The 144179-nt window shown below is 35.7% G+C and overlaps 1 protein-coding gene and 1 long non-coding RNA gene across 5 annotated transcripts; one reads left to right on the top strand and one right to left on the bottom strand.

The window, feature by feature from the left end:
* Positions 1–26484: 26484 nt before the first annotated feature.
* On the bottom strand, positions 26485–113218 carry ITPRID2 (ITPR interacting domain containing 2). Its single transcript, XM_079134565.1, is given in 23 exon segments — positions 26485–27648; positions 28472–28589; positions 34772–35236; positions 35890–35955; positions 37225–37375; positions 37765–37892; positions 37972–38049; positions 39884–41071; positions 42651–42674; positions 42676–42741; positions 46551–46579; positions 46582–46603; positions 46605–46622; positions 53120–53817; positions 54886–55094; positions 56283–56381; positions 56467–56506; positions 58409–58465; positions 59321–59370; positions 62583–62628; positions 62972–63217; positions 69581–69666; positions 112708–113218. Coding segments are annotated over 21 exon segments (3783 nt in total). The 5' UTR covers positions 69591–69666; positions 112708–113218; the 3' UTR covers positions 26485–27648; positions 28472–28496.
* Positions 63481–81623, top strand: LOC306657978. 4 transcript variants are annotated; one of them, XR_013762932.1, is made up of 5 exons: positions 63481–65359; positions 67142–67286; positions 67445–67502; positions 68691–68768; positions 81608–81623. It is a non-coding gene; the product is annotated as an uncharacterized lncRNA (long non-coding RNA). The 4 variants fall into 4 exon arrangements; XR_013762933.1 differs by lacking the exon at positions 81608–81623 and having other exon boundaries at positions 63481–63797; positions 65149–65359; positions 68691–69561; XR_013762935.1 differs by lacking the exon at positions 81608–81623 and having other exon boundaries at positions 68691–69561.
* Positions 113219–144179: the final 30961 nt, after the last annotated feature.

The raw sequence follows: 144179 nt of genomic DNA, 5'->3' as shown, positions 1-144179 counted from the left end.
AGCTCCAGTGACTCAGGAGGCTGAGGCAAGAGGATCATAAGTTCAAAGCCAGCCTCAGCAACCTAGTGAGGCCCTAAGCTACTTAGAGATACCGGTCTCAAAATAAAAAGTTTTAAAAGGACTGGGGATGTGGCTCAGTGGTAAAGCACCTCTGGGTTCAATTTCTGGTACGAAAAAAAAAAAATCATTTTAACAGGTTTGACTAGGCAATGAATTTTTTTTTTAATTGTAAACAAATGGGATACATGTTGTTTCTCTGTTTGTACATGGCGTAAAGGCATACCATTTGTGTAATCATAAATTTACATAGAGTAATGTTGTTTGATTCATTCTGTTATTTTTTCCCTTCCCCCCACCCCTCCCACCCCTCTTTACCCTCTATACAGTAGTTCCTTCCTCCATACTTGCCCCCCTCCCTAACCCTAACTCTAACCCTAACACTAACCCTTCCCTCCCCCCCATTATGTGACATCCTCCACTTATTAGTGATATCATTCGTCCTTTGACTTTTTGAGATTGGCTTATCTCACTTAGCATGATATTCTCCAATTTCATCCATTTGCCTGCAAATGCCATAATTTTATCATTCTTTATGGCTGAGTAATATTCCATTGTATATATATACCACAGTTTCTTTATCCACTCATCAATTGAAGGGCATCTAGGTTGGTTCCACAGTCTGGCTATTGTGAATTGAGCAGCTATGAACATTGATGTGGCTGTATTTCTGTAGTATGCTGATTTTAAGTCCTTTGGGTATAGGCCAAGGAGTGGGATAGCTGGGTCAAATGGAGGGTCCATTCCAAGTTTTCTAAGGAATCTCCACACTGCTTTCCAGAGTGGCTGCACTAATTTGCAGCCCCACCAGCAATGTATGAGTGTACCTTTCTCCCCACATCCTCGCCAACACCTGTTGTTGCTCGTATTCTTGATAATCGCCATTCTAATTGGGGTGAGATGGAATCTTAGGGTGGTTTTGATTTGCATTTCTCTTATTACTAGAGATGTTGAGCATTTTTCCATATGTTTGTTGATTGCTTGTAGATCTTCTTCTGTGAAGTGTCTATTCATTTCCTTAGCCCATTTGTCGACTGGATTATTTGAATTCTTGGAGTAGAGTGTTTTGAGTTCTTTATAGATTCTGGAGATTAGTGCTCTATCTGAAGTATGATTGGCAAAGATTTTCTCCCACTCTGTAGGCTCTTTCTTCGCATTGCTGATAGTTTCCTTTGCTGAGAGAAAGCTTTTTAGTTTGAATCTATCCCAGTGGTTGATTCTAGCTTTTATTTCTTGTGCTATGGGAGTCCTGTTAAGGAAGTCTGGTCCTAGACCAACAAGGTGAAGATTTGGACCTACTTTTTCTTCTAATATCTGCAGGGTCTCTGGTCTGATTCCGAGGTCCTTAATCCATTTTGAGTTTAGTTTCGTGCATGGTGAGAGATATGGGTTTAGTTTCACTCTGTTCCATATGGATTTCCAATTCTCCCAGCACCATTTGTTGAAGAGGCTATCTTTTCTCCATTGCATATTTTTGGCCCCTTTGTCTAGTATGAGAAAATTGTATTTATTTGGGTTTGTGTCCGTGTCCTCTATTCTGTACCATTGATCTACCTTTCTATTTTGGTACCAATACCATGCCGTTTTTGTTACTATTGCTTTGTAGTAGAGTTGAAGATCTGGTATTGCAATACCCCCTGTTTCACTCTTCCTGCTAAGGATTGCTTTAGCTATTCTGGGTTTCTTATTCTTCCAGATGAATTTCATAATTGCTTGCTCTATTTCTGTAAGGTACGTCATTGGGATTTTAATTGGAATTGCATTGAATTTGTATAGCACTTTAGGTAGTATGGCCATTTTGACAATATTAATTCTTCCTATCCAAGAACATGGAAGATGTTCCATGTTTCCATCTTCTAAGGTGTTCTTTAATTTCTTTCTTTAGTGTTGTATAGTTCTCATTGTAGAGGTCTTTCACCTCTTTTGTGAGATTGATTCCCAAGTATTTTATTTTTTTCGAGGCTATAGTGAATGGGGTAGTTTTCCTAATTTCTCTTTCAGAAGATTCATCACTTATGTATAAAAATGCGTTGGATTTATGGGCATTGATCTTGTAACCTGCTACTTTACTGAATTCACTTATGAGTTCTAAGAGTTTTCTGGTGGAATTTCCAGGTTCCTCTAAATATATAATCATGTCATCAGCGAACAGGGATAGTTTGAGTTCTTCTTTTCCAATTCGTATCCCTTTAATTTCTTTGGTTTGTCTAATTGCTCTGGCCAGAGTCTCAAGAACAATGTTGAATAGAAGTGGTGAAAGAGGGCATCCCTGCCTTGTTCCAGTTTTTAGGGGGAATGCTTTCAGTTTTTCACCATTTAGAATGATATTAGCCATGGGCTTAGCATAAATGGCTTTTACAATGTTAAGGAATGTTCCCACTATCCCTATTTTTTCTAGTGTTTTGAGCATGAAGGGGTGCTGTATTTTATCAAATGCTTTTTCTGCATCTATCGAAATAATCATGTGATTCTTGACTTTAAGTCTATTAATATGGTGAATTGCGTTTATTGATTTCCTGATGTTGAACCAACCTTGCATCCCTGGGATGAAACCCACTTGATCATGGTGCACTATCTTTTTAATATGTTTTTGTATGCGATTTGCTAAAATTTTGTTGAGAATTTTTGCGTCAATGTTCATTAAGGATATTGGTCTGAAATTTTCTTTCCTTGATGAGTCTCTGTCTGGTTTAGGTATCAGTGTGATATTGGCTTCATAGAATGAGTTTGGGAGGGTTCCCTCCTCTTCTATTTTATGGAATACTTTGAGAAGTATTGGAATGAGCTCTTCTTTAAAGGTTTTGTAGAACTCGGCTGAGAACCCATCTGGTCCCGGACTTTTCTTTGTTGGTAGGCTTTTGATGACTTCTTCTATTTCAGTACTTGAAATTGGTCTATTTAAATTGTTTATGTCCTCCTCGTTCAGTTTAGGCAATTCACATGTCTCTAGAAACCTGTTGATGTTTTCGAAATTTTCTATTTTGTTGGAGTATAGATTTTCAAAATAGCTTCTAATTATGTTTTGTATTTCAATCGTGTCTGTTGTGATATTTCCTTGTTCATTCCGAATTTTAGAGATTTGGGTTTTCTCTCGTCTTCTCTTTGTTAGTGTGGCTAAAGGTTTATCAACTTTGTTTATTTTTTCGAAGAACCAACTATTTATTTTGTCAATTTTTTGTATTGTTTCTTTTGTTTCAATTTCATTGATTTCAGCTCTGAGTTTAACTATTTCCTGTCTTCTACTACTTTTGGTGCAGTTCTGTTCTTCTTTATCTAGGGCTTTGAGCTGTAGTGTTAGGTTGTTTATTTGTTGAGTTTTACTTCTTTTATTAAATGCGCTCCATGAAATAAATTTCCCTCTAAGTACTGCTTTCATAGTGTCCCAGAGATTTTGATATGATGTTTCTTTGTTCTCATTTACCTCTAAGAATTTTTTAATTTCCTTCCTAATATCTTCTGTTATCCATTCATCATATAATAGCATATTGTTTAATCTCCACATGTTGGAATAGTTTCTGTGTTTTACTCTTTCATTTATTTCTAACTTCAATCCATTATGATCTGATAGAATACATGGTAGTGTCTCTATCTTCTTGTATTTGCTAACATTAGCTTTGTGGCATAATATATGGTCTATTTTAGAGAAGGATCCATGTGCTGCTGAGAAGAAAGTGTATTCGCTCTTGGTTGGATGGTATATTCTATAAATGTCCGTTAAGTCTAAATTATTGATTGTGTTATTGAGATCTATGGTTTCTTTGTTCAATTTTTGTCTGGAAGATCTGTCCAGTGGTGAGAGAGGCGTGTTAAAATCACCTAGTATTATTGTGTTGTGGTCTATTTGGTTTCTGAAATTGAGAAGGATTTGTTTGACATACATAGATGAGCCACTGTTTGGGGCATAGATGTTTATGATTGTTATATCTTGCTGATTTATGCTTCCCTTAAGCAGTATGAAATGACCTTCTTTATCCCTTCTGACTAACTTTGGCTTGAAGTCCACATTATCGGAAATGAGGATGGATACTCCAGCTTTTTTGCTGAGTCCATGTGCATGGTATGTTTTTCCCCATCCTTTCACTTTTAGTCTATGGGTATCTTTTTCTATGAGGTGAGTCTCTTGCAGGCAACATATTGTTGGATCTTTCTTTTTAATCCAGTCTGCCAGTCTATGTCTTTTGATTGATGAATTCAGGCCATTAACATTCAGGGTTATTATAGAGAAATGATTTGGTTTCCCGGTCATTTGGTTCATTTTTAAAATTTTGTTTATTTATTTGTTTGACACAACTTGTTTCCTCCTTTATTTGACAATTCCTTTAGGATAATTCCTCCCTTTGCTGATTTGCTTCTTTGTTTTTCATCTCTTCCTCATGGAATATTTTGTTGAGAATGTTCTGTAATGCTGACTTTCTTTTTGTAAATTCTTTTAGCTTTTGTTTATCATGGAAGGATTTTATTTCATCGTCAAATTTGAAGGTAAGTTTTGCTGGGTATAAGATTCTTGGTTGGCATCCATTTTCTTTCAGGACTTGAAAAATGTTGTTCCAGGACCTTCTAGCTTTTAGGGTCTGGATTGAAAAATCTGCTGATATGCGTATTGGTTTCCCCCTGAATGTAATTTGGTTCTTTTCTCTCACAGCCTTTAAAATTCTGACTTTATTTTGTATGTTCGTTATTTTCATTATAATGTGCCTTGGTGTGGGTCTGTTGTAATTTTGTGTATTTGGAGTCCTATAAGCCTCTTGAACTTGATTTTCCATTTCATTCTTCAGATTTGGGAAATTTTCTGATATTATTTCATTGAATAAATTGTTCATTCCTTTAGCTTGTTTCTCTAGGCCTTCCTCAATCCCAATAATTCTTAAATTTGGCCTTTTCATGATATCCCATAGTTCTTGTAGATTCTGTTCATGATTTCTTACCATCTTCTCTGTTTGTTCAACTTTGTTTTCAAGGTTAAATATTTTGTCTTCAATGTCTGAGGTTCTGTCTTCCAGGTGTTCTATCCTATTGAATATGCTTTCTATGGAGTTCTTAATTTGGTTTATTGTTTCCTTCATGTCAAGGATTTCTGTTTGGTTTTTTTTCAATATCTCTAACTCTTTATTGAAATGATCTTTTGCTTCCTGTATTTGCTCTTTTAACTGTCGATTGGTGCGATCGTTCAATGCTTGCATTTGCTCTTTCATCTCATCGTTTGCTTCTCTGATCATTTTAATTATGTACATTCTGAACTCCTTTTCTGTCATTTCTTCTGCCCAGCTGTCATTGGGTTTTATTGATGTAACATCTAGATTTGTTTGCAGCATTTTCTTTCCTTGTTTTCTCATATTGTTCAGGTATCAGTGGACCGCTGAGATATTGCAGATTTCCTCTATTGACTTACAATGATCCTGAAGATTTCTATATATATCCCCCCTTAGCCTTCAGTAGGCTGAAGTCTTGGAGGAAGTTGATAATGCGGTGCTCCACAAGGAAGCTGCCTCTCTAGGAGTGGTGGCCTTCAGGTGGGGTATAATCCCTGCTAGTGGGCAGAGGTGCCTCCACTTGTTAACCAATGGTCATCCAAAGGGGACCTAGGCTGCGGGCTGAGGCAAGGCCTGTTTGGGCCTGAGTCTCTGGTTTTACCGTCCTTGTGGGGAAACCTCACCCAGCAGGGAAGACTCACCCGGTGGGGAGGTCTCGCTGGTCAGTTCCCTCCTAGAGGTTCCCCTCAATTTACAGCTACCGCCTGGGCTGGGCTGCCTTCCTCTGCAAAGTTCCCAGGGGTCCGGCCCTACCTCCTGGGCCTGGGAGCCTCACCCTTCGCAGATGAATCTCCTTAGGCTGCCCCTCCTCAGAGAATCTGCCCACAGGCCTGGAACCTTCGCTCCGCCCTAAGCCTGTCTCTGTGCGGCTCTTCCACCCAGAAGCCTCCTAGATCCTGGGACCCTGCTCTGCACCTAATCGCCTGGCTGTGCGGCCCCTCCTCTGAGCAGCCACCTAGGGCCCCGAACAATCGCTCTGAGTCCCAGAGACCCGCCACAGGCCTCTTCCTCCAGACAGCCGCCCAGTATTCCGGTGCGGTCACTAGGAGTCCAAGAAACTCACTTCGTGCCTCCTCCTCCCACCAACCACCCGTCGCCCGGGGCAATCAATCACTCCGAGTCGAAGTGACCCTCCCCATTCCTCCTCCTTCTCCAGATAACCCCCCGGGTGTTCAGGAGCAGTCACTCTGAGTGGCTCTGAATCCACGTGACCCGCTGCACGGGTCCTCTGGGCAACCGCCCGGAGCTCTGGTGCGGCCACTCAAGACCAAGCGACCCACCGCGCTTCTCCTCCAGGCAGCCCCCCTGTGTTCAGGAGCTGTCACTTTAAGTCCAAACAACTCACCACTCGCCTTCTCCTCTGAGCAGCCGCCTGGAGCGCTAATGCAGTCACTGCGAGTCCAAACGACCCGCCGCGCTCCTCCTCCTCCTCCTCCTACTCCTCCGGGCAGGCCCCGGTGTTCAGAAGTGGTCTGAGTCCAAACAGCTCGCCACGCAGCCCCTTCTCTGGCAACCGCCTGTAGCTCTGGTGTAGTCACCCGAATCCAAGCGGCCGCGCTCCTCTTCCTCCTCCTCGTCCTCAGGGCAGGCCCCGGGGTTCAGAAGCGTCATTCTGAGTCCAAACAGCTCGCCGCGCGGCTTCTCCTCTGGCAACCGCCTACAGCTCTGGTGCAGTCACTCCGAATCCAAGTGGCCACGTTCCTCCTCCTCCTCCTCAGGGCAGGCCCCGGTGTTCTGAGTCCACACAGCTCTCCTCGCCACTCCTCCCCTGGGCAGCTGCCGGATCCCCAGTGGTTGCTCCGAGTCCCAGCGCTATGCCGAGCGGCCTCCTTTACGGCGCTCCCAGTTGTCCAAGTTCACTGCTCCAGCGGGGGGAGGGGCGTCTCGTCGGCAGCTCTACTTCACAAGTTCCCTGCGTTCTGGGACCACCGTTCCATCTGGGACGCCTTCCCAATGGGTGAGAGTCACCCGGCTGCTTTGAGTTGGTCCCAAGTGTCTCAATATCACCTCTTTTGAATCCTGAGTCCTGGAGCAACATGAAATGCAGCCACCCTCTAGGCCGCCATCTTGAAACCCCCAGGTGTAGCTCTTGATTCCTAGGAGTACATAAGAGATCCTCCTGCGTCAGTCTCTCAAGCCGCTGGGATTACAGGCATGTGCCACTGCATCTAGCCACAAAAATTTTAATTGTGAGTTTTCCATTATTGTCAGTTTAAAAAAAAAATACATACATGTAATGGCTAAAATTTCAGACTGAGACTACTAAGTATTGTTGAGTATGTAGAGTAGTGGAAATTTCATTACACTGCTAATGGGAATTAAAATGCTACTAGTCACTTGGGGAAAGTATATTGCACTATCTGCTAAAGTTTAACATGTGTAGTTTATGCAATCAACTCGTATCTCCCAATATATCCAATACACTTAAAAGAAATTTAAAACAGCATTACTCATGATAGCTCCAAACTAGAAATAGCTCAAATGCTTATCAGCAATAAAATAAACTGTGAAACAGCTCTAATAGAATACTCCAGTGCAGAAAAAAAGAATGATCTATTTCTAGATGCTATAACATTCCCAGTATATTGAATTAAAAAGCCAAACAGAAAAAAAAAAAAAAAAACTGTGATTCGTTCATGTAAGATGAAAAACAGAAAGCAAAACTAGTTAAAACAGGTTAAGCCTGGTGAGTGGTACAAACCTATAATCCCAGCTATTTGGAGGCTGAGTCAGGAGAATCACAATTTCATGACCAGTCTGGGAAAATTAGTGAGACCCTTTCTGGAAAACAAAAACAAACAAACAAACAAACAAAAAACATTAAAAAGGCTGGAGATGTAACTCAGGCTGTGGGTTCAATCCTCAGCACTAGGAAAAAGTTTAAAAAAGAGATAAAGACATACAGAATTACATTTACAAATTGTCTGTTGACTGTGAGAAACTATAAGGAAAGCTCTGGCATGCTTGTATCATTCTATACCTTGATCTGGTGCTTTAGGAAGAAGAACTCATGCATGACCCATATTCTGGCTGCATACACAACCTTCACAAACACAGTTCTCCCTCCCAAGCATAACTGAAGTGTATGCAAATGATACTACATCCACATCCCCTTGGATCCTCCTTATGATGCCTATGTTGACCACCCCTACCCCAGCTTCTGTATATTGTCTTAGCAGCTCACAGCTATAATCTTCAGAGGACTGTCCCTGGCTTACAGCATCTGCTCTGGCAATAATTTCACAGAGCTGGAAGTGCCAGGGACCTTACATCTCCCACAGGGCAGCATGTGACCAAGGACTTACTGGTGTGGAAGAGTGAAAGACCAGCTCTTTTTCCCCAGACAGGAAAACTCACAAATGTAATTTCCTCTGCAAATTTTCTTGTTATATCAAGCTGGGGTTGGGATTTGACCTAAATTTGTTACCTTGTTTAGCTTCTTTTCATTACCTGTCCTGCTTCCTCTCAGTCTTACTGGTTTTTCCTGGGAGCGCTTCCTTAACATATCTTTTGCTCACAGGTCTTAAAATTAAAGTCAGCCTCTTAGGAGAGGATACCAAACAGCATATTAGCTACCCAATTATCATATGAATGTAGCTCTCTTTCCTCCACGACCCTTCAAAATATTTAACTCTACTTACCTTATGGTGCGGTCTCTTTTAGGGGTTAGGCCTTGAAAAGCTTCCATGATTTAAAGGGTGTAAAATCTGGGAGGCATAACTCTTGAAGCACTTAATTATTTGCATTTTGCAAAATGCAATGGTAAGACTGGAACAAATCAGTTGACAAGACCTTGAGAAACCAGAAAACTCAACACTGAGCGGTGAGTGTGAAAACAAGGAATGTGTTCAGGAAAGGTTCAAAGTTAGTCTTGCCTGCAAAGGGGAGATATATGGGCAAGAGAGACAGATTCCTCAGGAAAACAGAGGGTAAGTACCAGATTTTGATCACTTGGGCACAGAAAAGAAGCACAGACAAAAGCAAAACAGAAACAGTTTGAGCGGAAGACAATCTAACTTTATAAATTCTATTTAGGACTCACCCTGAAATGATCACTGTTTATTAACTCTATGAATAAACAATGAAATGAGTGTGTTATGATTCAGTAAGTCAAAGGGACTTCCAATATTTTTAAGTGATTGAGAATGAGGAAATTTCTACCTGTCCCAGACAAAACCCAGATGGCTTCAATTAGTGAGAATGTGTTTGATAAGAGTTAACATGGTTATTCAGTGGAAAAGCACATTAATACTACTCATTCCAATTCAAATGGCTGAAGAAAAAAATATTTTACCCAAAATCTATTTTAAGACTTAACAATATGAACAGCTGGTGGTGTGATATTTAGAAATAATTACAGAATGAGTCAATAAACATAGAATTAAATAAGATTCAGATGGAATTTTCACAAATAATATATTTTAAATCTGTATCTCACAATTTCAATTTACTTATGATATCTAAAATATTTTTAAATTGGTTTTTAAAACTCATGCAAAAACTGGTAAATAATACATGATTGCCATAATTGGAGTAATCAAAATCAGCAAAAGAAATTATAACAAAGTGAGATGAATAAAACCAAAAAAATTATGGTAACAAAAATATGCAAAAACAAGACTAAACTGAAGCTCATATTGCCGTAGTGTTTATCTGATATGCTTGTGTTGAAGATCAGTTTATTCTCTTTTTTTTTATTTTTTATTTTCTCAAATTTTATTTTAAATCGACAGATAAAAATTATATGTTTATGTGTTATAATGTGACATTTTGATATATATACATACATATATTGCAGAATTGCAGAATGATTAAGTCAAGCTAATTAACATATTCCCTCACTTCACCTACTTGCTTTACTTTTCTTATGGCAAGAACACTTAAAATCTACTTTTAGTAACTTTAAGACTTAGTATTATCACACTATATTATTCTCTTCTTAATAATCATGAAAAGTATTATGTATGAAAAATTTCATGAATAAGATCCTCCCTCTAATTCAAATTTCTCTCAAATTTCCAATTTTTTGTTTTGTTCTAATGTGTTTTATTGGTCAAGAAAGCAAACATTTCTATATAAGTGATAGTGATTGTAAAGAAAAAACAAGCTTGTCATATTCTATTCGTCTAATTTACAGCAAGGTATATTTTACATTTCTACATAAAGCAGACAATAATTTCACAATGAATTTATCTATAATAATGTTATTTCTTTTGACCCAAACATAGAGGCAAAAAGACTCTAGGTGACTATTCTAATGGAGCTTGCCTGAGTCACCCATATCATGCTGTTCTGAGCATTAATTAAATGAAAGATCCTGTAGCAGATGCTGAGAAAATAAGACCTGTGAAATAAAAACTCTGCTTCCATGCATTCTTGTTTGAGTAAAGTTAATAAGCACATACCTAAAATGCAGAGGTCAGTCTATAAAAAGTACCTTGCACACCTGATGATGAACATCAAGTTTCCCTCAAATAAGGGCAGAGTGCATAAACATCATTTGAGGAAGGGCATGTTTTTAAAGTATGTTATCATAAAGATTTGTGTTGATTTACATGGAGAGATTTACTATGATCTCTTTGACTTGCCATATATTGCCTAGAAAACATTTTAAAATAGCAGCCTCACAGACCAAAATAGAACTGATTTGTTGGTAATGGTGAGATTATACAATCAGACATTTTCCTGACATCTATTTTCTTGATTGACAAATGCTGAAAGGGAAAGGATAAGCCCATTTAAACGAATACACACACATATGACCTTTACTGGGTGGAAAAGAAATGATATTTGTACAGGCCTGCTCTAAGTCATTGCCCACTGACCCCCTTCCAGATGATAAATGTCAACCATTTGAAGGTATGGTAAAGGGGAAAGAAATACGGAACAGTCTGCAGAAAAAAGGCACGGCTGATGAAAACAAGGCTCTTACCAAGGGAGTTTTCAAATATCAAGTTTCTATCGCATTGAAAAGTATCGGCTATGACTTCATGGGATGGTTTATATCCTATCTGGCATTGCCTATGAGTCACTCCTTTCATCTGAACATCATATTTTATAAACACAAAACCACAATAACATGTGCATTATATTCTTTGTTGTATAAATGCATCAAAGTGTTTGTGAAGTTGACAGAGGTTATCTGGGTAGAGATGAATTTCATATGAGTACCTCTTTCCAGTAATTCTTCCCTCAGTTAGGATTTGAGATCTTCACACCTGCCACCCTAGCATGTTTACGCATGTCTTTAGCTCTTTTAAAATAATCTGTGCATTGGGCACAGTAGTGCATACCTGTAATATCAGCTACTCAGGAGACTAGGGCAGGAGAATTGCAAGTTCAAGGCCAGTCTCAGCAAGATGCCTATGCAATTTAGCAAGACCCAGTCTCAAAAAAAAAAAATTAAAAGGGTTGGGGCTATAGCTTCTCTGGGCTCCATCCTCAGTACTTCAAATAATAATGATAATAATAGTAATTTAAAAAATAATAATTTGTTATGGAGACAGCCCTAGAGTTAACTATTGTTTACCTATAGTCATAGATACAAAGATATCATAGAAAGAGTTCATAACCCTTTATTGCCACTTTGCTGGCAATAAATTGATGAATGGCAGAGAAGTTGGAGCCTTGCTTCTGACCCTGGATGTCTGCCTATGTTTACATGGCTGAGAGCATAATGGGGAAGTTTGTAATCAATAGAAAGGTGGAGTGTTGGGAATGTTTTTTTAAACCTTTTGTCAATTGCAATGTTTCTGACACCTTTTAACTCTTGATTAGAGATCAGAGTCTCCCAAAGTTTCTCTGTTCTTGGATCTCTAACCTCTCAGTAAGTTTAATTTTTTTTCTCCCACGTCAAATGGGGTGCCTAACAATTCAATTCATTAAGTACTTAGGTCCAAAGAACTTACTAATAGTGGTTGGCATGATGCCCCACAGATGGTGCTGTGTTTTCCACCAAAAATTTATCACATCATGCTGTTGGGACTTCAGTGAGGAGGGGAGGGCATGCTGGGGCATGAGGATTGAGTCTGGATCACACCTGAACTAAGTGGAGTGAGCAGCAGAACTGACTGTGGGAGACAGAATCTGAAAGAAGGCAAATGGGATTCCTCCACAGAGATGTCTCTCCCTTGTTATAGAGGCTTTAGTTATCTGGCTCTAACATAAATGCCTATTTCTGTCTTTTAAGTTTAATCACGCCTGTGCTTACCCAGGCAAAGAGAGGAAACAGCTGGTGTCTCCTACATTTAACGTACAGGAAACCAGGTCTAGCGGTCCCCTCTCTGGACAAACACCCCCCCCCCCCAAATTACAAAACCTCTAAGCTGGTTTGTGCTATTTAACCTTTTGCTTACTCATTACCTATGAATCATTCTTCAAACCACATAGCTTTAAAAATAACAATAAAATTAATTTGCTTGTGAATCATACCAAAAGAAATAGATTTTTGTAAATAATTTTTATAGGACTGTCAGACTTACATGTAAGTGAAAATTCTCTGGGATACTGAAGGGAAAACTTGGAAGAAATTCTCAGTTGTGTGGACAACTGACACAGCTTTGATAGCAAATCTGTCTGTGGACCTGACACCTGAACAAGAGGTACTGCCTGTGTTTATGATGCCCTGGATAGGAGAAATTTCATTTTTAAATGAATCTGCAGAGAAGTTCGAAGAGTAGAATGGTTTAAATTGAAGGTATTGATTTGCGTGTGGCTACTTTTCACACAGGCAGCTCCATGTAGCATTTCTGTGGGAGAAAAGAAGCAGGGATTTGTTTATTTATTAATTCATTTATTGCCTATGATTATTGATTCTCCTGAGCCATACCAAGAATGCCAAACAGCTTCTAATCAGACTTTGGTGACATTACCAGGCACAGGTTCACTCTGCTTTAGGCAGGCTAGGAAGCCAATTAGTCAAGGGGCAAGGCAGTGGTACAAAAAAAACCCCACTATTTTAATGAGCTACATGAACAGAAAATGGCAGGGACTCTCTCTTGTGATACCATCTTGCCAGAAGGCTGATTTAGGGGCAATTTATGTAGGTAATGTGTGATTGTAGACTGATGGAGGCCTCTCACAGGTTTGTGTTCAAATGACACACTTCTGACCTTAATCACCTGGTCAGGAGATGATTTTCAGTTCTGTAAATGTCAAGAACAAAGATCATTATTTCTTCAGGCTATTCTCATCACTGATTAGCTTACATCTCTGCAGGTCCTGACATATTATAAAAAGGACAGGCTAGAAGAGGTGGCTGCCTGGAGGCTCTCTTGCTGATCACCAAACTCATGGCCATGAAAGAAAAAACATTTCCCCAGGTTATTGTGGAAAGCAAAGGTAAAATGAGGTTAAATAGAGAGTCCTACATGAGATCAGGTCCCCAGTGCTTGGATTCACTGAAAGTGTAATACACTTTCCAGAGTTAAACACAGTTTCTTTTTCCAGTAACTATGGAGAGCCAGCTAAGTGCCAGGCACTGTCTAGGTTTAGTGGAAGGCCAAGGTCAAGAAGGAAGATGAACAAGGAACACATAACTCGCCTTCACCAAGCTGGGCTTGGTGGTTCAAGGGTTTTTACAACTTGGGAAATGGAGATGTTGAGGTCATTTGCTTTCCTCTCTGACTTCAAATTACTCTTTTTAAAGAGCATTTGGAATACTTATTCTCCAAGCCCTGATGTTCTGATTTCGGAATCATACGAAGTTTGCTTCAAAGTCAGCAAAAGAGCTGGAGCAATATAAATAGACCTCAGGGTATAAATACCATGTTATCCACAGGGAAAATAAAGATGACAGACTACATGTTTTAAAATAAACTCACTGTGGTTTTTAATTCTCAATTCTACCTTGAGTTTTATGAGTATTGATTTCCTAAGAAAAGAAAGTCTACAACTGCTACCTTCCTTAAGTACTTTTCTATTCATTTTAAATAAGGCCATTACATTTTTTCAGGATGCACACACACACATACACACACACACACTATAGACACAGTTTAAATGTCCTCTTACCCTCACCAAAAGGACCTATGTTATGTAACTAAAATGAAAAGTTTAATTTGGGGCACATAAAAAGTTAAGAAAACAATACCTTGAACTGCCTTAAAAAAAAAAAAAAAAAAAAAAAGTCACAGTGAAGTATTTCAAAGATGGAAGCAAATCTCATTGAAACATGAAGGGATAGGACAGAGACATGACAGTTGTTGATGTGCTTGAAATCACACAGTTATTTCATATTCATATGTAAATGTGTATATATGCCTCATATTCATCTTATTTTATTTATTTTCCACTATAGTACTTTGAAGTAACTGTCCTACTCAGAAATTCAGACTCGGAAATAGTATGTTCTTACAAAAGCAATAGATTTGAAACCAAATCTACCTAGTTTCTCAAAAGGTCTTGCAATTTTCCCCTTATAACATCTAAGATTCTAGCACATAATTACTACATTCCAAATTATTTATTTAATTTTGGTACTGAGGATTGAACTCAGGGGCACTTTACAACTGAATTACATTCCCCATCCTTTTATTTTTTGTTTGAGGCAAGGTCTCACTAAATCACTGAGGCTGGCCTTGAATTTGCAATCTTCCTTCCTCAGCCTCCTCAGTAACTGGGATTACTACTCAGCTATTCACAGGTGTGTGCCACCATGCCAGCCCTACTTTTGAAATTACATGGAAAGGATATCTTCATTTTCCTTTAGAAGGAAGCAAGTATAGAAGAGAGATAAAAATGATGTTAAAGAACTACCATTGATTGCTCTGAAATGATTCCAGACATTGGGCTCAAACCATTCCCAGACTTTCTTTTGTACCCAAATTAGACTACCACAGCTCAGAGAATACACCCTTTCAAGACTCAGCTTCTTAGTTCAGTCACTTCTTTACTAACATTTCCTTTCTTCTCAGCTTAATGAAAACCTAGTCATCCAACAATTCTAGCATGGTAACTCCTATTCCCTCAAAATAGATAAAATCCATCCACTTCAAATTCTCAGGTTTTTTAAAATTGGTCCCAGAGGTATGATGGCAGCACACAGGAATGGCATGAATATTTGAGTCAGAGCATACATTTCATAGCTTTGTTCTCCTGATTTTCGCTAATGGGACCTTGGCAAACTTGACCTCTGTGAGCCTCAGTTTCCTCAATTACAGAGTGGAGAAAAGAGTTCCTACTGTGATAATATCTACTTTTCAGAGTTGTTAAGATGAATATACAATATCTTGGTGATAAAACTTAATAAGAAAATATTGTTTCTTACCATTAAACCTTTAGTGGGTCCATAACTTTTATATTTACTCTTAGACAATGTTTTGGCAATAAACATTCCACTCTAGTCCAATATATGAAACTGGAGTCCTGTCCAATAATGAAACAAAATATTTCTTATCCAATGTCAAGCTTTTCCCACTTGCAGCATGGACACCTGGGGCGGGGTGGGGTGGGGGACAGGACATGGCTGGTTTCTCAAGCAATTCCTAGCTCTACCTCCTGCTGCACTGTGCAAGCCACAGTTCTGTCCACCCCAGTATCTAACATGGCTGGTAAAATGTGATATCAGTGCTCTTTGGACTGTAGATGCATCTCAGATTCTTCCTCCCTTGGATGTTTTTGTTGGTTCACTGAAGATCTGCAAGGTGGTTCCCCTGCCCTTCGCCATGCCCTTCTTCTGCTTAGCTCCATTCTGAGCATCAAGAAACCCAGTATTTCTCCATGACTCATAGCCCACTTTTGAAAAAGTTTTTCTTTTAAGATGATCCCAGGACAACTCACTCTTGCAGAGTAGGATGTAAAGAGGTCACATTTTATTGCTAGGGGCTAATTTGAATAAAAAATGCAGCCCACCCCGGGGTGGGGGGGTGTTCCTCTGGTTTTGTTTGTCTGTCTTACTGGGGATTGAATCCAGGACTGCTCTACCACTGAGTCACATCCCCATTTCCCTGAGACAGGATATTGCTAAGTTGCTGAGGCTGGTCTTAAAATTGTGATTCTCCTACCTCAGCCTCCCTAGTAACTGGGATTACAGGTGTGCTCCAGTGCTCAGCTCTCTTTATACATTTTGACTTAAATTTCTTGGACTGAAGTCAAACATCACTGTCTTTGTTCTTCAATTTGCAGGACACAGATTTCAAAATTTCTTCACAGTCCCCATGAGGCCCCACTCGTTGGTTAGAGCTAAGGGTATAGCAAGGTAAGGTGGAAAAGATCATTCAAACCTCTATGGATTGAAGATATAGTTCAGTGGTAGCCTGTTTGCCTAGCATGCCAAAGGACCTAGGATTGATTCCCAGCACCATTAAAAACAAACAAACAAAAAAAATTTCTACTCTCAAATGCTTTCCTCTTAAGGTGCATGGTGCATGGCATCTTCTTCTTGTCTTTCAGAAACCATTTTCTTACTTTTCAACAAATCATGCACAGGTGGTCTAGCACCTTGCTTAGCTGCTGAGGTGTTGGATAGGGTATGGGAGTAAAGAATATTTTCTTGAATCTATTGTGTTGTTCTTTGTCTTTGGATTTCATTTTTAAAATCTATTATGGACCCAAGGAGCAGCCAAACTGTTTGTGAAAGTCATCAAGAACCAAGCAAGGCTTCTGTCTTTTCCTCTTTGGGGCCAAATGCCTTAATTCTGTTTTCGCTCACAACCTGTTTTGTTCTCTTTTCTCTCCAAACTAGCTTTCTTTGTGTCTCTATGCACAAAGAAAAGCAGACAAACCAGTAGAAGTGAGTAGTTTGAATCCCAGTTGAAAATTCCCAGGAAAGGAAGACAACCTGAGTCAGATAACTATTCCTGATCCAGTCAATTCATCCAACAAATAGACTGTAACAGACCATTCCTCTGAGCAGGTGAACTCTCAGAAAAAGGAGGCAGTAAGCAAGACAGACACTGCAACAGTGTCAGAAGCACACGTGTAGAAGCACAGGCATACGCTCACACCTGGACCAAAGCCTGACATAAGTAAATACTTCGTCTGTTTTTTTCTTCCCTTCTAAGACATTTATTCTTTTCTGACTATTTATATTTACTCCATTAGACATTGTGGTCAGTTGTCCAATATTTACTCCCCTTTTCTTAGTCACCACCCCCAAATTTTCATTCAGCTATCTTTACCTACCCTGGCATCACATACTAGTGGTAGGGTAAATGGCTGAAACTCAAACTAATGAACATAATCCCTCAGCCTGAGCACAGTTGCTTGTGTCAGGATGACTGACTTTGGGAGAATGAGATCAAAGCAGAGGGTTTCAGGGTGGGGATTCCTTTCTGAGAACACAATAGAAATGATCCCCTTTTTCTCCACAGATGCATGTGGATAAGCACATTGCCATGGGAACTGTCACAATCATTTTGTGACTACAAAATAGAAACAGACCTAAGAAAAAATCAACTTTGCAAGAGGCAGAGAGAGGATAAAAGGAATCTGTTGAACAGTTTTTTGGAACCACCCCTGAAGCCAAGCAGCATGTCAACTTCCAGTCATATGAGCCAATAAATTCCCTCTGCCATTTGAGCCAGTTTGAGTTGGATTCTAGAAAATCTTCATGTGTATATTCACCTTAAAATCTATCAAGTCATGACAAAGTATCAGTAAGCATATTTGCAAAAGATTCTGCTCATTCTTAAGAGGAGTCTACAAATGGTCTCTTAAAACAAAACCTGAACTCCCAAAAGAAAAAGGCAATATCAAAACCTCTCAGGGATTATACCAAATACATAGAAAATTCAGGGAAAATAATATCAAGATATTTTAACTGAATCACAGGAAGATGGCTGATTTTGTAATTGTGAGGGGATACTTTGAGGAGAACCTATTGAATGCCATCTGGGTTGCCCCTGACTCTGCCCACAGTGGGTATTGTTCTAATCTCTCAAGAAATTAAAGAGGATATGATTAATCTGTAATGAAGGAGGATACTGCAAGGATATGAGGGGGAAGAAACGGCTATATAGAAACCACATAAAATAATAATGCCCATGAGGAATAGGCTTTCTGCCACTTTTGTCAGAGGACTTGCACACCAGGACCCAGCACTGAAAGATAGGGAGAATCTCAGCAAACCCTTAACTGTACTACAAGGTAAGATGTGGAAGATGGCAGACAGGCAGCCCAGAGCCCAGAGCAGAAGGCATGAGAGGTAAACATACACTAACCAAGGAATCCACACAAGAAACCAAGCCAAGGAAACGAAAGACGTCATCATTTGGCTCTTGTAGTCCTGTGAGATGGGAGAAGAGAAAAGAACTTAGAATTAAATACACACTACTTTTTAAAAAAAACATTGTTTCTGGTTACCTCGTTCTTAATTGTTTTTCTATGCATGGTTAGAAAATCATATTTGCATCATGAAATAACATTTTAAAATGCATTACTATGCTTTTCCTTTGACAATTCTTTATATCCTTAAAAAACTGTATTCAGCTAGAAATATTCATTCCTTCTGGGAAGATTAAGACTATTATAGTTTGAATAGAAACAGAAAGTTTTTAGAGTTTGGTTTTGGCTTCCAAAAATAGACTGTTAAAAGTTTCTTGAAACAAAAGAAAATGGAGACACAGCATACCCAAACTTATGGGATATAGAAAAAGTAGTACCAAGAGGGAAATTTATAGCAGTCAATGCTATTAAAAAAAAAAAAAAAAGCAGATTTCAAATAAATAATCTCTCACTGCATCTCAAGAACCTAGAAAACAAGAAAAAAATTAGTAGAAGGAAAGAAATAATAAAGATCAGAGCAAAAATCAACAACAGAAACTAAAGATATAAAACAGAAGATCAACATAAATGAGTTATTCATCTTTTTAAACAGAATTGACAAAGCCTTGATTCAAATAAGTAAAATCAGACATGAAAAGGGAGACATTATAAAGGAGATTAGATTTATAAAAGATGTTTGATAAAACTCAACTCTGAAAATATTAGTGCTAGAAGAAACATACCTCAACCCAATAAAGGCCATATATTATAAAACAATAGCTAACATTATACAGAATAGGAAAAACTGAAAAGTTTTCTTTCAAAGATCTGGAACAAGACAAGAATGTCCACTTTCACCACATTACTAGAAGACCTAGCCAGAACAATCAGGCAAGAGAAGAAAGAAATAAAGGACCTCCAAATTGGGAAAAATAAATAAATAAATAAATAAAATTGTCACTGTTTGCATATAACATGATCTTATATATAGAAAACTTGAAAGATCCCACCAAAGTTGCAGGACACAAAACCTCTGATGTTGGAGAATTAGTCCTGCATCACATTCCTGAGGCAAGAGGTTGCAAACCTTGGCTCTTTTCTAACTGGGAGTTAGAAAAACACTAGGGAAATAAACATAAAATAATATGAACAAATTATCCCATCACAATAAGCAGGAATAAAGATCTGACGAAAATACACACATCATACTGAACTAATCAAAAGTCAAGCTACTAAAAATGAGATTCCGCCATCACTCAATATTAGGTCTCTGATTTGAATAAATTTGGTTTGTTTCTTTGCATGTAAATAACTTTGAATCGGCAAAAAGTGGCTGGTTGTTCAAACAGTAGAAAGCCATCCATACTCTTGCATAGAGTTCCTAACTCACTGCAATGAATTCCATATATGTCCCTATGAGACTTGGGAAACACAAACAAGGAAAGCTCATTCACATTTTTAGGTTTTCATAAACAAGGATGACAGAGGAGAAAAAAAATGAGCTGTTGATGTTTTTCCATTTCATCCTGTGAACATTTTACTCTGGAACTCATCACCAAGGCTATGTTCTTTTAGCTTACCATAATAAGATAGTTTTACAAGGAATGCAGCTCAGCTGGTACTTAGAAAGTTACTTCGTTTTTTTTTGTGTGTTTGCTTTTGTTTTTTTTTTTTTTTTTTTTTTCTAATCTAGTGATTAAACCCAGGGGTGCTTTACCACTGAACTACATCCCCAACCTTTTTTTTTTTTAATTTTGATACATAGTCTCACTAGTGAGTTACTTCTGTCTGACACTGTAAATGCACATTGCTCAGGGAAAAGCATACTTCACCCAGCATTGGAGACAATCCCAAATATGTACTGAAATATCAGATTCCAGTCCCCAAATGCCAAATGCAAAGGGAAGTATTTCAGATATGTTTAGACTCCAATTCATCTACTCAAATTAACATCATTGAAGAGAACAATAGAAAACACAGAGACTAATCCTCCATCAGTATTCAAATAGGGTTCTGCCAATATTTACTGTTTCTACTAATCACATCTGGTAAAATATTTGCTTCCTATTTTATTTCCCATTATCCATGAACTGTTCCTCATATAGGCAGTTAATATTGTCACCTCCTGTTCTGAGATTTATGGCTAAAGATATTTAAGTAATATTTCAACCATACCTTATTTAGTAAAAGAGTACAATCTTCATGATTATTAAGGAGAGTATTTCGGCAAACAAAAGGTACAACAGTGTCCTCAACTTTGACAAAAGCAGAATATAGGTGTTCTGAAACATTAAGTGTAGTTCTGATCAATGCATACAAAGATACAGAATAAAGTCCAAAAATAGATGAAAGGGAAGCATAAAGTCCTGGGAGAATGGATCACAGTGACTGGTGGGGAAGAACTAATTATGACAGGGAAAAAAAAGTACAGTGATTTTCAATCTGAAAGGCAAAGTAATAGTCTACTCGAAGCTTCTAAAACCTACTGAAGTAATGGATTGGGAAAAACAACTGTTCTTTAAGTCCTAGCAGTATCATTTAAGACATGACCCTGAAAACTGAACACGAAAATTTAAGACAGATTCAAGGACAATGCTCCACCTAAATAAGGCAATAAATAATTTGATACAACACAAAAATAATGAGTTAAAATTTACTGGCTTAGTCCTAGTATTTGGGAGTTCAAAAACCTTTCCATTTAATTTCTCTTTCAGTTTACTTTGATAAATTCTTTTAAAATCCTTGTAGATTTCATATGTATTGATTGATAATCAACTCCATGACACAAAAGTCAAATTCTCAAGCTCTTCAAGATAACCCTTTCCTACTTGCTTCTTTTGAGACTGCTATAAGAGAATACCCGTGGGCCCTGGATACCCTATTATTTAACGGAAATGATGTGAATAGGCAGGACTGAAAGACAGTAACTACCCTGTTTGAAATGATTTATGAGACAATTTCTTAAATTCTTTTGAGGTATTAACAAAGGATCTTATAGACTCATCCTATATTTAATTTGTTTCAAAGATATTTTAAATTTAATAATTGTTTTTAGAGAATCTGAGAATAAGAAATAATTTTATTTCAAACTTACACTCTGGCTCTTTATGTTTTACTCATCTCTTGCCTCATGTTTTAACACAGACAATGTGGGAGGAACCAGGTGGCATTTTGAACATTCTGCCTAGAATTCATCTTAGTAGATGATTAAATTGAACAGGTGCATTTCTTCTTTGCCACATTACCATGATGTTTATGTTGGCAGACTCCATCGTCACCTAACAAAGGAAACCTCTCCCTCAGCTTCCAATAACATTTCCCTTGCTTTCCTTTAAGGCTTAACTGAGACTCCTCAAAGTCTGTCAGGCTTCCACTAACATTCCACTTGAGACCCTTTCAGCTTTCATTAATAGGGTACAAAGTCATTCCAAGTTCTTCTGATAGCCCAGTCCCAAAGCCAAGGTCATGTGTAAGTTTTTGTAATGACAGTGTCCTTCTTCTAGGCACCAAATTTGTTAATAGCTATCTATAGACACATATATTATTCCCAAAACTTGGTGCTTTATACTACAATTATTTATGAATCTGTAATTTGAGCAGGACTTTAACAGGGACAAGGTGTCTCAAATCCACATGCCATCACCTGGGGTGGCTTGCCTGGCAGCTGGACAATCCACATTCAAGATAATCAGCTCACATGATTGGCAACTTGGTGCTATCTCTTGGATCACAGTTCATCCAGAGACAAAGGCCAGAAGCTCCATGTAGGCCTCTACTCAGGCTCTTGGTCTTCCTAACAGCATGGTAGAAGACATTTTTCATGACCCAAACTTGGAAAATTCCAAGTCATCACTTCCACTACACTCTTGCTCAAAGCAGCCACAAAGATCCAAATAGTTGCAAGGGGAAGGGGCATAAACTTCAGCTCCTAATGTAGGAATAGCAAAATCTTGGAAGAACATGTGGGATAGGAGATATTTCTGGACCCATTGTTGAAAAATACAATCTACTATAATGAGTAAGAAAAATGATTGCATAGGAAAATTATAGGGACTATATTCCTTATCACTGATGACAAAACCATGAAGAATAACACTCCAGAATGTTGCTGTGAAAAAAATCTGTCTAGATGGATTATAGGTGTAACCTGTTTAGAAACCCTTCTATTCCTAAAATTGACATATTCAATAGTAAATAACCACCAAACCAGGGACTTTTCATGTGTATTTTGAAGTTCTTTTTTATTTTTCTTTTTTAATTTTTCAAACTGATACATAAAAACAAATATTGTACATACTTATGAAGAAGTACCTTGTAATGTTTCATTACATGTACACATTGTATAAAGTTAAATCAGGTGAAATATATCTATCTCTTCAAATATGTATCTTTCATGTTGAAAATATTCAAAATGCTTTCTTTCAGTTTTTTGACATATATGTATGTTAACTATAGTTACCTTACTGTGTAATAGCACCCCAGAACTTCTAACTGTAACTTTGGACCATTGATTAACCCCTCCCCATTCCTCCCTACCCACTGTTTTCCCCAGCCTCTGCTGGCTACCATATATAACATCTGAGGTCAACTTTATTTAGATTCTACATATGAGTGAGATAATGAGAACTTGTGGGAAGTTCTTCTGATAGTCATTTTCAGAGACCAGCATAGTTAATTAGAAGCTCCTTAATTTTTAATGGAATAATATAAAGTATCACACCAGCAACCCCCAAAATGGGTGTGGATGAAGCAATTGCTGCATATGGGAAGTTTTCTCCTGATGGACCAGAATATTTTGGAGAGGCCTAAATGTTCCTTGTTTGAATAAGAAACCAGGAAGTTGGCAGCAGTCACCACTTCTCGAAAGTGCCTCTTCTTTTTCTTGTAATGAGATGTCAAGGTCATGAAATACCAATGTTCACACTTCCTGATTCTTAGTCCGTAGAATTTATAAGTCATGACTAAGTACATGTCACTCCCTTAGCAATCTCCCAACTAGCACTGTGCATTCTTTCCTCTAGAAAGATGTTGCCTGTTTCAGTTAGTGCCTTAAAAAACTGCAGTCTAAATGAAATCATTTAGATTCTACAAAATCTAGATTTGCAATATCTAGCAGTAGAAAGTTTATTGAACTTTAGACTGTGTGACTTTCAGAATTATATCAAGTTAAAAATCACTTGGTCATTACACATCAACTAGAATTCTAATATTCTGACTGGCAGAACTTCTCAATTCTAGAGTAATTTTAATGTTCTTTGGATAGAATACGTTTTACTTACAATATTTCTATGTTGATGATAAACCATTTAGAGTTCACAGTAAATATAAAGAGACTGATTTTGTTAGTTTTTCTCAAATTTTAATCCATATCCTACCAGCTCAGAAGATTTCAAGCAGCCATCTTTTCCATAGATTGTATTGCAAAAGAATATTTTTCTAAATAAAACATGAGAAATATTGTATTTTAAAAAGATATGCCTGTGCTTGGATTCACACAGGCACATAACACTGCCTTTATTCCCCTTGTTCTTAACTGAAAGTACAAAATACTTTAAAGGAATGTTTTTCAGCCACCTTTGCTTAAATGCAGCTAATCCATTAATTACCAAGAAATACTGTAAATGAACTCTTAAACTCTATGCCAAAATTTGTGGGAGGTTAAGTCTGCTTGGGAAAAATGTTCCTCAAATCATGAGCAATTATCACAACTGTACATTATGACCCACATAAATTTCTGAAAAAAGATTAAATTTTGATACTGTTGTGCCACTCTATAATTTGTGTATCCAGAATCCAGGGCATTATGAGATATTTCATTCATTTCTCTTTTTCATTACAGGCATTACAAGCAGAATGGATCATACTTGTGATGTTATTTGCATTCTGCTTTTAGCTTATTAAACAATAATGGAAAATAATAATAATCACAAATTATACTAACATAAATATTTGCTATTGTGAATTTTGAAAGATTTGATTCATGCTAGTAAAATTAATGTTGGCAAGTGGTAAAATACGGACAGAAATATTAACTGTTATTCCTTTTACTCAACAATTTTTCATTCAGTGTTGGTTGAATAAATCTGAGATTTCAGAATAGACAAAAATATGGATGCTCAATATTTGTCATTAATATGATTTTTCTGCTCCTAAAACTAGGAGGGGACCAGCTTCTGCCTACATATCCCTCCTAAGACTCAGTCAAGGTGGATTTGAATTAGTTCATTTGAATGAGGATACTTTTTCAGAGAGCAAGAGAACTACCAGCACTGGAAGAGAACAGGGAATGGAAAAGAGCAAAATTTCCATCTCCAGACTTTTCACCCATGGTCAAGTCCAAAAAGATGGGGCTGAAAGCAGAAATGATCAAAATGGCACAAGGGATTCATGGGGGAAAAGCTGGGCTCTGAGACATGTTGCTTTCCTGCCAAGACAGTAAGTGGTAATAGAGCAAAGGAAGGGTTCTCTCTTCCTCACATGGTACGTCATCATCACTTCGGCCAACAGAGGACCCAGTGGAAGAGCAGAGGAGCAAGAGAACACTCAGAATCACCAACAAGAACTGTTGTGAAGGAATGTGAATAACTTTTAGGAGGCCCTCAATATTCTTGGATGAGATTTAGAAGAGAGACATGCCTCAGCATGTGATAGAAAAAGAGAAAGATAAATCTCTAATCACTAGTGCAATCCCACTTGTCTTCAGACACTAATGAGGACTGAGTGAAGATATTGTCTTCAAATGCCTTTATTTTACATATATTCATCAGTTATCATAAAACATTCTAAACTTAAATAAGCCATTCACAACTGAGATTTAACTGATGACCAGTGAGCCTATCAAAGCAGTCTCTGCCCAAGGGCATGGTTGTGATAGATGTTCGTTAATCTACGCATCAAATAATACCAAGTTTACAATACATCAAGGGATTTTCTACTTTTGGACTGTGGAAATAATAAAAGGAATTATTTGAGATGTACCAAAACAAAATTGTGAATCATCTGTACTTGGATTTACTAACAATTAACTCAAGAACACAAATAACAAACAGCAGTGCTTGACATGGATGCAATTGTTTTTAATCACTAATCCTTTCCCAAAAGGTATGGTACAGTATGTACTTCAAGTCTGAGAAACAGTTCATTGTCAATGGTGTTACCGTTCACAGTGACTCAAATTTCAAAACCACCATGTCGAGACTCTTTCTTTTAAGCCTTCTTTGTGCAGGCCGTTAGGACAATATTCACAGGCTATGAACAACTTGCCTCTTTAAAAGCATTTCTTTCATCATGGGCATATTAATTCAAATTCAACTTATGCATTCTGCACAACCTTTGCTAATTTTTTTCCTACTATTTGAACCTCATACTACTTCCCAGTCTTTAAAACTTTACTCAACCCATAGCTCCTTGGTAAAGACTTCTCTGACCTCCTCAGGTTATACTCTCTCAAATTCTTTTTTAAAATTTGATAATCCTAAACTTATCCATAATAGTTGCCTTATTTTCCATCTGGTTTTTCAGATCTTTGTTTTATTCTTCATTCTACATAGCATGGTGGCTTTATGTAACAGCTTTCAAATGATTATGAAGTATAGAAAACTTGAAGCCGAGGAGAGGGAAGATGCAACTTAATATGTTGAGGCCCCTTTTATGTGTATAATATGAAAGTCATTTTGCCCACTGGTTCAGCCTGCTATTAAAACTCTTATATTCTAATTTGGTGATCAAGTTCTGGGAATCTTGAACTGTTAAGAAAGAATTAAATGTGGTTAAAAAACTGGATAGTTATAATCACCGACACCTGTATTATAATTACTATGGGTATTTGGCTTTCATGTTTATATTGCAGTTAGAATCAACTGGTTAAATTGTTGAATAATCTGACCAAAGAACAAAGGAACACTTTCATATCTGTTCTTTATAATTTAGTAGTATATTTTAAATAAGTTGTATTTGGCCTTGGATGGGAATCACTGTAACCACAGAACGAGATGAGCCCAGGATGCCTGGGTACACTCCTCTTCCTGGTGGTCCAGACTTAGCTGCATCTGTGGAAAGCATCACAGTAGCCTCTGCAGGAAGAGAACAGCAACCTACTGAGTTTATGCTATAATTTTGTTGGAACTTATATGTTACTCATTGAATCTAATCCAAATTATTCATGTTGCAGTATAAAAAAATCATTAACAACATTTTAGGCAAAATAAATATTTTATTATTTTTATATAGGTTTTTAGAAATCAACCTTTGTGTGATAGTTCAAACATTTATAAACCTTTTATATATTCTTTCAAAGAACACTGTTAACATCTCAACCACTTTCGATTAAAATTTCACACACAAAGAAACATAAGAGGATTTGAAAATTATAAATGCTAAAAGAATAATTCCAAAGACAATTGGTTGTTACTTTTCACATTTATTTAACACATATAAAACCAAATAGGAAACCATTTTTCTTTTTCTTTAATAAAAACAAAGAGTTTTGACAGGTTAAAACCGAATTAAAATCATTTACATATGAGAACAAATCTAAATTACTTCCATTTTGGAAAAAAAACAAAAAGCAAGCTTATTCATTTCTATCCATTCAAGTCAGAGGCCCCATTATTTTGACAATACTCTACTATGTAGTCTAAAAGACAGAAGAAACATCTCCTTATAAGAAGAAGTCTGGACAATGCAAAAAGTACATAGTGTTTAACATAAGGCACATTTCCAAAAGAAAAATACTATGTAAGCTGTAATAAAATTACATTTGTTTGGGGTAAAGCAATGAGGCTTACAGTGTAAGAACATTGAGTAGTTGTAGGTAACCTCATGTAATTCTAACCTACTGCTATTAGTAGCCTCCTCAAGAATTAAGAGCAATTTTTACAACAGAACAGTTTGTCTTCTTGGAAGTGAAACTAATTAACAGCAGTGGAGGGAAAATCATTGGTTGCTTCAAGCTCTCAAAAAATGAATCAGTTATTGCACAGTAAATACCTCATAGAGGTCAGTGTTGTAAGAAGCTAGTCTGAAGAAAAATGTTATTTATAAATTGGTTATGTCTGGAAGTCTTCAAGTTTTATAATTAATTCTACATAGGGAATCAATTGGAAAAATATTGACATACAAATAAATATTAGGCTTTTCCAAATTGCTACAGTTTTGAAAGATTAGAAAAGAAATAATCAGCAAAGTGCCTAGTTTCTATGTATGTTTTTATGAAAGATATGCACAGGGGAAATACACATTGTACACTGTATAAGTAGCCCAGCTCAGCAGACAGTATCTTCTGAAGTACAGACAACACCTCCCCCAGTGTATATCATTGATAACTCCAATAGTCACAATTAACAGGATCCATGCCAACCTTAAAAAAGGAAAGAGAAGTCAAATACTAAAGGAGTTTTTAAAAGGTAGATAAGAATTTTATCCACATATATATCACAATCTTCCCGGGGTCACTGTACATCTTTTTGAAGTTAATTCTTTTCTCTTAGATTTTAAAAAGAAATTCTATTAGTTTTTTTATGATATAATTTAAAATATTTCATTTTTCACAGCTAAAATTACATATCAGACTTTTCAAATTTCATGTCTCATGTTGAATTTTTCATATCTACTAAAAGTATTATCCTACTGAAGTGTATTATTCTTTTTGCATTCACCAAGTATTGTTATTAACATATAACTTGAAAAATGTATTTGGAGTTATGAAATAAAACAAAATTCATTTTAATAAGTAAATCACATAAAAGTTTTTATAAATTATGATTAGAGATGAATAATTAGAAATAGATTTATGGCATATGTTCCTTTAAAAGATAAACACATTAGGAAAGATTCTAGGAATTTGTAATTGTCAAAATCTTGTTCTAAAAACTGTACATCTGAAACATCATTACAACCAATGTTAGCAAAATAAGACTCAGATCTCTGAAGACCCAATTCCAGGATTTATTTACTACAGTGAAATTTAAATTAATAAAACACAATACAGGTAATTTTGTGAGGCTAACATTTGACTTGCTTACACTTCAAATAGAGTTTACAAGGTTCTCAAACTATAATTATATAAGTTGCAAAAATAAAATTTTACCTAGAGAAAGAGAACTATGTGCTAAGAAAACAAAAAATTAAAAACTATGTTAATATTTATATTTAGCTAAACAAAGAAATTTAGAAAAACTTACCTAAAAATTCCACTTAATGACTATCTTATTTAGGATTAGATGCTTTACTTGAAGATACTGCTGCCAAAAGTCCACTTACAATTTCCCTTCTGATTTCCCCAACAATTGACTCTTTAATCTATAATGGAAATGGGGAAAAATAAGCATTTTGCAATATAACTATAATCCAGTTTTTTCAGTTTTTAGGAAAAACATAAATAGCATTTAATTCCTGCTATTAGCTAAACCACAGAGAAAACGGCGACCTTAGTGGATTTGGAACCTCCACATGATAGCAAAGAGGCAGTGGGAATTCCAAACCACCCATCCTCATACCCAGATCAGACTCTGAGTGAGGCCTAATTACTCTAAGCAGCTAACTACATTATGAAATGTCACAATTCTTAAGTTGAAAACATCAGAAAATGTTATTTCACTGATTACAAAATTTACTTCATGACACAAAATAACCTGGAAGGACTGATCAAATATTAGGTTCATTTTGATGCTTCCTATTAACACCTGCCTCTGTAAGGTAGTTAGCAGGATGCCCTAAGAAAATCTACTAGTAGCAAAATGACACAGATATATTTGTCTATTTATACCAACTGAAAGCAACTACATAAAGAAGTTATACATTGCTCTAACTTAACATGCACATTTTAAATGGAAAGAAGAAATTATCATTTAGTAAAAGTATCTTAAAACACACACAAAAATTCTCAAAACTTAAACTCTAATATTTTTCTTTAGTGATATTGTATGTGTGTTGTTGGTCTTTCGCTTCAGGTAAGGATATAAATCTCATTTTATTGTTGAAAAAGGCAAGGAGACCTGGAGCAAGACAATTCCATGAAGATTTTCTTCTCCACATGTCTAAGTACTACATTTGACCACCCCCTCCCATTTTCTCTAATGATACAGCACTGCCTCCAAATAGCCCTCTGTGAAGGCTTTAAATGTGTATTTCCTGAAGTAAACTGATAATGCCTTCCCAAATTAGCACTTGAGACACTCTTAACTAGCTTTTAAAAATTCTACATCTCCACAGCTTCCTGTTAGCCTGATCTATTTCCTAAAATGTTCCTAAGTACATCTCAAACACATTTCCACTGAAGTCTTTCCAAAAATGGCTCTGTATTAATCTGTCAGGCAAAATTGGTATAAATACATAGACCTAGGCATACTTATTTATAGAAATGAAATGTTCTTTAGTTACCAACCAACCATCTGTACTGGCATGTACCTAAATAAATATAAATTTTTCATTTTCTACAATATTTATAAATTTTAAACAGCACCAAAAGTCTTTCAGGTTCACAGCATTTCAGATTCATTTTAAAAATGAACATGTGTTAGATACAAACATGAAAACAGAATCCCTTAGCTACACTATATAAGCATGAATACAGTATGTGTACACAGAGCCACAGCAAGTCTACATTTGTAAGACAGTGAGTGGAAAGTCTTTCTAGTCCTACTGCCAATGCAATACGGCAAATTTACTCTCTCCTCATTCTTCATCATTTAAAAACACACTAGTCAAAAAGTTTTCTTTACCAAACAACATCTGCCAAATTTTGGGGGGGAATTCAGACAACACTGGTGAAAAGCATAAAAAAAAATCTCTAAGAGCAAAGATTAGTGGTACAGCCTTACAGTCTCAGCTACTTAGGAGCTGAGGCAAGAGGTCACCTGAACAGCAAGGGCTACAGTTAGCTTGCTCTACTATCAAGTATGTTATCTAGATGGATATCAAATGAATATTAGCTCTTTATTAACCCATTAATGACAAAAGAACAGAATAAATTCTGAAAATGAGAGACAGATATGGGCTAGAAGAGGAAAAATACTTTTAAAATCTCAGAGAATGACAGATCTTAAATAGCAGGTTTCAAATATTAAGAAAATTTCAAAGAAGACTGAAGACAAAAAACTTCGTAGCAAAAGCATCTTGGATGCTTTGGGGGTACAACAGAAACTAGGTGACAAGCGAATTCCTTCCAAAAGGAGAAGGAAATATGAATCAAAGAATGAGGTCAAGTGGAAAATACTGTCAGCTACTTCAGGAAGGGGATCAGGTCTTGCTTATCAATGTATTTATATATAAAAGTAATTGCTCAATAACATTTGAACAAATGAATGAGAGAGCAAGAGAGGGAGGAGAGAGAAACATCAGCACTACACACTGACTGACTGACAAGTGTGGAGTGTGGGGCAGCACGTCTATTTAATGTGCATCTGCTGTGTCGCTACTGCACGGCAGCTACTGTAGAAAGTGATCTCTAAATAAGTTCCAAAAGAGACACATAGCAAGCTCTGCTTTTACCAAAACATGTGTTTAAAATATAGCATAAACCAAGCCTAGGAGCTTCAATAAACACTGAACAACTTTCTAAACATACAGCAATGTATCTTTACTCTTTTGAGTTCTACTGAATTTGCTTCTGTGGCCACATATTTATTCATTCTATCAAGTCATCTTTTAATATATGAACTCACATATGTTTTTAAAATAAACATTTCCAGGCCACTGATAACATACGTCACCAATGAATGGGGCAAATTCTGAGACAGTGTACATTTTTCCTACTACGATGTACACAATCTGGGCAGACAAGGAGTCTCTTTAATCTGATAAAAGTTGAATTACCAAATGAATGTATCAGATATTTGGAAGGACTTTATTTCACGGCTCTCTTTCCAAAGAAATTCTATTATATTAACACATTATAAACAACAAAAGCACTCTTTTTTAAAAACCTTACAGATGGTGCAATGATAGGAAAAAAGCTTGACAGATACCATTGTTTTCATGCACCCATGAGCGCAATAAGAAAACTTTCCTGAAAGTGCCTGCCAGTGCTTGATCCTCACCTGCAAGAACTGCTCATCCTAAGATTAAACCTTGTCTTCCTGAATGGTATCTTTGTCAATGGGCTGAGGGACTCAGAATTTACTGGAAAGACAGAATCTAATTTAATTTTCTTGGTAGCAGATACAATGAGCTTTAAAAAAATAATGGAATTCAGTACCAAGTATATTTTAAGTAAAAAAGATTGCCAATTGGAAATAAATGGAATGAAGATAAATCTGAATTAAATATTGTGTAAGCAAACTTTTAAACAGAAAACCACTGTAACTGAGCAAAAATAACATAAAATGATATTTTTAAAATTATAACCAGCATTGAATTAATGTATCTATTAATACATTCTCTTAAAGTACTTCAAATGCATTTGTTTTAAGAACAGCAGTATGCCTTTTACATCTTGTTTGATCTATATATATTGCTTGGTAAGTCTTTCTTTGCAGACAGCGAGAGTAAATGTTAAGCCCAACTTCCTTCAAACTATGCCAAATTATGAACTCAGTAGTTTCTAATTAATGGGCTTAACATTGCAAACATTTGCCTTGTATGACAGTTTGAATGTCTGCAAAGTATAAAATCGTTCATATTTAATGGAAGATTCCTATAAATGAATAAGTAATTCTCCAGGACCAAGGCAGCAAAATGGAAAACAAACGACTTTTTCTATAATATGTTCTATTGGCCAAATAATCAATGTTCCAGTCTAAAGTGAATGCTTTATTCCTAGGAAATTACTTACAGTACATGTTAGGCCACTACAACTTTAATAATGAGGACTCAAGCGTACATTACGGGAGTTTTTGTGTCAAATAAGCAAATAAAGTCAAGTTTTCAAGAAAATCTTCAAAGTTAAAGGGAATAAAAAATCACATTTCTTTAAAAATAAAAAAAGTTACTTGGTTAGCAAATATAGTATGAGAATGGTTTAATAATCTAGGCACACCTGAGTTGAGTAGGTTGGATGGACAGTTTGCTAAATATTAGCTAGCAACAACCAACTTTCAAAAATAATGACATTTGTAGGACAAATTCACAGAACTAAGACTTTCTAAATTTTGGGTTGATAGTTTTATGTAATGAAAATAAAAGAAGAACATGCTATTTTTTGCTACAACACTTGTTTTGAAAATGTGAATTTGTTCAACAGGGTTGATATATTAGAAAACAACTTATAATGCAAATTTCACATTTACTTATGTGTAGTGTTTCATTCTCAAGAAACACTACATAAACATATTTAACAGCATTCAGCTGAACCCAGAAACATAGCACAAAAATGCACATAATTTAAACACTAACCAGTTCTCAGTTCTTTGTGTATGAGCCACACCTACCCCTGCTGGAAATTAAAGCTTTCTGTCAGATTTCGGTTCATCCTCCTTCCACCCCTTCACAGTAACCCATAAGCTTCAACCTTTCCAAAGCCCACCTCTACAAGCAAACCTCAGAGTTTTTTCAAGGTTAAGTACCATATTTTATTGCAGAAATTTTGTATTTCTCAACCATTTAAAATGTATAAAACTATGCTACCATTTTGATTAAGTTTCTATCTTTTGCCTTTTTTAATGTCTCTGATGAAGTTTGGAGTGTTATGCCTCTAAATCCTATTTCCCCCACAAGCCCTATGGTTTTTGATGGTATAAGTTTGCACAGCAGAGATTTTCAGGATCACATATATTATCAGCAGAACCAATGACATTTCTGTTTAAGTAGCTTCTCAAGCTATTATCATACAGCTGCAAATGATGGTACTTAATATATATGAAATAATCTCTGGACTGAAAGGATCAAAGGCCCACTGAGGAAAGATTCTGGTCTGTTGCCACCATTCTTGACCTATAACCACTAGAAATCTGTTCTTTGCTAAGAATTAATTATAAACTGTGTTAGGTTCATATTGCTAACTTTATTAATAATACTCAGTTTTTAAAAAGTGGGAGCCAGTGACTCCCACAGGGCTCATTTTGACCTTTCCTATTCCTGAACTCTCAGTTCTTGAATATCTTATAAAGACTGACAATCTGTATGCTTGGGACCAGAAATGTTTCAAATTTTGGAGTTTTTTTTTTTTTTAATCTTAAAATATTTGCACAGATTTTAAACGTTGAGCATACCTGATTTTAAAACCCAAGATTCAAAATGGATTGGAACCTGAAGCTTTCTGAAGGCTGAAGGCCCTGTAAGACACTTTTCTGTCCAATTTTTCCATCACCTTTTTTTTTTTTTTTTTTTTTTTTTTTTTGGCAGGGGGCAGTGCTGGAGATTGAATTCAGAGCTTCCCACATGCTAGGCAAGTGCTTTCACCACTGAGCAACATCCCTGGTCCTTCCATAATCTCTTGAGTTAGTCTTGTTTACCAATTCCTACCAGAATTTAAGTGGAAGGACTTCATATCTTACTTGTATTTTTCTTCTATCCTTCTTTACAGAGCAGATTCTCAGACATGTATAATTTTTTTTTTTTTTTATTGTCATTGTTTTTAGTGTTGGGGATCAAACCAAAGGTCTCACACATGCAAATTGTGTGTTCAGTCACTGATTTACCTCCCCAGTCACTAAAGTGATTTTTTTTTTGTTTTTTAATGTATAGGATATTCTGCTTTTTCACTAATGGAAATAATGAAAGATCTCTTCTAATCTGGGGTCTTAGTACCTCGGATGGAAAATACTTCTTCATTACTCAAAGAGTTCTTAAGACAAGAAAATAGAACAGAAGGTGAAATATTCAGCCTGTGTAATTTTTTTCCTGTGTACACTATTAGTTTTTGCAACAAAAAGGACAGTGATTTAAGAAGGAAAGGGGGGTGGGATCCATCATAAAAGTAATACCTATGGGGCTCGCCCTTTTTAAATGAAATATACTATTTCTTTTCATTAACGTTCAATGCTAAAAAGAATTATCAGGCAAATTTTCTCAACTAACTTGTCACCTTTAACTACAACCCTTGTAATTTTTTGCTGGTTCTTTGGTAACTTAGAAGTCTGGTTAATGCTTCAGGTTCTCAAGCTGTTATTATCCAGGGTAAATCTTTTCATACTGTATTTCAATTTTTGAACAACTTCAAATTTTCACACTTCTTCACCCACCTAATACATAAAATTCTTTACACTTTTTAAAATCACAACATCATTTTCCTATGTCAGTTGAAATAATAAATGACATCCTTTAATTCTGGACAAAACCTAAACTGTAACACTTAATGCTACAGATGGAAGACTTGAGAGGTAGAGAGTCTGTAACCACACTGAATGCCGAGAACTGCAATTACTTTACATTCAAGTATGAAATTTGCAGAAATGCTATTATGAACACATCTTAATAGATACAAATAAGAGCAAAGTTAATTTAAAAGCTCTCTGAAAATTACTGAATGCTACGAATAAAAAGGATATCTCATAAATATTGCATGACATCCATCTCCAAATAAATGAAGCACAGATTTTACCCACCTCCCGTATGACTTGCTGCAACTCATCCTGCTCCACATTTCTATGCATTTCCTCAGCAGCTGGCATCAGGGGTAGTTTTCCAGGCCCTTCTTCCACTTCAGAGTTAGGCCCTACAACCCGTGAGACTTCTTCAGCTGCTCCAACTTCCTCAGAACTCTCCAGCTCTGGAGGCGTCTGCACAGAGCCTGTTCTAGAAGGAGCAGTTGGTGTTAGGGCCACTGATGCTCGGAATACTTTCTTTCTTGCCACAAAATGGGTTTTGGATTTTCCCCCTAAGTCACCGGAAGGCACTCCAGTTCTTCTGTTAGCATGAGAGGGACCAGAACACACAGAAGATGACTCTGATGTTGCGTGGGAGAAAACTGATTCTGAGCTTTCTCCAGGAGGGAGCTCATATCCCATTTCTCCAAGTCCCAGGCCCAATTCAGACTTCAAGTATGACTGTTCTCGCATCAGTTCAGTGACCTGTATGATCAGAAAAAATGTTATTTTTCTCTCTCAATATTAAGATTGGTTGTTGAAGTTTAATTCCTTCAAAAGTCAAATTGTTGTTAATGTTATAAAAAAAATCATTAGCTTGCAAAGATATAATTCTATTTCACTGATTTAGTGACTATTCAAACTGATTCACAAGATAGCAAGCTTAAATATAGTAAGCTCAAGCAATAAAATGGGCAACTAGAACACATGTGATGAAATTTTATCTGTAACCACACAGGTAAAGAAAAACAACATAGTTACTCATAATGCTTTGCATTCTAATGAAACAATTTGTCTAAAATGTAATAAAAGTCAAACTTGTTCAAAAAAGCAGTCATCTTATAGCTCTAAAGAACTGGGATCTGACTGGGAAAGCACATTTCCCCTGGAGTATAAATATTTTTAATGGTGAATCATCTCCTTTAGGTCAGAAAGACAAATCACTATTGCAATTAAGCTGGCTTTCTAGTGGTCTAAGATGTCAATGGTCTTCAGGAGTAGCAAACTCACTTCCAATTAAATTTAACTAACTTATGAAACTAACTTATGAATACATTTCATCCACACTAGGAAATTGTGTGTTTATGAGACATAATATCACTTCCCTTTCCCCGTGACTTAGAAGGAGAGAGGCTTACTGGTTCCATTACATTCAGCGGAGAAGGACATGACAAGTTATCAGCGCTTCTACTGCCACACATTCCCTGAAAAGATAACAATATAGACAAGCAAATGTATGTATAAACTTTCTCAAATTGTGTTTTATAAAATTAATTGACTACTCATTGCCCTGAAGCATCACTTTATGTCACAAAGGTCACCCTCTACTGTCATGAAGTCTTATGAAATGTTATTGTGACTGAAGACTGATATAGCAAGATGCACAGAAGTTGATTCTCTGCCCCCACCAACACACATTTCAAAGAATGATGGATCAAAATAATTAGAAAACATACTCATTAATGATACAGAATTGTTTTTTCTATGTTCTCTCTATATATGTATACATATCCTCTTAGTCTACTTAATGTATGTGCATACATAGGCATATGTATTTATTCTTTTTTTTTTTTCCCTTTTGAGACAGGGTCTTGTTAGGTTGCCCATACTCTTGAACTCACAATTCTCTTGCCTCAACTTCCCAAGTAGCTGGGATTATAGGCGTGTGCCATCATGTCCCACTTATTCATTTATTTTTAACAAAAACTAAACATGTTGTCAATGTAATATAAATAAAAATTCAAAACTTCAAAGAAACATTTTACAACTTCAAAGATTTTGGCAAAATAAACATGATATTTCAAATTTCATGGAAAGGAACATTATTAATGAAAAGTGGCAAAGTGGCACAAAATAAAGAGGAACAGTGTTTCTTTTATTACCTTGGTTGCACACACATTTTCTATCAAAACACTTCACTTGATTCCTTAAAAAACATAATAAAAGGTAAGGGGCCATGGGTTTCTCTCAGTGAAAGCCTAGGTGCTTATTAGCATGTGGAAGCCCTGGGTTCAATCCCCAAAGCACAAAAAAAGAAAAAGAAAAGAAACATTAAAAAATAGAATAGAATCTAAAGTTAAGGAAAGGCTTAATGGTAAATATTTATTTAAATGCAAGAGAAGGGAGAAAAACTGAGTAAAATATATTATGTGTCTGTTTTTTGGAGTTATATGCAGTGATTCAAACTTAAAAAAGTCATATTTTAATTCACAATTTTCCCTTCAACAAATCTAAACTTTTGTACTGCCCCTTTTTTCTATCAAAAATACAATTAATAATTTTCATTGTTATTTCTAAATAAACTAATATAACTTATACATAAAACTGATGTGTGGAAAAGCTCCTTAAACATTCTGCGTGCTTCTAATGCCATTCAAGTAAAAGGATTAAAACGAAGGCACTTGTTCTTAATATGCATGGAACATTATCAATAAATCTAGTGAAAACGCCTGACAACCCCCTAGGCAGCGTACCACAAGTGCTGAGGAGCGGAAAGGAGAAGGCACCTGCACAGCCCGAAGCTGTTCATCCAGGCCCAGCAAGCGGTCCTCCAGCTGTAGCTCCAGGTCCTGAAGTTCCATTCGGACTGAATTTCTCAAACTCTGCAGCTGATCAACTTCATATCTATCAGTAGTGTGATAGGTATAAAGTTTGAAAAAGGTAGTTCCTATTCACAACCTTTTAAAAACTACTATAAGCTGACAGAAGGTACTGAATTCCAAGTTTTATAAATTCACGTAACAACAACTATGAAGTAACCACTAGGACAATGGTTTTTATTCCTCTATTCTCTTACAACTATCCTGCACACGGAAAAGCTGCTCATAACTACCATCTTCCTTATACACTGAAAGTACAGAAATTAACTCAGTAATTATGTGTGCCTAACTTTATCTATAGCGGTCCACAAAACAATTACAGGGTATATAGTGGAAATAAAACTACATTTTTAAAAATTAAGTTATAAATGCTTCTTTGAATGTAAAACTCTTTAAGACAAAAGGAACTTTCACCTTTCCTCCTCAGTCATGTGGTGATAAACCATGGTCTGCTGACGCAGCATTGCCAACTCTAAATCCATCATTTGTGTTCTAAACAAATTCAGGCTCCGCCTCATTACTTGAAGCTCCTGAAAAGTATTCTAAAATGCAACATAACAAAATTACACGTCTAAATCATAGAAATTATTTTGTAACACAAAGATTTACATAGGAACTTACTTCATAAAGAGGTAGAACAGATGATTTCTGAGTACTATATGGAGCAGCAGCAAAATCAGGTCCTCTCATCATAGGATACTTCAAACAAATGAAAACAGGGTTAAAAACCAATGTCAAAGTACCTACAAATTTTCTAAGGTATTAAGAAGGCAGAATTAAGGCCTGCATTTTTTTTCTGAGGCAAAACCAAACAAAATAAAACTCTTTACACTATAAGCAAAATAATAATAATAATAATAATAATAATAATAATAATAATAATAATCAGTCCCCAATGCTACCTATTACTCTTAGCCACTCCAGGAACAAATCAATCTATTTGGGAGGCAGAAGAGGCAAAAGAGAAAATACAGCTCGTATCTGTTTTATAGGACTTCTTTCTTGATTTGAGAAAGTAGAAAAGCAAAAATGAAAGTCCAAAATGCAGAAGCAGTAACTGCAAATGTCATTATGGGATTCAGTAACTACTAACATGTCTGGAGGGAATAGTAAGTAACTATCAACTGTTAGACATTTGAGCATCTGCTATATGACACTATTTTAGACAGTGGAGATAAAAGGTACACCATGCCCAAGCCTGCAAGTGTTCTTATACTATAAGGAAGATAAAGAGAAGTTTAAATTTTTATTATAATGTTAAGATGGGGGTAGTACAATGGATACAAACAAAAATTCACAAATAAACATTAGGTTAAGTTTTTCCAACAGTGGTTAACACCTGAGCTAAGCTTTAACAGTAACTAGGACTTGTTCATGCAAAGAAACGCAACAGCAGAGCATTCCAGGTAAAACAAAGCACCAAAAAAAAAAAAAAACCACACAAACAAAATGCAAAATGGCATGTGCAGATCCCCGAGAAAGCACAACTATTGAGAACCCTGCACGTGGGCCAATGTGGCTGGAGCACACACCCTAAGCAAGGAGACTGGACACAGTGTCCATCTATTGGGGTGAGATGGGGGTGGGGAGATGATTAGCTCCATTACCTCTGAGGGGTCACCTAAGAGGAAAAGCTAGAGCAGAAGGAACTTGCACCTAGAAAGGTGCACCACAGAGGTTCAGGTGAATAGGTCCCTGGAAATCCCCAGCTTCACAATAATCACAGTGAATATCTCAGTCATAGACAGAACCAGGTTTTGTAAGGTAGAAAAAACACCTACATTCTAGTTACAGTGCAAATCATCAGGAGACAACTGTCATTTATATAAAACATATATTTCAAAGGTGATGTATCTTATGTCTTAAAAAGTTACAACATTGATTTTACTTTCCAAGGGGATTCCTGTCTAATACTATTTCATGAAAATAAGAGATGACATGCATTCTAAATCCATTTTACCTGATTTTTTTTCTCTTTTGGAGTAGTTCCAGTCTTTGAACCCAGTGGAAGTAGACTAATTCTGTGCCAGAAGAGCAGCATCAGGGATCAGTAGGTGAAGGGAAAAGCTTAGAGAAATATGAGCAGAACCAGGAGAAGACGCTGCCACCGAAACCAACAGGAAGAAACTTAGAAAAGGAAGAGGTGGTCAACACATCCAAATGGCAGAAAAAAGGAGAGAAAGGATTTTGACAGGGAAGATTTTTTAAATAACAAGGACAATGTAAAGTTTCTAGATTAAGACAAAGACAATGGAAAAGAAGCTGAAAAAGGGAAAATATCTAATGAGCAAAATCTCTCTTCTAGGAAAGGAAGGAGATTCTAAGCAGAGAAATTAACTTTGTTCAGGATTAGTTTCCACTTTTCCCATGAAACAGAAGGGAAGGATAATAGGAGGCAGGCAAGTATACACAAGTTTAAGCATGTAAAATAATACAGCTAAGGTATTTATACCTGATGGGTATTAGCTTCTCAGTGAATTAAGATGTGCTCAGAGCAATAAAATATAAAATTCAGAAAACCCTTCTCTCTTACCTGTGAAAGATTCTGCAGTGAGTTTCTAATATCATGCAACACTCTTCGTAACTGCATTTCTATGGCAGAGGGAGGATTCACAGAGCACGCTCGATAAGGGTAGGCAGCGTGTCTATGTGAGTAAGGACACCCAAAAGGGGAGGTAAAGGCACTGCAGGTGGCACCTGAGATGTTGGGAACACTGTGTGTGCTCAGAGTTCTCATGTGCTCACACAGGGGCCTTTCCTGCCACTCAGAGTGGACAGAGTGAAGGGAGCAGGTGGACTGAGAAATCTGTGCTGGAGTGAACTGTGAACAGGCAGGAGTCCTTCCATGATGGCATTCTTCCAACAGTGTCACCTCACTCTGGGTGGCTTCTTCTTTCTTCACAGATGATGGAGAGATGAAAATGGTGGATTTAACCAAAGACTGACCGTCATGCTCAGTCACCTCTTTTTCTACTTCCTGTTCCTCTTCAGGTGTGTACTTATAGGTGAAGGAAGGTGGGCTGCATTTGGTCTCTTTCCCTGGAGACAACCGGACATTGACAGAGGACACAACTCTTACTGGGCTCAATAAAGTTGTTGGTAAAGACTGAGACCTTCTTAGAGGATAGCCAGCTTTTGCAAGCAAGTACCTTTGTTTTAAAAGATCTTTTGATTTTATCAAGCTACGCCCCACTCTTTGATTAGACAGAGTACAAACCTTCATTCGAGCTCTTTGCAAAGCTGTATTAACTCTGTCCACAGAAGAAGGAGGCCCTGTTGTATTTTCAGAGCTCGTATCACTGCATTTAGCTTCAATGGAAGCCAATGATTTCAGAATATGGTGTGTGGTGTACTGGGCAAATTCACATTCACTGCTTTTATCCACATCACTTTCACCACTTGTTTCCCTGGGCAGCTCTACTGTCTGTGCAGGAGACAAGTCCTCTTCTGTTTCTTCTGTTTTGGTACTTTCAGTAACATGATCCTCTGGACTACAGGTGGACTGCTTACTTCCTGTATTCTCAAGAGTCCCACATTCAGCAACTGTTGCTGCCTTGGCTCTTCCTTTCTGAAGAGTGGTGACAGACTCCTCCTCTGACTCATTGAAATAAGGTTGGTCTTGCACTGTTGGTGTAACAAGGTCTTCACCAAATGATGTGACTGTTGTTTCACTGTCACAACTATCAGCACTACTCCCCATGGCTTGCAGGGACTCATGAACCTGTGAAAGGAAAACAGGTGAGAAGATGAAGAATAAAAGTAAGAGGTATCATACAAAATACCAAACAGATTTGATGAATTTATACTTTTATGGTCTCCCACCTTTGCTTGTGGCCCTGGCACTGCTCCAAAATGTTTTTAATACTCCTGATCATCAATTGCAATCCTCTTCCCCCACTCCCACTTTCTCACAAAGATTATTTCAAATCTTCACCGTTTTTCTTAGAGAACCTTTCTAACTCTCTCCTCCTTCACTTCCAACATGACACTGACTCACAGAAAAAATGAACAAAAAATTTCTTCACATTCTTCCCCAATACTTTTGACAGTTTTCCTATATCTCTGCCCATCATTCCTTCCTTTCCTCCAGTCTGAAAAGAAATTGTGCACCTTTGTTCAAGACTAATCCCTCCACCCTACTTCTAATCACATTCTCTCTAGGACAAAGGTAATTCTCCACAGTTCATCCCAGATTTTTCTGGATCAAACTCTCCTCTAAGGCCACTCCCTTAGCTGAACAACTTCCCTAAGCCATTCATTCCCATACAACAGGACAAAATGACCTCCTACTCAAGTTGGCAAAAATAGTCCACATTCCTATTTTCTGTTCCTCACTATGGATTTATTCTCCAGTCATGTTTCTGCCTCATTTACTCCATCAGAACCACTCTTTCCAACATAAATCTCCTAGTAGCCACTTGTCACCTCATTCTGATGGCCCTAATCTTCTTTCTCAGAGTCTTCACTCCACCTCCCAATTTTTCTGTCTACTGATTATTCTTTCTGAATCTCTTCAGATGTATCTCTTTTCTGTCTAACCTTTAGATCCTATGACTATAAAGTCTTTGGGAGTTCTCCTTTTTTTGTTCCAATTTTAAGACTGCTTAAAGATGTTTTATATAAATCTTAAAGAAAGATGCTTTTCCTGGACTTCCTGAGACTTCTCATATAGACTAAAAGCTCCTTGAGCAAAATGATGTGCATTTTTGGGTTGGAGTTGTTGCTCAGTGGTAGAGCGCTTGCCTAGCACATGTGAGGCCCTGGGTTCGATCCTCAGCACCACATAAAAATAAATAAATAAAAATAAAGGTATTGTGTCCATCTACAACTAAAAAAATAATAATAATAAATAAATAAATAAATAAATAAAGATGTGCCTTTTTTCTGGGTTATCTAACAGTCTTGCATAAAAGTCAGTAAAATATTCAGCAAGTCATGAATCCATACTTCATATAAGCTAGCAAGCAAAATTACTGTAAAATACTGAAACACTATGATGATGAAAAATAACAGACTAAACAGGTTAGTGATTTAAGTAATCTCTGTTTACTGGTGCTCTAAAAGTTAAGAAGGAGAAGCTTTTGTTTTGTTTTGTTTTTAATACTCCATTAGCAATAAAGCATTAGTGAAATCTGGTATTCATAGTCAAGGGCTTAGATAAAATCTACATCACAGAAGTTTTATTTTTGTTATTATTTGAAAATGAAGATTAGACAGATTCAGTCTTGAATATACACTAACTGGAAAATCACCTTAAAAAGAAGTCTAATCACAGTACCTGTTACAATAGAGAATTTTACCTGAAGATGATTAAGGGAGAGGCCGTTCTGTGGAATCTTCTGCAAAACCACTGCTATCAGAATGCTGACTCGCAGTACGTAGCAGATGATTCTGTCAGCAGAGAGTGCAGTGCATGTAAATCATTAATAAATAAGCTTCAATGAGGAGTGATTTTATTACATATACGATTCCCAACAGATAGAAGACACACAACACTGATTACTCTGGAAAAAGCATGCATTACTTATGCAAAATTATGGCTTCAAAGCACAGGAGGTTAACTAAAGTTCAAACAAAAACTGAATCACATTTCTATTAGAAACTCACTATTCAGTTACTAATTAAGTTCTAATTATAATGTATTTGGGTAAATCCAATTAATGTCTTATCCTTAGAGAAAAATTGGCTGAAGTAAAGATGGTTCTAAGATGGTTCTAATACATGCGTAAGTCCCAAAATAAACCACTTACATTATGCAAATATGTAAAGATATTTAGGAAGTGGAATTAGAAGTTTAAATATAGAACATTTTAAAAACATCTATATCTTTCTCCTAAGAAAATAAAAATACAGTTAAAACCAATAAATCAAATAATTTGAAATGTAAGGAAGCATTCTTAAGCTTCTCTAATGTTTTAAATCATGTGAATATTTTAAAGTCACAAAGCAATTTATAATAATTGCATATAACTTAGGCAAATATATTCAACTAGCACATTAGCCACTGCTAATTCTATAAAATCCTTCTATTCCTTTTTTTTTGTAGCAAAACTCTAATTCCTTGTTACTTAAAAATGTTTTAAGTAAGTAACAAGATCAAACTAAGTGTGGCAAGCATGATCACATTCCATACATACTACAGCTACCACAATGGGAAAGATTTTAGAGCTATCACATTACTAAGAGGGATACTTCATGAGACAACATGGTTCCACAGAACTTCAAAAACACCAGGTTAAATAAGTGTGTTACCAAATTCACATTCATTTAAGATCTGGACCATATCGGGGAACAAGGGAACAATATGACTGAATAAAAATCCAAAAGTTCCTTAATATCCCACTTTAGCTTCAGGTTTCAAGGAAATAGAATAATTTTTCCCCATAAAATTTAGAATAATTTCCTGGGTGGGTGGTGCATGACTATAATCCCAGCAGCTCGGGAGGCTGAGGTAGGAGGATCCCCAGTTCAAAGCCAGCCTCAGCAAAAAGTGAGGCATTAAGTGACTTAGTAAGACCCTGTCTCTAAATAAAATACAAATAGGCTGGAGATGTGGCTCAGTGGTGGAGTGCCCCTGAGTTCAATCCCCAGTAACCCCACAAAATAAAAATTTAGAATAATTCTATAATATTGTTTTGATAGTAATAAGGCTGCATAATAAAATAAGGAATTATTCCATATTCTTGATAAATCTAAGTAGGCTAGAATAATTATAAAACTGAATTGCAATGGGTTGTTATCAGTACTAACTAGGCACTATATTAATTAGAAAAATTATTGATACCTTGTGGAATAGCAGTTATCTCCCTAATTATATGTTTCCATGTCTTTTATTTGTTTTTAAAAAATTAGATTGTGAGCCTCTGAAGGCAAAGAACATTATTGGTTTCTTCATATTCCAGGACCTAGGGACAAGCTACAATAAATGTTTGCTGAACCAATCAATGATAAATACTCATTAAAGCAACAGAAGAATTAAACCAGTCACATAAATGATTGATAAATCAAAGTTCTATCTGTTTGAGCAAAGGGCATTGCACAGGGCTCAGGGAAGCCAAAATAACCAGCATTGACTCAGGTTCTCCCTGCTAAGATCTGTTTAATCTATAGCAGAGTAAGGTCTGCACCCAGTTCCCCTCATAATTGTTGAGCCCTGCATGAGTTCACATTACCTCCTAAATTAGACTGGTTGGGCTTTAGAGGAGGTGTGAGGGCAGCAAAAAGAACAAGAAGGCCTGTATGCAAGTTTCTGCTTTGTGTCAGCACTGTAAGCAATTCATTTCTCTCCTCTGTGAATGGGAGTAATAATAATTCTCCATCTCAGAAGGACTACTTCAGGAGCTAAGTAGAAATGTAAGTGAAACTGTCATAGTATAAAATCACCATCTAGGTTCTTTCCTTAGGCATTTTGTTTTCACCAAAAAACACAGTTCTCCATAGACAAAAACAGAATAAGGATTTCAACCTCTGCCCTGAAGATAGATTACTAATTTAAACCAGTAAGTTAGAAGAAACATTAAAATGAAAAAAAAAAAAAAATTCTGGAAATTATATTGTCCCATATCATAAACAAATAGAAAATCTGTATATTTTCTGCTAAACTAAGGAAAATATTGTATATTTTTTTACAGAAGAGAAAAAATGTGGAACTTTTCTCAACACATCTACCAAATGTTAGCTTGTGACATAAACCGAGTCACTAAGCCTTTCTAGTCCATCCTCAGTATGTAAATGCCAGACTGGATTTAAGATTAGGAGAATTTTAACTTAATTTTAAAGTCCTACTAGTAAGAGGGTATATACAATTTTACTAAACTTGTGAAATAAATATATTATCAGTGATTCTAATTCTGTAAACTATGATTAATCTAAGACACATCCATATCACATTAACATAATTCATAATCTACCTTCCAATGAGTAACATACCATTATTCTCAGTCCCTCTCTCATGTTACACATTCACAAAACCATTTTACTGTTAATTTGTAAGTCTGATTAACAAAATAGAAACATTTTGTTTATGCCACCAGAAAGAAGAGACCCAAAATTGTTAAGAGGAAGAACAGAGATGTTAGTAGAAATCACGTTCTATCTTTCCCACCACTAAGAGCTTGCTCTTGAAAATAATTTTTGTTTTACTCTCCTTGTGACACATGGCAAACTGCTTTGACCAATGTGTCCTTTGTCTATCCATCTAAAGCAAAGACTTCCTGAATGTGGTGAATTCTGCCTTACAGCTCAGAAACATAACGTATGCTTATGAACATAACAAAGGAATGAAGTTTAAATATGAAAGTTCTCTCATTTCTGGCTAGAACTATAGTAATCTAGTGCGAGAGGAGTTCTTTTTCTTTAGTACCATACTGCTGAAAAGAAAAATATTACATGCAAATTGTCTCTTATTAAGTGATTTCAGGGGATCAGGAGGGAAAAACATGTAATTTCCTATTCTTAGAATATATAAATCTTTGTTTAAAAAAAAACAAAAACAAAAAACCAGGTGGTTCAGCACATGTAAAGTTTAAAAATAAATACTCCTACCTTTAGTGGTCAATTAAACTTCTTTCTCTCATTCCACTAAATCTCAGAGCTTTGTAAATTTAAAACCAGACATTCTTTTTTCTAGTGCAAGTTAAAAGTGAAAGGAATGGATTCAAAGGTTCTTTGGTCAATAATTAATTATTCAAAAGAACAGTGGTTACCACCTCTCACCTTTGATCCATAGCTTAAATTTAATTTACTAGGTTTAACTATTGCTAACAGATTGATGCTTTTGGCCAGAGGTATAGACAATGTAATATGGTTAGGAGCCATGCTGAATGGAAATTCAGAGACAGATCACCCCAAGCACATATTTTACAATCATAACAATGTAAAAAGTAGCCCTAATCTTTTGCTCTTTCAGTTACTTTCCATCCAACTCTTATTAGAACTGAAAAAATATTTAGAGCACACAGAAAATGTGTAATGAGGTCTATATAGGACAAGCAAACTAATATTTAGTTCAGAGTACAAAAATCTTTAAGAAAGTAACATAAAATTTATAACCAAATTGATAGTGAACCATGCTTACCTGTGTTTCTGATCTTTTTACACGTACTGCTACTACACATACAGATAGGTAAAACCTCTTTTCCAGGTCAACTAACAACACTGGTAAGGTGCGCAGGAAACTACTGCCTATCAGTTTACTTACCTCTTTTGGACTTGGCGAGACCTAGCTGGAAGTGGCTGGAACATGAGGAGCTTCCTCCCTCTGTACTCTGAACCTAACAAGAATTTTATAAGTAGTTCAGACTAAAAGAACTTACAGCAAAGAATAATCTCTTGATATCCATTTATTAAATAAATTAGCTTAAGGTGCACTAATGCATTACATACTTCAATTTAGAGACATTTTATCTCAAACTTTTTTAAATGCTCTACAACTTACTTTTCAATCTAGTTTCCAGTTAATAACAACACTCAACTTTGTAGCTAATGAGAAATAACTGCATATATAAATGATATTTTTTCTAGAAGTTGCTAGTAGATGAAACATAGACCGATAGAGAAAGTTCCTAACTATTAAACTCAAAGTAGGATCAATTCCAGGACAAATGCTAATATACTCACTGCAGCTGGCCTCTGTCTGACACACAGTTAAGATAGTTTACAAGTCTTGCATCTCTGAAAATGGAATATCATGCTCCCATGATAAAATTTTCTAAAATTTCACAAATTTCTGTTATCAAATGTCACTCATGTGTAAGACTGCTCTGTTCTGATATGAATGTTCTTTTGATATTCTGAGAGCTTTACATCCCTAATAATGCTATTGGAAGGAAATATCAAACCCACAAAAGTTGTCTTTTGTTGTCTTTGTCTAACTGCACAACTACACCACTTAGGAATTTTCAGATCCTTAGTTGCTGTTCCTACCCCACAATACTCTTATCTATTTTAAAATAATCTAAATCAAGATGAAACATTTGAAGGAGGGGAAGGTATGCTAAGTTCCATCATATTATCCTATAATGATTAATACTTAAAGAGTAAATAACATCCCATAAGATGAGCAAAGCAAACTAACCAAACATGGTTTTTTTGTTTTTTTTTTTTTTTAACCTTAAACACTTGAACAGATTAGAGAGCAAACATCAATTGGGTTTTAAGGAGAACTGTTAAGTTTTTTACTATAAAATTATTTAAGAATAAAGATTCCATATGAAGAAGAGTGAAAAGCTGACATTAAAAAAAAAAAAAAACCAAAGGTTAAAGAAATTATTATCCAGTTTAAAAATTGCTTTTTTCTATACAGTTTCATGAACTCAAGTCTATGAATGTTTTTTCTTTCTTTCATTGTTTTTTTTTTTTTTGTGAATTCAACTATTACATCTTATGTTTTTCAGTAGTGATAAAATCCAGGAACCTCACACGACAGTCCAACATTCTACCACTAAGCTATATCCCCAGCTCATATTAATCTTTTATCAGGCCTCTCTCACATGCTACCAGTCTATGAATCTTGTAGAAATCAAAAGCACAGTGGTCATATAAACCATCACCTGCAAATAAAATATATAAATAAGGTCTATCATTCTTTGCTATTATTTACAATTATATTATTCAAAGCAGCAGATGAAGGTTCAACAGGAAAACCATTGTTTTGTGTGCAGGGGAACAAAATGCATTTTCTTTTTATATTCAACAAAAGGCCTATTATTAGCTGTTATTTAGGCCTAGCCTACTTCAAAGAGTTTTCTATGAAATAAGTACCAACCAGATCAAACAGTATAAGAAATATCCAAATGACTATATTCTAAGAATCTTGGCTCAGATATAGACTTATGGTACACCAAATTATAACCTCTCACTTTCAAATGTAGAATTATCACATATTCTATTTCCTTAGACTTATAAAATTAATCACAAAAAATAACATGATTTTAATGAATGTTTCTTCAGTGTCCTATCCTTCAAGGTGCTGCTCTAGGCAAAGAATCTACTCTCCCTTCTTTCATTACAAAGTCCATTAACTGTAAGAAAGGAGCACTTTAAAAAGGAAAGCTGAGAGGGTCATGTTTTACTAATACAACTTACTAATGCCAGCATTATTATTCTCAACTCAGCAAAATCATAATACACAGTAGTTGAGCCAGAAAAAAACATGCTAGTGATAGTGGATGAATTTCTTGGTTTATCATGTTTTATTACTGGTTACAGTTATACAAAAGAAAGAAAGCAGTCCAACTTGAGATGGGTACTCTACAGAGAAGTATAATGCAAATACAGAAACAAGATTTATATGACAGGATTTTCCCTATTCAATGGTTTCAAATGCTCAGAATTCTGATTATCTGCTACAGCTGGCCTTTCATTTAACTGATAAGAATGACCAAATTTAAATGAGTTGAATGAGTGATGGGTGTTCATTATATTATCTAATTTAGGGTGTGAAATTTTTCATTAAAAAAAAATGGGGGGGGGTGGGGAATCCCTTCTAAACCAAAATGCTAAAATGGCTTGGTCTCTATATTTGGGAATTCATAGACGTATGAAAACAGCTTTAGAATAACCCACACATTTGGTTTACTTCAAAGACCACAGTTCTGAATCAACTTTCTAATGTGGCAGGCACCTACTTTGGTTTCTTAACAGCTATGCTGTTTATCTTGACTAAGACACAGCTTCTAGGTACAATACTAGTACACTGTATCCTACAGGACAGCAATGCTGGATGTTCTAATTCAAATAGCCCTTCCTCTAGGGTTTAAAGAGATAGTTATAGCTCTTATCATTGTATAGGCATTGTATATAAAAATAATTATGGAATAAAATCAAAATTAAGAGTTCTAGGAAATATAACTGTTTAATTTTTAATCTCAAATAAAGTCAAAAGAAAGCATTGTTTTTCCAAACAAGTACTATGGGACTATGCAAAGAAAACTTGAGTTCTTGTTCAACGTCTAACCCTACCAACCAATCTGACCCACAGCAAATTGTAGGGGGTAGTTTAAAGTAGCTAGTTAGTAGAAAAAACTGAATTCAGGTTTCATTAATGCCATTTCTTTTATCTATGATAATTATCAGTTTTCTTAATTGTAAAATAAAAATGAAAATTCTCACATCACAGGTCCTTAGGTTGATCAAATGTGACTGTAAGTGAAAGTACTATGAAACACTAAAGTAGTAAGCTATATGATAGGTGACCCCTTTCTGCCATTGTCCACTGGCATCCCTGCACAGCCCCTGCCCTGACCCACAACATACTGATAGAGAAGGGAATATTACATCCCTCAGAAAGGTGGGAGAACCACTGCTGTAGAGCAGTATCAAATGCTACAGGGTATGGGCGACATATTTCTCATCTGTAAAGGGAGATAACTGAAAAATAAATTCACAGATGCCTTTTTGTGTTAAGTCTATGATTCTATAACTGTGTGAAATTTTATCTTAAATAAAGCTCTCAAATTTTACAACACACACACATGTGCACACACTCACATATGGAGCTTATTTTTGTTATGAGATAAATACTTTTGTAAAGTTAACAAGGCAATTTAGATAAAAAGCAAGTAACAAAACTCAGTGGTTACTTGAGTTCTGAAGGACAGACACTTGTGCAGATGTCATGTGTTAGAGTTCACATTCTTATTTAAAAAAAAAAATAAGACGGTCAAGGAACAACCTATTTTTCAAACATTTGGCTAATTTGAGACAATTTTAATTTAGACCAATAAAGTGATTTAAAAATCCTAAAACTTCACAACTAAAATAATGAGGTATATTACTTAAATAAACAATCAATATGAACATTAGAAACAATTACCAAAACTTCAGTAGCCTAAAAAAAAGGCTATTATATATATATACCCAATAATGGTTATATTTAAATAGAAGTTCATTTGCAGAGTAAGACAAGCACATGACATGCTGTTTACAGAAATTTACAGATGAAAGTTTGCCTTTCTCTTATACCTAAAAATCAAACAACAACTTATTAAGTAGGATCATTTCGATTTAACTGTGAATCATTCATATCATTAATCTATGGTTCTGGAGGGTTACCATGAGGTATTCAAAATAAGCCATCAGGAAGAACACAAGAACTGTCCAATCAAGTCAATAAAAGTTAGAAGACTCTGCCAAGCATCATAAGGAAAAGGAAAAGAAAGTTAAAAAACTGGACGGTAGTATTTTGTAAACACTGCAACGTTTTATGAAACAAGATGACTTTTCATTGAAAATAGTCTCTGACCCTTTTTCCCCTTTTCTTCTCTTTTTTAACTAAAGAAACAGCTACTTTTCATTCTCCTGGGCCTAGATCAGTCTTGTCATCTATTTAGCTCTCTTCACATTTAAATATTTCCTCTCTTTGGTCCTGTGACTATCAGGTTTTGTCAGGTCTTACCTCCCTTCTCCAGTGGATTAGGCAGTTTCATGCACACAGCCACATCTGGAATACTTTCTCCTAACTAGCCTCCCAAAGCAGCTGCAGTGGGGACAATCTGAGAAGTGGTGTACTGAGGGAAAGAGAGCACTAACTTATGTTTTCTTGCCTCTTGTACAGGAAGAAAGTTCATAATAGGAATCAAACCTTAACTAAAAAGAGTCCGAAGGACAACTGTTACGAACTACTTTGAATGGAATTAAATGTTTGCTTCAATAAGATTGTTCTCTTCATCTGTCAATATGATTCGAATCATGCTTAAGAGGAAATTAAAATAACACACTATTTCCCTTCTTTATCCATTGTTCTACAAGCTTTCTTTAAAGTTCCCAAAGGGATAAAAACACAATTCTAGGAGGTTTTTATCCATATTTTAAATATAGCTGAAAAACAAGGATTCAGTGTCCTTAAATTTCTCCCTATTTACAATGTAGCTATGGTTGACCAATTTTTTTTTTGAAAAAAAAAATCTTCCATTGTCTTTAATGCATGTTAATTGTGTACTTAAAAAAAAAAAAAAATCCACGTTACTTTTTTCATTAGCTGATTTGACCAGCAGGGGGAGCAAAAAATTTAGTCTCTATCATTAAAAGTTGTCACCAAAGTACTTTTAGCACTTTATAAATGTTTAAAAGACATTTTGTGTATGCTATTTAAAAATGTTAAAAGAAACAACACACACAACAGTTCAGAATTTAGTAATTCTAGAAATTAAAAGGAACTTATTTGACTTATATGAAAATACCCACGCAAGAGTGTCAATCTGTCTGTTATTACCACGTCAGAGTTCCAACTACCTACATTTTGTATAGATTTTTATATTCTGCTGTTGTATTAAAATGAGTAAACTGTTCATCACATATAATTATCATAGAAGAGGGACCCTAACAGAAGACAAGAACTTACACTTTATTATGAATTCTAGGACAAGTTTAGACCAAAACAAAATCAAAGGAATCAGTGAAATAGGACAATGGTTTTCAGTGCACTGATCATAATCATATTCCATACTCATTGTAATGAGAAATAAACTATGTTAGGAATTAAAGAAACAAAATATAAGAAGAAATAAAGGGAAAAGTAGCTTACAGGAAAATGTAAATATTCCAAAGAGCTTCTCCTGTTTTCACTTTTAGTTGTAATTAAAGTATCAAAAACATATTCAATGACCACAAAAAAGGAACATAATCACATCAGTAGTTGAAATTTTGCAATAAATGAAACATCTCCACTAATGTGAAACACAACACTCACCTAAAAGGATATGTATGGGCAGAATCAATTATCCCATTTTCCAATTTCCTAAAATAATGACGTGATTCTAAAACTACTAAGAACAATCACTAAAGTGAGTTTCATAATTAATTTCAAAAAGAAAAATAGCACATATTCCTTAAGTGCAATTTATAGCTGCAGCTTTTCACCAGCACACATATGCCTGTTTCCTCATGTGTAAGCTAAGAACATCACTGTACCTCCCAGCCTTAGAAGTACTATACTTTAAACCAAGTACAGTGCCTCCCACAAGGTGGGCAGCTGAGCAATTACCTTTTCCTGACCCTGGCTACACAGTTCCAACTCCTAAGGATCAGTTCCCACTATTCAAAAATAATTTTAGCCAAACTGTATCAAAATGATTATTTTTATCTTGTTCAACCTGAAATTTATGTTAACAAGAATATCACTGGGTAAAAATTAAAAGTCAGTACACATTGGTCTTTGCCATGTGCAGAAACCCTACTAAGTGGCCTTTCAAAGCCCACTCCTAGAGGATTCCTATGTGCCCCCTTCGGGTGTACAAGACCTTCACAAACACCTAGCCTAGCCTCTTTCACCCTTTCCTTACCACTGATATGCCACAAGAAAAGCTCCCCCAAAGATGAGACAAACAGAAGCAGAGACAGAACTCAAAGCCCTGTTTGATTTCAAAGCCTCTGTTTTTAACTATTACGCAATACTGATTTGAATTTGAATAAGTTCTCTCAAAGTTTTCTTGGGCATCAACATCTTGCATGAAAGTGAAAGTGAAAAGGGGGTTACAGGTCAGATATCCCCTAGTGGATGACAGAAATCTAGATGGGCTGATCCCACCTGCCTCAATGTCACATACCAACTCTTTGTGAAACATAAACCTTACAAAGTCAACATCAGTATAAATTTATTTTTAATATGAATTAGCTACTTCTCATTTCACACATATTTTTTGGCTTTTTTTTTCCCCTTCTTATTTCACACTTTTTTTTTTTTTTTGGCTTTTTTTTTTCCTCTAGCTCACTATTTAAAACTGGTCTCCGGAAGTTGTTTTTTTTTGTTTTGTTTTGTTTTTTAACCTACCTCTTCCATTTCAAAGGAGTCCTTTTGCTGTGTCATTATATTTCTTATGGATGGGATCGTCAATGGTGCACAAGGTTCTTTTTCGAGTACAGATTCGGGGACATTTTTCAGTTCACTGCTGGTTTCCAACTCACTCTGGCTGGAAATGTTGAAACCACCACCTGAATCAGGTTCTACAACAGACTCCTCAGGCAATTTACTCTCATGACTTTGAGTCTCTTTACTGTGTTCACTTTCAGTTTTTTGGTTAAAATTACTATTTGCTTCATCAGAAACTCTGTCAGTGTCAGCATTCTCCAAAACCACTGTAGAAACACCTGAGGCTTCTTCTTTAACCGTAGCTAACATAGATGACGAGTCTTTCTTCTTTACAACTTTTTGAGATTTTTGATCACTTTTATTGCCACTTTCTTCAATCACTGAAACATTTGGAATCTTTCCTTTTTCAATTGCTGGGGAAGGACTGCTACTTTCTCCTTTCTCTGTTTTATCAACACATAAATTCAGTTTTGATAGTGTTTTCATTAATCGATTTGCAGTGTTACTTCGAGTTAAAGGTGGAGGCGAGTCTGTCTCCTTGTTAGAGGTCACTGAGGACATACTTCCAATTCTCTGAAGGGGAGTCCCAGAGACTTGGGAATATAAAGAAGAAAATGCATTGGCCACAGTAGTAAGCACTTCAATTTGACGAAAGCGGCCTACAAAAAGAAAAAAATAATAATTATTTATACTTTTTTATGTTTGTATATACATATTATTAAACATATGGTGTTGTTTAGAATTCTAGTAACTGAACTTAGATAAAAAAATTATACAATCATATTTTTTCTTTATCTAACATTTTAGCCTTCTCTCATTCACTGGGTAGAGAGAAAGAGGAAGATTTTTAAACACTAGAATTTACATTTTTAAAAAAGAAATCAGAAATAAGCACAAAGCATGATGGCAGTACTGAATAAAATAGAACTAGCTATAGATCTATAGTTGTGATTTTATGTCTTAGATGATTAAGAGTCTTTCAAATGCTTTCCTAAAAGTTAAAATGCAAACAAGCATATATTTTATTTTAATTTTTGGTTTTTCTTTATTTGTTCTAATTAGTTGTACATAAAAGTAGAATGCATTTAGACACATCACAAATAAATGGAGTACAACTTCTCACCCTTCTAGTTACACGATGTAGAATCACACCAGTCATGTAATCATACATGCACACATATACTGTCCGATTCACTCTATACCCCCGTATCCCCTCCCCTCTTTTTACTCCCCTCTGTCAAGTATATATATTTTAGACCTAATAGGGATGGATTTAGAGCTCTTAAAATTCTGAACAAACTAGGGAATCCTGTTTCTGAACCACTAGTCAACAAAGGAAAAATAAGCAAACATGTGAAATGGTCAAATTGGTCATGCTACTTTAGATTTACAGAGAAACATCTGAAATTGATTGGCTTTATTTAATACTACAAGGTCACCCTCCTACTTCTTTCCTTCTTGAACAAATGTAATGTGGAGACAGCACAGGTAAAGAAAGTTATGGTAGCACTAAAGTGAGTCAAGAACTGGGGAAGAGAGCAAGAATAGCTAATTTAACCTCTATCAGTAAAATAATAAAAATCCTGATTAAGTAAAAGCTAGTGTTAATTAACCTTATTCACCCTCAAGTGCTCTTCCTAAAAACCAATAAGCCCTTAAAAATAAGACCATCTTGCTACAGATGCTATAATTTTAACAAATAATATGCAAACACTTAAAAACCTTACTTGTTAAAGCATAATTTGGGTTCTCTACTTCCATCCGTTGCATTTGAGCACTCAAAAATACTTTAATATCTATCCCTCTGGCAAATGATGAAGAATTAAAAAATCTGGAAGGAATTTTAGAAGCAATATCTGGTTCATCTCGTCCAAATCCAAGATTATAAAGAATTTCTTCAGGATCTTCCTCATAAAGTTCCAATAATTCTGAAACACTATAATAAAAGGAAAAAACCAAGATATAAATTTATAGTCCACTCCACATTATATATGAATCCATATTCTTGCTTTCTTGTGATAAAATCATTTTCTTAGCTTCTGCTCTTTAAACTATTATTTATTTCTACATTTTTATACATTGTGTGCTAATGGGACAGATGTACAGTCCTTAGAAGGGGTTCATTCTCTCAGGCTGCCAGTGTTGGGAAAAAAGAGCTAATCCCTAAGAACACAGAGACTCTCTTCAGATTCCTCACCTCATTTTTTTGTTTGTCATTTTAAGAGACACCCAGTAAAACAATAAAATAACCAAAGGACAGATAAGGCAAAGAAGGATTAAAACATAAGTAACAATAATGGAAAACTACACAAGGAAGTTGGTAGAACTTTGGAACTGGGGAACATACTGAGAAACTTGAGTTTTCCTAGGAGAGGCAATAAAGGTAACAACCCGATCTCAGAAAGGGAGGAGGAGCTTCCTTTAAACTCTCAGCAGGTCCTCTCAGGAAGTAGGAGGAGTAAGGTAGGGGGAACAGGTTATATAAAGGTAATTTCTTGACCTGATTCTGTTGGGAATTAAATTTTTATTACCCTTCCCTCACATAGTGATAATCCAAGCTAAGAATCACTAAAGAAAACAGAAAAAATTACAGATAGAACTTGAACAGGAGGACATATGAATTTATTTCAGAGAAATGCTCATATTGCAATACAAAATTTGGATAAGCTTAAACAGATTATAGGCACATGCTTATTGTAATATATATTTTAAAGAGTTCTGGTTTAATATTTTGAAGAGAAATTCATTCTTAAATATCAAGCTTTAAATCAGAAAGGACTATTCTGATTTTTATGTTAGAGTTAACTCAAGTACCTAACAAAATGGGAAATTTGAGTTCTCTACAAGTAAAAGTTCCTTTTCTGTGCAGTTTCTTTTTCTGTTTGACAGGACTAAAGTATTTATTCACTAATGGATTCCAGCAACATTATAAACATTTTTGGTTGCTTTTTATTGAATCTCACAGTTTTTTTAAAAAAGAAACTATTGTCAATTATACCAGTTCAGGAAACACTTCCGGTTCCTTCTGATTTCATTCTATTAAGGTCAAATCTCAGACTGAAAAACTGACCAGTAGTTCAGTATTGTCCAGTGTCACCCTACCAGTAACTTCAGAATGAGTTACCTTGAGACTGTCCCACTGCTTTTCCCAGACCCAGTAGAATTCATACTTCTCCCTTTCTGATGAAACTGGAGCCTTCTCTCTTTCGCCAAGATATTATTGCTAGAAACATAATAAGATAATATAAAACTTCATTTTCACTAATGTTCTTCATTTTAAAAAGAAACAAAACAAGACAGTTACATACCCGTTTTCAATTTGAGCATCACTTTCATGGAGGTGGTTGGCTACAGAAAAAGAACAAATATAGAGTACAACTTATTAGAAGAGCTGTAATGACAATAACACAATTATCAAGAAACAAATTACCTACAATATTATAGCCAAATGCCTAATATTTCAAGTCTTGTCTTGGCTCATTAAATCTGCATCATTAAAAGTAATATACAGATCAATAAGATCTGTAGCTTTTGTAGGTTGTTTCCATATTTTGACCAGCAGCTTTTGTAGGTTGTTTTCATATTTTGGCAACACAAAACTTGATTACTTAAAGTAAAAAGAACTATGGCTAACGAATTAAGTTTCTTTAACAGGTTAGAAAAAGTAATGAAAAGGTTTGCATGTTATGTGGTAATATATGTATTACTGTTAATTTTAAAAGCTCTTAATGAGAAATACCTTAAAAGCAATGCATGATTTAGCACTATTTAATGTACAAATAGTATTCAACTATTTTCAATGTGTTTTTAAGGTAACATCCAATTTTTCATATACACAACCTGAAAATTTCTACTCATTTCAACATACTTTCTTTTAAGAATTCCCTTTTAACTATACCTGAGATTAACAAGGCCTAAGCAAATTAATGTTAATTTTTAGAATAAAATTTACTTCATTTAATCTTAATGGGCAAATATAAAGAATGAAATTAATTAGAAACTATTTCAGCACATTGAATTTTTTTAAAATTTCTGATCTACAAAATCATGACAGTTTGTTTCTTTGACCATCTGTCAGAATGGTGCCTGACATATAGCACTCAGTAAATGTTTACTCAAGGAATGAAAATAGCCTCAAAATAATTTTCAGGAAAACAACATAATAACTTTATTCATTTATGGGACTCCTTATTAGGTTTTGGTTTTCAATAAAATCATTCAATATTAGGAAACCACCAAGGCAGATATCAAAAGTGCTATTTATAGTAATGCCAAAATGCATTTTAATAAGAGGTTAACAGTATGTTCAAGTGCACTGAATGAGAATTAGGAAGTTGAAGATCTTAAGGAGTTTGTTCCTTGAAACCATATTAACAGAAATAATAAAAACATATTCATATATTCAGACTTTTAGATGTTAAAAGGTTCTAAATTAGTAATCTCACAGATGGATTTAAAACAGAAGATCAAGGATATTATTCAGTGCACAAATTCACGATCAATGTAATTTTTAAACATCTAATAAAATTCTTAAATTCTTTCAAAAATACACATATTAATAATAGAACTATATAGTAATAACCTTTTCAAATGATGAAATAAAGCATGATCAATGAACTATGAAATTCTAATTAAAACACTAGCAAAATAGTTTTCAAATTCCTAATTTTAAACAGTGTAAAACTGTATTGTGAGCCCACAGGAAAATATTAACTGTGAAAATATAAAAACTGTGCAATACACTTTTAAAATACTTAATGTAGTCTGGAATAGACACAAGTACAATGATGTCTAACTAAATTCCATTAACAGTGCATTTTCTCTTTGTCTTTTAATCTGCTAAAAATCAGGAAAAAGAGGAAGGAGAAAAAGGAGACACTTCAATGCAAGGAGAAAGACAAGCTGCAGCTGCATGACATAAGTCCACACTAAAAATAAGCTTTACTTTAATTTTCTCGTGTATAAATATTTAAGCTTCCTTCCTTCTTCAGGACAGTTCTCTCGGTTATAGCACCACAGTTTTTCACCAACAGTGCCTTTAAACATTCAGTGGTGTTCCTGCACCATCCCTATAAGTATCTCACAGACCATGACTAGATTATAAAAGAAAATTACTGTGAAACATGTCTGAGCCATTTTCATGAACTTTTAAGTTTAGCACTGAGGATCATAAACTTGAAAACACTCCACATTTTATTTAAAAAAATAAAAAAAACTCCATAAAAATACAATTCTTCCAAACAAACATACCTTCAGCTCCCAATGATAAATCATCTTCAAAACTTCCTCCATTTCTCACAAGCACACCTAAAAGAAACATGAAAATTCAGAAAATTCATCCTGGTGATCTGTTCTTCCCCACCCCCATGTAAAAAACAAACAAACAAACATTATTTTAGTTAACCCAAACTGATCAAGCAAAACATTTTATCAGACGTGTATGTACTCAGACATAAATGTACTCAGACATCATGATAATCATATAATTTTAAGAAGCAAGCATAAGCTTTTACTTTATCTTAAAGAAATCCTGTTTGTGGCTAGGTAAAGCTCTCAAAGCTAGATATACAGCCTATCATACTTAAGCCTCTAAAGATGTTCAATTAGATAACATATCTTACCCAAGTGTTTCATGGAAAACCAGATCCTAGAGCACTCATACCTCTTAGCCCCTTTCACATTAAGCCAGGAGCTCAAGCTAGATTTTTCTGACACTGTAAATGTTTTTATATGCTTTGCCACTACCTGCACATTCTCGTTGTACTTTGAACTTGAGAATTCTCTCTTGGGTGGTAAAATTTCAGGTGTGTCAATGTCAGTTAATGTAAGCAAGGGATGTTGCACTAAAGTTGATATAGTTTGCTCATAACATTTCCCTTATGTTTTCATACCATATTTCTATATGTAATCTTTATAATACCTAACCATGCAATAATTCATCAGACTGTGGAAAGGTTTGGTAATTTGCTTTAATTTTCCTGTCTTATGGTTTATGACACTTTTTCCCTTTGAGCTTCTAGCTTAGAACATTCTATTTTATAAACACCACTTTTATAATTGATACATCCACTTTTACTCAAGGACAAATGAAAGAGGGCCCTCATTAAAAAAAAATAAAATAAAAATGAATTTAAAAGACCTAAAAGAGCAGCTGCTTCTTACCCTTCAGTGTTCCGGTGCTTTGCTCATCCAGTGAGGCTCCCAAAGGTGTACTAAAACCACAAAAACATAGAAGCCTATCTTGTGAAAAGCTGTCTGGAGAACTGTCACATACAGCCTTACTTAAAGAGTTATAGTCAAGTAAGCGTCTAAGCAATTTAGCTCTCCTCCCAACACACACAAGGAATGTAAGTGGATTACATAAGTAATATCCTACTAACTAAGCAAATACCTATCGTCAAGTCACTTCACCAGGAATGACTTAATCACATCTGATCTGCCAGCAATTAAAAACTAGAATAGCAATTAAAAATCATATGAAGTGGCATTTTCTTTGCAAAAACAAAAGGGGGGAGCAAAAAACAATGACAATATAAATTAAGAAAATATCTGTTCCTCTCAATCCTTTCCACAGAAACAGAAAACAGAATTAGAAGAAAGCAAATCTTCAGTAGCAGGTAAATTAAACCTTAGTCAAATTAAAAATTTAAGAATCTACTTAGAAATGAGGTTCAACAGTTTGCTTAAATGTCATCTGCCAATTTATCACTAGCATTTCTAAGCACCACCTGGTACCTCCTCTACCCCAGCAACTACCTATTCTAATATAAATGGTGAAGCCTAAAATTCACTTTTTCCTTTTAAACTAAACATTTCATACTTTTTTCATTTAACTCTGAAAATTAGTTAAAAAAAATAGCTTGAAAATAAACATTAAGAATCAGCTAAATTTGTTTTCACATTTTTATAGTCCAAGTACAACTGACTTAGAAATTTCTCTTTTCAAATACAAAATACTTTTACTTTTTTCAAAATAAAGTTAGAGTAAGAAACATTGTGTTAAGTTGTTTAGGATACAAACCTTTTTTCAGTAACAACTGACACCTGTTATAATTTCACATCAGATATGGGATTAATCATGAAAATATCTGTTTCAAAGAAATGTCACTGAAATGCCAATTAAAATTTATAACCTTCTGCAAGCAAATATTCAAGCACTGGTAGTTTTTTAGAAAGTAGTGCTTCTGAAATGTAAAACAATCACAACCAATTGCCATAAAGATACTAATAAAACTTTTAAACTAAGGTTTTACATATATTTTAATAAAACTCTATGCCTTTAAAAAGCCTTTCTTTTTCCCTGATGGTTCCTTTCTTAGGTCAAAACACTATATTACTCTGGCCACAGATGTCTCCACTGGTCTGTGCACTAACAGAAAATAGCAAAGAAGAAGAATATAGCTGGTATTCTTCTTCAAAAACAAGTCTACATTTTTATAGTTACTCCCTCCAAATTCTATCAAAATCTCTCTTTTTAGATACCGATTCAAGTAATTTGTTTCCATTTAGTTTAAAAAGAAATGGTTCTCAAAATAAAGACTCCCTTTAAGGAAACAAAGCACTGTGTCTTTATTCAGGATACAGACAGCAATGAGAAAACAAAGAATATTTGAGACATTATCAAGGGGGAGGGGATGCCCAATTCTGGGAAGAACTCTAAATAACTATTAAAAAAAAAAAAATACAAGTACATATATCCTAGCAGTCAACTCCATGATAATACAGCAACATTAAAAGACTACTTGTTCTAGTTTTCCCCAATACAAATGAATGATGCTTTTTCATAGAACAGTTGCAATTGTAGGAACAAAAAGGAAAACTATGAGAGTAGCAGCAGAATGTATCTACAGAAATCAAGTTTAGCAACAAAACTTCTGGAATTTTCAGGGCATTTGCTCTTGCGCTTATCTGGAAAGACACTTATTTACTACCTAAGCTGATAAGATCTCTTCCACAATCTTAATTCCTACACATCATAAAACAAATGTTATTTTCCTCTTGCTCTTAACTTTCTAAAATTCTTTTGAACATGCAGTTGAATTTAAACAATGAAACACTACAAACTTATTTTGAAGGCAAAACCTATATTAAGATACCAAGAGTAAGTCAATACTGTATTTACGACTATATTTAAATCAAGACTGAGATTGAAGATTTTTAAAGACCTGAGAAAAACTAACAAAACATCCTCTTCGGACACTTTTCTTAAGAGGAAAGTTGAAAGATTGGTTTCACAAGGTCTCTCCCAAAATGTCCAGAAGATGCTTAAAATTTCAACCTTTCAAATTTTATCCTATACTGGTATTTAACAAATAAATAAACCAATGGCACACTATTATGATTTCTTGATCCTGCTGAGTAGAGGCACTTTGGAAATGAGGGGGTTAAATCAGAGCTAGATTGCTAATCTGGGGATGACTTTAAGCAGTGTATTCACCTCTGTGCATCTTGAAAGAGGTTCACATAGTGTATTTTATAATATCTTAGGAGACAGAGTCTATGACATCCCCAATAAACGGTGTTCTGTAGTGAAAAAATTCAGTAAAGCTCCAATTAATCAAAACGGGACATTAATAGAGTGATGGCCAACATTTCATCTGTCTTTAGGGGGTAAAAATAATCTGGCATATAGGAGAATCAACTTTCAAAAACCAAATAACTTCCCAATTCTAGTGCTTGAAAAAAACATTAAGATAAACCTAAATTGAAAGAGCAAAAGAAATGCTCAGAAGCAAACACCAAAGGTTTAAAAGTTACATTCTTCACCCAAGATTTTATAACCAGCAAATACATTGGAAACGAAACATGAAGCAAGCTTATTTTACTACAGTCAGATTCACTTGCAATATGATTCATCTCCTCTGTATTTTATCAAACATTTTTGTACCCATTGCCAAAGCATGCAATTAAACAGATTTATGCAGTCTGAATGCCTTCAAAGCTTTATTTCCTTTTGTAAATTCCAGTACCATCTGACAAATCTTTGTCCAAGAAGTAAACGCGCAAGTACAAAGTTAGCTAGTTTTAGCAGCTCTCCAAACAGAATTAAGGCACAGAAATTAAAGCCCAGTTAGTGTAGTCTAACCCACGTTTGAAAGGAAAATCATTCGATGCCAGATGTATATATGCCAAAAGGAAAGCAAAATAAAATATCCTGTAAAATGTCAGAATTCTTTCAAACAAAAACGGGGCAAACGTAGCAGCATCATGGCATAATGATAACTGTAAAGTCAACGCAACACGGTCTCCAAATAACAGCCACAGTACTTCCATTTCTAATCGCTTAAGGGAGGAAGCTATCCGAGTCTCACTTTCCGGTTCCTCGCTTACAACCGCCACGGGACCCAATGGGACCCGGCCCGAGTCACTAAGCTCCGGCGTCCTATCGGTGTTCATCTCCCTCCCGGACCAAAAGGGGACTCACCGGCAGTCCTTGAGCCATATCGCGATCTTCTCGTTGGGCACGTTTCCTGCGGGGCAGAGCGAGGAGACAGCTCATTACCAAGGCAAGAGGGACTCCAGTTGCTGGGTCAGCCTGAACACTCCCGTATGGAAAGTCTACTGGGGGCAAAATGCAGCCTGAGCAACAAGTCTTAGTGCCCATCTGAAGGGACATCAGAAGGCACCCAGGTGTCTATGTGGACGCTGGAGACGCCAGGTCACGCGCGCGCGTCGGGAGTGTCCCCTGTCCCCTCGGCCTATCATGCACCAAAAATCGCCCAGAACTCGGCAGGCGCCCGGGGCGCACGAGACTTTCCTCCGTCCGCAGTCCCTGGTCTCCCGCGCCCGCCGCCGCCCGGCCCGCGCACCGACCTCTCCCCGTGGGTGCAGGCAGCTTCGCGCCGGGGAGGTCCTCCTCGTCGTCCTCGTCCTCGTCCTGCGTCGTTGCTTCTGTGGACAGATCCTCCGTCTCCGACGCCTGCCAGGAGCTGCGGCACTTGGCCCAGGCCTTCCTCCGGCGACTTGCTACTTGCCACTCCAGTTCCTCCTCCGCCTCCGCCGACGCCGCCAGGGGCCGGTTCATGGCCGCACCGGGGGCTCCGCTGCCCCAGCCAGAGCCTGCGCGAGACACGGCGGCGGCAGCAAGAACCCCCGCCCCTGCTGTCAGCGCCCGACCGGGCTGGGGGCCCGGGGAGCGGGAGCGGGCGCCGGAGGAGGAGGGGACAGGGAGGGAGGGAGGGAAGGAAGGGGAGGGAGGGGGCGGAGGGCCAGCGCTTCACATGAAGCCGGCCGGGCGCGGCGCGGGAGCGCGAGTGGCCGGGGCGAGCGCGGCAGGACCCGAGCGCCGCGGCCCCCGCCCGGCGTGCCCGGGGCGGCCGGCCTCCGCGCGTCTGCGCGCCCCTCCCTCGGCGGCGTCCCACGCCCCCTTCCGGCCCGGGGCGCGCGGGCGCGGCGGGGCGGGGCGCGGAGCGGAGCGCAGCGCACCCGCCCCCGTTGCTGCCCACGGAATGGGCGAGATTTGTTTGTTAGTAATCTTTTCTTCTGTCAACTCCTCCCTCATCTAAAAATAGCGACTGAGTGGGAAGGCCAAGTCTCACAAAACGCCCCCGTGTGAAAACGAGGGTGGGCTTGGGCCCCTGAAACGTATTCTTGGAGGAGTTGCCTGCCCTGTCGGATATCTAATGTCCGCAGGATTGGGGTAAGGATGAAACAGGCGAGTGATTAGCATTCTCAAAATGTCAAAACTGGAAACGATCAAGTTTCGTAGAGTGCTGCTTTCATACTTAGGAAAGTCATTTATGGTGGTTATTGTGTGAGGTATAAAAATGAATTGAGACAACAATTTGGAAATGTCACATTGAAGTTGCACATAGAGAGGCGCATCAAATTGCTTAGAGTTTGATGTTATGAGATGCCACAAGAAACAAATGATGTCAAGGTTTGCAAATACGTTTAAAATGAACTTCTGTGTTCCCTGTGTTAGTTTTTAAATCTTGTGATCAAAATGACTCAAAATGTATCCAAAATCTAATACAGTATAACACATAAGCAACAGTATTCCCTTAACCTTACATCTAACAAGCTACCTCTACTTCCAATATTTTATTGTACTTGGCTATGCTCTGATGAATAAGTTGAACATTTTTTGATCCTAACACGATTGAAAAGAAATTTTGCATGAGTATTTTAAGGGAAGAATTTTTTTTTCACTTGAACTTAAAACCAATAGAATAATAAAATTTCTAATGAAACATTTGTATTACAAGGTAATTAAATGTATTGTCATTGATAGCTAATGGAAACCATAATCTTTGGAGAATATAGAATATAGAATGCTCTTGAGGTGAAATAGTGCCAAGTTTTTATCCAGATACTTAAACATAAGACACAGACTACTGAAATTGAACTCTGATTTGACTGCCTTCATTCTTTCTTATCTTGCTTCTAGCATATTGCTCCTAATTTATAATTTTCAGAACATTCGTATTTCTGACTAAAATCAGCAACTTCTAATGGTTGACCAATATCCCCAAGTTCAAATTCAGACTCCAGGCTATCTTCCCAGAACCATCACAGCTTTATATTGGGCCTCATATATTTACTGCAAACGTAAGGTGAGTTAGAATAGTGATGTTAGCATCTCAATAGCTTGAATTTTCACTATTATAGATCTTAGACTCTTTAAGACTTCCTTAACCTTCAGGTGTTCTGTAGTAGGATGCATCTGACCATTTACTGACCCTCCAAAATAGGGTAGACTACCTGTGGGAAGGTGGGAACAAGTGGGGGAGGTGCTTAAAGAAAAGGCATTGAAAGGCTGCTTAAATGCCACAAAATATGCTGCCTTCATAGTTTTATTCAGGACCTTAAAGGGTCCCCACCCTATCTGCTGCTCCCAGCTTCAGTTTTATGGGTATCTATGTATCAGGGTGACTCTTTGTCTTTTTCCTGTGCTTTCTATCCAATGTCTTACTGATTTTCAAAATCCAGCTAATCCAGAACTTTTTGACTCCATGGTTCCAAGCCTCCTACTCATATCCCTTCCACAGTTCCCAGAGAAACATCAGAATATCCATATCATCTATTTTCAAACTAAATTATGGAGTAAAGCATATGACTACCTCTGGACTCTATGTTTGGCTTACCAACCAGATTGTAAACTTTAAAGATGTAAAGAACATTTGTCCAAATTCTTCTTACATGAACCTTCATGCTTTCAGTACAGTGCTGATCTCAAAAGGGATATTAAATCCTCTTGAGGTGAGTTGTTTTTTTTGTTTGTTTGTTTGTTTGTTTGTTGTTCTTTTGTTTTAATGTTTTTCAGAGTAGACAAACTGGTAAAATATTTTCTTTGTGTTGTTTCTCCAAGCCTATTATATTTTAATAGTTTTGCTATTGTTTAAGTACATTTTTAGACAATAATAGCAACAAAGAATTTGAGAAAGGCATTGTTAATATTTTAAAATCAGACAACCAGAGTCAAAAGAAAGAAGAAGAAGAAGAAAAAAAAAAAGAATACACAGGTAACATTAGAATACTGCAATTATTGAACCTCCAAAACACAAATGTACTGTTTTCTTTTGCATGGCAATTTTTAATGCAAAATTTTGAGGTTACATATGGAGAAGGAAATCCATGAGCCAGCTTGCTATTATTTGCCTTAAAAACAAAGGGATTTGAACTGTATAGTCAACTCTGAGATTTTTTTTTTAATTCCCAAGATGTTTCACTTATTCAATAGTGAATTATAAACATGAGAAGAGTCTGCTTCTTCAATACCTGTTTTCCAAACTGCAAATCCACATTGAAAATGCTCTACATAAAGAATTTTGGCCGATACTGATGCTTAGGAGGTAGAGGGAGGAACATGTGGATAACTCTGTGTAGCATGATATAATGGAAACAGTAGCATCTTTAGTGTCAAATTAAAGTCTGAAAGTTTTTCTTCTTTTTGTTGCTGTATGGCCTGGAGCGAGACAGCTAATCCTTCTGGTAATCACTTTCTTCACCTATGAAGTGACAATCATAACTGCTTTCCCAAATTGATGTGAGGATTACATGAAATGAAGTAGGTGTTCGGTATGACTGTTAGAATTATTTTATTGCAAAAGGTAAAAATAGACAAGTTTTATATGGGAAATTATTCTTATGCTAGTGAATGGCATCTATCTTCATGCTTCTGCAGCTATTTTAAAATTGGAATAAATTCAGGCCAGGACAGAAAATATACTCTGGTTGAATTATGCAATTTTAAATGGAAAAACTTATATCATAAGTGAAACCTTATGTTTGGTTTAATTATTTGGTTACATTTTACATTTCCAAACCTTAACACATGCCTCAAAATTACAAATCAAGATTTGCCATGGAGTAAGTGAAGGCATTTTGGTTAAGGCTTTTGGTTCTAGTCAAAGTACTGTTTTTTTGCTAATATTTATGTAATCAAAATTTTTTTATTTTGTATCTGAAAATGTTAATAATTCTGAGTCTAATTAAGAGTGATAGATTTGCAGTTGTATCAATTTTTTACCCCTTAAGACAAAAAGAAGGTGTAAAGTAAGTAGAATTTCAGGTTAAATAAACAGCAAGCAGCCCAACACAGTGGCACACATCTGTAATCCCAGTGATTTAGGGAGGCTGAGGCAGGAGAAACATAATATTGAGGCCAACCTGGGCAATTTATTGAGACCCTGTCTCAAAATAAAAATTGAAAAGGTCTGGGCTGTAGCTCATTGGTAGAATACTTGCCTAGCACTTATGAAGCCCCAGGTTCAATCCCCAGTACCAAAACAAAACAAAAACTAATAATAATAAATAGTTAAAAATAAAAATAAATGGAAAAGAGCACTTTATATTTTAAAAGGAAAAAACAATTCTCGTGAAAATAGTTTTGGAAAACAATACATATGACATCCCTTCTTCTTCTTCTTCCACTTCATCCCAGTCAAAAGTATTAAAAGTCTTGAGAAGTCCTCAAATTTTATCTTAAATTAACATGATTTAACTTGTTTAGCCCAGTATTTCTAACATTCATTTCAACAGGAAATCTTTTGGGTCCCTCAATATATCAACATTTCCAAGGATAACAGTAGAATAATTTGCAAAAGAATAAAAGTGAATGAAGGGAAAGAGTTAATCAACAAGAGTAGATTCTTCAAAAACTTTCAAAGATTTATTTATAAATCATGTAAGTAAACTATGGTAGTCTGATATTGGTTGGTTCTTTGATATATTCCTGTGTGCCATTATTAATAATTAAAGTATTTATAGTTTTATTGTAGATATTTTAAGGTAATAAAATTATATAGTTAAGATTTATAACTCAAACTTCTAACTTATTCCTAGAAGTTTCCATATTGGCATAAATTCAAGGACTGTTGGATTAGCTGCTTTTCCTCATGAGGTAACACTAATAAAACAATCCACTATTTTGATTTGCTGTTTTTCTCAAGTACGAAACAGAGTGTGGAAGATTTTAATACCATTAGAACTTTGCCTTTCTAATTATTTAAGTTACTAAGTTAAATTATTGGTTTGGTTAAGTTATTAGTTTGTATACTTTCTAATGTTTTTCATATTAAAAGTTTGTTGATTTTTATCACTTATTCTAAGATCTTTTTTTTTTTTTTTTTTAGTTTGTTAAATATTCCTAAATTTAACTTCACTGCAGTGAAACTTTTTAGCCAACTTTTTTTTCTTTCCAGTGGCTCAGTTCTCATGTTTCTGAGCAACAGGTAAAAATGGCTTATCTATTCTTCTTCAGCAGTGGAATGAAGCAAGTTATGTAACAGAATAAGTTTTATTGGGTCTGTTTCTTGAGCTAATGAAACAACTCAAGAAGATTTTGGAATCTTCTTTATTGGATATAGTTAATGGAAACCCAAAATAGGTAGAGTTATCTATTATATTGCACATTTATATTATATATCACATATAATTACATATTAATTATATATAATTATGTATTTTTCTGTAATATTTATCTTTGAAGCTTAGATGCTCAAGTTTGGATCAGTCCCTTCTTTTTCTTCTCAGTCCTTATCTCTGACATTTTGCATAAAAGGTTTTAAAGAGGTATATCTGTCCATAGAAAATGCCCAGTCTATGTCAATGCCAGTTGATATTAAGGATATTTCTGTGGGGTACAGTAAAATCAGTGATGTGTCATTATTGAGTTTCCTAGTATTAGTATTCTCCTCTAATGTGACCAATTTATTGATACACATTTTCTTCTTAGTTGAAGATTATTCTCTAACTCTTATGTGTATGATTTTTTTTAGCCATTTAATACTTTTTGAAAAATGTATGCATGTATTTGGAATTACCTATTGTATGTAAATCTTCCCTTCTGTATTTTATGAAGACAAGAAAAAGGAAGGTTGATGACCAGACGAATCATGTATCTAATACTGATGGATTCTGAAAAGTTTTAATTGGTGTAGACTTCATAATGGTTCTTACACACACACACACACACACTGTGTCTTTTTAAAACAAAATTAATTATTCTCATGTGTGCCTGAACCTAAATAAATATAAACTTCACTGGCCTCTCCCACCACATTTCCCTTCTCTAATCTCCCTTCTGCAGCTCCTTCAAGCCCATCTCAGAACAAACACAATCTGCATTCTGAACAGACCATTTACAAGTTGAATGGAGTTATTTTGGGTGAGTCATTGAAAACACAGTACAAACCCTTTCCTCACTCACCAGAAATGCATTTTTAAAATAAAGCCAAAGCGAACAAGGCTTGGCAAGTTTAAGGGTGGACAAAATGGGGAGAGAACAGGTCTTCTGCCAGCCTTAGGCAGGATTTGGTAAACTGCTTTTGGCTATTTCTTAACATTCAACTCCCCAATTCTTTTTACTATCACCAACTGAAAGCACCAGTTTGAGCAGGTAGAACACCAAAACATGGATATTCCAATTTCAGCTAGTGCTGTTAACCATGGGCACCACCAGTAGGTCCACAATAGTATAGCAACAGCTTTAAGTTCCCCTTTTTATCTTTCTTTAATTTAGATACCATAAAATGTATAGATTTAATAATCCCTTTCTTCCAATTAGCTTTTAATAAATAATAATTATAGACATACATTAGAAAGTTGAATATAAATTCAACATGCAATCCTTTAAAATGACTGTTAGGGCTGGAGATATATAACTCAGTGGTAGAGCACTTGCTGGCATATGTGAGGCCCAGGGTTCGCTTTCCAGAACTGAAGGAAGGGAGGGAGATAGAAAATGCTTTTTAAATAAGTGAAGTCCTATGAGAGTTAAGCAATAAAATATTAAAGGAAATAGGTTTATGAAGAGAGAAAATAATAAGCTAGTTCTTAAGAAACAAGTTGAATTATTATAATATATATACTTGTATGATAAAATGACTTGATGAATTTAGTAAATTTAATATGCAAGTATTCAAGATTTAGAAATCAGTGTAGATTCTTATTTTTCTATCTGTAGAACATAGTACTTACCCTGTATCATACAGAAAGTTTTCTAGCCGAAATTCAAGTGATTACTTTTCCACAATCTGCTACTGATCAGTTGAGGCTTGTATCTCCTGAATGAGAAGAAATTGAGAATCAAGGAGACATTCTTAAGCATACAATGTTAACTCAGAACTCTTGCTATAAAATTTGATAGACTCTAAAATCATCTTTAACACAGGCTGACCCAGAATATTATTGTGAACCAATTAACACATACTATTGGGGTCCTATGGTTAGAAGTGTCCTTGTGCACAAAAGGTTCATCCCCAAGTTGTGTAGGTATTCTTGAATTCCCTGCAAATCATCAGTTTCCACAAGGCAGGGTGACAATTGTTGGTAAAGAGAATGAAAACTATTTGAAATTTAATCTGTCTATGGAAGTGCCAGGGTCAAAATAAACAAACAGATATTTCCTGCCATAGTTAAAAGCAAAGTACTCTGTTTCCCACATTTGGGGGAATTTTTGTCCATCACTTTTTTTTTTTTTTTTTTTTTTTTTAATGCTTAAGGGATTGTTTTCTTAATTATAAAATAAGAATTTATGCATCCTTCAAAATGTATCTGTCTCGTCTAGGAATGATTTTTATCTCATTGATTTGTATTTAAATGAAATTTACATATGACAAAAGGGGAGTTAATATCTAACAATATTAAGAAATAAGAACAAAACAGTGTTTTCCTATAATTGTCAAAACTAAATTGTGAAGCACATTACTATCAAATTTCTATGGGACAAGAAAGTTTGTATAGGTAACATATTTGGACTAGATTATATAAGTACTCATCAAACAACTTACAGTTGTACTTATTAATACATTGTTATTAAGTAAGGAGACACAGGTTAAAGGTTAGCACACAGGCTATCTGTGCTTAATTTTTAAAGATTCCCTGAGCCTATGACTTTCCTTTTTTTCTCTCTCTTTTTAAACAAGTAATTCCAATTTAGCACCTTAAAACCCTTTAAATATCATAATTAATTAAAATAATGTGATAATCAATTTGGATAATCATTACTAAAAGCAATCATTTAAGTGGAGCCAAGGAAATAACAATGTAAAAAAAAATGGATACTTTTAATGAGTATTCTTTATGCCAGATACCATATTTAGGGATGAGATTAATACTGTCTCCTTTAATACAGAACCTGTATGAGTTCTTGTCTTATTCTCACTTTATAGATAGGGAAACTGTGTTTCTGAGAGGTTAATACTTGTCCCAGATCACATACCAAGACTCTTCCCTGGCAAAGTGGGTGCCCTTGCCTACCATGTACAACTGTCTCATGGAACTTTAGGCCTCAGACATTAGCAGTGGCTGTATCTCAGCATACTGAGAGGATTGAAATTCCTCACTTAGGGATAATGGGGAGAGAATCAGTGGCACCCATAAGTCAACAGGATCCTAAGGATCCTACTACTATAACTCCTTTATTTTATAGGAGAGGAAAATTGAGCTCAGAAAGTTTCAGTAACCTGCCCAAGGTCAACAGCCAGTTAGGTTAGCTAATTGGTTAGGGACAAAAATCCATATCAGAAGTTTAGTGTGCTTTCTTATCTACCATACAGGAAGCTTTGGGCAACAATTATAAATATTTTAATTCTTTAACTTGAACATATCAGGAAATCATACACTTTTCTTATGTTTTTTAGAGAAAACTTGTGTGAGCAGACATTGCTGCAAAACAGATTTCAAAGCATAAATCGACCAATAGAAGTGATACTATGGACCAGAATTTTTTATACCAAGCACATACTTTCAGAATATTTGCAGTAATTATTCAAAAGAAATTTTCAAGGTTCTCCATAATATTTGTTAGTCTGTGATCATGAGAGTTCAGGTTAAATGTAGACATGTCTCCACTCTGTCCTTGAAAAATTAAAAGAAATTACAAACAATATATCTATTCTTACCTGGGTCCAAATCTAGTTTATGAATGTATGGGATAGCAGCATGAACTTAGTTCTGCTCACTATATATATGTGATTCTTCATTTTTTATTCAATCATTAGCACATTTGTTGAGTACCAACACTGTGGTAGATACTGTAAAACTTTAGTGTTATGGTAATGACCCAAAAAGGCTAATCTTGTAATGCCATCCTACAGTGGAGGCCTTTCTGAGTGTTCATCTCATTCCTCCTCTTCCTTTTTTTTTTCTCTTTGCTTATGTCTTCTTTTCCTTTCTCTATCTCTTCCTATAATACAGCTAGTCTCTCTTTTTCTATCACCATAAAGTATGCTACAACCTTTACTATTTATCTCATATAGAAGAAAAAGGTATGAATGACAATGTTTACTCAGTCTTATTTATGTAGATAATCAAAATCATAAAAGTTTCTCTTTAAAATACAGTCATTAGAACAAATATAATTTTAAGACAGTCTAGTAATATGGTATATGTTGTTTTCAATGTAATTTGAAAAGTTCAGTTCTACAGTACTCTTACCAGGCCCTTGACTATACAAGTTCAGTCATGTGGTGATACTCTTTAAAGCAACTGTGTCCAGAGTTAAAACCAGAAGGGAAAACATAGCTTCTTGCTAGTCCTTATCTAGCCATTTTAAGGATTGGAGGAGTGAGAAGTGGCATGATGTGGTGGGGCTCGAGATAGAAGTATGACAATTCTAAAGTCTGTTATACGGGTGCCCATAGCAGAGATGTGGGTAAAATTTACAGGTATCTTCATACAGTGCCATACAATACCATAAGCTTCTATTCATAAGCAGGTTGTGTGATAAATCTGCTTGCAGTAAATATAGAGAGATACCCACTCAACAACCAAGCAGTCTCCTGTTCCCCTGCATCTCTAGGAAGAACTGTAATAGACCTGCTACTATTCCTACCAAATCATTAGCTATGCCTTGAGGTATTTACAATGTTGTTTAAAATATTTTTAAAATGCAACCATGTAGCTAAACAAGTTATGTACATTTCAGCAGAGAAAATATATGTGTAAGTATTAAATCATATCTAGGTTGTAGTCAGGAGAATGTTCCTTTCATATAAACCAAGTTTCTCAATAGCCCTACAAATATTGACAAAGGCAAAGATATTAAAAACTGCTTTTATTTTATCTAATCTTCTCACTCCAAAAATGAAAAATAAACATCTAGGTTTTTAACATGTAATATTAAAATTCCTCAGTAAAGTTGATACTTCAGATCCAAAATTTGTAACTCCATCTAGCCATATTTCTAGAGAGCACACAAGACTGGGAACAGAATTTCTGCAAACCTGAGTATGTTATTCTACTTGTGTTTGAGTCCTCCTAGGATAGCATATTATTTTCTAGTATATGAAAAGCTCAAGACTCTAACACCCCTAGTCTAGAAACATTCTTGAACTCAGAAGATTTGCCCAAGGGGAATAATGTTCATGATAAGAAAGTGAGGAATTTGGCTTCTCAGACTAAAATCTGATTTCTAAACAAACCTGAACTGACAGATATGGGACCCAAACTTTTAAGATTTTAACTAAGAATCATGTAAAACTCTAACTTAAGAAGAGAGAAATGTTAACTATTTTGATTTCATCATTACAATTGTCTACATATATCCAGTTGTCACCTTGTACCTTGTACCCCATAAATTTGTATAATTAAAATAATAATTAAAGGAAGAAACTGCTAACTTGAGTAGAAACAATATTCACAATATTCAGAATGTTTTCCTTTTTTTTTTTTTTTTTTTTTTTTTTTTTTTTTTGTGGTGCTGGGGATTTGAACCCAGGGCCTTGTGCTTACAAGGCAAGCACTCAACCAACTGAGCTATATCCCCAGCCCCAGAATGTTTTTCTAAAGGATGAAAATTTGGCTACTATCATGACTACTGAACATGCATTATATTTATTTAAATATGTTAACATTTACCCATGATTTATAGGAGACCAGAAAAGAGCTCAGTGCTTGATAATATCCAGTGATTTCCAGAAAGTCACTTTTTTACACAGTCACACTGTGATTTATGCAGTGGCAACTGCCTATATCTGTTCTCCCTATATGCAATGATATGAAATGAGAAGGCACCATGTCTAATAGGACATTAAGAATGTCTTCTCTGTAGGACACGTTAAGGAGAAATTTCTCTTACAATATATGTTCCAAGAACAGTTGAAATTGCCAGGATATGTGTACTTTTGAATATCATGAGCCCTGGAAACTGCGTAACTGACAGTTTCTGGTTTTACATTGACTGATGGAAAAGTTGAGAGCCAGTGTGTGGCTCACCCAGGGCAGATGAGTAGGTCATCACAGTATGTATCCTGAACCTTATTCATAGCTCTGTTTTGTTCCTATCCTTTTGTTTGTTTGTTTGTTTGTTTTTGTTTAATTTCTTCTTCCATTTTTTTCCTCAAAAAAAATGTTTGTTTGTTTTTTTAATAATCTTTTTCTGTAACATGGCAAAGAATAGCTAAGTAAAATACATGGGGAAATTATGCAAAAATACATGTTTACTATGAGAATATGTCCACTCCTAGAGGACTATTAGAAGGGAAATGAACAAAAATATTCTGTTAAAGTGAAACATTATGGCTCTTTTCCAAGCTTTTTGAAATTATATTTACATTTGTGGGGAGGTACTTGAACATCGAAAGCTCTACCTATTTAGTTCAGAAGTAGGAGCAGGGGGAAGTATGTGAATGACCCTACACAATGTACTTCAGTTTGATTATTTTAAGACAAGTGTGGAACTATCATAATTGATATTATCAGTGAGGTTGGAAAAGTAGGTGAGAGCCAATTTTCAAAGATCTTGGTACACTGTTCTAAGGGACTGTCTTATTGCCAGTGGGAATTCAGATGCAGTTTTCAGTTTTTAATTCAAGTACTCGGTTGAAAGATAACTAGTTAACTGTTTGTTGGAAGAGTTGGGAAGCAACAAATAAGGGAACCAGTTAGGAAGCTTATTAGCATGGTGGGTGGGGGGAGCAGTTAATTAAAATCTGCATTTCAGCAATGAGAATCAGCTGCATTCAGATTTGACAGATTAGAAATGGACGAGGATGGGCTGGGGACATAGCTCAGTTGGTAGAGTGCCTGCCTCACATGCATAGGGCCCTGGGTTCAATCCTCAGCACCACCCCCAAAAAAAAAAAAAAAAAAAAAATGGATAAGGAGGCAGAACCAGATTGCCACCACCAAGTCTTGGGTTCTACTTTAGGTGACTGGATGGGTGTTGGTGTCATTTAATGTTAGAGAATTTATACAAATTGGATATTTAGGGATAATTTGGGAGTAAAAGGAACAAAGTAGAAGAAAGGAAATTAGTATAATGCAAAATGTATTAAACATGAAGTGCTATAAGACATACTGATAGATATGTATCCCTAAGCTTTCAGAAACATAGTTCAGAGCTGGAACTCTGGATAAAAGTTTAGTTTAAATTGTGTGTGTGTGTGTGTGTGTGTGTGTGTGTGTGTGTGTGTTAAGCCATTAATTTCAGGTAGCCATCTTTCTCTATGATCCTGATAAGTCATCTTATTTCCCCAAAAAAGCTATTGTAAACCTACAGAGGCAATAATAATAAATGCTCTCTAAAATGGCATATCCAGTGGGTATTTTCCAGCCCTCATTTTATAGTTATGATTGTCAGCAGGATCCACTACTACTCTCATTTCTTTCTTGATCTTATATTTCCCAATTCTCCTATTTTCAGTCTCCTTCACTGGCTTTTATTTTCCTACCAATTGTACTGTTGTTTTTAGTGTCTCTCTCTCAAGTTCACATATTCCCCAGGGGTGAGGAGAGAAGGAGAAACATATCACATTGAGTATTTAGGTCACTAAAGAAATGTAGCTTTTAATCTGTGAAAGCAGAGGTTATTTGGGATGTTAAGCAAAGGGATGCCATGATCTGACTCATATTTCAAAAGACTAACGCTGACTACTATTTGTAAAATTGACTGATTGGTTTAGAGATAGAAGTAGGGAGAAAAACCAAGGTTTCCGAAATAAGGTAGGCTTGTATCAGAGTAGGAGCTTTGGAAATGGTAGGGATCATGGATATATCTTCTAGATAAGGTAAATAGGATTGGATTATGGGTTGGAAAAGTGTGTAAAAGAAAACAGTCATGAATGGTTCCATTTTTTGACCCGAGCAACTAGAAGACTGGAGTAAGAACACTGAGATGCAGTTTGGGGAGAAACAAAAGTTGGTTGGCTGAGTTAGGTTTGAAGGAACTGTTAGATATACAAGTGGAGGTGCTGAATATGAATATAGAGTTCAGGAGAAATATTTGGACTGGCATATATTTTAAGGAGTCATAAACAAACAATGGTAGGGTGCTTCATATTTTTGAGGCAAAATCCAGCATAGGAGGCTGAGAAAAATCAACTGGTGAGGTAAAAAAAAAATAAAATAAAAACAGAAGAAGTGGTGTTCAAAAAGTAGTTGAAAAAAAAAAAGTGTTAAAGAGAAAGAAATGATCAGTTTTACCAACTTTCTGGGAAGTTGGCTAAGATGAAAACTGAGAACTGGCCTCTGAATTTGGCGGAAGAGATTTTGTTGCTGACCTTGACAATAATTATTGCACTGGAATGGTGAAAAATGAAGACTCAGGTAGAGTGGAAATCTGTGGGTTTTTTTTTCTTTTAGAAGAGGGAAACAGGAAATTGCAGCAATATTCAAATTAAACAATTAATTTACTAACATATAACAAAAGAGCAGGAAAATCATTATACAAATAAATGATCACTTTTTAAAAAATCACAAAAGTCTAGGCCTGGCTAAAGTTGAAGAAAAAGTGAAGTTCTAAAGTTTTAATCCCTCTGAGTTTATCCCAATTAATTTTAATATTCTAGCTTCTTGTAATTATTATCGTTTCTGAGTAATTCAGTAACAAGAGAGGTAAAATGAAAGCAGTATATATAGACATCATACAAGAAGGGAATGATAACAATAAAAAGATAGTTGAAAGGAAATGTAGGGTTGAAGAATGATTTTGAAGGTTTTTATTGAGGTCATCCCCCCAGAAACCTTCAAAATCATTCTTCAACCCTACATTTGATGCTTAACATTCAATGAACTTAATTTTAGAAGGTCATTTTCTTTCTTTTAGATGAGAAGGAGATTCAAATACACCAATATTAAATTTTTAAGAGGAGATCATTTTTTTAAAAGAGTTTTTATTATTTTTTTAATTGACAGAAAAAATATGTGTTTGTAGTGTACAGCATGATGTCTTAAAGCATATATACATCATGGAATAATTAAATCTAGATAATTAACATATATATATATACCTAATATATTATCATTTTTGTGGCAGGAACATTTTATATACACAACATTTTTCAAGAATACAATATATTATTATTAACTATAGTTACCATAGCATATCATAGATCTCTTAACTTATTCCTCTTATCTAACTGCAGTTTTGTATCCTTTGACTAACATCTCCACATTCCCAACCCCAACCACTCCAGCTTCTGACCATCACCATTCTAATCTACTTCTATAAGATAAATTGCTTTAGAATCCACATGTTGTGAGATTGTGTAGCATTTGTTTTTCTGTGGCTTGCTTATTTCACTCAGCATAATGTCCTCCATGCTCTTTCATATTGTCTGAAATGAAAAATCTGCAATAAACATAGGAGTGCAGATATCTCTTCAATATACTGATTTCATTTCCTTTGAATATATATATATTAGCAAAGTATATATATATATCTCCAGAAGCCAAAAGTGGGGTTGCTGGTTCATATGGTAGTTCTATATTTAATATTTCAAGGAACCTATACCATTTTCCATAATGACTGAATTTACATTTCGCTCAACAGTGTGCAAGACAACCAACACTTGGTATCATATCTTTTTGACAAAAGTGATTCTAACAAGTGTGAGATGATATCTCATTGTGTTTTGAGTTTGCATTTCCCAGACGAGAAACAATATTGGGCATTTTTTCATATACCTCTTGGCCATTTGTTTATTTTCTTTTGAAAAGTGTCTGTTCAGGTCCTTTTCCCATTTTTAAGTCAGTTTGTTTTCTTGCTGTTGACTTGTTTGCTTTTCTTATATATTTTGAATATTAACCCCTTATCAGATACCATAGTTTGCATATATATTCTCCCACTCTATCTCTTCACTCTGTTGATTGTTTCCTTTGCTATGTACAACTTTTTTAGTTCAATGTAACTTTGTCTATTTTGCTCTTGTTTTATTATTATTGACTCTATTTTGGGAGTCACAGTGAAAAAAAAAAAAAAAAATCACTGCCCAAACCAATGTCTGGGGGCTTTTTGGAGCGAGATTATTTAAACAAATTTATACCTACTGTATGTATATGTATGTGTACACACACACACACCCACACACACACACACACACACACACACACACACACACACACACACATATTCTGAGAATTAGACCAAATCATCTGCTAAAGTGATTGAGCCTGAGCTGTTTGGAGAATTAAAAAGAATGAAGATTTGGAATAGCTATAACTGGTTATGAACAAAGAACCACCAGGGAGAAATAGAACACGTGTTTATCCAACAATTATATACCACTCTAAGCACTTTATAAATATTAACTTGTTCATGCAAAATAACGTACCTGAGAGGTATGTTCAATTATCACCCCCCCCCTTGCAGGTGAACACAATGAGGTATGAAGCAGTCATGCTGTTTTCCCATGGGCACCCAGCTAGTACGAGTGGGGCCAGGAACTGAGCCCAATGCTCTTGACCACTTCACAATTGATGCTTCCTTGTTGCTGAGCATCTTAGAGGGCCCATATGACTTTATTTAGCAGGCTTAAGTACACTGGTGTTGAATTTCAGAAGACTAACTTTTAGGTTCATTCAGGATAGGAGTTCAGAAGTTGAGAAGTTGGAAAGTCAGAGGAAGTTGAGGGGTTCACTGGTGAGAGAATGCAGAATAGATGGAAGAGGGACGCCAGGAATAGAGGAAGTAGGCCTGTGGAGGGGCTCAGAGACTTGGTCCTTTGCTATATTCTGAAAGATTTTAGATCTCTCATCAAGTCATTAAACTAGTCTGATAAAAATTAAAAAGAATGATAGTTGAAAGAAGTAGGAACTCAGATTAAGACAGCATGATTTTGAAGTGTACCTATGGGAGTTGTTGGGATGACGAGGTAGCACTGTAGTATGTGTCCATGGTAGTGAATATATAAGTCCAAAGAAAAGGCCTACGCAGCAGAGAAGGTCAAGAAGTTGTGATTTTAAGGTATTAGGTGGGGCATCCTCACAAGTCATGTTTGAATCACTCAGGATGAGACAGGAAATGGGGTGGAGAAAAGGGCTATAGAGCCCAGTGGTTTGCAGTGTGAGACCATGAAAGAATGAAATATAGGAAGTTATGAAACTAAGTTGACACAGTGAAGAGACTCCAGACAAGAGTCATAGAAGAAAACCTTTCTTGTAGCCACCTGCCTCTGTGAGTGAGGGGGAAACCAACATTTCCATGTCCCTGAGGTGCCTACCTGGCAGCATTCCTGAACAGCTTTTAAAAGGTTGAACTTTTGAAATGATTAAAGGCTTAAATTACCTCAGAGGTCCAACACATTAGCAAAGTAAATATTAACATAGATTAGTTTATCTAGCTCATTTAAAACCATTATCATTTAAATACAAATAGGGCTAAAGAGTGGATACATTTTGAAAGGAGAGTATGGAAGGAGGGAAGGAACACAGGAAATTGAGCCTACAGGTAATGTGAACAACTCACTTAAAGAGGAGAGAACCACCAACCACGAACATGGAGAACAACCACGTGCTCCAGAGATAGTGTAGAATTGGCCAATGATCCATCTTCTTCCACTCATTCAGAATATTCAGTAAAAGATATTTTAATTATTTCCGATGCAGCGATATGGGGGTTTTCTCAGTTCTAACAAAGCTAAGTGTGGGAAGTCATCCTTATCTAGCAGAATCAGGCAGTTCCCTGTCTAGTTTCCCTAAGAGAATGACTCCCCTAACTCCACCCTATCCTGTCCATTACAGAAGAAGCTCCTTCTGGTCTTGGTCCCCTTTTACCTGTGTATTATAAATAAAAGAGAGTTCGGTTACTCCACTTTGTTGTTGTTAGAGGCCAGAGCTGGTTTGGCCAGACCCATCATGCCCCCTCTCATTTAAAAAGAGTATTGGCTCTTATATGTTTCTTGAGTAGATACATTTTTGGGTAATTGAGTGATTACAGCCAACATCCTCCTCCAGCAGTTAGTCCTTTTCTCATCTACGTGGGACATGGCAGAGAGGCCCCCACAGCTAAGGGTCTCAAAAAAAAAAGGAATCAATTTTTACAAATCCAAAAAGAACAGAGGTCTCTGCATATTATGACAGTTGATCAACATCTTATCTCTGAAACAAAAAGTAGGATAAATTACATTCTTTTACAAAAGTATCTAATATTGGAGGAAACTGTTTTAGTTAACAAAATTGTTTGCTTTGGTGACCTATAGTGTTAGTTACCTTCCAAACCACCACTGTTTTACCTTATCTTTTTATTATTATTATTTTTAATTTTTTACAGACTGAATTTTGATTCATTGATATACACAAATGGGGTATATCATTTTGTTTCTGTGGTTGTGCATGATGTAGATTCATACCGTTCGTGTAATCATACACGTACACAGGATAATGATGTCTGTCTCATTCCAGTTTTTCATACCCCCCCCCCTTATTTCCTTCTACATACTCTAAAGTTTCTCCATTCTTACTCCCCACCCCCCACACTCCCATTATATGTCATCATCCACTTATCAGGAAAACATTTGGCCTTTGGTTTTTTGGGATTGGCTTATTTCACTTAGCATGATATTCTTCAATTCCATCCATTTATCTGCAAATGCATAATATTATTCTTCTTTATGGCTGAATAATATTCCATTGTGTATATATACCACAGTTTCTTTATCCATTCATCTGTTGAAGGGCATCCAGGTTGGTTCCACAATCTAGCTATAGTGAGTTGAGCTGCTAACTTTACACCAAAACTATAAAGAACCCAATCAATAAATGGGCCAAGGAACTAGACAGACACTTTACAGAAGAAGACATACAGGCGATTAATAAATATATGAAAAAGTGTTCAACATCTCTAGTACTTAGAGAAATGCAAATTAAAACAACGCTAAGATTTCATCTTACTCCAATTAGAATGGCTGTTATCAAAAGCACGAACAGTAATAGATGTTGGCGTGGGTGTGGGGGAAAATGCACACTTTTACATTGCTGGTGGAGTTGCAAATTGGTACAGCCACTCTGGAAAGCAGTGTGGAGAATCCTCAGAAAACTCTGAATGGAACCACCTTTTGACTCAGTTATCCCACTCCTTGGTTTATACTCAAAGGACTTAAAATTAGCATACTACAGTAATGCAGCCACATCAATGTTTATAGCAGCTCAATTACCTTTATCTTTATCAACAGAATCCTTTTTATGCCACTGAATGTTGGCTTCTCCACATGACACAAAAGTTTATGGCAGCCACTTTGTGCCATGAGGGAAACTTATCAAAGAAGACAATTTGCTGATAAGATTTCCAATTTTAAGAAATAGGAAAGTAAGGACTCTGTTAAATTTGAATTTCAAGTAGCAAAAAATATTGCATGTCTTATACCTTTAAAATTATAAATTGTTTATCTTAAATTCAAATTTAAGTGGATGTTTTATATTTAGTCTGGCAAACCTAGAATGACAAAACAGAAATTTGCAAAGATCCTAACTTAATGAAGAATAATTGAATTGCTGAATTAGCCATATCTGACATCATCTTAACTTTAAAAATTGTAATACTGGGTAAATTTTCCTTACTGTTAAACTTTTATTTCTGCATTTCTGTTACTTATAGTCAAATGTATCCTAATTAACAGTGTTACTATCCCTGACATTGAGCAAGTTGATAAAACATATAGTTTATCCCTGAGTGTGAACTTACACATTTTAGTTAAGATTTTCAAAAAATATTTGTGAAAGTTATTCAATATGAAATACATCTATATCTTAAGATTTCAGGATTTTTGTTTTTGTTTTTGGTACTAGGGATTGAACCCTGGAGCGCTTTACCACTGAGCTAAATCCCCAATCTTCTATTTATTTTTTATTTTGAGATGAGCTCTTGCTAAGTTGCTGAGGCTGGCTTTGAACTTGGCCATCCTCCTACCTCAACTTCCCAAGTCACTAGGATTACAGGTGTGTGCCACCTGATCTGATCTGATCCCTAGCTACCCCCTTATTCTTCTCTCCTTCCTTTTCTAAAAGTCTGACTTAAATGCAACTCTTTCTAAGCATGTTTGTTTAACTAAGAAAAACAAAATCACTACAGTCACAGAAGCCATTCACATTAGAATATTGTCCAGTTATCACTATTCTCATTCAAACAAACCCTTTAACAGACTTCTCATGTGCACCCCTCAACACTCATTTCATAGTACTCATCCAGAAAATTTTGCTTCTTAGAAAAAATACTTTTCTTTGTGTCTGATTTGAGAAGAAAGAATGATGGCACATGCATGAATACAAACATACACATACCTACAAATGACACTGAACATAAGAAAAAGGAAGAAGGAGAAGAAACAGCATTTTAATTAGATGGTCTAAAGACATTGGAAATTGAAGAAATGTATTTAGAAATTAAACATTCTGTTTGAGAATTATTTGAGATCCATTTTAGCCTTTATAAGAGGATCTGTTACTTTAAAAGAATGCTGTTTTGCTTCCCCTTAAAAATTAGTATCATATATTAAATTTTTCCTGTACCATTTATTGAATTAATCTTGGGAAAAGTTATTGTCAGTCCACTGATTCTTTCTTCATGTTACTTTTTTATTCATACCAGGTGAAATTTTGTCTGCATGTCTTGCATATGAAGAAGCAGAAACAAAAGTTATAAATGGAAAAGAATACTTCTCCAGACTTAAATTTTCCTCAGGAAAGTTCTTTGCATGATTTCGATTCTTTAGTAATATCCATTGCTTTTCTAGTATATACAATAATATTTCTGGATCACCCAATTTTACTTCAAATACCATTTCTCAAATTAACAGAATTTACCATAAGCAAAATTTTGTAGTATATCTTCCAAATTCTGCTTTTAAAAGCATAATAAAAATGAAATTGATGTATTATATAAATCTGAAATAAAAGAGGTGTTTATGTTATTGGTGTTCTTCCTCAGCTTTTTCTTTTTTTTCACACAATGGCATCTACTACTGAATATGTAATTTTAAATCTACAAAAATAATAAGCATTTTGTGATGTACCATTAATTTTTGTTCCATCATCAAAAATTTAAGATAGTAAAAGAAAAGTGCCTTGAATGCTCAGAACATGCCAGTCAGCTGGGCCTAATGCACTTATTAGCTCAGTGCCAGCAGTGGAACCATGTTACCCTCCTGCATACTTTAAATTCAGTGAACTCCTCTTGCCTTCCAAACCTCTATTTAATACAACTCCAGAGCCAGTACCAGCTCAAGGCTATATTCCCAGACACAAACACATCTATTCAGATGATCAGTAAACATGCTTCTCCCCTTCTTTCATCACTCTTATTTCTTTCACTACTAATGTCATCTCCTTTTTCTTCTCTTCTCACTTGAGCAACCCAAGATCAAATGCTTCCAAAAGTCTCTTCCTGAAAATTTTAGACCATATGATATTCATTATTGTCAGTGGAACACTCTAGTATCCTGATGTTCTGATTCTTGTTAACTAGTTTCTTGGTGTCATTATTATCAGTGGAAAGTCCAGCATCCCATTGTTCTGATTCTTGTTAACTCATTTATACTTAGGCTTTAATACAACCTCTACCTGTCCTTGCATTCTGAAACACATTAGAAGTTTTTCTGCCAAACTTTACTTATTCTTATCTCTGTGCAGTTCAAATTTCCTCAACACTAAAGTTCACAACCAAAGTAAAAGGGGGGGAAAAAGAAAGAGAGAGAGAGGTAGAGAAAGCAAACATGGATTTACATGCCAAAACAAAATAGAGCAAAACAGCAGCAACAACAAAAACCATACTTTCCTTTATTTTAGAGTGCAATTGGTAGGGTTTTCTTGTGCCAGCTACTAAGAGTGACATCATTTCAGATTTGTGTCCCTATGGACACTTCCCTCTTTTTATCCCCCATGATACATGTCCCATAATTATTCCCCATGGTAATTCCAAGGTTTTTAAATTTGCTTTCTATTGGGGGGGGGGCACTGGGGATTGCACTCGGAGGCACTCAACCATTGAGCCACATCCCTAGCCCTATTTTGTATTTTATTTAGAGACAAGGTCTCACTGAGCTGCTTAGCACCTCACTTTTGCTGAGACTGGCTTTGAACTCGGGATCCTCTTGCCTCAGCCTATCGAGCTACTAGGACTACAAGCATGCACCACCGTGCCCGACTTTAAATTTGCTTTTTAGGAACAGAATTCAGTTTTTTCAAACTCATTCTTACATAGAATTTCAAATATGTAGAAAAGTCTTGCTAATGAGAGTACAGTGCCTTAGGTGGAAAGACAGGCAGCCCTTCCACATGCTTCCCTGGAGCATCCAGGCCTGGCCTCTGTCACCTTCTCTGGAGGCTTGAGCAACTCACTTCCCTCAGCATTTGAAGCAATGTACTTGATGAGAGACCATTCACATTTACTAAAAAGTCCCAATGCAAGCAGGCACTCCAAACATGAAAAAGAATTCTGTTATTTTATTGGGTCAATACTTTTAGACACTTCCTTAGAAAAATTTGGTTTATAATGTTTTATATAAATTAGTATCTAGGATTGATTCACAAATTGAACAATCATTGTACTTTATTTAGATCCTAGTTTGTGATTACTTTTACCAGAAAAATTTCAGCTGTGAAAATTCTACTTAAAGGTAACATTAAAAAAAAAAAAAAAAGTAGCCAAAGTTTGTGTTCAACATTCACAACTTCTAATCTGAAATACTTCAAGGAAGCAAGCAGCATAACATAGTGTTCCTACATAGAAACAATCTGGTATAAATATCATTCAGATATTTGCTTTGGCGAGTGTTCAGTTTAACAGAATGTGTGAAGAAACACACAAACCCAGTGTTAGTCAAGTACCACTAAAAAAAAGGATTACCATTCCAGCTAATAAAATATATTGGTAAAATTAGGACATTTCAGTTTGGCTCTCTTTAAAAATTATTTCTACAAGGCACTGGTTCATTTTTAGATGGAAAAAAAAGTCAGGCAAAATATCAAAACAGTAAGTTCCACTTGACTCAGGCAACCTGTGAAATAAACTGTCACGGCTTTTAACTGAATAGCACTTTAATGTAACTGCCAACATCTATAAATTTTTTAGAATTCCTGGTTTTATCATCAGATCAACTTGACCTAGTGTCAATAAAAAAGTACCTAGCTGTCTATTCAGTTTGATCAAAACAACTACGAATATTGCTAGTTTTTTTACCAAAACTTCTCATCTTACAAAATAGATTTATAACATGAAAATTTCAATAGAAAAGTCAAATTATGTTGTCTATATATGTATGTGTGAGCATAAATACAATATTAGAAATTTTTTTGTTGTTTCTAGTAAATTAAAGTTTGCAAATAAAATTTATACATGCAACTTATTAATGTAAACTTGTTTTTTAACATAGTCCCCTTATTACTAAAAAAAAAATTATATAAAATTTTTAAATACACTTGAGAAAATTCAGTCCATGTACATTTTTATTCATAAAAGAATTAGTTGTACATTTTGTACAAGATGATTTACTGAACCCAGACAGGATGTGAGTACTAAGAGTTTGTTTCTGATGGCCAGAAACTTGCAAACTAGTGAAGACCATAATGAAGAACTATAGTATAAAGTTAATTACTGTCTTAGTGGTGTAGGCAAATGCTTTGTTACCACTTTTTCCAAAAGCACCAAAAATCAAATGAGATCTGTAACCAACAAATTTTTGCCTGGATAACAAATGAAAGCTTTGCTTTTCACATTTTCTTTCCCTTATTCTGTATAACCAGCATCAACCAGATTTAAAAACACTATTAAAAAAAAAAAAAAAAAGTGTGTCCATAATGAAAAGAGTGGTTTTGATTAGGAAACGTCTAACGGAGAGGGGACCAGTAAAAAGCAAGAGAAAAGGCGGGTAGCCTTGATGAATTTGGTACATTTGCTACATTTTAACATTGTGTATTGAAATTTGGAAATAGCACCATTAGTTTTCTCTTCTACAATTTGAAACAATAGGAAGGTACAGCTCTTAAAATTAAATATATTCCATGTTCAGTAATCCCATTAATGTACTTCAAAATCAATGGCACTGCCATATGATAATTAGGATTGAGAAAATTGGAAAAGAAAGAAATGAGTTAAAGAAATGATTAAAAGAATCAAGAGAAATTTGCAGCTTTGTTGATAACAGAAGCTGAAGAGATGACTATCTCCATGTGGAAAAATAGAGGAAGTAATAAACACAAAATTATTGATATGAATTGGGACATAGGAATTCTGACAATGACTAATCAAAAGACAGCCCTTCAAAATATTTTAATGCATAGACTTCAGATTAAACAGCGATTTAATCATATTAAATTATCCATAATAAATTGGATAATTCAGATTATAATGACAAATACCTCACTGTTTCATAATAAAACTTTCTGCTTTTTTTTTTTTTTTGCAGAGCTTCAGTTTTAGAGAATTATGTCTTAGAGCTTTCATTGTCTTAGAAGAAATCTTAATTTATATAAATTATAATATCCACGTAAAGTGTTTTCAGGAACACTATGATACTTTAGCTTGTACTTGAGTTTTAAAATACAACATATTACATAATCTAAAGAAACATTTCTAGTTAAACAGGTATGTATTACATAATTTGCTTTTTTAAATACTTATAAGGGAAACCAAGTTGTTCTAAAAGATAAGGGAACTAGCAATTCCAATAACATTATCACTCATTTGAATTAAGATCAAACACTAGACAAGTTAGTGCTAATCAGATGTTTTTCTGACCTATACAAAATGATTCAGCTTTCCCACATCTAGTTACTGGAGAAGAAAAATCATACTGAATTGCTTATTTATCATTTTTTTCCCTCCAGGTTGAAGGATGTCTTCTCTCCTGTAATAAGAATCTTATGCATAGTTATTTAAGCACTTATATCACATCATGGATATTTTAATGCTTGTATCCACATAATGGAGTTTTTTGTGGGCACAGCTACATCTTATAGGATCCCTAGTGCTTAGTACAGTGGCTGGCACTTAATATACACTTTATTTGTTAAATTGGAAAAAAAGCCCCTCTGCCTCTGACACCAATATTAATATTGCTGTACTGTTATTCCACATGAAATCATACAAGGAACTTTACCATAAACGAGATAGGAGGCTTTAGGTTGAGTGCCTTTTCTAAGTTGTCTTTCAAAGGTGCTGTTCTGAAGCTTGCTAAGATGCCCACCTATGTTTATATTTTAATTATCTTTTAATAAATGTTTTTAATAGTAACCTTGTCACTGACTGTTGAAACCTACTGGTAATCTATCTTGAGACAGTCTATTTAGGAGAAGAGTTTAAGTGACCCGTAAACCACGTCTTTGCAACCCATCGGTAGGGAACTGAGTAACTCAGTTTATAAGTGGTCCACTGCCTTGAGAATGGTTAAAATAAAACACTAATAAAACACTATTTTTCACACAAGAAGTCAGGAAGATGTTTTCCCAGTAGAAACAAAGGCATTTGAACATATAATGTAGGTAATTTTTCTTAGGAAAGAATACCTGGAAGTGGGAAGTAGGGGATAGTTCTCTCAATTGTTAATGAGGTTATTTTCTCTGCAAAGTATATACTACCTATAGACACATCTGACTTCCTCAGACCAGAAGCACACATTCTATTTAAAAGGATTTTAACTCCTACCTCAATGCCAGTGAGTACCAGCCTAAATACTGAAGGGTACTAACTGGCACCAGTATATACACTTGCATACATGCATGTGCACTGCTGCTTTTCCTTGACTGGTGTTTCCATGGCTAGTGAGGACATCTGCTTTGGCTTTACCTCTTTACCATCAGGCCTCACTCCTTTTCCAAATTTCAGATTCCGGCCAAGGTGACCTATTTCAGTAACAGTGTTTCATATGCTCTCACATCCTTTGCACTTCTTTATGTACAGCATCCTCTCCACTCTGCCTGCTGTTTCCTCTGCTTAGAACATGTTCTACCTCACACAAGCCCTTGGCTGATTTCTGCCCACACTTCAAAACCAGATTTAACAGTAAGCCTCGATGGGAGCCAGCCCTTCAAACTGGGGTAAAAAGGCCCATTAGCAGTTCACCTGAAGAATCTGTACAGATTGTCCATTCTGTACTTTCTTCCTTATTTAAAGTGTTATCTTTGAAGGTAGGGCCTGTGTCTTATCCACTATCAAATTTCCACCAATACAAAGCAGCAGGGCAGTCTGGAGACAAAGCAAAGATTTTAGAGTTGTGGAGGCTATAGCTTAGTAGTAATGTACTTTGGGCAAGTCTCAGTCTCTATGGATTGGTTTCATCATCTGTAAAATATAGGAGTAACACTGCTTGCTTTGCAGGGTTGTTAATAAGTACTTAAATATGTGCTCAGTGCCCTTTTTAAGCCCCTTCCATGCCTTTCTTGTTTACTGCTTGTCACAACCCTACACAATAGTGTTTTATCCCATATTTTATAGATAAGAAACTGAAATATAGATGAAGTAACTTATTCAAAGATACACAGCTTATAAGGGCACAACCAGAATTTGAGCTCTGGGAAGTCTAACACACCAGATCACTTCTAAGTTCTACACTGAATTTCATTTTCATCACCTCTAGAGAATGGTGAAATTAATTGGCAGTTCTACTACATAAGGATTTTATATTTGAGGATCTGTATTTTCATGTCTTTTTAGCTTTCAGAAAGTCTTATAGGGCAGTGCTTTTGCTTCCTATTCAGAGTAAATTCTATAGATTCAAAAAGAATTGTAATACGGTTTTTAATCTTAAGTTTTTCTCATAGGCCTTAATATATAAACACATTAAATCCTTCACTTCTAGTGAGACCTTGATACTACATGCTGTCATTCAAGATACTACCTCCATAGGCTTCTAAAGCATCCGACTGTCATCTAGGGGACCCTGAACTCACTTAGTTGGGAGCCTTAGTCCCTTGTTTTCTGCCATTATTTCTTTCAATAGTCTATTTACTTTAAAAATACATTTTTTAAATTGTTGTATTTTAATTTTCATTTGATTACAGAGAATGATTGCCTCCCAACAAACCTACAGATGAGACTAAACAAAGAAATAAGCTATAATAAGAACACAAATTCCCCTAACATTGAAATTCTCAATCTTAAACAATGCCTTATCTTTTTCTAAACATAGTAGTTTAATTTTTCTTGAAGAGATCATATAGTTAGCTTATGACAGATCTCAAGTGTGAAGTAGATGACTTCGTTCTGTAGTCATTGGAAAGCTGATGACATAAAAATGTTGTGTAAAATGCCTTACAAAGATTTAGCTGGTACATTTCAGTAGGCATTCAAAACAGCATCTAGTAGACAGTTAAAATATTGCAGATGCAGAGTGTGAGAACATGACTTTGGTAGGGGCATTAGGAATGCAGAGAGATGCTTTTAAAATACAATGTGAAGCAAGTGTCCATAGAATTTAGTGTTTGGCAGAACATAAAAGTATAGGGGAAGGAGAAAAGGGAGGAGTCATGGATTTCTCTAATGTTTACTACTGAGTGAACACAGTGAACACCAAGACTGCAGGTATGGAAAGCAGATGAGAATGCTGTAGGTGAGAAGACGAACAATTTGATTACAGGCATTTCATGTAAAGGTAGTTCGTTGGCATCTTATATTTTATGTATAAGAGCAAAATTATCTTTCAATTCATTATACATTCTAAACATACAAAATCTCATGCTTGAATTCTGTTTCCCTTAAATGACTTCTAAATCATAAAAGGAGTATTTCTGAAAATAGAACATACAGTTTAGTCCTGTACAAAACAGAGAATGCTTTGTAAATATCCAAGTATTGAGACATATCACATACCACTTCTTTCTAGAAATGACGTTTTTAAATTCCCTCAAATATCCTATTGTGCCTAAAAGAGTCTTTTCATAGTATGTGCTTTGTCCTTTAAATAAATAAATTAATTAATAAGAATATAACCAGTGGTCAGTTGAAATGTATGCAAAAGTGATCAAAGATAAAGATATCAGATTTGGAACTGTCCACATGTTAGTGATAATTGAGTTAAGAAAATTCTAAGGGAGATATAATACAGAGGAGCAAAAGGACTAGGGATATGTCTTATATTATGACTAGATTTAAGGTATAGAGAAGAAAGCAAGAGCCAAGGTGAAAGAGTGGATAATGTTACCGAAATGAGGAGTACAGAGAATACAGGGTGCATTGAGGTGGAAAATGCTGTAGAAAACATAGGAGAGAGAGGCAGTGAGAGACAGTCGCTGAGTATGTGTGCATGCAATGGGAAAGCCAAATCAGTAGGAGAGAACGAAAGTTGTTGAGTTTGTGGCATTTGTCCCGCACCCAAAGTTTAGAGCATTTGTTTGGTTCAAAAACACAGGTAAATGCAGATCAGCTCTCATCTTTATTCTGCACCCTGAATATGTATATAGCTTACTTGAATTCTCAGTGCAGCTGACCATACATTATTGTGCCAATCACAATTCAGAAATCTTTCTTTATTTGCCAGGTATTGTTTGAGCGTGAAAAAAATAAAATCAAATGACGTAAATAGCCTTTCTGTGGCCACATTGTTTGCTAAAACTGTGATTGGATAAGGTCCAGTAATACCTTTAAGATAGGCCCAGACATAAATAAATAGGCAATGTGTATTTTGAAAGAAACTCAACGAAGTCACATGATTTCATACTTTTAATTGGCTTTAGAAATCAGAGCCCAACCTCTTATTTATATATAAAGAAAAAAAGTCTAAGGCCAAAGGAGGTCAAATGACCTGCCCAAGTTCACCAAGCTACTTGTTGGTAAAGTTAGAACCAGAAACAGTGGGATATTCATTTCTACCCAGCTGCTTGTTTTACATGCCAGACCACCTCCACATGAATTCAGAAACTTCCAGATGCCTATAGTTTTGCTTTGGCATATTCTGAAAATATGTACCTTTTTTCTATATGGACCTGCCTAGTGACAGCAGGAGTGTATTTTTATTATCTGAGACAGTCTCCAACTAACAGTTTCTACTATTACAAACTGAGTTTGTTAAGCAAAATTTTAATCAAATATTATCAGTTGTTAAGCAAATTCGTTCAGTTAAACAACTTCCCAGATTTTATCTGCCTATCATTCAGGTTCTCAGGTTAGAAACTAGAAAATACTTGATTACCTTTCCCATGAGGATTTTAAAATGGTCTTTGTGATTAATAAAATTTACACTTAAGCACATCATTTTGTAAGGAAACTGTGCAGGTAGCATTAACTCAAGTTCTTGTTTGATAAGGCCTGTTAATATTTCCTTCTTTCCCTCCTTTGCTGTTTCTGACCTTGACAAGTGAAACAATTCCCTGGTTGTTAAAGATATTTGACAGTTTTTAAAAATGTTCTTTCTAAACCATGATATTTAGTATGTCACTCCATGAAATGTTGCTTTTTGTTAATGATAGGAACATAGATGATGTAAGTTTGGTTTGACCAGTATTTTCAGTTAAAATATCATTTTTTTCCCAAGACCATTTCAGAAATTTCAGCTCAAACTGACATTTAGTTTGACAATACCTTAGTAAAAGAAGCCAAAGTGATCACATACATGCACACCAGTTCTTTCACAACTGTCGATACCTGCAGATCAAAGAAAATTGTCCCTAGATAATCATTATATTATTGAAGAGCCATCTATCAGGCCCATCTGAACAGAGGGAAGACCCACATAAGAACTACAATAAAGTACCAGAATTTAACTTAGCACAAGATCTAATTTATTTTCCAGTTTTAAAAATGTGTAAGATTTTCTGCAGTTCTTTGCTTAGGTGGTGATGAGGTTATCCAGGCCAAAACAGCATTCATAGGTGTCTAACCAGACAGGTAGGTTCTGGCAGATACCAATTGACTTGGAGAGCCTTAGGAAGGCTGTGGGAGGTAGAGACAAGGCCGGGAGGAGCATGACGTTGCTATTCTTCAGGCTGCAGTCCAGGCAGTCAGGAAGGCCAGGTGCTACCTGGCAAGGACTACTGGTCTGGGTAACCGAAGCCGAGACTTCAGGAGGGCAGTGAGCTGGAAAGGTAGGTTCAGGAGAACAGGTGAGAGTAGGGCTAAAGCTATTTGATTTCTGCCCCACTTTGTTCTGTGAGCTACATGTGGCCATCACAGGCCATTGATCACAGATTGTTACCAGAAAAGGTTAGAAGTCTGGGAATTCTACCCTTCCCAGAGGCACAGGAACTAGAACTACTTAGGGTACAGGGTTTTACCATTTTATATCACAAATTATTGACTTCTCTATTTTAAACTATGCTGCGAACTTTGAAAGGAATCTACTCTTATACCTGTTATACTCTTGGTGCTGCAATTAGAGCTAAGAAGATTTAAAGTTGTAAGATATATCAATATTATGAGGGAATTGAAATAATAAAATAATATTAGTTGGTAGGTGAGTCTGTCATTTCACAAGCTATGCTATCCTGAACTATTAAATAATTTTGCAGATCCTCAGTTTCAGAAGATTTAATGCCATAAATGTTCACAACACCAATAAACTAAAATACTAATCCTTGGGCCAGAGTTAGTACTTGATATAAATTACATCCATTAATTGATATTCTTTTGTCAGATAAGAAATATTTAATAAGGACCCTGATATAGGCCTCCCTGAACTTCAAGGTTCTGGAAAAAGAATGGTGAAAAGGCAGAGGTCCTAGTCCCCAGAGGGCTTGCATTCTTGCTCACTTTCTCCGTGTGTTTATTTAAATATGTATGCTGATCACACACTTTCTTCTTAACAGAGTAGAAAAACGTGGTCAGGTAATAAGGAAACCCATTGCAATCATCATGATCATAATCAAGGATATAAAATACCTTGTCTCATTGTAAATGCTGGCCAATTAGATCACGATATACTAAATTTATGACTTTAAGTTGTCTAAAATAAAGTATTAAATCTGAGTACTTATCATGTGTGTTTTTGTTGTCTGCTAAAACATTTGATTATTCATCCTACTCAGAATTACTTTACTATATCTCATATACCTTCACGGGTTTTCTTATTACCTATACTCAAATCTGGTTTCTCCACTCCCGAAATGGACACGAACCCAAATACCATATTTAAAAAAAAAATTATGCTCAGACCAGGCTCAGTGGTGCACACCTATAATCCCAATTCCTCAGGAAGCTGAGCCAGGAGGATCATGAGTTCAAAGCCAGCCTCAGCAGCTTAGCGAGGCCCTAAGCTTTTAAGAAAAACCCTCCCGAAATGCATACAAGAAGAGCAAGTACCCTCAAAGGCAGAGAGGGTGAAGCCAAAGAGAGGAGACACCCAGCCAAAGTGGGCCTCCAAAGTCAGCCTCACGTTCACAGTGCAGTACAGAAGGGAAGGAGTGAGATAAAACTGATACTTTAGTACATTGATGAGGAAAACAGCTTTCTAGGTCCTTCCAAGAGGAGCTTTTGTCTCATTAGTTTATAGTTTCACCTTATTTTTGTTAAATATCCATAGTTGATTAATCATTGTACTATATTCAACCACCAATGTGTTGTAGTGCCTATTTTCTTAAATCATTGATGACATATTTCTCCCTTAGATAAGATAATCAGTTGTGTATTAAATATTCCATATCTTTAAAAGATATGTAGACAACAGGGCTTGAAATAGTTGACACACAATGATTTCACATGAGTACACAACAGGAGCACAACTCTTCAACTCAAGCTTCATAGAATTTTTCTGCCCTTCCTCTGGTTAAAAGTCTTTGATCAGAACAAAGAATCCTGGAACCAAATGATCTTGCCTACCCAGAGCCTGAGCCACCATATGCCTTCCCTGGTTATCTGGAATCTCAGAATCCCATGCCCAAAGGGCCTGGAGCTGCTTTACCTTTCCCAGATCTGTCCCCAGGCATGGGTTGTTCCATCTGTAGGAAAACCTGGGCCTGAAGGATACTCATGTGGCATGTTTGCAAGGAATCTTAATAAAGCTTGGATATGTGGACTGGAGTAGCCACATGCATAGCCTTTTGAGAATTCTCACTTGCAGGAAGGGGCTTTGGGTAGGAAGAAAAAGACTAGGCTGGGAACTTTGGAGTAGGTTTTCTAAGCATCTCTATTTTTTAAACCTGGAGTTTGAAGAAATCAAAGAATTCTAAATTAAAACTGTCCTGAAGTATATTTTTAAGGTAGAACAGAAAATAGAAAATATTTCATTTAAAGATATTTACTGTGACTTATACTCTATACTACTACATGTGGACTCCTATCTGTATTCTTTTTCTAACCTCATAAATGTTACCAAAATTCCTCTGTGCGTGCCTTAAATAGCTGATTTTCCCTAGCTTTGCTATTATGTAAATTTAGGGATGGCAAAAGATCTCTAAATTTTATAAAGTGTGTTTCAGTATGAGACTACCATACTGAGTTCTCATTACTTTGAATTGCTTTTCCCAACATGTCTCAGCAAAATATCATACAACCTGATTAAACAAAACCTCATTCCCATACAGCTCCACCTTCCTTACTTGGCAAAACTTTAATCTGGTAACACCCTTTAAAGGCCATCCTTTCAGCCTCATTAAAAGGAAATAGCCAGTAGAACTCAATACAATGCTTTTTTAAAAAGTTAAATCCTATTTCTGACAATGAGTCAGGTAAAACTGAAGAAAAAGTATTCCTATAGGAAAAATACACTTAATTTTTTTCTTCTCACTCATCATCTATTTTTTTTTAATTAAGCTTACTAAATTAAATAATATGAAAAAAATTCAGACAGAAACAAAGTTGAACACTTTATGGGATCACTGAAATATTTATCCTATTAATACTTCCAAACCATAGTAATAAGACTTTGGTATCTATTGAGAACCTCTACGGGCATTCAAGGAACATAAGCACAATTCAGTGTTGGAAAAAAGACCTAAGAAATACGAAAATACGAAGCAAGAGAAAACACTTCTAGTGTGAGTCTAGGAGCAAGAAAGATTATTTAGCTTCATCAGTAGGTAGGAATTGAATGTATTTGGTGAAAGGGCAGGAGGGCATTCCATAATTCTGTTTTCTGTTCTCCTGCCATAATTTTTAAATTTAATGCTTTTTATGGTTGTATATGTTTCCCTCACAGACCAACTTGCCAGCAGTCCCACTTGGAAATGTTTAAACTAAGGGATGCTTGCTTTATCTGCCAAAATACAAAAAGCAAGTCTCAGTATACCAAGGAATATCTAGTAAATGTAAAGATTCAGGGTATTCAGGAATATTCCAAGTCTAACTATGGAAGGCATTACATCATCTTGCTTTCATATATCTAGGCCACTGACGATTAGCCAGCTACCCAAGATAATCTGAACTAGACTCATAAACATGGGCAAGGATGAAAGAGAAAGTTTGGGCACTGTATTCTCAGGGTATTGTTTTTGAAAAAATAATGATTTTAAGAAAAATAGTAGCCGTAAAATCCACTGACTCATAGCAAGTAGGTTTTCTCTTTGGATATTAATACTCAGTAGGAATGCAGTACATAGGCAGCAACGTCTGATTTTCTAACATTAACTAGAGTGAGTCATTGAATTACCAGAGCCCTATGTGGCATAAATGACGAACCGACCACACTGTACACGCCCAATGTGTCATACTGATGACGCTTGAGGTAGACTGTTCATAAACCATCTGGATTCCTCAACATATAACTATTTGGAAGTAAGTCATCCCAGTGACAGTGTTCACTAAATTCTGTATTATCCAAATGTAAACCTAATCATAAATTCCTGAGGACTGACTAACTATCCATAATTACTCAAACCATTGTTAAGTCTCTAGTGAAAGTTCTGAACCACAAATGTGGCCTACGGAAGTTGACTTGGGAAATACCACCACAGACATTCAATAAAATTTGTTGAGTTGGGTTGAGGTTGCAGTCTCAGAAGTAATGCTTTTGCAAGGATGCACAGTACAACATAGGAAGAACGTTCTGTTTTGTCATCTTGACTTACTGAGTTTTGAAACATGACAATGAATCTTCTCTGATATGGGACAATGTATAATCCATTATGATAAAATCATTTTTTAAAAGAAACTGGTAAAATTGAGATGACTGCAAAAATTATTCTATTTGCATTAGACATAAGGGGGAGAGTTAAAATTGAGAGGAGCCAAGCAAACTCAATCTCAGGTTTTTGCACTTGCTCTTCCCACTACATAGATCTCTTCTTTAATATAGTTACATAAATACTTTCTTGCAGCCTTCAGGTTTCTACCTAAATGTTACTTTAATCAAAAAGACTTTCTCTGTCTACTCTGTATAAACTAGCAACCCCTTTTTGTATCACTCTCTACCCTCTTACTTTGCTTTTATTTTCTTCATAACACCTGACCTGTTATGTATCTATTTTCATATCTGTTTTTTTTTTCTTTTCTCTGTAAAATATGCTCCTTAAAAATAGGAACTATGTTTTGTTCATTACTACATTCTTAACATTATTTTCCCAGCTCACAGTAGGTCCTCAATAAATATTTATTGAGGGAATAAATGTAATAATTATTAAGGTCCTTGTAGATCAAGATTAATTACTTTTGAAAGTTCTCATCCATTTTTACATTAAATATGATAAATTATTCCCTTTGGAGAAGAGAATTACTCCCCAAATCTGAAACTTATTTAACAGAGTGGTACCCACAAACAAATGCAGTGTATACAAATTTACACAACCGAGTGTCAATACCTGAAGATTCTCAGAATTAAATTTGCTTACTGGGATACTCAGTGACAGATAGCTAATATAACTACTAACATAACTTAATAGCTTCCCTGTATATGATTTAAAATCACATGTAATTTCCATAAATATTACTTAGACAACTAGATATCTATTTGTAAAAGAATTAAATAGATCCTGTACCTCATACTCTATACAAAATAAAATTTAAATGTACCAGAGATCTAAATGTAAAACTAAAACTATAAGATTCTTAGAAAAAGCATAAGCAAATCCACCTGGCACAGCAAATATTCATGACTAAGCAATGATTAAGCAATGGTTTCTTGGATATAACTCCAAATGAATAAGCAACAAAAAGGAGATAAATTGGACTGCTTCAAAATTAAAACTTTTGTATTTTAAAAGACACCAACAGAAAGTGAAGACAACTCACAGAATGGGAGAAAATATTTATAAATCATGTATCTGACTTGTGTCCAGAATATATAAAGACTTCTTATGACTAAATAAAAACAAACCCAACCCAATTAAAATTGGGGAAAGGATTTGAACAGACATTTTTCCTAATAGACATTCTCCAAAGAGAATATAAAAATGGCCAATAAACCCATGAAAAGATGATCAACACCATTAGTCATTAGGGAAGTATAAATCAAAACTATGATGTGATACCACCTCACACCCACAAACATGGCAATAACTAATTCTGGTGATGATGCAGAGAAATTGGAATCCTCATGTATTGCTTATGGGAATGTAAACTGGAATCGTCATTTTGAAATAATTTGGAAGTTCCTCAAAATGTTAAACAGAATTACCATGTGACCTAGCCTTTCCACAACTAGGTATATGCTCAAGAGAACTGAAAACATATGTCCATGCAAAACCTTGTAGATACATGACCACAGCAGTATAATTTACTATAGTCAAATGGTAGTAACAGTTCACATGTCCATCAACTGATGATGTACCAATAAATGGAGGATATCCATATGATGGTATGTTATTTGGCAATAAAAAAGAGGGACATCTTGATACATGCTACAACATGGATGAACCTTGAAACCATCATATGAGGTGAAAGTCATAAAAATTCACATTATTACATGATTCCATTTATATGAAAACACAGAATTAGGAGTATCTGTAGAGCCAGAAAATCATTTATTACCTAATGCAGGTTGTGGTACTGGAAATAGAAATGGAGGATGAATACTGATGGGTTACAGGGATATGGTGACAATGATGACAGTGTTTGAAAATTTGTGGTGATGTTTTTCACAACTCTGTGAATGAACAACAGCAAAAAAAAAATCCACTGAATTGTATAATTTAAATGGGTGGACTTATGGCACTAAATTATATTTAAATAAAGTTATTTTTTTTAAAGTATGGATGATTCGAATCTAATCACAACTGGATACCAAAATACCACTGTTATGCCACTTAATAGGGTTAATAGGGGCACATGAACCATTCTCTTGATTGGCTCAGATTATACAAAGGCAATGAAATTCTTCCCTGTAAGGCCAGTTCTAGTCATAAGTAGTACAAAAGTCCATTGCTTGAATTTTCTTCTCACCTCGTTGCTTCAGTGTCTGAAAAATCCTTTTACAGGTTATCCTGTGGAGTAAGTTGTGAAGGACCTTCGTCAAACAGAAACACTGTATATGGAGATACATAGTATATTTGCTTATTAACTTTCATAAGAAAAAGCTGATGAACTTAGCCAGACATTTCAGTAAGGCCCTCAAGAAGTAAAATGTTAATTAAAATTTAAGGGAAGAAGAAAAGATTTGGTACTTGGCATGCTGCCCAAAGCAGTCCTCTTTCAGAAGTAAGATCTGAGGAATACGATCACAGTGGGATGACAGGAAGGACTGACTTTTTAAGTATTGCAACTTACACATTTTGCCTCACATCTTATGCCATGTAAGTCAACTCTAGTCATCTAGGCCAGATTTATACAATTTTACTCTTTTGTTCTTTAAGCTTTAGTAGGCAAGTGGTAAATCCCAGATTATAAATCATAATCCTTGGCAGTGAAAAGCCTCTGAAGTATTTTTAAGAAGGGGGACGCCATGATCAGGTGTTTTAGAACTATTTCTGGTTGCAGTGTGGAGAACAGATTAGTAAGAAGGCTGCATGTAGGGAAATAATCTAGGGACTACCAACACACCAACTTGGTGTAATTGCAAAGTGAAAATATCTGAGTTACAACAGATACAGAAAAACGGTTTATCTAAATTTCTCTTATCTGACTACCACAAAGAGTCAGCTGCCACAGACTGCCCTTTAGGAAGTCTGCAGTCAGGGAGGCAGTTGACCTTGGGCACCTGGACATTAAAAAAAAAAAGTATAAACAAGCTTCATTGGAACCTTCTATCATTTGCATTCCCAGTCTTCCTCTTTATTAGTGGTCTATAAACCCTTGCCTCTACCTCTACCTGTTCAGGAAGTCACTTTGCAGGGGGTGCTCCCCCATGCATGTGAAAATAAACCTGTCCTATGGACTCTATTGTCATTAAATTTTGATCCTCTCCTCACATCACAGTCACTCAAAGCTGGCAAAAGGTTTTTTTCTCCCAAAAATAGTTTAGGAGGCTTTAGAAAAGAGTTTGGACTAGGGTAGCTACAGAGGGAAGAAGCATGTTTCAATAGAATCAACAGGGTTTGGGATTTGGATATAGTCATGAAGAGTAGGAATGAGTCTCTTTCAAGAGCCCTTCAAAAACTAATGCTGTCCTCACCAAGCCATCAAAATGTACAGTGTGCCACAAAATTTGCATGGAGGTAGGAATAAGGCAGATAAAAGCAGGTAACAGACTTCCTCATGGGAAAAACAGTTGCCTTCTTTAGCAAATCATCTTGGTAAGCCATCTTTCCTTCTGCTTTCGAAGTTTAGCTAAAATGAACTAAAAACTGTACAAAATCTGTTGCTTGCGTAATAAAGAAGAATGTTTTGCTTTAACTAGAGACAGATGAGGCAAGTTTTTCAAGTCCAGGGAAAGCAGTAGGGGAATAGCACAAGGTAAGGAAGCAAGCCCAGCAAAGCCTGAGAAGCCAGGGCCTGAGCAAGCACAGGAGGGGCCAGGATGGCTAGTGAACAAGGATGCCTGTGCTGTGCAATAACGTCCTCATATCTCAGGAAAGACACCATATCTTCAACCCAGCTTGTACTAAATGTGTTTTCAGGAGATAAGTGAAAGTGCGTGCTCATATTTGGGTTCTTGAGGAATGAATAGAAAGTAATAGTTAAAAGAAGAGGGGATGGGAAAGAGATTTCTGCACCATGAGAGCTGAGAATGGAAGGGTAAAGTGAGGAGAACAACCCCCTTGAGATTCAGAACTCCCTGAGTGGAGCTCCTGGGAGGTGGGAATGATAGAAAGAGAAACAAGAATATTTTGTGTTTCACACTATATGAGAAACCCAGAGTATGGATAAAAGTGGGGCCGTTTTTATTCAAGGAAACTGAACTAGATGACTAGGGCCACATAGACAGTTGATCCCTCCTGTAGGCAAACACCTATGTGAGAAGTTTTTTTTTTTTTTTTTTTTTTTTTTTTTTTACAGATTGCATTTTGATTCACTGTACACAAATGGGGTACAAGGGTACAACTTTTCGTTTCTAAGGTTGTACATGATATAGATTCACTCTATTCATGTAATCATACATGTACATAGGGTAATGATGTCTGTCTCATTCCACCATCTTTCATATCCTCTCCCCTCCCCCCCTCATTTCCCTCTATGTAATCTAAAGTTCCTCCATTCTTCTCTTACCCCCTGCCCTGTCCCTCATTATGTATCATTATAAACTTATCAGGGAAGATATTCAGTCTTTGGTTTTTTGGGATTGGTTTATTTCACTTAGCATGATATTCTCCAATGGTGGAGTTTCAAATTGGTGCAGCCACTCTGGAAAGCAGTATGGAGATTCCATTCCTCAGAAAACTTGGAATGAGAAGTGTTTTAATGATCTTTTTAGAAATCTAACTTCTGAATTTCTTCATCCTTTATTTCTGTGCAAAAATGAAAGTACTCTATTTGAGATTCTAGGCTGTCTTGGATAAATGTCTAATGAATCAGAGTACTAAGAGAGATATTATCTTAGCTAGGCACCATGGTGCATGCCTATAATCCCAGCAGCTCAGGGAGGTTAAGGCAGGAGATCATGAGTTCAAAGCCAGCTTCAGCAGAAGTGAGGCACTAAGCAACTCAGTGAGACCCTATCTCTAAATAAAAAATAAAATAGGACTGGGGATTTGGCTCAGTGGTTAAGTGACCTTAAGTATAATCCCTGGTACCCACCCACCCAAAAAGAGAGCTATTATCTTGTTTTTTATTGTTTGAATTATTCTCCAGTGAAACCCCCCTGAATCAGGACAATTGACAAAATTAAATAATGTACTTGGATATTATCCTTATAGGTTAATTTAATACAGTTATGCCCATTCTGATATTCACAAGCTCCTGGAAATATCACTGTATTTACAAAGTTACTGATTTTCTCTGTGGTTACTTCAGGAACTCGAATGAAAAACAGATTACTTTTTCTCTTTGTAAAAAATCAATCTGCAGTATACATTTTTTTGGTTGTTTCTAATGTTCCTTTTAAAAATTTTTTTTATTTTCTCTAATTAGTTATACTTGATAATAGAATACATTTATGCATTTTGATAAGTCATACATAAATGGAGTATAATTTCTCATTTTTCTGATTGTACATATTATAGGATCACATTGGTCATGCACTCATGTATGTACATGAGGTAGAGAGGAGAGAAGGGAAAAGAAAAGGGTATAGGGGTAGGAAGCACAGTAGAATAAAACAGACATTGTTACTTCATGCAGTATACTTTTAATTTTCAAATAGTAGTTAATAAGATTGACCTTGAATACAAATTAGAAAATGAAGGGTTTTAAAGTTGAAAGTCATAGGCATTTAGATTGGAGTCTCCTCTAATTTGTACATTTATCAATTAAAGTTATAACACTATTACATTATTTTAGTTTTATAACATGTGTACATTTTTAACTTGGTATAAATCAGGTACTATAGATACTGCGGAAATTTTTATTTACTTTTTTCAGTAGTGACAAAAAATTATGAACATGGGCATTGTAACTGATTACCAACTCTCCTTGTTATCTGTTATCTGCCATGCATAATTTTCTGTAATGGACAATAAAGCTACATGGTGCCATTGAGCCAGCCTAACATTGTCAGCCAGATGGCAGTTAAAATGAAGAATATTTTTATCTTTCAAAGATAATGTAAATTATCACCAAGGCTGGTTCCTAATAGAAAAGACATGCTTCTAGAACTTTCATGTTAAACCAAGTCTACAGTAACACTTTGACATATTTGTAGTAATAGGCTTTCCATGCAGTTAAGTAAAACTCACTATCTCTAACTTTGCAATGAAATGACATTTTTTGCAACAGCTCCCCAAAACAAGAAGCAAACAAAACATTTCTGCTTTTGGACATAAACATTCAGGAAGTGAAACACAGCTAGCTCCTTTTCCTATTTCCAGTGTGTTGATTATATCATCTGAGCATAACTGGTTATTTTACAATCATCAAACATTTCCTCATAGTGATTGTCTTTGAATATGTCTGCCATCTGAGGCAATCTCAAGAACATCAATAGGTGGTTTATCAACAAAATTTTCTCTTTTTTCCCCCCACCCACAAAGTCATCAATGAAGAGTTGAACTCTTGAGAAAAGATTCCATTTGTTCATGTCCATGAAGTGGAATCACTAAAAGTTAATCCTTATGAACACTTTTATCACTACAGTATATTTTGAACTTTTCTGGAGAGTTTTAACAGAGTAGTGCTAGAGAGAAATATATTTATCATAAAAACTTGGGAAATAATGAAAAGTTGTATTTTATTAATTACAAGGGAAAAGTCAATGCCAATGTTAATGATTAGCATCAGTAACTATTATTTCCTCACAGACTAACACATGATATATTATTCAGTTTTCTTTTCTAAAACATACCAGTATTCAAATCTTAAAACCGGGGGAGGGGGGGAATGGTAAAATAAAAGATAACAATTCAGAATATCTCTCCCTATCAGCTTTAAATAGATTAACTTTGAGTGAAATTTTACCTAAAGATTTAAGATAACTGATGAAACTGGGGTCATGATTGAAGCCTGCTGTCCTTGTGGGGGTAGCAGAAGTGAGGAAGAATCCCTGACGCATCTCCCTCCCACTGCCCTTTCTTCATGATAAAGATCACAAAATTGTTTCAAAATTGCTTTATGATAAGTTGGAACTGTTGGAGTCAAAAGAGACTCTTACAGTCCTTCAAATTCTTTCTCTTACTTTCCACAAAAGAGGAAAAAAATTCAGAGAACGTGACTTGCCCAAGCTCACAAAGCTAAAAATAACGGGACAAGAGCTAGAAAATAGTGAGTAGGGAGTTTTTTCTGCTGATTTGTTACTATTGTTGTTAGTTCAAATATGTTAGTTTGGGTAGAGACTGATTCAGGTGAGCCAACTAAAAATACTTGTACCTGCTGTTTCCCAACATAACAAGGACAGAAAAAAATTTGGAACACAGGAATGAAAAGAAAAATGGTTCACAGAACAAGTGAGACACTGCATATGTGCTGTAATTTTTAAACTTCTGGGCCAAAATCACAGTTATGATCTTGGTAACGAAAAAGAATCTTGTTCCTGGAATGCTTGTAGAGACCTGAATTAGTCATAAGCTTCTTAGGAAAGAATTCATCCTTTGTTTGATACTGCAGTGATTCTTGATCAGAAAGGCAAGCCTCTTTTAATATTAGTCACACTGCCATTTCAGGTGTAACAAATCCCTTGGGAACCTTAAACTAAGGAATCAACTATTTTCAATGACGTTAGTATGGATTAGATGATCTCATGAGGTCTGTCCTTACTCTTTCTTTCCCTATGCCTATTGCTGCCAGCACAACAAACTTCACATGCTTGTTTAAGGGAATTAGAGGAGCCAGCAGTGATAGGATTTTAAATCTAAGATTTATTCAATAAGAGAAAGTTAATTTCAAAGTATTATCAAAATCATTCTTCTGAAAAGTTTAAATGAAGAGGACTCAAGTGCCAATATCCAGGACAAAACTTCACAACTTTGGACCAAATATTTGAATCATTTGATAGTTTAAGAGATAAGTCTAGCTTATGGTTTTCCTTCTTGATTCTCACCGCCTCATACATTTGAATTTATTACTGCCTGTAGCCAGAGGATAAAAATTCCTTTTTAATCTAATTTCACAGGTAGGTAGCTGACCAGAAACTCCATTTGGTTCTTAATTAAAGTTTTGCATTTTGATAGAAGACAAGAAAGCACCCTATTTTTCTGAATTCTCTAAGAATAAATTTTGCCTGATATTATATTAAAACACAACATTCAAAATAATGTGTGGCATCTTTCCTACATTCCAGAGACATACTTGAAATAAGTTATGCCAAAGAATCTAAAAATGGTGAAGGAAATTACAGAAGTGTTTGACTGTCATCCAAAAGATTCTTACAGTTCACTCAGAGGAAAATTTCCCTCCATCCCACAAGCATCCTAAGGCTCTGTACCAAAGAATGCTAAAAGGTTTTAACTAAGTGGCAAAATACATAACACATGGCAAACTATTTTTGAGTTAGTAACTGAACTTCTTTATGTATTCAACCACTTTATAAGTAAACATAGTAAGTAGAAAATAAAACAATATTAGGAATAATTTATATGTAATACAATCCATTCCATTTGGAAACAGCAAGGTTCCTCACTCTTATGGCCAATAGAAACTCTTCAATGCTTAAATATAGATCTGCAGGTCTCTTCTTATGCCACCTTGTCCTATTGAAATACTGCTGTAAACAACACTTCATGCTTATGAATTAACATGGAACTTGACAATGCTTTCTCTTCCCCATTTCAGATACTCTCATTGCTCTTGATGTAATCCCCAAGGACCAAAAGCTCTTTTAAGCAAGGTAACAAAAGAAGCATCTTTAATTGAAACTGGCTTACTCAGAGAACTCTAATAGTTATTATTCTCCAGCTCCTTAAGGATGCCTTATAAAGCTAATTGCTTCAAGTGTCCTCTCTTCACTTTCCCTGGGGAAACTAATGCAGAAAAGCTGGAGAAGTAACCTAACTGATAAGCCTTAGACTTGAAGTTTATCAGTACTTCTACTTAACCATCTGGTATCTCTAGGCTGCTATTGAATTTTAACTTTGGGTGGATTTTATTTTATTTTCAAGATTTTGGATCCTCTTTCCTCCAGAACTGTCCAACTTTGCATATAATAAGTAATAGATCTGAGCCATTTCTAAGAAGCCTTTCTAATATAAAAACTTGCTACTGCTGTGTGATAACCCTACCCCACCCCAGTCTTTTTCAGATTTAGAAAGTGCTGCAGAACCCAAGTCAATACAGAATCTTAAAATCTTGGGACAGTGCAGGGTGGGGAGCCTATAGTCTTTTAAACAATATTTAAATAAGAAAGAAAAAAGATAAGGCACTCAAAATAAAACTTCAATTACCCTTATTCAAAAATGGGAAAAAATAAATAAATAAAAGTTGAGGTCCCTTCCCTTTTCCAAGTCCTAGAAACATGTGGTCCCAAGAGAAACTGTTTTTTTTTTTTTTTTTTTTTGGTTTAGAAGATGAGAAGAGTTGAAGTTAAACAATGATCCTTTTTCCATTTCTTTAGGGGGAAAAAAAAGGCCAGCAAAGCAAATGCTCCATTGGACAAATTGTTTCAGCAGATGTTCATTGTCCCAGGGACAAAACAGCCCCTACATTGCAGCTTAGCATTTGTAAATTTAGAAGCTTGAATATTTTTAACTTGAAATGAACCATGTGTTAGAGTGAAATGTAAATATTAAAATCATTTATAAAAGCAAGTGGTTGCATTTTACTATTAAGTCCACAGATGTTGATGAAAGTTGTTTGAACTTCATACCATGATATGGTGATGGAACAGTCATAGCCCACTTCAGCTTTTCAACTTTTGTAGGGTTTTTTTTTTTTCCTCAGATCATTTACAATGGCACCCCAGAAGAGTATTAATTATTATTAATAATCACAGTACCATTTATAGAGTATTTGAGATATATTAGGCACTTAAAATTATCCTTGAGATAGGTGCTAATATCATGCCCTTTTAAAAATTATTTTTACAGACTGCATTTTGATTCTTTGTACACAAATGGGGCACATCATTTTGTTTCTATGGTTGTATACAATGTAGATTCATACCATTCATGTAATCATACATGTACATAGGGTAATGATGTCTGTTTCACTTCACCATTTGTCATACCCTCCCTCATTTCCCTCTACATAATCTAAAGTTCCTCCATTCTTCTCTCACCCCCAATCCCCCACCCCCATTATATATCATCATCCTCTTATCAGGGAAAACATTTTGGGGGATTGGTTTATTTCACTTAGCATGATATTCTCCAATTCCATCCATTTATCTGCAAATGCCATAATATTATTCTTCTTTATGGCTGAAAAATATTCCATTGTGTATATATACCACAGTTTCTTTATCCATTCATCTGTTGAAGGGTATCTGGGTTGGTTCCACAATCTAGCTATTGTGAATAGAGCTACTATAAACATTGATGTAGCTTTTTTTGAGGATTCTCAACACTGCTTTCCAGAGTGGCTGCACCAATCTGCAACTCCACCAGCAATGTAAAACTGTGCATTTTCCCCCACATCTATGCCAACATCTATTATTGTTTGTGTTCTTGATAATAGTCATTCTAAGTGGAATAAGATGAAATCTTAGAGTTGTTTTAATTTGCATTTCTCTAATTACTAGAGATGTTGCACACTTTTTCATATATTTATTAATCACCTCTATATCTTCTGTAAAGTGTCCAGTTCCTTGGCCCATTTATTGATTGGGTTCTTTGTATTTTTGGTGTAAAGTTTTGTAAGCTTTTTATAAATTCTGGAGATTAGAGCTCTATCTGAAATGCACGAGGAAAAGATTTTCTCCTACTCTATAGGCTCTCTTTTCACATTATTGATTGTATCCTTTGCTGAGAAAAAGCTTTTTAGTTTGAATCCATTCCATTTATTGACTCGTGGAATGGACCCACATTTTGACCCAGTTGTCCCACTCCTCAGTTTATATCATCCCCTTTTTAAAATGTACAAAGTAAGACTCAGAAATATTAAGCAATTTGCCTGGATCACACAGTCAAGAAGTAGTGACACTGGTATTTTGAATGCAGGCAGTCTGACTCTAGGATAGGGGTCGGCAAACTTTTTCCCTGAAGGGATAGGTAGTATTTAGGCTTTATGAGCTATTAACTACCTAACTAGGTCTTTGCAGCAGAAAAACAGACTTAGGCAATATGTAAATGAGGGAGCATGTTCCAAAGAAACTTCATGTATGTGACCACTGAAATTTAAACTTAAATTTAAATTAAATTTAATCCTGTGTGTCACAAAGTATTCTTTGGATTTTCCCCCCAACTATTTAAACATGCAAATATAATTCTTACCCTGTGGGCTATACAGAATTGGTCCATAGATTATAGTTTATTGACCCTGCTCTAGGCTCCTAATGACTATACTGTCTCTTAAAAAGTGTTTTTTACAATGGCTTTTAACAGCTAACACAGCTACCTCTACATTCTAGCCACATCAAGTCATATCACGTTTTTATCATATAGAATTATCTTGGGAATAGGATTTACTTTAGGTTGACTCATGACGTTTGCCAATATTGGGCTATTTTGACCTATAAAAGTGGCAGTCTCATATGTTTCAACATAATTTTTACCAATGTCTATTGCCTTAGGAGGTAACACTTTTTTATTTTATTAAGCAATTAAAGAACAGACTAGTGCTTAGGGGACATCCTATAAACTATTCTAGCATCAAATGCTTGGTACACTGGATGTTCTTTAAGGTTCTTTTAGCATTTTTTCTATCAAATGAAATATGACAATCTGTGCCTAAAGTTATAAAAGTAAGAGGAACATCATTTTATTACATAATTCCTGTATAGCAAATACTAAACTGTATTTTCACATTTAGTTTCCATAATGACAATTGAGGAAATGTGGGTTCCCAGAGACAAGATAAATGGCCCACGTTCAGAATGTTGCCTGGACTTGAAAAAAGAAGTGACTCTTGGCTTTGTTTGAATAACAAAGGCAATTTCTCTGCAATCTGTCAGTACCACTGTGACTTTTAAGAAAAAAATTAAGTGGTTTTCTATTTCAAAATCATCACTAGAAAACCAGTTATAAGCCATTATATTAGAATTTATCTCATTTTCCATAAACTTCAGAAAATACAATCAGTTTTCTAAAGTCATATATATATATATTGCTTTATGGAATTTTTTTATAACAAAAAACTCCTGGTTAGGAAAGATCTCAGTTTATTTCTAAATTGAGAAAAGAAGGTGAGAATTAGCTTCGTAAATGCAATATTTGTAAGTTAAATATTAGTTGAAAAGAGATAACTTTACAAAGTGAGATTTTTAGAGCATCAGATATTTCGTCATATTTTGACATATTAGTAGAATATTTAACAGGAGAATGCATATATTCCTGCAGATAGTAAGAAAATAAGCACCAAGGAAGGGAAAAAAATCTATAAGGTAAAATAAAAAATATGTAGATTGGAATATTAAAATTATAATATTTTGCTTCATTTAAGCTTCTGAGTCTCTAAGACAGAAGCTAATGCTTTTATCCATGGCTATTGAGGAATCAGCTGTAAGATAATTATGGATTCTAAAGAGTTCTCCAGGGATAAAATACCACCAGAGAAAAGAATTACTCTGAGTTCAAGTTGCCCTAGAAATAGACATTATTGCTTTTCTTTTCTTCTTTTTCTTGCCATTTGTCTTGTTTCATTTTTCTTTCTTTCTTTCTTTCTTTCTTCCTTTCTTCCTCTCTTTCTTTCTTTCTTTTTTCTTTTCTTTGGCATAGCAAATAAATTAAGTTTTAAGCATGACTGACCTCTTTCCTCTTGCAATTTTCCATCTTTACTTTTTCCTTAAGAGCCAAATTGTCTATTTTTACTATCACTGGTTCAGCTCATTAAATATTTTATTTTCCTCCATTCAAAATTTACTCCAAAGTCAGACTTTTAGAATGTACACCAAGTAAGTTATAACTGCAAACAGTTTGACATAAGCAAAAAGTGAAGTTCAGAAATTAATGGACAGGTTCTTGACAGTTCCCAAGAAACAGAAGGTGTGTGTGAAAGAAAAAAAGGAAGCATAGACAAACTTTCTTAACTATTTATTTTTTTGTTGTTGAAATTTAATTTTTAACATATGGTAGAACAAGATCGAAATGGTTAAAGAAAATGGGGATTTTTCTGATTTCCACTAGAACATAATCACCATAAAAGTAGTTTTTATCTTATTCACTCCAGAATTCTGAACACAAAACATTTTCTAGAACATGATAGGTGCTCTATAAGTATCTGTAGAATGAATGAACGATTATTAAAGAATGACATTGGACACGGAAATCCAGGACAGTCAATAAACAGATGATTATTGTCTTGCCTTAATGAATCCTTCTTTATTCTCAAGTAGAAGCAATAAGGGAAATAATCTAAGAGTCATTCACACAAAGCACTATTTAGTAATATGGCTATGACATGAGCTTAAAGATAATGTGACCATTGTCATTTTGGTACTGGTAATAATCAAGGAAGGGAAAACTGGATAATCCAGTCAGATCATGATTCCTAGACTTTAAACATATAGGTTCCAGAAAGTTTAATTAAAAAATAGGTGTGAGCCTATAGGCAAAATATTTAAAATAAAAGGAATGAAGTCACATGAAATTTCAAGATGTTCTCAAAACAAAATTCTGAGTATTTAGCCATGATATGTGAGACCTGTAAAGCAGGATTTCTTATTATTGACCTTTGGAATTGGACACTTTTTGTTAGGGGAGAGTGTCCTGTGCATTGAAGATGTTTAGCAGCCTTCTTGCTGCCTACCCACTAGATGCCAGGATTACCCAAACCCCTCTGTTGTAATGAATGAAAAACATCTTTAGTCATTGCCAAACTGTTCACTGCTAAAAGGAAAAGGGGGTAGACCGAAGAGAGAACATGCTCTTAGGGTATAGAAAAGTTATAGGAAACGTGGATAAAAGAACATATAAGAGTGGTTAAAAAATCAGATAATTACAGTTGAGGAGAGTTAAAAATCTCAGTTTAACATAATGTTTAAGGGAAAAAGATGAGAATATCCCTTGTGGCATATCAGAGCAAGACAAAGGTTGGTACTGTTTATATGTAAACAACAGAACAATTACAATTACTAAAAGAAGTGCATATATCTTTTCCATTAAGGCAAATCATATAAAGAAGCAGAGAATAAGAAGGTACTGTATTATTTTACATATTATTCTGAATTTCTAAAGTAGGATAAATTTTATATCAAAAGACTACAGGGAAGTTAGCAATTAAAGGCACAAGGATGTTTTTTAGAAGTCTTCACAATGATGTTTAAGAGATGTATCATAAGGCAAATATCCCAGTTCTCAAAAGAGGGAAAAAATAGGTGGTGTTGAAAAGTTAATAAGTTACCTAGTAAGAATTCTTGAAGCAATTGGAGAACAATGATAAATGCTGGGTCCCTGCAATATAAGGATTGATTTTCAAAAACCTACTTGAGTCCACAATAAATGAAAGATATAAAATTTACCTTGTATTTGACTAGGAGTTTGAATAGTAGATTGGAGGAGTAATGCTGTAAGCAGTTTATCTTGATTTCTACAAAGCCTCTAGGTTCCCTGTGTTCTTGCAGAAAAACTGTAGAGGCATGGGCTGGCTGATAATATGGTTCATGTCCTCTAAACCATCAGCTAACCAATCCCCCCACCTTTACACACACGTCCCTTCATAATGCTTTTGGGAACCTTCTCAAAGGCTTCTCAACGTTTTAAAGTCATTAGATTCAATAATCAATAGGTGCCATTTATTTTATGATATTTCTATCACAATGATCTATTCACTATCAATGTAGTTCAATCTCTTCAGAATTAATGTTGAAACAAAAATTTTATAGATCGATTGCCATCCCAATCTAGATGGACTTCATTCCATTTGAAAATTCTTAACCTATGGAGAAGCAACCAATATTAGTTAATGTTTGCTTAACAACAACAAAAAATGCCACTCAGAAATGAAATCAAACTGGTCATGGTGGTGTATATTTGTAATCCCTGTGACTCAGGAGACACAGGCAGAAGGATCACAAGTTTGAGACCAACTTCAGCAATTTAGTGAGGTCCCATCTCAAAATAAAATTAAAAAGGGTTGGATATAGCTTAGTGGTAAAGCACCCCTGAGTTCAATTTCCAGTAGCACAAGAAAAAAAAAAAAAAAAAGGAAAAATGAATAAATCAAGAAGTGCAATCGTTTGTTGCACTATTAAATATTTCTGGTATAATTATTTTTAAAATGTTATAATTACTTTGTCATATTGTCAAAAAAGAAATAGTGTGCTAGATATGTAGATATGATAAATTTGTCTCTGGGATATTGTACCAGTCTGGAATTTTGCTCTACTCCATCCATCCCATATGTTCACATGTCACCTTGGTCTGACAATTGCAAAAAAGTAAAAATTAAAAAAATAAGAATAAGCAAAAATTTACCAGCACAGATAGTTTAAGCACTATAGACCAGTATATTAAAAGTATATATTCAGAGTGAAGAGAAGTTTTTAACAAGGTGAAGCAAGAAATGTAAACTATAATGGAGTTGTTTAATTACATCTTACTAGGAATCAAATACACAGTCCTAACAAATCTAAAAATGGTAAGTTACACTAAGCATAGGTAACAATAAACCATGAGATTTATGTAAATGCACTGCTTCAGTTTTACTACTACATATATAAAAAAATAGTGTGATGAATTTATGATAGCTGATGATACTGTGATGATTTTAGTTCATTAAAAATGTATAGGACTTCAATAAAGGAGACTCTAGCTTCATGAGTTAAAACTAAATGAATGTTACATGTTCCTATTCAACTATAATTTCATCAACATTATTCCATGTAATAGTTTCCTTACAAAAGTCTTGGTTCATTTGTGGAAAACTCAAATCATATTGTCAGGTAAAGGCATGCTGAAATAATTTCTCTTCAGCATCAATGAAGGCTCACATTTCATAAGTCATACTTATACTTAGGTGGCTTCAAACCTTGAACAAATGGAAACTTACCTAATGAGACAACAAATATTTGACCTGACTTGTATCCATTTGGGTGATCTTCCTTTTAAAGGAAATAAGTTCCTGAAAAAACTCAGAAGCATGCAAAACAGGAGGTGAAATATGACTTTGGAAGAAAGGATCAATAACTTCATTCAGCTAGGTTCATCTGTGAACACCTGTTTCAACATATAGTGTACCCAGCCTCTGTGATGTTAAGTATAAATTCACAGGATTGCTGCATTTGCTTGAGCCTAAGAAAGCACAACCTCCTTAACATCAGAAAGATGATTTGACCCGACAAACAACCCAGTCCTTTTTTTAAGTTTCACCCGGTGTTACCCACAGTGAGCACTGTGTTTGTGAGCCTGGGAGCTACTACTTGAACCAAGAATTGCTGTTTTCCTTCCTGAGGATGAAGGATGACCTTTTTAAATTCGTTTGTTTCTATCATACCTATTATGAGCTCCACTCAGTGTATGGACCCTGATTTTATCTAAATTTTCAAGAAAATAGCAGAGGGAAAAATAATGAAAAAATGTGTTTTTTGAGAGACAAATAACCAAGTTATACTTATGTATAAGATTAAGAAATCTTTGTGAAGGTCACAAAATATAAAGCTTATTTCATTGCTAGAACCAGTCACACAAGATTTGAAATCTTTTCTCCAAATAGAAATGATGATATTTGCTTCTATAGCAATAATATCAATATTTTAACCCTAAACACACAACCTCGTTATTTAAATGAATTTACTAATCTGAAACCAAGAAGAAACAAACTCTAGATCCATTCTCACAGACGATATTATCTCTACCTCTTCATTTTTTTCCCCTTCAATTTAAAACTGGAAGAAAATCAATTTAGCATGATTTTACATGAAGCTATCTCAAGTAAAGTCATTACTTTAAATCTGCTTATTCACTCAACATAAAAGCTTTTAAGTGATTTAGGAAAAGTGAAGCACAAGGAAGAAGGTAACACTTTCAAAGCCAAATCTTACCTGGAAAATTGAAATGGAACAACACCCTTCTAAGTCCTCTTGATTTGTGCTACTCTCCTCAAGGGACAACTAAATCACAGCAGCCTATATTCTTAAACCCTAAAAGAAAAATCAGGAAGCTTGATCTGTGCACATAATGGCCTGCATAATGTAAGAAAGCTCCGTTTCTTGGCAACTAGAAAACAATCCTTTTCAATTAACTCACAGCTATTGGCCCACATTTGTTGTTAAACACAGAGTAAAGAAAATGTTTTAAGAACTGAAAAGAACCTGGTTGTAGCTCAACAAGAAAGTAAGATCAGTTTGCTCCTTTTGGAAACATTTTAAATTAATAGACTTCCTATTCCCACTGCCTCTTTCTTACAATCATCTGTTGACACCTCCATTCTCACCTTCATGTTGCAAATTCTTTACCTAAAGCCCCATTCTGGGATAGTTGAATCTACTGTTCACTAAACAGTGAATAGGCAAAAGGTACTTTTGCAAGCCAGGGGGATGTGATGTCATCCCAGTCTTGATCATTTCAGTACCATATTTTATTTTCTAAAATATCAGCTTGAATCTAGCCCTGGATGCTCATTAGGATACACAATTCAAAGAGTTGTATGTTATATTCTCTTAGCTTTTAAAGACTGCCTCCAGCAGGCACTGACTTTAGGTGATGGCTGAGAAGTACAGTTGTGCTAGACTGATTTTATGTTAACTTGACAGTTTGGGGGGATTTAAATATACTTGGGAGAATCTGATGATTTTGGACCATTTTCTTAGGGAGCCCTGTATTCGCACATACATATTTGAACCTGCATATATCAGTAGGGTTCTGCACGTCGGACCTCTTTTAAGGAATTTATTCTAAAAGGCAATTGTGAGGACAGAATAAATTATACATAGATAATTTTTGCTTTTAAATTTTCTATTTATAATGGTAAAGTTTTAACTATCTGGCCTAATTATATCTCTCAAAGGAGAAGATAACTTAAGATGGATTATTTTCATATCCAACTAAAGACAAATTGGATGAATTTTGCCTTCATAACCCTCCCCCCACCACAATACTTTGCCAGGATTGAACAAAAATGCATACTATGTATGGAGCTTTACCTCCAACAGGTCTTTCATTTCTTTTTTCCTCATTTTGTGTCATCTAGATTTACCTAAAGTGTGTCTGTATTGTCCTGTTATCCCTAATGGACAATTCTCCTTAGGTAATATTTTAAAACTGTAGACTTCTAGAGGTAGAATCTTAGCACAAAGCGCTTTCTTTGATGGTGGGAACTTGAAGCAGTGTTGTAAACTGTTGAAGGTGATGTATTTGGGTAGACCTTCTGGCACCTTCAACTTAGACTTTCAACAGCTGTGTACACTTTCCACAGGGAGAACTGGCTGGGATAATTTTACAAGTGTTTCTTTAGCCTTAGTACTGACTCTTCACTGGCTCTATGACCTCAGGCAGATTTATTAAACATTTTCTCAGTTCCCTTATCTGTCAAATGAAGGTCATAATATTTATATCATGGGGTGCTGTAATGATTGACCAAGATTACATATGTAAAGTTTCTTAAACTTTACACCAAATTAAGCTATATTATAGTATTCTGGAATTTAATAAATTTCAAGTTTTTTCAAAATTACATGATTCCTATGTAAAAATCTAAAGTAATGTAAATAAATATTTTGAGATATGTCATATAAAATTATTTTTCTTCCTTTTACTAGATTGCTACTCATTTACTATCTAATCTAATTTCTAGAGCTTTTATAAGCCCTTTCACTAAAAAAGAAAATACATTATTATTTTGAAAAGTGGAAAATTCCTCATCTTCCTGAAAAAAAAAAATACATTCACTTTGAATATATGGAGTTAATGCACCTAAAGTCATAGAAAAGCAGAAATTCTGCAAAAACCTTTTCTTACAAACCATTTTATTATATGCAGTGTAATTATTACAGTATTCACAAGCCTTTCTTCTTATGTTCTTAAAATGTATGGATCATTTGCTTTGGCTTTTGGCATCCAATTGGATGTATTTTTAAACAGCAGCTGCAAATCCTAATAGTTGAGAGGAAATGCATGCTTTTCTCTATTTCTCTATGTAAACATAGTCCTGCCAAACTGGGACATCAAAACTCCCTCGTCTAATCTTCTCCAGCTTAGAAGGAAGCTTTCATCATAGGTCTTAGTCCATTCCACTAGGCAGTTCTCTCAGTCAAACTACCATACTCTCTCTCAGCTAGGAAATAATTTATAATTATTAGTAAGAGACCAAACGATCCCCTCTTCTTAGAAGGAAATGGATTCAGCTACTCAACTATTTATCTGCTTGGTGCATGATAGTACCTCCCTTGTTGCTTATTTCTGACACTCCTGATTTGCCCCAATCTCTTGAAACAGCACATTCTGACACAGGATGAATTAACCTATGAAATCTAAAAAAAAAAAAAAAAAAAAAAAAAAAAAAAACAAACAAAAAAAAAACACCAGGGGGAGAGTTTTTATACAAAATTGTAGAAATCTGGAAATTGTATCAGAAATACTCTGGAAAACATCAGTCTAATGTCTTCCAGAAGATTGTGTGTGATATGGAAGCAGTGGTATATAAGCTGTTGGGAAATGTGAATTCCTCCTCTCAAGTTCTACAACAATCTAAAGCACAGAAACATTCCCCATTACACCTCTGAGAAAGCCCTCAAGTTCATCCTGAACAGTACATAAACAGAATGATAAATAGCATTTATTTGTAACTTCCACGTTCCTTTGGTTTTTTTGGTTTTTTTTTGTTTTTTTTTGCAGTGCTGGGGATCCAACCCAGGGCCTTGTGCATGCAAGGCAAGCACTCTACCGACTGAGCTATCTCCCCAGTCCTCCTTTGTTTTTAATTCAAGTAAAATGTTGAAAAATAATCTACCATGGAGGTATTAGCATATTAATATGAATAAAATCAGTGCTATTATGCAAAGATATATAAATGCCACAGATAATCCTTCCACAATTTGTAAATTTTTGGGCAAGACATTGAATCTCATATACAAATTGATGAAAACTCTCATATACAAAATGATTTTTATGGATAGTATGAAACACTTCACAAAATACATTATATAAGCATTGAACAAAGATAGAAATAAAAATTTATTAGATTATAGGCAGTCAAAATATAGCAAACCAAATCAAATAGTTGATTTATTTTGGAGCAAAGAAAAAAAATGGGTTTAAGAAACTGCTTGGATGCTCATCCGAAGGGTGCTACTGCTGTAATTTAAGATTCTAATTTTTAAACTTTATAAGAAAAGTAACCTGGGAACCTTTTCAAACATGCAGGGTCTGAAGCCCCAGTCCTAGAGATACTGATTGAATATGTCCTGAGCGAGGCCAAGGAATCTGCATTTCTGTAGGTTCCCAGCACTGACACAGATGGGCTTACGGTCCTGAGATGGGCTTACTCCTGAGAACTACTGATGCAAGTACACCTGGGTAGCTATGGTCTCCACCCCTTCAACAGAGGGAACATTTGAATGATTGAAAGAGAAGGAAGGTGGTCAAAAGGAAGAAACAGAAAAATATAGTTCAGCCTCCCTGCGTTAGCAAACAGAACAGAGAAACATGAAAAATTACAAAGAGAAGGTGCAGACATACCTATGATGGATTCCTTTTTCCTACCAGTATCATCATTTAATGTATGGCACAGAAGCCTAAGTCCTTACAATAGAACAGCAGGCTGGCCTTCTCTTACCACAGCTTATTTCTCCCTACTCTGACACTTTGCCTGCTGTCCTTCAAGCACAATGACCTTCTCTACTTCCCTCATGTCTTTCCTTAACTGTCATCTTCTGGAAAATACTTTCTAGACAGCCTGCTGTAAGGTGGAACCTCTGTCCACCCCCAATGACATTCCCTGTTCCTTTTCTATATTATTTTCTCTTTATTATTTTTATTTATTTATTTATTTATTAGTTGTCAATGGACCTTTATTTTATTTATTTATATATGACGCTGAGGATCGAACCCAGGGCCTCACTCATGCCAGGCAACTGCTCTGCCATTAAGCCACAACCCCAGCCCTGTCTTCATCATTTATCATCACATTCTATATTTACTTATATTGCTTGTTTTCTGCCTGTCCCTTTAGACTATAAGCTCCAGTTATCAGAGATTTTGATCCATTTTGTTTATTGGTATACCCCCACATCTGGAATGTGTACAACCTGGCACATTGTAATCACTATTGCATAGGATTTAAGATAAAATGCATGGCATTGTTAACATTTAGGAGCGGAAAGGACTTATTCAGTACTATAAGCAAAGAAAAAGAAAACATGTAAAAGACTTTTTCAAAAATTCCTGTGTACCCTTCCAGGGGGACATCCAAGTATGGGAACCTTTCTGATATCTTAATGCTTCAAGGTGTATTTGTTTTCTACTTTTTCATGAAGGCGAGCCTGGGAAGTTATTGTTTAACCCTATCCAAAGCTAATAATTGGGTTACATTAGCCTTGGGGAATGAAAAACAGGAAACATTTTATCAAGGCTCATAGATTCATAAGTAATATTTTAAATGGTAGTGTGAAGGGTGTTAAAAGAACTGTTCCTTTTTACACAATGGCATGAATATGAAATAAAAATCGATGTTTTGTCGAAACCTTAAAAAAACTAGAAATTTGCTACTTAAACTGCATTTCTTTAATTCATGGCTAACTTTGATTATTGTTTTTTAACAAAACTATTATAGAAATGTCTTAAGTACTAGAAATGATTATTATAATCAGTAATGGCAAGATTATATTGCATTATATAGCAGTATGATTTTCTTCAAAACAGTCTAACTTGTGAGAGTTAAAAACAAAGACGACTTCATCAGTTCATTCAAAAAAGGAGGAGCATCTTGCCCATCTGAGAGTCTTTTCTCCACTCCTTCCCCCGCTCTCAAGTCCCTTCTTATTTGTATGTCATATGGAACTTTCCTCCCACAATAAAATGAAAATAATTCTCTAAGTTGGCTGCAGTGACAGGTGACAGCATGGTGTTTTTCTAGATGTTTCACATAGTAGACAGCTGAGCCTTGTTCATAGAATAGACCTCTGCCCATTGGTGCACAGAAGTGCTTGTGAGGAGGCACCAAAGTACCATTGGGCAAGAAGTGGGAGCAGGACATGAGAAAAGTTTCTGACTGCTCTGTTCTATGTATAAAAGACTCTCTCAAAGTGACATCTATCCCCATATGCCTCCTATCATTCTGATCCTATTCCATCCTGGTTTTGAATCTTCAAAATTAAAAAATCTATCATCAATACACTAACAAATACCCATCCCATCCACATTACTCCTCCAACAATGTTCTCTATATGCTATGTCAAAACATTGTCATTTTCTCTGTGTCTGTCTTCCTGTCTGCCCTCCCCCCCCCACACACACATTGAACAAGTATGCTCACTCTTATCTGGCTTGTTGAGAGTGCATCTACTCTGTATTAAGCATGGATAAAAGAACTGTGTATGATATCTTATTTGACCCTTTTGACAACCCAAGAAGGTAATGCCTTTATCTCTTATTACAAATGAGGAAAATGAGCCACAGGGAGGTTATGTAAATTTTCTAAAGTCATGGTTATTCACCAGAGAGGTTAAAACTAGATCTTCCTAACTTTAAAATCCATGCTTTCAACTACCACATTATTTAGCTTCTCCTCAATCCCTGCTATGTCCAACAACAAAGAATTTCTACTTGAAAATTCCTGCTACTTTTGTGTATTAAATAAATAATAACATAAATTAGAATGCCTGATAAGTTCACTGCTTATGACTCTGAATATATTTTCATTAACTCAATTAGTTTTTTTGGCTATTTAAAAAACACCATCAAGTGCTTTAAGTACAAAAAAGGCAAACATTTTTTCTTGCAGTCTTATGTAATGATGTGCAATTTAGACTTAATCCATTTAGTCCAGAGATAGGAGACTGACACTGTAAACAAATCTCATTGTGTTCCTTTGTGCTGCCATAACAAGGTAGTTAAAGGATGAGATTTTGACTGGTAGATAAACTTCTTGGCATCACTATACATGCATTACAGAAATTGTTTTGTTTCAGAGCATTTAAACAAGATGCCTGACATTTTTCAGTAGATATTTCCACTTATAAACACAGTAACTTGTTAGGTGGGAGTGTTAAGGGGCAATAACAAAGGGTTTCTAAGGCTTTTGTCCTGTTTATAACTCCATATGAGTATAAAAAGTACACTTACTAAAACTCATCCTGAATAAGAATCTAGGAATTGAGACTTGGTATATAGTATTCTTATCATTCCTCTCTTTCACATCAAGAATTTCTCTGTAAACAACAGCATAATAAAATCAAAGCACATTTTTACTCTCAAACTAATATGGAACAAAGAAAGACATTTAGCCAGGTATCTTTGTGACCAGAGTTGCTCCCTAGAATGTCATCCCTGGAGAGAATCCATAGTTCTTCCAGATCACTCGAGGCTTCTACCAGTTCATCATAACTCCATTTATTTTTGAAGTACAGAAAATTGACTGTTTTTCAAAAACACAAATAAAAGTTCTAGCCATGTAGGAGTCTCCTTTGGGCCTAGGAAAAGAACCAAACCCTTTGTTTTTAGGCAGACAGAGGCTTATATCATTCAAGGCAGACAATGGTAAGTCAACAGCAGTCTTTTCTCTCCTCAAAGCTCCCAAACAATGCTTCACTAGTTTGTGTTTGGTGCAAGTTAGCAAGGTTCCTTGTTTTCTTAAATGGCTACAAAATTCTTAGATATTCCTCCCATTAAGAAGTGGGTATATATTCCTCAACTTTGTATCTGGGATGATTTGTAACTATGAAAACTAATAGAGTACAAGATAAATGATATATGTGACTTCCAAGCCTAGGTCATAAAAGTCAATATAGTTTTCACCTTGATCATGAGAATTCTTCACTTGAGGTCCTGAGTTGCCATGAGGTCCAATTCCAAAAAACTGCAGTGATGTGAGGAAGCTAAGCCATATGTAGACACTGGTCACCTGCTTAACTGAGTGCCCACTGACAGTTAATGAGAGCATTAGCCATGAGAGGGAGTTTTGGACAATGAGTCCTATTGAGCCTTCAGATGATAGTAGCCCTGGCCAACATTTGGTTACAACTGCAAGAAAGGCTCCTAGTAAGATCTACCCTACTGAGCTCTTCCCCAAACTATTCATAAAAATTATGAGCAAAACAAAATGAATGTTGCTTTATATGAGAGGGTTTTGAGTAGATTTACTATGTAGAAAGAGTAACAGAATTGCATTATCTGGAATTAGGGTATTTCCAGGACCAATGAGTCTCAAAGAGGCTATCATTGTAGATTTAAAGGAAAGTAAAATGAGCTGCAGGCTAGAAGATAAGAGACCTTGGTTGTGTATGATGGAAAGGTTAGGAAATCTTCACCTGTAGAAAACAGAGATGTCCTAATTGATCTGGCTAGCTAAGGATATTTCTGGGCTGAATGTTGAAAGTGATGACCAATTTCTTTTAGCTGTACAGCATAAAATAAAGATGGAAGGATGTAAGCTAAGGGAGAGGTTATTCAATTTTCAGGCAGGATAAACACAAATGAAAATAGGGCAAGATTTGCAGGGTTTAGAAATAAAATTATTTTCTATATCTAGTCTGTTTCAGGAGAAGTCTCTCAGAAGTAAGAAAGAATCTTGGAGCAAGAGTAAATCCAGAAAAACTTGCTCTCAAGATAAATATAAAGTTGAGTTTATGAGTGTAAAGTCTTTCTTAAGAAGTTAGATTTAAGGTGATTTCCCATAGTGTCTTTCAAAAAGCCTTCTATGAATTTTCAGGATGTGCATCAGAAAGCATCTATTTTACATAATATTCTTTAATGAATCTTAAATATTCCATAGCCACCTCATAGGGAACCCCAGGTAGAGATCTTTGAGATCAACTGTGAAGTTTTTGTATAAGGACACACTGTTCAGGCAAAAACTATTTTGAATATCTTAAGCAAAAAATGTATCATACTATGCTATGATCTTACAATATCCTAAGTTATGGATGAAGAGTTTTGTTTTGTTTGTTTAAGAAGTTCACCTCTATAGACCCTAAAATAGAATGTTCTGTTTTGAAAACACATCCTCATTGAATCAGGCTTAGGGAATAGTCAGAAAGATTTTGGAATTTGAAGGGAGCAATTCATGATACAGTGGGGGCAGTTTTCAGAGGTAAGGATGTCTAGGAAATTTAAAGTTTACTGGACTTGGCATTAGGAGGTACACATGCTCTTAGTCCTGCCAGGGCTGCCCTTCTGTGATGAAACCCTACAGAGAGTTGAAAGTATACTTGATACCATGGAGAACTGCTGGAACTCGTATATCCACTTGCCCACCATGTACCAACAGGAAGGAGAAAAGTTCTCTGGAAATGTGTTAATACTGGAGTCTTATGCAATAAGCCACATGACAAGGTGCTATTGAATAGTTTGGAAAATCAGGTTCAAGTAAAGCATGTTATTGCAAGAGCAGTTTACAGTAAGGCATTATTGGGGAAACTTGAGAACTCATGGGAGATCTAAGTTCTTGTTAGCAAAGCTTTATTCAAGAAAAAAAGAGAAAGAAAGAAAGAAAGAAAGAAAGAAAGAAGGAAAGAAAGGGAAGAATGTTTTCTTTATAGAACCAAATGGAATGGCAGAGTCAAACCAGAGGTTTAGAGGGCCTTGGGAAATTTGATAATGCTGGATTAACAGCCTGCCCAGCAATCAACTTCCTTGCAGGTTATGTCCCGAGGAGTGGTTTTCAACCTCCATTTTCACCTTGAGATCCAGAAAAAGTGGGGAGTCCTAGTGCAAGACTGTGTCCACTAATTTTCTTTTAGTTTATGAGATCTGATCACAGAATCATTTTGACTATCCACATGCAAACTACCTTTAACTAAGAGGCACCCACTCGTATGCTGCACATTCAAGAAAATGTTAGGGTTTCCACGTAAAATAAAAGTAATTGCCTTCCTCTCTTTTCAAATTTCGTTATAGTTTAGTTATTTATTTTTTTTTTTAAGTAAATGACACTTGCTTTGAGATTCTTTCCTTAGCCATTGAGGAGTTAAGATCAGAAAATAAGGAAACCCAAGGAGACCAGTCATTTCAGCAAACAAAATTCCCCCATAGATAATCTGGTTCTTTCTTTTTGTAGGAGACAGATGCAGGGAGGAGCTAAAAAGAACAGAAACTGATGTTCCTTCCCTGTGCGTAGGAGTTATTAACCCAGAAGCGAGCCTTAGTTCAGAGAGTGGGAAAGATGACCACACCACTGGTGAGAATTTAATTTTTCCAAGCCCCATATTCTCTCATGCTATGATCCTCAAGCTAGGGACAACTGTGTAGCCCCCATACCTGAAACCCACATATCACAAGAGATGTCCACTGATGTAGAGAGACTGCCATGGTTTGAATATGGTTTGTCCTCCAAAGGCTTACATACTGGATACTTGGTCCCCTGTCCTGGTATTGAGAGTTGGTGGAATTGGGAAGTAGGGCCTAGTGGTATACGTGAGGTCACAGGGATACCACAAGTGGAAGGGATTAATGCTCATCTCTTTGAAATAGACTCAGTCTTATGGAACAGGATTAGTTACCTTGAGCATAGGTTGTCATAAGACAAGGTCACCTAACATTATTGGCCTCTGTGTTCTTACACAAACCTTCACCATTTGATGCCATCCATCATATTATGATGCAAGAGGCCATCACTCAATGTAGCCACCCAAGCTTAGATTTTATAGCCTCCAAAACCACGAGCAAAACCAAACCTCTTTCCCTTATAAAATACCTAGTCCCAGGCATTATTTTAATAGCAACATGAAACATACTAAGACAGAAAGCCTGCCTAAGTAGGCTGGGGCAGTGGCAGTACTGGCATGGGTAACTATCCTTGTATAGGTAATGGTGAGAAAAATGTTCAGTATCCAAGTGACAGGGCAGAACCAGGGGTTTGGGGGAACTCTTAGAGACCAATCCAAATCCTCAAGGAGAAAAAGGAATTGTGTGGGCTCAGAGTTGGAGGTTGAGGTACTACCCTGTGGTCTTTGTACCAATATCCAGGAAGAGGACTTTTATGGAACATGAACAGTTGGCTGTATATTTCCCTTTCAGGATGCTGCATTTGAATCTGTTGTGTGCTACTTGTGATCCCCTTTTAGAACCGAGATAGTATGTCTCCCAGTTGACTAGAATGTTGGATGCTGAGGTCTCACAGCTACATCCTACTTCAGAAATTGCCCTTTGTAGGAAGAGTCTGCCTTACCAAAACCATCCCTCCTTCCTGGATGCCGTAGCACATAATGTATGAAACAAAGGTTGAGATGCCTCAACATCTCCAAAGGGGCCCCCACCTTCAGAGATTCCCATAGGATTGACTGAAGCTGCTCCTGTAATTACATCTCAGGTCAGCTTCCCTCCTCATGTGTCCAGAATAAGCAGAAATCTCCTCAACAAATTCAATACTTTGGCACTAACCTAATGTTAACACACTTTGCTAGATGCTGAGAAAAAAAAAATTATGATCTAGTTTTCAAGGAGATGTTAACTTACAGAAAACATAAATGACTCCAAAATATAAACAAGGCTAAGCCTCACTCAAGTACAAGGTGATAAGAACCTTCCCTCATCAAAACTTTATACATACTCTGTGCTTTGTGCCCCAAATAGAAAGACCAGTAGTAATAAGTGGGATCTGCCATTAAGGAGTTTGTATGTTCAGAGGAGGAAAGATCTATTCTTGACCCTAGTTACTCTATGAAGATTGGATTTGTTTATTTACTTAAGTTCACACTTACTTCCTAAAGGAATTTGAGTTGGATCATAAAAAGTAATTAAGTATTTCATGGAGGATTAGAATGGTATGGGGTGGGGGTGAGGATTCCAGGTTGAAATAATAACAGGAAGGCTGTTAATGAAAGAGCATTTTCTCATAATAGTTTCTGACAGGCTCTTTCAAAGTGGAGCAGAAGAATATTTCACAGGCAAATGTAGTCCAGAGTTATGGTGAGAGAGGAAGAAGATGCCTTCTGTATCCTAACATGGCTGAAGAAGTGAAGGAAGTCTCTGAGTCTCTCATAAAGGTACTGATCCCATTTATGAGTGTTCTGCCTTCATGTCTTAATAACCACCCAAAGACCCCCTCTTCAAATATCTCATTGGGATTAGGTTTCAACCTAGGAACTTTCAGGAACATAAGCAGTCGGTATGTACCAACAGCAAATGAGGTGTGCCAATAGGGACCTGACCATGAAATTTATTGGTCCTGTGGTATATCTTGTCACTCAAAAGTTTCCTGCCTGATAGAGTGATGGAATGACTTTTTGAAGGTATGCATGGTGTGACAACTTGGAAATCATACCCTTTGAGAATAAGGAATCATCCTCCAAGATGAAGAGCCCTCTCTAAGTCATCAATCATTATATGATGCTATGTTGCCCAGTATGGATAATATGGGATCTGGGAACAATGGGTTTCAAGGAGTGACCCATTTTGGAAAGTTGTCTTTCCTACCATTACAACTCTAGGTTCTGCAGGTCTAATGATAATGGTTCCCAGAGAGAGGATGCTTCCATAAAAATCCTATTAAATTTCAGCTCTAGGTGCCATGGTTAGATTCTTTGTGTCAGGGATCCAGTAGGCCAAAATAGGATCTACTGTCCTGGCAGGAGTTACTGGCTCTGATCATCAGGAGGAGATTGGGATACTGTCACATAATAGTACCAAGGAAAAATATACTTGGTACCCCTTGATCTGCTGGAAATGGGGAGGAGGGCTCTTAGTATTTCCCTGATCAATTTTGATGATAAATGGACACATCCTCAGAAAGTCATGCCAGCTAGGGACTGATGGTGGAATGATGGTCTAGGTCATCTTATCAGGTAAGCAACCAAAATGGGTAGTCAAGGGAGAGGGGAATCTAATAGATGAGGAGGACAATAAATACCAGGTGCATCCTGGAGAATGGCTATGGAGTAAGAGTGGAGTGAAGAGGAGCACAGACAGGGAAGGGGATAATGCTGTAGTTTGTCCTACTGATTTCCTTTTAAAGCTTTCCCAGAACAGGAGACCTCTTACAATCCTGGAGTGGTAGTTCCCTTGTGGAGAGAATATTCTAAAAGAGGTAAGTGGAATTGGGTGGCACAAAGGTGGAATGAGGTAGATACATTTGGATACCACCCAGGTTCCCCTTCATAATCAAACCATGCTCCAAATGCCTGGCATATTGTCTCACAGCTCCCTCAATCTGATAACTACTCTCAACTAAAGGAGGCTGCCTTTTCCAAATCTATGCCCCAATTCCTGGGGGCAACCCCTGTACAAAGGTTGATTAATGTGAGGTACATTCCTCTGTGTGGGGTGTCTTTGTAGGACTACCTCAGGCTTGAGAGATGTCTATGGCATTGAGGCTATTGTTTCAATCAACCATGTCTCTTTCTGTTTCTAACTCTGTCTTACCTTGTCTACCTTGCTCTTTCACATATACTACTTTCAAGAGTACTTTTTATATGCTCCCTGCATGCAAACTTAGAGAAAATTTACCAGTGACAATAGGGTACATTTATAAAGCCAAACCTCTAAGATGGACAGAAACTGAAACCTCTTTTATACTAATAACCCCTGAAAGGAATTGTGTATATAATGCTGAATGTACAGATAGTTATATTCTGTCTAAAATAAGGTGAAGAATTTGGAATCCACAGGAAGCAATTTCATGGCACAGGAACAAACACCATAGGAGAGAAGGAAGGAGTTGAGGAAGTATAGTAAATATAGTAAATATGTGGGGAGAGGTAAGGAGATTTCCTGTTGGAGCCAGTGAGGAACAGTCTTGCATTCAGGTTGACGTGGAAGGAAGGAAGGAAGGAAGGAAGGAAGGAAGGAAGGAAGGAAGGAAGGAAGGAAGGAAGGAAGGAAGGAAGGAAGGAAGGAAGGAAGGAAGGAAGGAAGGAGACATGTAGAAGTCGGAGTCACATACATAGGATCAGTTCCTCATCTTCACCTCCTTGGCAATTGGCATGAAAAGGTCTTAGCCTTTGATAGGTCATTAAAGTTTGAACTTTGAGGGGCAGAAAACTCCATGGGAGATATCTAAATTACAAAATATATTTGTTGTACCAAGTTGTATTCTTTTACAGCTAGATTTGTTTTTACACAGGACCTTTTCCTTTCTAAATTAATTCACTACTTTTTAATCATTTGCTGTGGGTCATTGTGATTTATCAGCATCTTTAGTATAAACCTGTGTCTCTGCCATAAAGTCATCTTTGACTTTGCTTCCTCTTAATGGCTCCATTTAATATATCAGAAATCTCATTGTTCTACATTCAAAATATATTCAGAATTCAGTGATTTCCTTAAAAGGAATATGAGACCAGTTATAAATATGAATTTACATAAGACAATGAAGAGCACTGTATTATGGGTTTGGATAGAAGATGTCACTCAGAGTTCTTGTTAATGCAGGAATATTTGGAGGTGAAATGATTAGATGATGAGGGCTATTACCCAATTTTTCCATCCTAGTTTTGGACTGACTAGGTGAGAATTGTAAGTAGGTAAGTCACTGGGGTGTGCCCTGGAAGGGTGCATCTTCTGTGTTACCTTCCTCCTTCTTCCTCTACTTCCTGGACCCCACCATGAACTGATCAGCTTTCCTCTGCTAAGTCCTTCCCCCATGATATTCTGCCTCACCTTGGGTCAAGCAATAGAGTCAGCTGTCTCTGAGCCCCAAATAAACTTTTCCTTATCTAGGTTGTTCACAGCAATACAAAAGCTAACTAAAACACACTGGAAATAAAATAATAAATCAAGGCAATATAAAATTAATTTTTCTTATTTTAATTGATCTAAAAGATAACTGACTAAAGAAAGAAGAGTAGTAATGTATCATGGATTTATCACAATGTAAAAGTAAAATATATGACAAATACACCAAAGATGAGAGGAATGGATTGAGTATGTACTATTGTAAATAATTTATACTACAAATGAAATAGTATAATATAATTTTAACATATGTCCTACATGAAGCAGATATATTTAAAAATTTGAAGAAACCACTAAACTTTTTTATAGAGAGGCATAACTAATAAATCCATAGTAGAAATAAAGTAGAACTAAAAAGCTACTTAGTGAATCCAAAAGAATGCAAAAACAAATGAAAAGGAAAAAAGAAACAAAGAAGAGAAGGAATATTAGAAAATAGCAAGATGATAGCTGTAGATAAAACTATAAAATAATCATATTAAATGTAAACAGTATAAACCTAAGATACATATTGCAAAATTGGATGAAAAAGCAATATTCAACTATATGCTATCTACAAGAAACCCATTTTAGATATATGACATAGAACTATCATTGCATCACTAATTAAAAGAAAATTGGAGTAGCTGTATTAATAACTGATGAAGTAGATTGCAAAATGGTAAAATTTATTAAGGATAAAGAAGTACATTACCTAATTATAAAGGAGTCAATTCTCAAAGAAGACATTGTAATCCTTCATAAGTATATATCATACAACAGAATTTAAAGAATACATAAAGCAAAAATTGATAGAAATAAAAGATGAATCCACAATTGTGGTTGGAGAATTCAACACTTTTCTCATAGGAATTATTAGGGCAAAGAGAAATTTCACATTGACCAACTTGACCTAATTAATATCTATAGAACATTCCACCAAACAACTGTAGAGTACACATTTTTTCCAAGTTCACATGAATTATTCATTAAGAATGATTATCTTCTTTCTCTATTTCTATGAGGAATATCATTGGGATTTAATTGGAATTGCATTGAATCTGTATAGCACCTTTGGTAGAATGGCCATTTTGACAATATTAATTCTGCCTATCCAAGAACATGGAAGATCTTTCCATCTTCTAAGGTTTTCATTAATTTCTTTCTTTAATGTTCTGTAGTTTTCGTTGTAGAGGTCTTTCACCTCTTTTGTTAGATTGTTTTGTTAGATTGATTCCCAAGTTTGTTTTTTTTTTTTTTTTTTTTTTTTTTTTTTGAGGCTATTGTGAATGGAGTGGTTTTCCTAATTTCTCTTTCAGAGGATTCATCAATTATGAATAGAAATGCATTAGATTTATGTATGTTGATTTTATATCCTGCTACTTTGCTGAATTTATTTATTAGTTCTAGAAGTTTTCTGGTGGGGGGTTTTTGGATCCTCTAAATATAGAATCATGTCATTGGCAAATAGTGATAGCTTGAGTTCTTCTTTTCCTATTTGTGTCCCTTTATTTTCTTTGTTCTGTTAATTGCTCTGGCTAGTGTTTCAAGGACAATGATGAATAGAAGTGGTGAAAGAGGGCATCCCTGTCTTGTTGCAGTTTTTAGAGGTAATGTTTCAGTTTTTCTCCATTAAGAATGATGTTGGCCATGGGCTTAGCATAGATAGTCCTTGCAATGTTGAGGTATGTTCCTACTATCCCTGTTTTTTCTAGTTTTTTAAGCATGTAGGGGTGCTGTATTTTATCAAATGCTTTCTCAGAATCTATTGAAATAATCATATGATTCTTAACTTTAAGTCTATTGATGTGATGGATTACATTTATTGATTTCCAGATGATGAACCAATCTTGCATCCCTGGGATAAACCCCACTTGATCATGGTGCACTATCTTTCTAATATGCTTTTGTATGCAATTTGCTAGAATTTTGTTAAGGATTTTTGCATCTATGTTCATCAGCAATATCAGTTTAAAGATTTCTTTCCTTGATGCATCTTTGTCTGGTTTTGGTATCAGAGTGATAATAGCTTCATAGAATGAGTTTGGAAGGGTTCCTTCCCTTTCTATTTCCTGGAATATTTAGTCACTCAATAATTCAGTAATTTCATTTTGCCAGGCAATACCTATGTATCAGTGGTAATTTTCTTCAGAAAAATATGTTTGGAATTATGAAATTCTGTCACATAAAAGCCCTAGCTGTGAGACCAAGACACCACCACAACAGTGTTCACCCCCTATCAGTAGCTATGTAGATCTCCTCAACTCCTGGCATTGGACATAGTTTCAGGCTTTGGAAGGCCTATACCCAGGGATATTTCTCAAATTCAAGCTGATCTCTTCTACTTGTTTTCTTTAACAATGTTTTCACTGCAACCAACTTTCTCCCTACCTCCATCCTGGCCTACATAGGAAAATTCAGCCTGTTTCTCTCCGATGTCAAACATCTTCAAAGGAAACTCTACACTGTCATTAACAACACAACCCATGATATTTTAGTAGCTATAGCTCCAGAGACAAGGGCCAATAATGATAACAGAAGGACAAAACCACAAATTTCACCTAACCCAACCCTTAAAAACCTTCAGAGGTAAGTAACAACAGGTACTATGAAGGAACCTGGGTCCTGAAGTTCGCAGTTCTTCCTGGATTTTAACCACGGCTGCATTTTTTTCTTACGATTTCTCCACAAGTGTCCATATTTTAAGGTTTTCCCAGAAAGTGGTTAGTTGTCAAACCTACCAAAAAATAATTGACTTAAAGACAAGTTTAGTTTTTGATATCTTTAAAGGGGCTAAACAGGCAAGTTTTTCACTGGCCTCAAATTCCAGACAATAATAAACCAAACTACTAGTTAAGTCGGCCTCAGAAAATGGAATGCCCTCAGCAAGTGTGCATTTTCCAGTGTGGGAAGGGATTTTGCTTATTCAGATCTTGCTTATACAACCAGTGGAAACACTATTGGAATGCTTTTGTGACACCCATCCATACCTCCTAATCTCCCAAATCACCCTGTGGCTTTCAGTCTAAAGCACAGTACACTTTCTTCTTTCAGAGCTTGAAAATGTAATTCAAAATCACTTCACCTCCTCTGTGAAGAAGTTAAACAAATCTGTGCACAGCCGTTCATTATCTTTCAATTAATTACAATCCTTGGAACACGTTGCGCATGAGAATTTAAACCATCAAATTTGCCTTCTGGCATGCTTTTTCTTTTGTGAATTAGTGGGTCTCAAAAGTATACCATAAATATAATGACACTGAATTCTAGACAAAGCAGCTGCTTTTCTTTCAACAGTTCTCTAGAAGATACAATTTTACATCCATAATTTCATCACAGGCTGTATTTCAAAACACCATTTGAAAGAGAACTGGCATTCTTTGTCCGAAAGATGATGAAACCTAGGCTCTGTTGTTGAGGAACACATATTTTGTAACTGATAGTGGGCCCTAATTAAGAAAAAATGCACAGAAACTTGGACAATGGCCAGATATAAAGGATGAATTCTTAGCAGTTATTAAAATTTTGCCTTTGAAAGCACTTTTTTGGAAATGGAAGTCATACCCTTCTGATTTAGTTCCCTTTTATTATCTGCTACTCTTTGTGTCATTAATAACATGTGAAAAGAGTTTTATCTCCATAGATCTGTGGACAAAATCAACAGATAGAATTCAGTCACCTTATGTCCATTGACTGTGTGTGAAAACCTCAGTGACATGTCTTATGGCTTCTGTCCTTAAGGCGTTTGTAAGCAAATAAGTCAGAAGAGACCAGTAACTATAAGGAAGAAAAGTGGCCTTAACCATCCATTTCATTTCAATGTAGAAAACAGAAGCACAATCCTAGACGACATTGAAGAGAATCACTTAAGAAGGTGCTCTTTGTTCTTCCTCACTGTCATTCTGCTTTACTTTTTTTTTTTTTTTTTTTTTTTTGCTATTTCCTGCACCCTTCCTCCACCCTGCCAACCACCTACAAATAAATACACCCTTGAGGTCCAAAACTTCGCTGTCCTGATTGCATATGCTTCAGAATTTACACAGCAATCTTGTCTATGGCTCTTTCCAGGCTAAGAATAAAATGAATTGTAGGATTTCAGATATAAATCTCATGCCTTATTCCTCTCAAAGTGTTGTGTATATTTGGTCTCATTGAATCTTAACAATAAGACATCAGTAGAGATTAATTTGTTTATTAAAAGAGGAAACTGAAACACTCAGAGGCTGTTAACGAACATTTCAGATATCCCATTAGTTATGAGGCTGGCATTAGAATCTGGTTTAAAAAAAACAGCTCTGTCCAAAGGAATTAGTCTTTATAGGTAGTTTATAATAATAGTTAACAATTCCTAGTTTTATTAGAACAGCTAACCTCACCATACAAATGACACTCCCTCACACTACCTTAGCAGAGAACTGAATTAACAAAATGATCAAAGAGAAGTTATATAGTATCAGGAGACAGTCATCACTTTACCTCTTCTGAGTTCCAACTACTGCAAGGTAAGTGTGTAGTAAGCAGACACCCCCAAGACCCTCTTCCTGTTATGAGCTGGGAATGCAGGACTGATATTGGAGAAGCCAGTGTGTGTGTGTGTGTGTGTGTGATGCTGGGGATTGAACACAGGGCCTCATGCATGCTAGGCAAGTTCTCCATCACCAAACTAAATTCTTAGTCATTGACTTTTCTTATATCTTTTTTTTTTTAAGTCCCACAGATGTCTCAAATCTAAGTTCATAACATTTTCACCAAAAGAACACCTTTTCCCCCTAATTTGAATCCCACCCCCATTCAGATCCCATCTTTCTTTTCTCTTTTCCTCTGCTCAGATGCCTTATTGTTTGAGGCTTCATTATTACTGTAGACCTTTATAAAATAAGTTTGGGGGAGGAGGGACGATGAGAAGGAAAGAATTTTAAATGCTATAGCACAAGCTGCCCTTTAAGACTTTATTTACTTTTCACATCCTACGTTCACTTCTGACTGAAGGACAACCATTTCCTTGGTATATCAATCAACCAAAACAATACATCAAAGCTCTGTCCACGTTCCAGGAACTGTCTAGCACATCTTCTCCATAATGTCTAGAAAAAATATCCACTGAATCTCTTCTCATACTTCATACAGAAGTTCTTCTTTGATACATTAATCTTTTCAGTCCTATTTTTTTCAAAACAGGATATTCTACGTAAGGAAATAAAATGGAAAAAAAATACATTTCAGCAGGTTTGTGCATTCATAAAATATAATTATTCACAAAAATAGTCATAAAGCAAACAGAATATTAGCTTTTATGCTTTATACAACAATCATTTTCTGCAGAATTATCCTAAAGAACAATAGTGGAAATAGAATAAATTCTCCAAGTAAGCATTAAATGAATCCACATATTCAAAGCAAGAACTGGTGAAAGGGTATTTGTTTTTGTAGAATTCCAAGTCCTAGTCAATTATATTAAAAATACCAAAGCTTTCACAATAAAGACATTCTTATTCAGCATCTGTATTCACTGGGGAAAAAACCCAGATAACAAATACAGCAAGTAACAGCCTCATGCCTCATTTGCCTTTAAAGTTAAGAAATTGTAGTTGACTCTAAGTCAAGCTTGTTCTTGTTATAGACTTCACTATAGCATTCCCCTGCATCCAGAGGTTACCCCAAATTCTACATTAAGAACCAAACCACAAGTCAAAATTTAGAGTGACTGTTCCTGGTTCTTGTAATTCACTCTATAGTTTCAAGCAAAAAAAAAATTAACAACAATTTCCCTGAAGGAGAAATAAAGCTGTCTTAGGTATTAGAAATGGGCCTACAGTTCCTAAATTCTTTTGTTCTTATTCTTTTGAAATCCTCCTTCTAACCAGTGGAACTATTTCACTTTGAAAACTCTAGTCTTGTTGTGGCATAAATACCATTGGCAAGTTATTTGTGCAATGTTTCCAAGAGTCAAGTTGTCTTCCCGCCTTAAAGCACTCTGCTTTCAGGACTCATAAGGTCCAAATTCAGGATCCCCATATCCCTAAGTGACACTCTTCTACCACCTCTTAGGATTCACTTAGAAAGTTTGGAAAGGGATAAATACTTTGAGAATTAAAGGGTGAGGAGCAAGGATGAAGTAGTTGAAAAAACAGTATTTGGCATAGTCTACACTAGTTCCTTCATCTCACAAAGAGTGTACTAATGACAGTCCCATTATCAGTTTCCTTGGGTTAACATGTTCTATTATAATTATCCACAGGACAAGAGAAGGGTTTATGGGGTTCTATTAATTCAGTCCTTAAGTCATGCCCAAATTGACATATAAGAGATGCTTTTAGGTAATGCCTGCTATAAACTAATGGAGCCAAACACATGAATCAGGAAGGCAACAGACAAATTCCATTTAATTTGTTTTTTTACAAATATAGAAAATGAATCACAGAGTTTTGTATGAATCATGGCCACACATGGAATCCAAGTCCCTTCTAAGATGTTCCCAGCTTAAAGCCACACTGAGCTGAAAAACATTCTTGTCTAATCTTTTGGTAACTGCTTCCATGCAATCCCTCCATCAATGAAGTATGCTGTTGATACATTGAAATTCTCTTCTTTGAGCACTCTTCATTCTTCTCTCTAATTCCTCATTGCTGATTCTAGGACATTCTGTCACTAATCATGAGGTATTTGTCTCCCTTCTTTAAGCTCTTAATAGGTTTCTCTATGACACATATGGTATGATAATTATATAGTGTTCTACGTAGGTCATGTGGGCTTAATTTTTCTCACTGGACTGTGAGAGCCTTAAAGGCAGAGTCTACATCTTATTTCTATCATCCTCTCTATGCTAGTCCCATTGATGGACATAGGAGGACAAATTCTCACACACTGCAAATTCTAGATCTCTCTAGCACATTGTCCTCCTGTGTTCTGTTATTGCAGAGATCTCACGTCTGACATGCAGTCCCCTTCCTCCTGTTTCCTCCCTGCACAATGAAGTATTTTTGTCCTCAGGTCTTAAGTTGGTAAACAGTTCTCTAATGATAACTGTTCGCGATTACAGTGTATTGACCACAGTCAGCTAAAACAAGGACCCTGTCCATCTGAACTGATAATGACTAAGAACCCTGGAAAATCAACATTCAAAAGATCTGTAAAGTTTTTAAATCCTAAAATTTCACAAGGCAGGTGGCTGCAAACAGATTTGTCGCTGCACCCTGATCGCTCAGCCCCTTGCCTGTTCTAGTTATTTCCCTTTGCCTCAGGTACTCACAGAGCAAGTGCTGATCAGGAAGGAATAAGGTCACTCTGATTTTCAAAAGTGTGGAGTGAGCCATAGAAAAGAAAAAGAACAGGTGAAACTTTTTTTTTTTTTTTAAAGTGGAACTACTATGTTTGACAGACTTAAAGATAGAAAACAGAACTCTAGGAATAACATGGATGACTTGTAGGGAAAAAAGGCCCCATTGCTTTTAGAGTTGATGAAATAAGTGAACCTGAAAGAGAAATAGCAAAAGGGATGGACAGTGATGGAGAAAAACTGTGAATTTTTTAAAGAAATTTTGTAACTTGTTATGGTTTGGATGTGAGGTGTCCCCCAAAAGCTCGAGTGTGAGACAATGCAGGAAGGTTCAGAGGAGAAATGATTGGGTTGTGAGAGTCTTAACCCAATCAGTGAGTTAATCCAGTTAATTCAGTGATTAACTGAAGTGGCTAGAGGAGATTTGAATTGGGGCGTGGCTTTGGGGTATATATTTTGTATCTGGAGAGTGGAGACTCTGCTTCCTGATGATGCAAGCTAATTCCCTCTGCCACACTTTTCCACCATGATGTTCTACCTCAACTCCAGCCCTGGGGAATGAAGCTAGCCTTCTATGGACTAAGACCTCTAAAACCATGAGCCCTAAAATAAACTCTTCCTCCTCTATAATTGCGCTGGTCAGATCATTTAGTCATAGCAGCAAAAAAGCTGACTAAAACAACTCAAACAATAGTCATACTACAAGTTGATGCTAACCTCACAAATGAGAATGTGATACTTGGATGTGTGAGTTCTGAAGCAGAGAGACAGCAAGAGAAATAAAGAATGTGTAAGTTTATTGTCTACACATAATATTTGTATTTACAGTAAAAGTATAATCTTCGAGGGTTTCAGGAAGAAGCTGGACTGATTTATGGAGTTTTATTTCTTTTAAGATTGAATGAGATAGTTATATTTCTTCAAGAATTTCCCTTTTATCCAAGAGAATAAAATTAGAGCTGCACTGTTGGTAAGTAGCTTATTGGGGTTGGACAGATCTGTGATTTGCAATTATTGGCATATAATAAATACTTACATTTTATTGTTTGTTGGAAAGTCTAGTTTCTTAATTTTAGCCTTGCTTCTAACCATTGTCCTTTACTTGTGAGATTATGGCACATAGTTAAGATAGAGTAAGACTCTAGTCTTTAGGCTTTGGTTCCCTGTGATTCATTAGTTCCTATTAGCTATGAAAACTTGGGTGAGCTACTTAACTTCTCTATATCTCATTTTCTCATTGTAAAACAAAGTCACTAATAATATCTATGTCACAAAATTGTTGTGAGGACTCACTCAAGGAAAACACATAAAACACTGGGCATGTATCAGCTATTTAGCAAGCATTTGATTGACATTAGTTGTTTTTGTTATTGAGGTTGATGCAGATACTAAATCTTAAACCATGACTTTTCAAAAATGTCTTAAGTAAATATTTCAAAATCCAACAATTAGTACTAGGGAGTCATTATTTACAGAGACTCTGTCAAATATAAAATTTAGAAATTTACTTTGAACCTTTAACAAAAAGCAGAAGTGGATATTCAGAGAGCAAAGTAGATATAGTAAAAAGTTGAATATCATTTTAGCATTTGGGCTAATTCTCTGAGGGTCAGCTAATGCATATGCAGTGTGCCATATAATAGGAGAGGAATCCTGAGATTAAGGAACTCAGTATTTTATAAAAGGCAATAAGCCCACCTCACATGTGCTTCATATGTTGTCTTTCTTGTGTTGGACAGTAAGCACACCTTCCCTTCATTCTGGAGGAAAACACTGTATCTATATATATATATATATACACACACGCACACACACAACACACACATATATATATACACACAATGTATATATATATATATAACACAATTGTAATATACAATCTATATTGTGTATATATATATATATATATATATATAGAGAGAGAGAGAGAGAGAGAGAGAGAGAGAGAGAGAGAGAGAGAGAAACAGTCTGAAACAAAGGTAGTCAGTGTCCCTGCATGGGCAGAAACACAAGAAACCCATGGAGAATTTTTACCAACCTCTATAAGTAGATGCTATAATTAACTGATATTATTTATGTAGAAATTAAAGAGCAGAGAGGTTAAGTAGTATGCCCCAGGTCAGTGGCTTGTGTGGAACTGTATTCAAATCCAAATAGATAATCCCAGGAGCAAGAGATCTTAACTAGAGTGATCACTTGGTTTTCTATGATGTGATCAATTAAATGTAAATGCTATTTTTTAAATATATGCAACATTAAAATCATCCTGACAATGATATTCCTCCTCTAAAAAGTGGCTAACGGGCCAAGGGAGAGAGGAGTTGGACTCAAAGCTTTCTTTAAGGTCCTCTCAGATTTAATATGCCACCATACCAAGATTTGCCTATTATAATAGACAGCACGTGTACGTGGCTGTTATCCAGACTAGAAAAACAGAAAAAATAAATAAATAAAGAGTATTTTTTTCAAGGTTGTGTATATTTAAAATTTTTATCAGGACCTTTGAATTCCATAATTTTTATATGATATTTGAGAAAAGTGAGTCTTGAATGACTACTTAGGTATTTCTGGCCTTTCTAATTATAGTTTATGGCTAGGGTAAGGAGATACTTTATTTTCCAACTATCCCTATCATAAAACTTCCTTCTTCAATAATATGAGTGAGAATATTATCTAAGAATAAAGTGAGAGCAGCCTTCAAGCTGCTTGTCAGGCTTGTTGCCAGGGCAGCATGTCCTGGATAGAACATTACCAAGGAAGGGAAGGAAAAGCAAGGAACTGCAAAAACATTAGTGAGATAATCAGACTATGAGTCCTCTTCTTATCATTGGGCCTTGCGAGATGTTTTTCATGAGCTGGAGACTTGTTTTAAAATTATCAAGTTATGTGCACTGTAACCCTGCACATAATATCAGACACTTCATCTTATCAGAATGTGGTCACATGCTATTTTGCTTAAGAACTTTTGAAACCTCAGGAACAGAGAAATGCAAGAGTGGCCCTCCTACTTCTCTGTATGTTGGTATTACTTTGGAATCTATCTTAACCCTCCTCTTCTCTCTTCTATCTATTCACTCTCTTTAGAGTATCTCATCTATTCCCAAGGCTTCAAAGACCAAGCTCATGCTCATGACTCCACATTCCTCAATGTGGTACACCATGCTTTCCTGAGTTCCTGTCCCATACCATCAACTTTCATTTTGAAATCTCCTCCTGACTATACCAAAGCTGTTCCAACTTCAGCTTGTCCACAGTGGAACTCAGTATCATCACCTTTCAAGCTCACTTCTTTTCCTTAAATATATTCTACCTCAATTAGGGGCATTGCCTTCTACTTAGAAATCACCAAATCCTATTAAAACTCCTTCCTAAATTTCTACATCTCCACTGACAACATTTTTGTAGAAATTGCTATAATTTTTATCTTAACTATTACATCATTTTTTAATTGGCCCTCTCCAGGCACAATTCTCTCTATAGACTACACATTTGATCATGTCAACTTTCTGCATAAAACCTCTCCCTGGCTTCCCAGGTACCCACCTAATAAAGTCTGAACTCCTAATATGACTCACTTTTTCACTTCTCCCGTCTCATCTTTACTGATTGACCTTATTCTAGTCATACTACTCTATTTTCAGACCCTCATAACAACCTTTCTATTTCTTCCCGTCCCTTACAGATTATCCCTCTTTCTATGGCATCATTTCCATTATAAAATAACCAATACCTATTCATCCTACTCAACATTCAGTCACATACTCAGAAAACCTTCCCAGATTGCCATGGCCTCCCATAGAGTCTTTAGTTTCCTGTCATTAATCCTGGTCTCATTTTAGAGTAACTGTTGGTTACAATGCTGTCTGCCTCACTCGACTTTGAAACTGGAATGGCAGTGATCATGCTCGAATTCCTAGCATTTCGCCCACATCTTTGCACTCATAGGAGCATAATGTTCTTGTTGAATGAACGAATGAACCAATAAAGGATCTGTCTAGATGGCCTTTTGTGAGTAGGAGACTTGCCAGTTGTCAGTGAATTGGCACTCAGCCTTTGGGGCTGAAGGTCTGAAATTGACTCCTTCTGGCCTTTTTTCCTAGTACATAGATGGTAAGGTCTAGTTGATTTTAAAGAAATCAACTTTCTTTCTTAGAATATTCAGGATTTACTTCTATTCAACATCGTTCTCGAGACTCTAGCCGGAGCAATTAGACAAACCAAAGAAATTAAAGGGATACGAATTGGAAAAGAAGAACTCAAACTATCCCTGTTCGCTGATGACATGATTATATATTTAGAGGAACCTGGAAATTCCACCAGAAAACTCTTAGAACTCATAAGTGAATTCAGTAAAGTAGCAGGTTACAAGATCAATGCTCATAAATCCAATGCATTTTTATACATAAGTGATGAATCTTCAGAAAGAGAAATTAGGAAAACTATCCCATTCACAATAGCCTCGAAAAAAATAAAATACTTGGGAATCAATCTCACAAAAGAGGTGAAAGACCTCTACAATGAGAACTATACAACACTAAAGAAAGAAATTAAAGAACACCTTAGAAGATGGAAAGATCTTCCATGTTCTTGGATAGGAAGAATTAATATTGTCAAAATGGCCATACTACCTAAAGTGCTATACAAATTCAATGCAATTCCAATTAAATTCCCAATTGTGTACCTTACAGAAATAGAGCAAGCAATTATGAAATTCATCTGGAAGAATAAGAAACCCAGAATAGCTAAAGCAATCCTTAGCAGGAAGAGTGAAACAGGGGGTATTGCAATACCAGATCTTCAACTCTACTACAAAGCAATAGTAACAAAAACAGCATGGTATTGGTACCAAAATAGAAAGGTAGATCAATGGTACAGAATAGAGGACACGGACACAAACCCAAATAAATACAATTTTCTCATACTAGACAAAGGTGCCAAAAATATGCAATGGAGAAAAGATAGCCTCTTCAACAAATGGTGCTGGGAGAATTGGAAATCCATATGCAACAGAATGAAACTAAACCCATATCTCTCACCATGCACGAAACTAAACTCAAAATGGATTAAGGACCTCGGAATCAGACCAGAGACCCTGCAGATTATAGAAGAAAAAGTAGGTCCAGATCTTCAACATGTCGGCTTAGGACCAGACTTCCTTAACAGGACTCCCATAGCACAAGAAATAAAAGCAAGAATCAATAACTGGGATAGATTCAAACTAAAAAGCTTTCTCTCAGCAAAGGAAACTATCAGCAATGCGAAGAAAGAGCCTACAGAGTGGGAGAATATCTTTGCCAATCATACTTCAGATAGAGCACTAATCTCCAGAATCTATAAAGAACTCAAAAAACTCTACTCCAAGAATTCAAATAATCCAGTCGACAAATGGGCTAAGGAAATGAATAGACACTTCACAGAAGAAGATCTACAAGCAATCAACAAACATATGGAAAAATGCTCAACATCTCTAGTAATAAGAGAAATGCAAATCAAAACCACCCTAAGATTCCATCTCACCCCAATTAGAATGGCGATTATCAAGAATACGAGCAACAACAGGTGTTGGCGAGGATGTGGGGAGAAAGGTACACTCATACATTGCTGGTGGGACTGCAAATTAGTGCAGCCACTCTGGAAAGCAGTGTGGAGATTCCTTAGAAAACTTGGAATGGACCCTCCATTTGACCCAGCTATCCCACTCCTTGGCCTATACCCAAAGGACTTAAAATCAGCATACTACAGAGATACAGCCACATCAATGTTCATAGCTGCTCAATTCACAATAGCCAGACTGTGGAACCAACCTAGATGCCCTTCAATTGATGAGTGGATAAAGAAGCTGTGGTATATATATATACAATGGAATATTACTCAGCCATAAAGAATGATAAAATTATGGCATTTGGAGAATATCATGCTAAGTGAGATAAGCCAATCTCAAAAAGCCAAAGGAAGAATGATATCGCTACTAAGTGGATGATGACACATAATGGGGGGAGGGAAGGGTTAGTGTTAGGGTTAGAGTTAGCGTTAGGGAGGGGGGCAAGTATGAAGGAAGGAAGCTCTGTATAGAAGGAAAAGAGGGGTGGGAGGGGTGGGGGTAAGGGAAAAAATAACAGAGTGAATCAAACATTACCCTATGTAAATTTATGATTACACAAATGGTATGCCTTTATGCCATGTACAAACAGAGAAACAACATGTATCCCATTTGTTTACAATAAAAAAAAAAAGAATATTCAGGATTTAATAACAGAAGTTAAGAATTCAAGATCAACCTCCAAAATAAAAAGATAGGCAATGCCAAATTTTTCATGTATCTGTTTTACACATTTTATTACCCTTCTTCTGTGCTTGAAAGTTACAATTTCAGAAAATACAAAAAGCATCTAAAACTGACATATTTGTTCTATTTATCTGCCATTTTTTTTAAAGTGTTTTTCCTCTGTTGAACAGCAAGACTACTTGTTTCCTATCAGATGGGAACTCAAAATCAGGATGCAAAACCATATCCCACTGCCTCAGAATTCAACATTTTTAATGCTCTCGAGTATATCTTAAGAGTACATTTCAGATCAAGGAGAATGGAGGAACTCTGCCTAGATCATGAGTTTAAATCAGAGGTTCCCAAAGCAAACTTACATGAAAATCTCCTCCCGCTTTCATCTCTCCAACCTCAGGGATGCTTCTGTGATGTCTAGAGCAGGGAGTATTTTTTGTGTTCTAAGCATTGCAGTTGCTGTTCAGGCAAGAATAAAACTACATTTTCTTCAGCTTAGGGGGAAAAGTGGGAAGAATAAAAGAGGAAGAAAACTGGGTCATTTTTTTCCCCTACTGTACCGTTTACCTCAAACGATGTTGTATATATGATTTGGTGATAGATAACCACAAAGCATCTGAGAGGAACCTTGGGCCTTTCGTGCCGACAAAGATAGAAAATTTAAGTGATGGCAAAATTATAATTTTAAGAAATAGGGAATTCATGCTGGGTGAGGTGGCACATGCCTGTAATCCCAGTGACTCAAGAGGCTGAGGAGGAGAACTGCAAGTTTAAGGCCAGCCTCAGCAACTTAGTGAGACCCTAAGGAACATAGTGAGACCTGTCTAAAAATAAAACAATTTAAAAAATAAAAAGGGCTGGAGATGTAACTCTAAAGCACCCTTGGTTCAATCTCCAATAAAGAAGGAGGAGGAGGAGGAGAAGGGGAAGAAGAGGAGATTAAAGGGAAAGAAGAAGAAGAGGAGAAGGAATTCTGTTCTGATTTCTTACTTTAGCCCCATCGATAGAGTAACACGATTATAGAGTGAGCATCCTTTTGACTTTGTTTAGGATAATCCTTGTTTGGTCTCTTGTACTAAGCTAATTATTAATAGTGACCCTTTTGGGGCTAGGGTTGTGGCTCAGTGGTAGAGCATTTGCCCAGCACATGTGAGGCACCAGGTTAAATCCTCAGCACCACATTAAAAAAAAAAAAAAAGAATAAAAAATAAAGATTTTTTTAAAAGGGACTCTTTTACTGTCAAAAATGCTTTTTAATGGAAATTGCATGATCTTCCTAAATATAAAGAACATTTAGTATAACTTCAACTCATTAGGGTTTTTTTTTTGTTTGTTTTTTGTTTTTTTCATTTTCTTTTGTGAGACCCTACATGTACCAGGTCCTGAGATAACTATTTTTCACTTGAAATAGAATTAATTTTTCACAACAAATCCATTAAATAGATAATATCGCCCTTTTAAAATACAAGAAACTGTGGTTCAAAAATATAAGGTGTTGCCCAAGGTCACAGGGGTGTACAACAGTCACGATTTGATTTAAAAACATTCTCACACATGCCTGTAATCCCAGCAGCTCAGGAGGCTGAGGCAGGAGGATCACAAGCTCAAAGCCAGCCTCAGCAACAGTGAGACACTAAGCAACTCAGTGAGACCTTGTCTTTAAAAAAAATACAAAAAAAGGGTGGGATGTGGCCCCTGCATTCAAGTTCCAGAACAAAAAAATAAATAAATCTCTTTCAATTATGTTTTTTGCAGGTTCAAAATTGAACCTTAAAAATATCTCCCCTGGCCCCCTTGATTGCAGCATGCAAACCAAGTAGCTAGATACAAGACTGAAGGGAGTTTACTCCTAGGTAATAAGGCATGACTGACTTAGCCAGCTACTAGAAGATATCATTAGCTCTAAAACACTTCCATTGTCCAAAGTAGGTTTTTCCATCACTATATGTGCATCCCTGAGGCAACCTTGCATTAGAAAAAATGACTTCAGGAGAACTTTCACTCATGCTTCTCACTCACTCTGTAACCCTGGAAACAGAACGGAACTCCTCCCTTGCCTGCTGCCCACTGCTACCAGTTTTTCCCACACCCCAGATATGAAGAGAGATAATAAGTCCCTCAAATAGAAGTTTCCAGATTATGAGTCATGGCTTACTCAGCCTTTGTTACAGAGAACCTGGAAGCCTTTGAAATACACTGTTGATTTTGGCAGTCTTAAATCCCTGTGCTGCTATCAAGAAACAAGTTACTCAACTAATTTGAAAAAATTACCTCTGTAATGAGTATATTGAGAACAACCTATGTTAAAAGAGCTGATATTTAATACCTATTTATATGAATACATATTTCTTTGAACAGCACTTAGTACCTCAATAAATATTTGTCACATTGAATTAAACAAAAATATCAATAAAATTTAACATTATTATAGTGTTCTTACTAGGAGACAGGCTTCATATTAAGAGTTTTATAGAGATTATTTTCTCCCTCTCTCTCTGAATGCACACACATATAAATAAATATAGAAATATATGTTACATACATGCTTTTATATGCAATAATTTGACACAATGAACACTTAAGTATAGGCATTTAAACTTAATTAAATCACATACAAAAATAACCACATACATCAGCATGTCTCCCCTAATATTACTTATTATTTTTATATGTACTTCATAGAGATAATTTCTGAAACAAATATGTGGTATGTATTATACCAGGATAGTAAATATGGTTATGAAGACAAATGCATTGTTATATTCATTTAAATAAGATTGGACAACATGTATTGTCATATAATATAGTAGCATACTCACTATATAATCCTTATCTGCAAAGCATAGATAATAATGTGACTGAATTGTTAGGGTTGGCAAGTAGATAAAATTAGACAATGCATGTAAACTATAGCTCCTAACATTGTAGGCACTCAATAAATCAATGGAATCCTCTTTATAACTACAATCAAATACTTTGGATATAGACTCGTTTCTATTTTATTTAGGAGAAAAATTTTGTTCAGTGTTAAAGGCACTGTTTAAAGTTGTACCCTTGTTCTATCATTGTAAAACATTGCTATATTGATAGTAATATGTAAACCTAAAATATTAACTTTTCAAATTTTATAGTTTACAATTTTTTAATGATAGATTCTGAAGATTTCTCCTGAAAACGTTTATTTTGTTGTTTTTGATTTTGTTTGGTTTGTTTTTAAATGTGTTTTGAAAGAAACAATGGAAGAGAAAGTTAAACAGCAAAATTGTTTTCATCTATCTAAAGAATATTTCTGCATTTCTAGGATAATCTTTGACTCATTTTAGGGTCATGCCATGCTCATTGACATGCTCAGGAGCACAGGCCTCCTACACCAATCAGCCAATGGTGGTCTCCTGTGCATTCATTTTTCCAGAATGGAGAGGTGATCTAATATAGATCCAGACCCAAAGAAAAATTTTGAAGGTTTTGGTAAAGAAATATTCTTGTTCTTATGAAAATTGCCAAAAGAGCTCGATTCCCTTTTGTTGGACATTTTTGTGCATATATTCAAGACATAAAATCGTCCTAGTCATCTTTCTTGAGGGGATAACAACTAAGAGAAATGTAGAAAAATAGAGCTGGAGAAATTGAATTAAGCCAACCTGAGGACTGAATCTTGATTTCTGAAGTCAATGAATTTTCTCAAACTGTAGTCCCAGACCAGGGGCACCAGCCTCATCTGGTAACATTAGAATGTCAATTCTAGAGCCCTTTTACAGACGTGCAGAATCAGAAACAGGGTGGGGCTGAGCAACTGTGCTTTCAAATGTCCTGCAGGTGATTCTGATGCAGACTAAAGTTTGGGAACCACCGGTTTCAGCCAGTTTTGTTACTTGCTATTCAAGAATATATTAAATCTAACAACTAGACATAGATCTATACCAACCATACACTATTGAAAAGATGACATGAAATTACACTACAATTGACTAATGATGAATTAAGATGAAAAATTGAATAAATCAATTGGGGAAATCGTGGTGTATTAGGACTGGATTAGAAGTTATACCAAAAGGCTTGAGATCCAAGGTGCCGAAGTTTATAATATTTTCACTACTTATCTACTGTGATCTAGAGAAAACTAATTTCTTTCTCTCTAATGTGGAAAATCCTAG

Source organism: Sciurus vulgaris (genome assembly GCF_902686455.1).
Source record: "Sciurus vulgaris genome assembly, chromosome: 3".
Taxonomy (NCBI): Eukaryota; Metazoa; Chordata; class Mammalia; order Rodentia; family Sciuridae; genus Sciurus; species Sciurus vulgaris.
Note: the sequence above shows the minus strand (reverse complement) of the source record. Positions and strands in the feature narration are given on the sequence as shown.